Source organism: Pelobates fuscus, chromosome 6 (assembly GCF_036172605.1).
Source record: "Pelobates fuscus isolate aPelFus1 chromosome 6, aPelFus1.pri, whole genome shotgun sequence".
Classification (NCBI taxonomy): Eukaryota; Metazoa; Chordata; class Amphibia; order Anura; family Pelobatidae; genus Pelobates; species Pelobates fuscus.
Genome location: NC_086322.1, coordinates 271203653 through 271323061, shown reverse-complemented (window position 1 = coordinate 271323061; position 119409 = coordinate 271203653). Strand labels below are relative to the sequence as shown.

Sequence of the window (119409 nt, the reverse complement as noted above, 5' to 3'; positions counted from 1 at the left end):
TCTTTAATCTTAGCTGTTCATGTTTCTGTTGGTCAGGGCGAAGATAACATCAATATCTTTAAGATCAGAGTAATTAAGGAAGCAAGGGTGTGCTCCAAGTCTAACTCTGGAAGACTGTGTGAGCAAGCACCAAAGGGCAACAGACATCCTGCAATTACAGGTCAAAAGGAACCTTGCTGGCTGAAATTCTTAATGTACTACATAAAACTTCATTGTTGTAGAAAAGTTTAGGTCAGTTCGTGGAAGCACCTACATGTAGTATGTAATTCTCTCACACTTGTTGTGATTTTAGAAATAAATTAGACTTCCAGTGAGAATACTGGAAAGGAGATTTCACCTACACCACTGGAATGTGTATTTTACAATGAAGACAATAAGTATATGGAAATTACTGTCTAGAGAGGTTATGCTGTCAAATGTACAAGTGGAACTTGAGACGTTATTTCATCATGGAAGCAATGCCTGGTGCATCATGGGAAGATGGCAGACTCCGTAACCAGAAGTGCTGTAAAGGTAGGTGTGTCTTTTTTTATGAACTCCACTACACTCCACTACCATAAAATACTTAAATTGCTTTTTCTGAGGAAAACAGGAATTGTCATCAACTTGCATGTGACAATTCCTCTTTAAAAAATAGGCTGGGTAACTTTTATTTTTTTTTAAATTGCAGGATGTACAGGACTATAGCAGATAAAATGGATATTACAGTATTAAAAATATTTTTTGACAGGTACCTTTTGTGATTATGAGGATTGTTTTAAAAAAAAGAAATTTGCGTTATGTTTTCGCCTTGCTGTTCCACTCCAGTTCCAACAATTAATGTCACCTATGGATATATTGGACATATTCATGCAATTCTCCTACCACCTTTTACCTGTATCAGGGTTATTCAATAAAGTAAGAATTGGCAGGTATTCAGAGTGTATTAAAAACTTATGGGCGAAATTAGCCAGAGTGAACTAATTCTATTACTACGTTTCCAGTTTGGATTATTGGAATTATTCCCGACAATTCTCCCTTTGGTAAATAACGCGCAGTCAGTGTGGCTATCCATCACTATTCTATGAAAAATAGCACTGTCCTATTTCCCCTGCCTTTTTAAACTTCAGATAAGGGCTGATTGTTCTTTCACCTCTTTCTGTGGAATATGCCTCACAGCTATGTGTTATGGAACCTGTACTGTCCTTACGCAATTTATGTCAGAGTAAATGCCTTGAGAAATGATGCATGTTTGTTGTAAAAAAAAAAACTGATTCTTTATAGCTGGTCAGCCCAGTGGGAGATCAGTCCAGCATAGCTGTTAGTTTGATCCTAAATCAATCTGCATTCTGTGTAGAGGGGGGGAGGATAGGCTAATTCACTGGTTCGCCTTTTGTTCTACCCCCCCAGCTCCCCTCCCTGCACTCCACCCCACAAACAATCAGGTTTTTTTTTTCAGTAAGTCTGGTTTTAAACTGAAATCTGTCTCACTTCCAGCTAAATCCAACAGGAGTGTGGAGAGAAAGTGAGAAGGTGCAGTGGAGAAGGGAGTCAGGGAGGGGTGGGGGGGGGGTGGATGTTCTAGCTTTGTACCTGCCCTCCAGGTGTGCTCACACGTTAAGGAATGTCAGATACAGACGAGCAAGGTCTGAGTCACGCACAGAACTCAATAAAACTCCCTCTTTTCCTTTACTCTGAACTTCTCAAGAAAGAGGAGAGAAAGGCTTGTCTCTCCTGAAAGAAGCGGTGATCCTAATTTTGCTTTTGGAGACTGTTTTTTAGTGGGTGAATAGATGCCATCAAGGATTAGGAAAGCTGCACAGATTTAACGTACCCTTTACCTTGGGGAGATTTGACAAACCTTTACCTTTTTACTGAACGGGATTCAGAAAAGTACAACCTGTTTCTATGGTTCTGAAACGGAGAAAATCCACCTTCGGTAAGTCTAGAAGAAGATTGTCCAAAGAGTTTGGTGTTTACAGATTCTTGAGTCTTGCTAAAACTGAAGGCATTGTTTTAAGTTGGAAGGTGGAAGCGACAAAAGTGTTTTGTTTAAATGATAGCAGATATAGTAGGTGCATGGAATAGCCCATCAGCAGAGATGGTTACAGTTAACGCAGTAAAATAACTGAAGAATGCTTGATCTAGTCTAGTGCATAGGGCAGGGATAGGCAACCCTCGGCACTCCAGATGTTATGGACTACATCCCCCATAATGCTCTTACACCCATAATGCTGTCAAAGCATCATGGGAGGTGAAGTCCAAAACGTCTGGAGTGCCTCAGCATAGGGCATTTGAAAAACAAATAGGTACAATACATATGAGATTTCTTACTGAGCACATCGTTCTCATTTAGCGTCACATTCTGTATGTCTTCATCCGCAAAACAATAAATATTTTTTTATAGCAATGTGACATTAAGTATGACTTGAGGATTCTGCACAAAGCAAGTTCTGTAAGAATCGCACTGAATTAGCCGAGCCCAAGAATTGAAAGAAACATTTGTTCTTTTATTTATCTTGCATGACCACTTACTGTCATTCTACGAAATCTCTGCACTTCAAGGGTCCATTACTAATGCTGTCGTTAAGAGTTAGCGACTAGACGCTAATTGCTAAAGTGGCTGTCGCTAACCTTATCGTATAGTTTGTGTCCAAAATGCAAAATATTACCGTTGGCGACTCTGAATCTCCAGCTGCCGTTGATGCTAACAGCTGCCATAGAGCATAACGGGAGCCGTTTGCGAGTACTCGCTGCCGGGCTAAAGTTTACCGGCTGCGCTAACCCTCAATATTTAAAAAACGCACTTACCTGGTGAAAAGACACAAAATCCAGTTAATATTTACTGCAAAAGCTCCATACATCCTATAGGAAAAAAAGCCATGCAAGGTATTGCTATGGGCAAACAAATCGATTCAGTAGGCAAACTGTTTGTTCGTCCATAGATTGATAGACATTCGTTCAACGCAGTCAAAATGGATTTGTGCTCAAGTCTACTAGGTATATGGAATTACATTTGAACCCTGAAGAACAAATCAACACATATTAAACCATATTGTACACTGCAATTCAAATAAAAGAAAAGACTAGATATGTGAATTAGAAATAAAGTCATGGAAGGCAGTATATTATAATAAATAATAATCAAAAATATTATTAGGTTATGCATGAGTTGCCAATATGTTACTGCTAAAACGCAGACAGTGTCAATAGATTATAAGCTCAGGGACTTCCTCAACCCTATCTTCTTTTTGTGAAGCACTGCACAATTTGCTGGCCAAAAATAAATACTAATATTACTACAATTAATAGGAATGGAAGTTAATACACTTACCTCTTGTGTCACTTTATCCCACTTTCTCTAGAATGTGAGCTTGTTTGAGCAGGGCCCACTACACCCTCTGTTCCTGTGCGTCCAACTTGTCTTGTTGCAAAAGCTTGTCTGTTAGTCCTCCTATTGTACAGTACTTCATAAGTTGTTGGAGCTTTATAAATAATAATAGTGGTAGGCCAAAAACCATGGGAAGGAAGGTTGGAAACCTGTAGGTAATTTGTATCCATTAATACCTACTGACTGTTGTTTATTAAAACAGCTTATGGTAGATATTTACCAGCAGCACTGGAAACGGGAAGCAATTCAGCCTCAGTGTGTCTAAACTCGATCGTTATTCACGTGCTGCATTTTCCCATTGTACTACGCTGTGGAATGTGTTGGTGCTTTGTTAATGAATACCCAATGGTGAAAGCGTCTATTTGAGAAAGACAGCTGCTAGAAGTGCATGGGGGATGGTTATAGAACATTTTTTTGACATTGAAGTAGACTCCTGAACTGTACAGGAAATTAATAAAGTATGGAATCAGTGTACAAAACAATTAATAGAGAATAGAGTAGACCGCAGGTTTTACAGCAGGTAAGAGTGCAATGGGCAGGTTTTGCATTCCTTATCTGTCATCAGATTCTTAATGTCTGTATTTACTTAGGTATAATAAAGCTTTGAAGTACTATGTTAACCCATGCATTGCCAGTATGGCTATTGCTTTTTTTTTTTTTTTTTGGTGATCACTGCACTCCACTCCTGAATGTCATGGTTGAAAAAGCCAATTTTTTTATACTTGTCTGAAGAGCTTGCAGTCAAAGTTTACCATAGTGTGAGCGTCCAGTAAGTTGGTGAAGGTTGCTATTCATTGTAGGCAGAGCAGGATTAACCATAAGCTGATCTTAGGCAGCCGCCTAGGGCCCAGGGGTCAGACAGAGGCCCCACAACCATATATTTGCTTGGTTCCATTCACCATCTGTGTGTGAAACATGAATTGGGGGCCTCAAACCAATGCTCTACCAAGGGCCCCCGTGGAATTTTAATCCGTCTCTGATTGCAGGTGAAATTTAGATTGTAAGCTCTACAATAGAAAGTTGTTTACCTGTTGTTCTTCACTGTCATGTCTGCATCCTAATGGTGTTTTTTATTTTTGTCTTTTTAAATGTCTTTATCGTTACTGTACATGGTTTATACTGCAGGTACCTTAGGGAAGAATACGATTTTGATATTGTGAATTGCCAAGTTGTCTTACGCTAAGTTCTAACTCTCTTTGTTCTTAATACACAGACATTCTAGGGGTCATACAATGCGATTGCTAGCTTTGACTTCTTCCTGTTCTGTGACTGCAGTCTGTAAGGAAGTGATCATGTACCTACTAAGTGAGATCAGAAACTATAGCTGCAGGGAGTGACTTTTGTATCTTATTGTTGCGGTGTTGACTACATAATAGATTTACCTTCTTAGGGAGCTGGGCCTCTGAGTGCTGCCGCTTTAATATAGAGCTGGGCCTCGCAGTGCTGCCTCTTGAATAGGGAGCTGGGCCTGTGGGTTCTGCCGCTTTAATATGGAGCAAGGCCTCTAAGTGCTGCCGCTTTAACAGAGAGCTAGGCCGCAGAACACTGCTATAGCATTTGGTAACTGTTCTACAGAATGCTGTGTTTCTGTTATATTTTGAGATAGCCGCTGCTTCATCAGGAACCTGGAGCATGCAATGCTCTTACACTGACAGGGCTTGCGGCACATAATGCAGTAGCTTGTAGTGGGTCTTTGGTCATAGTTTGGGTCCAGGAAGCAAGGGCATCCCGTCTTGCTACTTTATCACTAATTTGGGTTATTGGCTGCTTAACAAGATATTCAGACTTCACTGCTTTGCTACCAGTGATAGACAATGCTGCTACTTGAGAAGTGACTGAAGGCCCCAAAAGTGCTGGTTCTGCAGGAAAAAAAAGACCTCTTAACATTGCATTATTGTTAGGGATGATGGGGGAGGCGAAGATACGATTTTCGTAGAGAGCAGATATCGCATAAAAGGCCGTTTTTGTATGGGATTTGTCATAGCTAGTTAGTAAACAGTCAATGTTTTAGTTAATTTTACTATAACAGATTATTGCAGTAATACAGGTTGGTGGCGAGTTTTTATACAGGAAATTACGTCTGGAAACAATTGCCCCTGTCGGTACTGTCGGTAGGTGTTGCATCGTGAATGAGGGAAAGTCTCAAATTCAGTCAATTTAATTATATGGAGGCAGAGATAGCCCGAGGCATCTTGATTTCCAAACAAATGCCAGGGGCAAAGAAATCCCGAAAACACAGAATTCAGACCCAAGGAACTTAGAATCACATAGCAAGGAATTCTGGACACATTATGAAATCAGGAGATCACATGTTAACCATAGTCATCTGGCACTAACTGAGAAAAGGGAAGGCCAGGTTTTATACTGGGTGCGTTATTTCAAATAAATTAGCCGGATATCTCAACGGAGACATTTGAAGTCTGCAGACAAAATAGTTTTTTTCTCAACTTCTGATAAGAGTTAAGATAGGTCTTCGCTAATTCTACCCAGTAGAAAGGTCACAAAATTGGCATTCTTTTAATCAAACCCATTGGCGGTGATTTAAACTTCAACAATAAAGTCTAGTAATGGGGGTTCAGGTCATGGCTAATCATCAGGAATTTTTTCCACTTGTTGAAAAGGGATTTTTTTTTTTATTCTTCTCCCTGAATTTGATAGACATTGCCTGTTTCCAAGGATGAATCATCGTTTTTCAAACAGGCATTCCCATAAGCAATGCTGCCACTACAATGCTTGACTGCTGGGATGCTGTAGGTTGGTCAGAGTGAATTGTCAGCCTTTAAACCACATCTACATGTTTTTGATTAATGACTTCTGTCTCCACCATCCCCCAAGACCTTTCAAGACCACAATTTGTAGAGGAACTTCTTTAATTATAGTGAGGGAATTCCAGCTTCCGTATTAGATACTAGATCTTTTTGATCTTCTTGCAAATTCAGTGAAAGCTTTAAATTCACCAGAATCAGTTAATTGCTAGCTTGTATACATGAACGATATGGAATCTGGGTGGTAGAATCCCCTTTGCACGTGCAAAGATGTGAGTTTTTTTTTGTTTTGTTTTTAACTCAGCTGCAAAGGCTAACGGACCAGCTTTTTACTGGTTTGTCACCCTCTGTGTGACCTTATTTCAAAGCTCCTTCTAAGTTCTTGGCTGTATCTCTATGTAAGCCAGTTCTGGAGCTTTACTGTGCGGAAAAAGCAAGCTCTAATACATAGTCTGAAAAACATGGAGTGGAACTTAAGGACACTCCAAGCACCAAAATCACTTCTTATTAATCAAGTGGTCTTGGTGCATATATGATTTGTAGTTAAACATTTGCATTTTCTTGTAATTAACGTGGGATAAAGCAAGGGAGGTATCAGTCGACGACCCTGCGGTATACGGAGTGCCAAGAAGTTGTTCACTAGCCCATACACTGCCCCAGATGTTGAGCCACCAGTTCTACACTGTCAGTGTGTAATAGTAAACCCTCCGTGTGAGGGTTGGGGTTGGTAGGGTGAGTTTTTCTTGCCTTTTAGAGAGCAATAAGCGGGGCGCAAGAGAATACCAAGAACGGGCAGCAGGTGAAATAGCCTGCCCTTCGGTGGGTCCCCGCTCAGAACTCAAGCTGGTTTTAGCTCATCTTGTGCCATTACAGAAAGAACATCTCTGAAACATATCAGACTAGTCCCACCCATACGGGCAGTCCAGATCCAAAATGCCAGCAAGTTCCCTCTGCACGAGAGACACAGCAACGCCAGACGATCGTTTCAGCCTTGTTAGGCATCATCAGTGAGGCATAGCTGATATCTCCCTAGGCACCGTGAGCAAGGGGTCCATGTCTGGATTATCCCTTTGCACTTATGGAGAGCAAAAAACGGGACTCTAGTGGCAATGTTTTCGGTTGCAGGGTTAAAATGACAGGAACATTGAAATTAAGTGGTCTGGGGGCCTCTAATGTTCTTTTCATGGTAAGCATGGAAATCTCAGAGTCAGTCAATTGAGTTGCCTGTAAGCAGGCATAGGCCCCAAATCACCAAAATTGAGTGTTTTTGGTATATCGATGCTCCCCCCCCCCCCCCCCCTTGCTCTAGCAATATAAAACATTGCCACTTCTGAGAAAAATCTATATGAACATTTTGCATAAACATGGGCACAACTTTAACAGCATTGATTTTTGGTGTCGTCACACAGAGAAGCTTATGAGAAGAGTTATGCATTGTATTGGACAAAAGTCATCAGAACTTAAGACGTCATCAGAGGCCCTAGCCAAATTACCTAGAGCTTTGTGGGATCTAGGCATCCCAGTATAGGGCTGCCCTTGACTCCTAGTATAGCAACACTGAATAGGGCCAATCTTGACCAAGCATCTGCATAACGTTGGAGTTCCTGTCTAACCTTGACCCTAGAAAGCTGCCTTAGGCTGATTTATGGCTAATCCTGTAATGAAAGCATGTGATGAGTTTTGTGAAAACAATTAATTTTACATTTTTTGTACGAAAAGCACAGCAATGCGTGCGCTAACATGTAACTAGAATTTAACATGCAATTCATACAAATGTCACTTGAAATGTTGACAAAGTTTTCTTCACTTTTCTTTGTTTAAAAGGTACACTGTAGTCACCCAGACCACTTCCGCTCATTGAAGTTGTCTGGGTGCAATGTCCCTGTCCCACTTAGTCCTGCTGTGTTAAAGCATTGCAGTCAATCAGACAGCCACTAGAGGCACTTCCTGGCTGCTAACAGACTCTAGGTGTCGGGATCCCGCGGGCGGCTGCGAGGGGAGGCTGCACTCCGCTCGCAGTACTCACCCTCCAGCCGTTCGCGGTCCCCTCCTCCTCGTGGGCTCGGCGAGCGGCATCCTTCCAGCCTCGGATGCCGCCCGCGTCTTCCTCCACGTCCCCCAGCGGCAGCATGCATGACGCTGCACGCTGGGAGACCGCCCAATATATTACACGCCGGGGTCAGTCACCTGACCCGGCGTTAAAGGCACAGTGCCTCAATCACAGTGGGAGGTTTAGGGACATCGGCGCTGGAATCGGGTAAGTGACTAAAGATTTTTTTAAACCTTTTAGCTGCGGAGGGGAATGCCGAGTGAGGGGACCAGAGGGCACTATAGTGTTAGGAATACGGATTTGTATCCCTAACACTATAGAATCCCTTTAAAGGAACACTATAGCGTTATGAATGCAAACATGTATTCCTAGTGCTATAGTGTTCTGCTCACTAGTTGGATTCTTGGGCGCTCCCTGCAATGTTTAAAAAATAAATACCTTATATCCTGCGTCACACTGGTGCCGTAGCGGTTGCCCTGCATCCATGGCTGAGATCATTAATTCTGGTGATCTCAGCCAATCCAATGTTTCCCCACAGGGAAGAATTGGGAGGCTAGTGCGTACGCGCACCAAATCGCTACGCTGCACCAATCAAATGCTCTGTATGAGCGGCATTTGATTGAGAACGGTGTTTAACTCACAGGGGAAATGCCTCTATTGGCTATCAGGAAGACATCTACTAGCGGTGTGTTTAACCCTGCAATTCGAACATTGCTATTCCTACAAAATGTCAGTCTTCTACATTGCAGGGTTAAAAGACATGGGCACTGCACTCAGACATGAAGTGATCAGGATGCCTTTAACCCCTTAAGGACACATGACATGTGTGACATGTCATGATTCCCTTATATTCCAGAAGTTTGGTCCTTAATGGGTTAATGTCCCTTTTACTTCCAGAAGTGAGTTTTACATTTCACTATTTATTATTATTGTTATTATTATTTATAAAGCGCCAACAAATTCCGCAGCGCTGTACAATGGGTGGACTAACAGACAAATATTTGCAACCAGACGAGTTGGACACACAAGAACCAAAATATTTCACATTATCGTCACTCCTATCCCTCAGAAACAATACCAGCCTCAACTGGATTGAACCAGTTATACAAATTAATCTATGATCTTGTGATTTCTTTAACTTTAGTCTTATGTTTCACTTTCTTTTTTTTTTTTTTTTAAGATCAAAATTAATTTCAGGATTTGCTCTAATTCCAAAAATTGGATAAGCACTCTAATCATTTGGAAAAATACAGTACAACTACACAAAGTGGCACGAGTTACATTTTGTTTTTCATATTATTCCCAGCACTCTGAACTACAGGGTCATGTAAGCCACATTCCTATGTTACCCCAGTGGCATTGCTATTTAAATCAAATCAGACTTCCTTTTGTAGCAGTTTTATTATGCCGCTGGAAGGGACACTCCACCGAAACATTTGTCGAACAAGTGTATAGATCCCCAAAGAAAGCATGCATGTAATTGTTTTTGCATGTTTTCTTTGGGGGTGTATGAAAACATTGCTTGCAATAGCTGCAGATCTAGTATCTGCAGCTATTGCTTCTTCCCCTTGCGCAGCCTCTCTCGTGTCAGTGTCTGCTCAATCATAGACTTATATATGTTTTACAGGTCAATGAAAAGTCTTTGCAAGGCAGGTGCTAAGGGCAAGCGTGCTTAGTTCAAAGAAACACTTCCTGCTTTTCTGACAGTGACACTGGAATATAAACGTGCCGATTTCTATTTATATTGGCACTTTTATAAAATTACAATGATTTTATATAGTGCTGACGATAGCGCTGACGTATTCTGCAGCACTGTACAGTAAGCAAAAAGACAAACCCTGTTTTACATTACTGTTTTGCCAGTGATATGCACCATAATCACTTCATTAAGATGAAGTAGTTTAGATGTTTACAGTGTCCCTTTAATTTGACATATTTTTACAAACCTCTTTTTGTGCGTGAGAATATTATCTACTCTAGAATTGTGTTTTTGTTATCCTGAGGGACTATTTTACACCCTAGCTTACTGGGTGATTGATTCCATCCTTCAGTTGAGATAAGTTAAACAAGGTCCTGAACCTTTGAAAGTAGAGGTTAGGCCTGACCTTCCTAAAATGTTGACGGTGCCTCCTCGCAGTGAACTGTTTATAGTAGATTTGTAAGGAACCACACTGACACTGTGAGCTTTGTACATACCTTGCACACAACCAGTGGTTAAAAGTAAACACTACAATGTATCAAACAATATTATAAATCTGGGAAATATCTGATTACCATATTCAGGTATTATTAAATGCATTCTCACTTAGCTTGGCCGTTGGTGTAGACATTGCGAACAATGATATTGAATGATAACAGTAGGATAAAGTACAGAATTGCATGTGCAGATAATTACCAAAATCACTGGTATAACCACTGTTATAGTGGAAAAGTAGTTTGTCTTACCATGGATACTAGTGCATTATTTATTGTAAGCACTATAACAGCTTCATTTTATTGAAGTGGTTATAGTGTCTGGAGTGTCCTGGCGCTGTCCTTCCATTTAGAGTTAAATCATTTTTAATGTTTTAATGCCAAACAAGATTCCCTACCCGCCTATCCCCTCTGTGCTACTTGGGCTAAGACGGAAGCATTAGCCTGCTCAGCAATGGGCGGCTATGATTGGCTGAGAGTGTCAGCTGACCACATTCAACCTTTCACTGTGCTATTACAGGTATGAATCGGTATGGCTACAAGGAAGTGTGTAATTTATGACATAGCCACAACTCCATAGGTGCCGGGCTATTGGAGCCAGAGACCCTCATTCAGGATTTAACTGGTCAAAAATGGTGGTCGAAAACACTGAATGGTGGGACAGTGCCAGGGGACTCAAGGCACACTAACCAATTCAGTGAGATTAAATTGCTAAAGAGCCTATTGTGTCCCTTTAACTAAATGGTCAAAAAATAGAGACATATATTTGGAATCTGAAAACACAAGTCCTTTGATTGGGATTCCATGACAGTTCTGCCTGTACCTATCTTCCCCATAGGTGACACCAAAATGGAGGCAATTTGATGCCCAGTCAGAATTCTTTTTGTCCACACACTGCATTAAATTGCACTCTAGAATCTCGTAGAGTTTAGTGATACATAAATGAATGTTTATCTTGAAACATAACTCTTTAAGGATACATTGTATAGCTATAGCTCCTCTCTGTGCTCCTCTTGAACAGTTATTATGCAGTGTGTCATTTAATAGTTTATTTTCAGGAATTAAAAATGTGTTTTGTTCAAAGGAAGGAGGAACCTTATGCACCTCATAATAACCAAGAAAATTAACAGTCTCTAGATTTGTATTTATTTTTTTGGCTTACCAGCCATATTGATTCTCTACTTCGTAGGCGTCCGCTGCTACTGTCTCTTTGTCTTTATGTCCTTGGTTTTGTAGGCAGGACTACACGTACATTTTATTTCAGGTGAAATGCCAGATTTACGCATGACTATAGACAGTGTAAATCGCCTTCCAAGCCCCACTCAACGCACGACAACCTTGGCACGAGACGTCATTCTCAGATGCCTCACGCTACCTGATAAGCTCCAAATTATGGCGGCAATCAAAGACAAGGCACCGCTCACATTCGAGAACTCAAGCCTCACATTTTACCAGGATCTTACAAGAGCCACCCTCCATATTTGTAAAAGCTATGGGCCGGTCACAACCCAGCTGAGAAACGCAGGACTGGCATACCTTTGGGGAGCGAATGGCTCCTTATTAGTGACTCAAAACGGGACTGCACATACGCTACTGAATATGGGAGAAGCACAGACTTTCCTGGGCACACTAGGCTTGATACCACAAGCCACACCTTCAACCTCCAAGCAGCCGGCGACCACATGGGATCCCGCCAATATCACACCATTCACCCCGAGAGAGATGAACCCACGTCCAGAAACACCGTGACTGCAGTGCAAACCTCCGAGGACCTCCCTTTCAAACTAATTCTAACCCAGTTTGTGATGATAGTAGAGTTAATTTTGTAGATTGTATTATAACCTTTTGCCCACACAGGCATGAATATGGCACAAGCAAGGGCAGAGTAGGCTGACAAGCACAACAGCCCCCCCCCCCCCCCCCCCCCGCACCCCTCAAGGTAAGGGGCATACAGCATGGTAGCACATCCCTTTACTTCACCCCCACATTATTTGGGGCGCACAGGCATAAGTTCCTCAAGATCCACTACCACCTCTACAACCTGAAACCAGCATGTCACCTCACACTTGACATATGACAAGACACCTGTACCCAGCAACCCCAAGCATAAGCACGCACCATCACAGGACATAGGTCATAGGAACCACAATCAGAACCAAACACAAGCAGAAGCTCATTAAAGCTTCCAAAAAGTGGAAGCACGTAACAAAATTGATGCTGTCAAAAATGTTTAACCCACAAGTTCTCAGAGTAATGTTATGCTCACTGTTATATATGTAACTGTACTGACTTGTTTTTCTATGCTGATGACTTAATGGAATGATGTTGAAACAAAGCATCACGAAAAATAAAGAATAAAAAAAAAAAAAAAAAAAAAGAAATGCCAGATTTACCAAAGCTTAGTTTTGTGAAGAGAAATCTTCATTTATCAGGTACCTTTCAGCTCGGCTTATAGACATAAAGGAGAGCTGGATGTTTCTCATAAACCCGTGGAGAGTGGCTTATGGGAAATTTACTTTTCCCCATATATTTTTTACTTACCGTATATCCTCTAAGCGGATCTGGGACCTTCCAACACCAGTAAAAACTATTCTTCATAAACATATCCCAGTTATTTACCACGGTTTAGGCCAAAAAGAGCCAAACTGGGAAAATTTTCAATGTCAGCTGTCATTCTCTAAACTCCAAATGAAAGGAGATTTTATTCCAAATAGCAAAAATTAAGCTAAATCAGTCACTCTGTCAGTGTGCATGTGTGTGGGTTTGTGTCTGTGTCTGTATACGTCTGTGTGCGTACTTGCCACAAAGTGTCCCTGGAATTCTTTTTTCAAATGTTGGCAACTATGACATTTACCGTCGGTGAAAAACAAACATTGGCACATATTTCTTGTAAAAAGTGCAAGATAAAAGAAAGAAATTACACCCTTGATAAGCACAGCTCAGAATGAAAATATTCTAAACGTGATGTTGGAATATCGTTGATGCATTAGCAACAAAAAAACGTCTGGGAGACTCGAGGGACATCAAATTAACAAACTACATAAGAGTCGGTACCAAACTCTGTAATTTGCCCATTCATCCCGACACGTGTTCCCCTTAAGTACGATTTTATGTATGTTCCAGAACTGAACCAGTTAACAGATGAACCACACCCTGCAGTCTTGAAAGGTTTATGGGTGTGGCTCCCTCTGTAACTTTTATAGTATTGGACTGAATACAGTACCTATAGGGCACACTGTCTGCGAGCCTGTTATCATCGTTGGCAGACAATTTTTTATATTATTCAATATGCAGAGATTGTTTGACTGATAGTGTTTTGTGCTGAAATAGAATTGTTGTGAAGCACATTGCAGCTTCAAGCTTTCAGGCGTCCGTTTTTCACATTGTCTAGCAGACTAGCACATATCTCAAAACAGTCCTGAATTCAGTGAGGCAGTCCTGGTTTTGGGGTAGTGCCCCACCACCCAGGGTTTAATGCCTGATGTGAACTTCAGGATCCCTGTCTCACGATCACGGTTGTTTTCGTTTACCACCTAGATTACGGAAACATTCAAAAAAAACGTCTCCAAAAACCATAACTTAAAGGGACACTCCAGACCCCTAGAGCACTTTATCTTTATGTGTGAAGAGTGTGTCTTCTTTTTTCATTTTTCAAAAAGTGCAGATCTTACTAGAAACTGACACTTTTATAAATTAACCTGGTTACACCCACTTGGCTTTCAAGCAGACAACAGGTAATGTTACTTCCTGGGTTCGTTGGCTCAATGCAGCTGACCTTAACTGCCCAGAGCTGCATTGGGAAGTCCGCGATTGGACAGCTGGTGTAGTCTGGGTGGGGTTGGAAGGGGAGGGCTTGCAAAGGCAGCAGACAAGAGATATGAAGATTTTGCAAGCTGTATTAAGATATACCCCCATTGAAAAACTGCATAATTAAATACATGTAACTTTTAATTTAGGGTATAACTACTAAACATTGATTTTATATATTTTGTATTTGGGCGGTGGAATGTTCCTTTAATTCTGCCCAAGACTGATACAGGGCGTTTCAGTACATATACGAGTGCTTCATTAGTGTCTGGCACATGGTCAGATCTGATTGGTTGGCTTGTAGGGCTCTGTCAACCTAGTGCAAATTTGTGCCATGCTGACACTCCTGGTTTCCGTTCACATATCTCGACCAGAGATGTGCATCACTTGGCATTCCGTCGCTCCTGCTTGGTTCCCTCCTACCCCCCTTCCAGTTATGTGACTATCTGGCTAAGACAAACAGAGATTAAAAAGGTTAGCACACAGTTTTCACGGTTTAAAATTTGGTGTATTTAAGTTCCGCTCTAAAGAGTTTGAATCTGATGTCTTGTACTGTCTTCTTTTTTTCCGTCGATTTTAACACAACTTTTTGTACACATTTAAATGTATCTGTTACTTGAAAGTTTCTGTTAAGATGCTACATCCTCTATATCTCACCTTTTGAATAAAAAAAAGAATGTAGTTGTATTTCACAGGAGAATTATGAAAAGGACAGTCTAGGCATCATAACCACTACAGCCTGCTGGTGATTATGGTGCCCTTAAATTCCCCGGCACCATCCAATAGCAAGTTGACAAACTATTTTTACTCAGGTCCAGCCTCAATTGCTGGTGTCGCTAATCCAGAAGTTCCTACTTCCGTGTTAGTGAGATCTAATCTACCCATGCTTGGACTGGATTCATTGGCTGACATAGTCAGCTGACAGCCAATAAAGTTTGCCAAAATAGGGTGGAATAAATATAAACAATTAATGTCAAAAGGGAACTTCTGCTTTAGATATTTCAAAAATGGAGGCCAGCCTGGATGTGCCCGAGGGTCATGGGTAAACGTCAAACGGATCAAATACATTTTGACTACTTACTAAGGGGTTGTTGCCAGAGGACTGCTGGTACCATAACCACTATAGCAGGCTGTAGTAGTTATGGTGCATTGGTTATCCCTTTAATAACAATACAAAATAAATAAATAAAAATTATATTAGAAACAATTGTCATATTAAAAATGTAAAAGGGCTTGTATGTTGCTTTCAGACTGTGGAAAAACAGGACCCGGTGCCAATAATAATATAACTTTCACGTGACGGATATGGTATTTTTCCAGTGAGGCGGAGACCCTATCAGATAGCTAGAGGGAGACTTTTATTGCAGTCAGTCATATTTTTCCTCACATTCCTGTCAGTCAGTAAAATAACAGCATATGAGGATCAAAGCTTTGCAAACCAGCATCTTTTACCTGAACGTTTCCACTGTTGTCAACAAAATTTAAAAAAGGAATTGAATGCATTTCCTTGCGTAAGTTATGGTAAGGTTGCCAGCATCCGTGATGATGTGCAGGAATTGAAAAGTGATACCTTGTAAAATGCACATTCTGCAGGTGAAAGTTAATTTTTTTTTTTTTTTATAAAGGCAGGGGCTTATAGATTGTGCATACCACAGGATAGAACATTTTGTTTTACTGACTTTAACAGTGAAAAGTGATACGTGGTAAATATCACAGCCGGTTTCCATCCTTGGTATACCAAATTTATTGTTCCATCAAGTACTGATTACAAACAAGAGAGGCACAGAACAAAGCGCTATAGCCTTAAAGGGATGCTATTGTGCTAGGAATACAAAGGTGTATTCCTAGCACTATAGTTACCTCTGGTCCATTCTCCCCCCCCCCCACCCCCCTTTATTACTTTCCTGATTCCATTGCCAATGTCCCTCGGCACTGGATCGGTCCTCAGATGTCATTTGACCTAAAGCACTCTGGATGTCCTCATGCAGAGCATGAGGACGTCCAGCGTCAGACGAGCAATAGTCGCCTAAAGCACCTCTAGTGGAGGCAGTCTTAGTTCTGCAATGTAAACATTGTAGTTTCTCTGTACTGCAATGTCTGCACCCAGACCACTTCAATAAGCTGTTTTTGCCAGAAGACACCCATTCGAAAACTTGGGACAAAATAGCCAAGTTAGAAAAATCAAAGTCAATTCTGTTCTCAGTTTGGCTACTTTTGCCCTAAATTTGAAACTCACATTGAGTTCACTTTATTTCAGATGGAGAAGCCATGTTGGGTGATATTCTACTGGTACCTAACCAGCTGCTGCTCACTCTGACTCGGCTTCTGCTGTGATTGCTTTGTTTGCACAGACAACAGTAGACTCTGACCCAACATGGCGGCTCAGCCGGATAAAAAGTGAAAGATTTTTCAAAAATATTTTTACAAATGTACATAATTTAACAAAAAAAATCAATAAAAAAAATCATTGGTTTCATTAAATGCGCTAAACTTTTTTTTTTTTAAAGTGATAATTTAATGTCAGTTGTCCTTTAATGAAGTTAATTAAAATAATCTGATTTTCATGAATGAAACTATTCATAGTCTAGTCTGCCATGTTAAAAAAATAAATTTAAAAAAAAGTAAAGAGGATGTAAAAAGCTTTGATTCATTTGTCCAGTGAGCATCAGGTGGTGTGGTGGGAAGACTGTAACAGGAACAGAGCAGACCTGTCATACTACAACATCCGATTTAGGAAAACAGTGAATAAAACAGTGGGAAAAAAAAAAGCACACTCTAACTTCAATTGCCCTGATATGCAGATATATGCAAATTCGCTATCTTAAACATTCAAGGAACACTATAATTTAATAAATACAAACTGGTATATTCCTGACACCACTACCACCACCACTATTCTTCAGGGTAAGGTTTTGCCCACTTCAAACTGGACAAGCCTACCATCTTCTAGTCCACTCTTCCACTCATGGAACCAATACATCTGGCTGCTCCCAAAACCATCCTCACAAAGACACTTTAGTTTCACCGGCCCAAGTAATTAATCTCCCAATGTACAGGTATCGAAAAAAATGCAGGATAGCAGGTATATCCAAACTGCATTAGTGGACTAGCCTCCAACAAGGTAACATTCAACTTATGGTGACAAAACCAAAACAATGTATGATGCAGGGTAACAGATAAGAAACTTCAAAATAAAATATCACCTCTCAAAAGGTTGGGGAAAGATTTAGGAAAACAGTGAATAAAACTTACTATAAAATAAAAAAATAAAATAAATAAAATAAGCACACTAACTTCAATTGCCCTGGTATGCAGATCTATGCAAATATATGCAAATTCCCTATCTTAAACATTCAAGGAACACTATAATGTCATAAATACAAACTTGTATATTCCTGACACTATAGCACTAAGATTGCCGTTTAGGTGTCTGGCCTCCCTGTAAGAAGCTTGAAAGGTGACTTTACTTATCTTTTTTCCAGCGCCGCGCTGGTCCGTCTCGACTAGCCCCGCCCCCACGCCGCATCCAACTGGCCAATCAAATGTTTTCCCATAGGAAAGCATCGTGAGGCTATTGCGCATGCACCAATCGATGTCTCCTCATAGAGATGCATTGAATCAATGCATCTCTATGAGGAAAGTTCAGCATCATGCAAAGTGGACTGGATTAGGAAGCTCCTCTGGTGAACGTCTCAGTGATAACAAGTAGAGGTGTTACTAGGCAGTAATGAAAAGGCAGTGTCCACATTAGAAAGCCTGCGGGGACAGGCAGAAGACATCAGAACAACTACATTACACAATATTCAAACTACAATGGTGGTGTCACTGTCAAAGGAGATTTTATGATCAAGGCATCTTCAAATGCTGCATGTGTATAAGCCTTTTGTGATCATATTTGACTCTATTTTTGTTCATGCCGGGTTACCAAGCACTTTTGCCCTTAGATTATTCTCACTTTTTTGCTCACCTTTATTGTTTTCCAACAAGAGGTCCTTGGGCTTATGTAGCTTCTTTTTTTTCTCCACATTTTGTTTTACAAACACTCTGTTATTACCTAACACTACTCTACATTTGGGCCTATTTGAATCTTGTGGCTACTGATTATTTTCATATAGCACATCTACCATCCTTATTATCCAGTACATTGTACATTGCTCCATTTATTGACATTAAGATTTTTGAGCATTTTTATATTTAAAAACTGGCCTGTATGACCATTTGTTTCCTAATTTTACCTTACATTTATTATACCACTTGACTTAGTTGTACCTATGTGTTATTCTGCCTAATTAAATATATATATATATTTGAGGGGGGCGGGGCCGGGCCGCCGAGCAGAGCGGTCGCAGGACAGCTCAGCTCCTGCAAACGAGGACACTCACAAGCCTAAAAGAAAGACTTCAAGCACTCAATTCACCCATGACTGCGACCCACAATGGAGGAGGGCTACCGGAACCGGGGAGAGGCTTACTCCCTGAGTTCTAGTCCCCCGGAGGGGAGAACTCTGCAGCAACAAGCGGGAACTTCCCTGGCGGTGAGTGGAGTGGACGGCCGCCGCTCCACTATCCCGCCTACCGGAGCCCAACAGCCACACTGCACACAGGCGGTCCCGGCCCCGGTCCCCCCCCTCTGGGCCGGGGGGGTGATCCCGGTCCACGCCCGGTGACCCTGATCGTGAGGCCGCAACTGAAGACGAGATACCCGCCCGCTGCCTCCAAAATGGCGGACGCCACGTGCGCCGCCAGCATGGGGAGAACCCTGTACCTCACAGTGCTTCCAGCGACAGCAGCCCCTGCCTACAGATCCCTCTACAAAGGGCAGAGCTAACTCCCGCAGCAACTCAAATATAGGGAGGCACGGACGACCTGAGCAAGCGGTCTCTCCCCACTGAAGACCAGCGGGGGTTAGTGGCAAGTCAACTTACCCAGAGCGGCGGCCCGAAGGTACCCGATGACCAGAACACCACATGGGGGAAACGAGCAAAGGTACCCGCTCTGACAGGCAATCTAACCTGCAAGCAGTAGACACCCTGGCGTCGCCTGAGAACAGCTCACACGCCCTGCAGGCCTCCATCTGAACAGGGCCTCAAGATGGCGCCGGAGAGGGAGACCTCTCTCCCCGGCCCGCAAACCGACACAAAAGACCAGAGCAGCAGCTCAAAGGAGGCCACTGACACCATCTCACCCCAGCAAGAAGCAGCAATACCGCTCAGTGTCCCTGGAGCACTAACCACGGGTACCAAACGGACACGCAGAATACCCTATCCAGGACTGACACACATGGGGCAAAAGCTCTGTACTCCATTGGACTGGAAAGTATATACTTCTGTTTATAAATAACAACCTTAATGTCAGTCTAGCAGCCAAATTTATCTGGTTTAGCCACACATTAGACTAGGTGTCTCTCATGGCACTTAAAGCATGCAATCTCTATTTTCAAGCAGGTTCTTATTTCGCAAATCTCATACTCCGTACGCAAACACTCATTAACATCGAGGCTGATTAGGATATTTATAGCCTGTAAGAAACGAACATAAGTACTCGCTACAACCTTGGTTAAAATATGCCTTGATAAGTGATTAAACATATATAGGACCGTAGCTTCTGTCTTTAAGATAAAAATGCGTTTTTCTATTCTGTTTTGTTTCTCATAACTATGCCTAGCATAAACGCCGTTTCATACAAGATAAGCAGTAATACCTTTAAATATAAAAATGTGCTGCAGCAGCAAAATGAAACCAATGACAACTCATGAAGACTAATACCGTATGTAACCTGTTTCATTGTGTTTTATGCATGGTCTTGCACTCGTTATTGTGACGGTGCAGGCCGACTTGTTCACTTATGCACAATAAAAATAAAGAATTATAATAATAAATATATATTTGAAACAAAAGAAGGCTGAGAGCCGAACTGCATATCACTAAAACCTCTGCTTTACAGAGATTTATGGGATATATACGTAACCTTATGGGGGGTGGATATTGGCTGAGAAATCTTACAGAGTTATTTACCATTCATATAATATATATAGATTTCACTGCTCGTGAAGGTTAAATTTAGAGGTTTGGTTTGGATGTGTACAGTGAATAAGAAGTTGCATATTCTCTCTGGTTTAAGAACCTTCACTTTTTTTAACACAGATAATTTCAGACATTGACACCTGGTCCTGAGACAGCATTATTTCATAACATGACTGAATACCCTGCAGCCATTTTATTGCATGTCGAGGCACTACATTAAATGTCTGATTAGCAGATCAGCTAACGCAAACATTCTGTCATACATAATTGCAATGGAATGTTTAACATACATTTTACTTAATATATACACAAAAACACGCTGAAGCATGCTGAAGTGGTTATGGTGCCAAGAGTGTCTTGGCATACCCCAATGTAAGGAGTCTAACCATTTTAGAGCGCTTTAACTTTTTATAAGGGTGGGCTTGGGATGGCGCCACACCCGTTATCCACTACAGCTCAGTGAGTTAACCTCAATGAGTGCATATATCGCTCTTTGACTAAGAGCGATCAGCTGACACTCTCAGCCAATAAGCTAGGCCTACACTGCAGGGCGTGGCTCAGCAGAGCTATTGGAAGCTCCTGAGCAGGACGTTTTAGCTCATTTGAGCTACAATGGAAGCAGTGAGTTGTGGAGGAGTTCTTTTAAACTCAGACTCTTTACAATGGGGGAGCCAGGGCACATATGGATTATTTGTTTTGTAGCTTTTTGTCATAAATGTCACTCATTATACATTAAAAAAAAAAACATACCATAACCTTAAGCTCAAAATATTTAATTGAGAAATTGCTGTTTTTTACAAGTCAATATTATTTATTCATAAATGGAATGTATATTGAAATACAATTATTTCTTTTAAGTTCATACAATACATTTTAATTAAATTTTTTTTTAAAAAAATAAAATTTCTTTCAATTCTATTTTCTTTTGCTCATTAAAACCAAACATAGATGAGGGCTTAAGTTCTACACCACCACTAGCCAAGTCCTAAATGTTACTCACCACTGCAAAGCTGGAGGGTGTACGGCACTCTCACCAGTCACCAGGGATAACCCTCTACTAGCCAATGGCTGGTGGCAAGCGGAAATTTTAAACCATGGAATACAGACGCAATAAATTATGATACATTTCACGTTTAGCCTGTGACATAAATAGATAACAAATATGTTTGGTGCAGCTTGCAACTCCAATCTAACAGCAGGTGTCTAAAAACAAGAGATTAAGAAACAAATGGAAAAAAAAAATGTCCTATAGTGCTATGTGTCCTTTGTATATTTTTGGTATTTTTTTTAATTTAATTTTTTTTTAATAAGAATTATTTCATTAAAACCTGGAAAAGATGAAGATCAGAATTAATGGGGAAAGACTAGCGATTATTCCACCGTGTCTTCTTTCCTATTTGATAGGAGACCTTGGACGCCAATGGAGCTAATATACTCTCTGCAGAACCTTATGATGTAGAATCCCCAGATATGACATCATTCTCTCATTGCCAGGAAAACTTCTGCCAGTAGAGTTTACACAACAAATACTCTGATATTAGTTCTACTTTTATTCCTCCTTTAACCAAATTTGATGCTATGGTGGATGTAAAAAGCAGTCTGTGTGTATTTTAATGAGGGTTAATTTTTTGTTTTATTTATTATTAGCATTTATATATCTCCAACATATTCCGCAGCACTGTACAATGATAGAAAGGGCTTATTTAAAGGTGAGGAATGCTCGACTCAAATCAGCTTATAATCCACGAGACAAGACATATGTCTTCAACGCTCTATTTCTGTCTAGATATATCTAGGATCAGTGAGGAGAAAATATATGTATTTCTAACAATACAAGTACATTACAGTTGGCAAGAGGTCATTCTCATACACTCGGGGGTTCTCCCTCTGTATATTGTATCTGACAATATATCTACCAGACACACTGGAAGCGGTCATTCTCCTACACTCAGGGATCTCTCCCTCTGTATAAGGCAAAATTCCATACGTTGCTTGTACCTGTCAGATGGTAAAATGCCCTACAGGTCCTTTGGCGTTTCTCTCCCTCTCTGTAGTGTGTGGCATTTCATATACACAGTGCATGTACGGTGTGCCTGACAATATATGTAGCAAGCTGGTATTGGTTATTCCCCTTAGATTCTGTAGTGTCTCTGTATAGTGCAATATTACATATATACATATCTCTCAACATTCCAAATGGACAAAGAGGGACACTTTTTAATTTTGATGGCGTGGTAGGAGGTGTGTGTCCAGTGGGGCGGGTTTATTCTGAGAATTTTAACGTGACTTTATAACAATTAATGCAAATAATCTAATTTAGAACTAGAACAATGTATCTTACTTAGACAGCAATTAGACATTACTGTGAGTATTATTGCTGTGGAGCTCTGTTATACACTCAGACACACCAACAATATGGAGCTCCTAGAAAAGAGGAACATTAGGATAGAAAAGAGAGACAGAGGGATTTGGGTCAAAAATAGGGACTGTCCCTCCTAAACAGGGCCACTTGGGATTTATGCTTTCACATGACAATATCAATATCTGATAGGTGACAATATGGTATTCCTGTAAACGCTGAGGCTTGTCCATCTCTGTAGTATTGGAATCCATAAGCCCGTACCTGGGATGTAATACAGTGTCATTCTGATATACTCTGGTGCCACACTCTCTTGGCAGAATACTGCATTCCATTTTTACCACTTCTATTATTTATCTGTAAATTAATAATTTTTTTATGTTTGACAGGCAGGGACATGCCATTCCTGAATATGCTGGGAGTTCTCCTGCTGCTCCTTATCCCCCCACTATCTGAAAGTCTTAAAGGTAAGTGGCTTATAGGTGCTGTTTTTTTCTCCAGTAAAAGAAACGCAATTGGTTCACAGATAACAGATTTATAACACCAAATTAAAATTGTTTTAAAAAAAGGTAAGTTATGTTTTCATTTAACCTATTTTTTTCTGAAATATAACATTTCTCTGTATGTGCAGTGTTTCAAAGCAGGACGCTACTCATAAAGACTCTAGGCACCATAACCACTTCAAATCACTGACGTGGTTATGGTGCATGGAGGAAACCTTTAACATTTTAGACCTAAATAGCCGAGCTGGAATAATAGCAACGCTGGAGGTGCATATGCGCTATATGCTATGATAAATTGCTATTTTGGCCAGATTTAAAATTCCAGTTCTACCCAATTCACTATTTACAGGGTTATTCACAGCGAGAAATGGCAGCAATTTAAAGGGTAATTGAAATATAAGGCCAAAATAGCCAAATTTAAAATTGACTTGGAGAATTGATCAAAATTTTAAAATTCACGTTGAATTCCCAGCAATTCTCACTTTGGTAAATAACCTTGTGTTTGTTTAACCATGCTTGTATGTAGAGCCTAATCCCACGTTGATAGGAAAAATAGTTTCTGTGTGTAAATGTTGAAAGTCCTTACAACCTGATTGATGTGAACACGTCTATTTGCTTAACTGAAGAATTCTTTGCAGAAGACAAACTATGAAATAGAACCAAGGAATTATAAGGCTGTGAGTGAATCCCAGCTACTATAAACTAGACTGAACCTTGACATCCACTAAGGAATTTAAACATGTGTATTATTAAATTACACAGTAGGCGAATGTAGGATCAGATATTCTGCATAAATCATTCAATAGGCTTTTGCGTAAAAAGATATTGGAGCAAAATTTAGTAATTTCTTTTGTGATATCATTACTTCACCATAAATTGAAGTTTTACTTTAGTAAAATAGATGGTTTTGGCTCAGAATAATTTCCTTCGCAAAACAATATTTAAAGCTTTTACTGTCTGGGCACTTAAAGGAACAATCTAAACACCATAATTACTACAGTGAGCTCCGGCTGGTGACAGGCAGTGCCACTGCTCTCAATCCTGGAAATAGGTAGTCAAAAATGTTTTGAGTGGTTTGGCTTCTTACATGGGGTCCACTGAAAGTCGCTCCCTGCCTCTTAGAGAGTCAGAAGGTCTCTGCTGTAGCTAAGGCAGAGAGGCGCACTGTATTGATTATTATATTTTAAGTGTTCCCTTAAAGTGGCACTGTCACCGTCTGGGGACTTTTCTGAATTTGCAAAGACCCGAACTCGTGACATCTCCGCTGGGGATCCGGTGGCTAGGGGGGCAGGTGACTGTGAGATTACCTACCTGAACCTGTCCCTCGCGGGCGCCGCCATCTTGTTCCCTCTGCTCCTCTCCAGCACCAGGAGCCGACGTCACATGTGCGCATGTCTGAGAGGACAGCATTGCGGTCTGTTGAAGATCCCGCAGTCCACGGACACAGCCAATTCCCTGCAGCCGTCACTGGTGACGGCTGTCGGGATTAACACTTAGACTCCGCCCTCACTTAAAAAAAAAGAAAGTCTGGCAGAGGAGAAATACAGAGACAAAGTAGTCCCTAGGTTCTCAGTATACCTCTTGCTATCAGTGCCGCTTTAACATTTACATGGGATATGTGCTCTGTATTAGACCTGCAGTATTCCACAACATGGTCCTGTTTTATAGATCTCAGGTAATAAGAAATGAACCATATTTGTGGTAAAACATCACTGGTCTATTTCCACCCTTGTAAGGTCATTGCAGATACACATTACAGACTATATATTGTGAGTCACTGTTTATCCGTCTGTAGATAGATGTTGATAATTGTAACAGTAGAGGAAGTGACTTATCAGTATTCTGAAATAAAATATCTTCAATTGGAAGAAAAAAATAAAAACCAACACATGATCACTATACTTAGGAATTTCGTGGATTAACCTGAGATAATATGGTGGATATTTGGGGTAAGTGCACCATTGTCTGGTGCTCTTTAAAACAAATAATTCCTTTTGATTACTTCCACTCACGTATAGATTAGCATAGCCAGGCACTTGTTAATGATGATACTGACCATTTAAGAACCAATTACAATCCATGAAAATTCATTATCTGGTCCTCAAAGACAGTATGTCAGCCTGGAATATCTTTCCTATTTACCATCAACAGCATCAAAGAACTTTGCTCTTGCAAAATGAGTAGGACGTCCCATGTTTTTAACTAGCAGGCTACTGTGTTGATTAAGAATATAATTAGTTAAATGGGCAGTGCATGCACCATAACCATTACAGGTCAGTGTGGTGGCTATAGTGCAAATATGCTGTGGGCGCAATTTTATCATATATAATTTTTTATTTATTTTTGACAAACTGACAAAGAAACAAAGTTTACCTGGCACCAGCCCCCTTTTCAGCCATCTAAGATATTTCTGTGTCATCAAAATCAAATTGTTTAACATTTACAATACAATCTTAAGTTCGCTACGATTTGGTGTTCAGTTAATAGAGTCCAAACAGGAGATTGAGACAAGTTTTAATAGGGATAAAGTCTTTTGATCACATGGTCCACTCATGCCATACAGGAATGCAATTTATTACTTTGCAAAAAGCAAACTATATAATAAAACACGAATTAGGGAAAGGAATACAGGGCAACAGAATCAGGCCTACTGGCCTTTAGCTTAACACACGGCAGGTGCAAGTTTTCAAATTAAATAAGTGGGCTTTGCCTGTTTCTCTAACCGAGAAGGAATTAAATGCAGTCAAGCATTTAACTATATATAGTTTGCAACTGGGAGGGGGGGTTAAGGGGTATAATTTGTTGGAAGTTGGCAAAAGGCTTCAAAGCCTTTAACCCATTTGTCTGGTTGCCATGGACCCCTCTCTTGCACTGTCGAGATATGCATGGCATGTTCCATTTAAAGAAGACGTGGAAAGCCCCCAAAAATTGCATTAATTAATAGAGCCTAAAATCTGTCCTTATGTTTTGTGGTTTTTTTTGTTTTGTTTTTAACATGTTCATAATATTTTTTAGGGATAGAAATGGTCCAATGTGCAGGTTTTTAAAGCCAGATATTGCAGATATTTATGGGTGTTTTTTTTTTTTTTTTTTTTGTATGTCTGAATATATTCACTGTTGAAGTGTTTACTGAGATGCAATTTATAACAGAGATAATTAAAACACTTTGTCTCTGCACGCCACAGATAGTGAGGGTTTCCTTCTCACGACTTCTTATGCTGGCGTCATGTATGGGGGTTCAGAATTACGGAATTTAGACAACCCTTCAACAGGTCCCCCAACCGTCTACTTTCCAGTGGGTCAGCCCCAACTGAGCAGCAGGCACTAGGACCATGCAGGGAGCACTTCAGCAGCTTGTCGGTGGATGTATGCCCTCCCATTATGCGTGTGGCTAGTGGCACAGTTTGCGTCACTGGTGACGTCCTCTCAGGGCCCAGCCACACTCCGTTCCAATTCTCCCCTCCCAATTGTTGTGTGGAATGCTACAATTGGCAAAAATTAAGATGAATTGCCATTTGTAGAAAACAAATTTAGTTTACGTTGAGCTTACCTTTGAAGTAAATCAAAGCAAAAAAAAAACAAACTAGTATCACATTACTGTATTATTCATTTCTTCCACATACCTCCCAATTGTCCCCATTTAGGATGGACAGTCCCTATGTTGCGCCCAAATCCCTCTGTCCCTCTTTTCTATCCTAATATCCTTCTCACAGTAATGTGTCTTTAAACTACAATAAATATGTTTAGAAATCAGTCCGTATAAATAAAATGCATTGTTCTTCTTCGAAATTATAGTTTTTATATACATGGACTAAAAACAGATTATCTACAGAGGCAAGAAAAAAGTATATACAAATAGACTCGTCTCAGTGAATGATGAATTGTAGTGAGCTTTGTTTTTCAATTCACCCCATTTCACTGTATAGTGAATATTAACTCTAAGACGGTGATCGTGGTAAATCATAAATGGCAGATTTTAGGAGAAACTATTGAAACTGGAAAAATAGATGAGTCTGAGAATATTTTACTTTGACTATCTTGGCATAACATTTTTAATCTGAATTCTCTACAACACCAAGTTGAGTGTATAAAAAAAAAAAGAAATTGTCTTCTCCTTCTTCCAGATTGAACCAAACATGATTATTCACCAAAGTGAGAATTCAAGTGAATTCAGAGTGGATTTCGAATTACCCAGTGTCAATTTGCGCTAGGCTAGGGGAAATGCTCTACCCTTTCATCATAATGAGGGACGTGCCCTGCGTGATTCTGACACCTTCTCTTAATTGGTTGTACTAATTGAAAACTGAAGGTCTATGCCCTGTAGCACATTATTGTCACTGTAGAGACAAAGAATTTAGTGACTGTCAAATACAATGAGCTTGATGTCAGCTACACTTTTCAGGCAAACTACCGCCATCTCCATGACCACGTACATTGGATAGATCCATTTGTTTATACAAATTATAAGTATATTGCAAAGAGTACATCTTAACCCCTTAAGGACCAAACTTCTGGCATAAAAGGGAATCATGACATGTCATGTGTCCTTAAGGGGTTAAATCAATACTCCTAGGACCATAACCAATACAGTTTGCTGCAGAGGTTATGGCGCCCGAAGCGTCACGACCCCCCATGCCACATGTGAAGAGTCAAACTGTTTAGTAATTGTTTCATTTCATCCCTGGGGTCCACTTGGCTCTTCCTTGCCAGAATTTCTTTTCATTGAGCTAAACCCGGCAGTGAAGGACTTAGCTCAAAACAACTCCTAAGCACCTTTCTCTCCAGCAGAGAGGAGGAGAGGGGTGGTGCAGATCTTAGGTAAGAGGCAAAGCCTTATTAAATGTTTTGGCTCCTTACATTGGGACACCATAACCACTAGAGCACTCTGTAGTGGTTATGGTGCTCGGGGGTGTTCATTTAATATTACTGAGTATTTGTGTCAATCTATGTTTTATGTGTCCACTCTGCATAATTAACTATGTTTTTCCAGTCAATCGATGTGTGGCATCTGGGGCACAAACTTGCACCGCATGTATCCAAGTGGACAAAGATTGTTCCTACTGCATAGATGAGGTAAGAGTTTAGAATAAAAAAATCAAAAATAAGAAATAAAATGCAGCATTTAGTAAAAAGAAATTATAAGTACATTGCAATCTGCGTCAGTAACCGATCAATTGCATTTTCTGGCTTTCATGCAGAATTACGCAACAATTTGAAAGTGATAATAATCTTAACGTTACGGGTCATATTACCCCTGCCAATGTTGCTGAAGTCGGAAATTATCATTGCGTTATAATTGATCCTAATTTGTGATGTACTCATTTAATCATGCATTGTTCAGCTTGACTGGCTTTTATCTCAAGGTTAACAACAAAAAACAAACGAAAAAAAAGTCTCCTTTATAGGATTTTATATAATGTAACAGTTGACTATGCAGACAGTGGAGTCCACTGATGGAGCTAAATGAATAAAAGTTTGTCATTAACCTAAAAAATTCCACGCGGACATTTTTTTCCAGCATGTGTTTCAATTTAATTTACCCCTAAGTGGAGATTTCTGTTACTGTGCAACGTGTGATTGTTAAGCTATCAATTTTGCCCCGTTATGTTGAAGTTACAATACTTATTTGTCCTTTAATTGGTGTGTATGATTAACAAGAAATCATTAAAGTTGGTTGTACACATCATAAAGCCAGCGGAGGTTTTTGTTCTACTCGTGTGCTACATTTTTTGTATACTGGTTAACTGTTTTCAGTGACTGTTTAAAAATTCCATCGAGGGGATAAATTCACTAAGTGTCAATTGGTTCCATTATTATGATGGCAACTCGGATGATAGTGATAGTTTATAGTCCCAAAAATAAAAGTTTTTTTGAGGATTGGAAATTCCTCTCTATTGTTCTAAAATCTCAATCTCAATCATATCGGATCCAATGCTTCTCAAAAAGAATCGTTGGGGACAAGATATGCATGCGCCGTCAAACGCTAAGCTCCAGCAATCAATTTCTGCCATGAACAGAGGTTGATTTGTGGACCAGATTTGATTTGGTTATGGAAGTGAAGCACCTCTAGTGGCTGTCAGGAAGACAGTCATTAGATGTGTGTTTAACCCTTCAATGTAACTTTGCTGCTTCTACAAAATGGCAATGTTTTACATTGATGGGTTAAAATGACATCACCACTGCACCGTGACCACTTCAAATGAAATCATGTGGTCTGAGTGACTTTAGTAGGCCTAATGCATCTCTCCAAAATGTGGGACATTCTTGACTTGGTGCCCATATTCCACGACTGCAGCACACTTTTTTTTACTGCCCGACATCTGGACAGTCCAGAAATAAATATTTCAGATTTCTCCTAGACCACGTTTGTAGATGTGTAAGCCTATTTTCAGAAATTTGGTAATGCTTTCCGCAGAGCTCTGATATGCACGGACCTGCTGGACGGTTATCACATTGTGTGTCATTTAGTTGCACACATGCCAGACAGATATGCCTCCTTTTTCTGTAAATTGGGTGACATGAGGGGACATTAACAGGAAGCTAACATGCCCCTACAATAATAAGGGCAAGTAGACATTGCTCTGAAGCAATGGATAACAATATATTTAATGGGAATAAAGCAAATTTAATCACAATAGGAGATTGAACTGAAACACAAGAGGAGCATACAGGGATTGTGGGATGCAGCCTCACACTATTCTTCTTAAAATAACGAGAGTTGCGTTGAGAAGAGAAAATAGCATGGTCAGTAAAAAAAAAGGGGAAAAAACATTTTTTAGATACATAAATGAGAAAAGGAAAGTAACACAAGGATTAGTTAGATTAAAAACAAAAGAAAGAAGGAAGGTATGTAGAAGAGGATAAAGGTCTAGATGACTGCCTCAATGAATATTTTTGTTCAGTATTTACAGATGAAAATGAAGGAAAGGGCCTCAGTTAGGAAAAAGGACAAATGAGTCATTTGTTACATGTGAGTTTACAGAGGAAGAGGTTCTATTTCAACTGTCAAAAGTAAAGACAAATAAGTCAATGGGATCTGATAGAACACACATTGTTGAACATCTAAAAACAAGATCAGAGACAACATGAGTTTACTTCAGGGAGATCATGCCAAACTAATCTTATATATTTTTTTTGATTGGGTAACTAAAATAATAGATCAGGGTGGTGCAGTAGACATTGCTTAACTAGATTTCAGTAAGGCTTTTGACACTGTTGCACGTAGAAGGCTTATCAATAAACTGCAATCTTTAAGTTTGGATTCCAATATTGTGTAAGGCAGTGGCTGAGTGACAGGCAACAGAGGGTTCTAGTCAATGGAGTATATTCAAAGCTTGGGCTTGTCACCAGTGGGGTACCTCAGGGAACTGTACTTGGACCCATTCTCTTTAATATTTTTATTAGTGATATTGCAGAAGGTCTTGATGGTAAGGTATGTCTTTTTGCTGATGATACTAAGATATGTAACAGGGTTGATGTTCCAGGAGGGATAGGCCAAATGGCAAATGATTTAGGTAAACTAGAAAAATTGTCAGAGTTGTGGCAACTGACATTTAATGTGGATAAGTGCAAGATAATGCATCTTGGACATAAAAACCCAAGAGCAGAGTACACAATATTTGAGTCCTAAGCTCAACATCTGAGTCCTAAGCTCAACATCTGAGGAAAGGGATTTAGGGGTGATTATTTCTGATGACTTAAAGGTAGGCAGATAATGTAATAGAGCAATAAGAAATGCTAGCAGAATGCCTGGATGTATAGGGAGAGGTTATTAGCAGTAGAAAGAGGGAAGTATTGGAGTATTGTACGCAGTACTGGAGACCGTATCTGCAGAAGGATATTGATACTTTAGAGAGAATTCAGAGAAGGGCTACTAAACTGGTTCATGGATTGCAGGATAAAACTTACAAGGAAAGGTTAAAGGAACTTAACATGTATAGCTTGGAGGAAAGACGAGACAGGGGGGATATGATAGAAACATTAAAATACATAGAGGAGACTATATTTAAAAGAAGAAAAACTACCACAACAAGAGGACATAGTCTTAAATTGGAGGGGCAAATGTTTAAAAATAATTTCAGGAAGTATTACTTTACTGAGAGGGTAGTGGATGCATGGAATAGCCTTCCAGCTGAAGTGGTAGAGTTCAACACAGTAAAGGAGTTTAAGCATGCGTGGGATATGCATAAAGCTATCCTAACTATAAGATAAGGCCAGGGATTAATGAAAATATTTTAAAAATTGGGCAGACTAGATGGTCCGAATGGTTCTTATCTGCCGTCACATTCTATGTTTCTATGTTTTGTTGTAAGGTAAAATTAAGTACAAAGTATAAACACAATGAACACTCATTATTGAATACATTAGTATGAAATAGTTCTATAGAAATATTGACAATAGTGAAAACCCACAAGTTGTATTATTTTAATATTTCGCGTAAGTTTTGAAAATTGGAAAGCGACATTGTCTTACAGCATCGAATGACACAAAAAAATAAGTCTAACTTTCTTTTACTTTCTTCACACATCTACAAGGGTTTCCGTTATGGACGATGTGATCTATATGATAATCTCGTGGAATATGGCTGTAGTGCAAGGGGGATTGTGTATATGAAGAGTGAAGTTTTAACCAAGCAGGTAAGGAATCAGTTTACATAGCATTACCCTATCTGTGTATTACAGTACTAAAAGGAGAGAGGGCATTTTGATATTCTGTGACCAAAGGCCATTCGTCTCCATTCATATTTGAAAGCGACAACTTGTGTTTGATCACCAGGGCAAAACCCAACCTCTTCAAAATAATTAATAACCTTCCCGACTGTTGCAATATTATTCCCACCTCTTATATAAAGAAAGCGCTACATATTTTTGATATAAAATACTTTGCTTAGTTATCACTCCATTCGCCTCTCTACAGAGTATCCGTATAAATACCAGCTTGAAGAAGACACAAGTCTCTCCCCAGCTGATGTCCATGCGTCTACGTGCGGGGGAAGAGGCTTCATTTGACTTGCATGTGTTTGAGCCACTGGACACCCCTGTGGATCTGTATATCTTAATGGACTTCTCCTACTCCATGTCCGATGATTTGGACAATCTTAAGAAAATGGGACAAGAACTATGTAAGATAAAAGTCGTTATTAAAGATAGTAGGATAGAGTATGAATAAAAGGTCTGGAGAATCTGAGAAGGACAATAAAAACGAGGAACATACTTTTTAATGAATGTGTTAAAGTTGCTTGTCACTTTTCCTTCTACTTATCTTTAGTAGAATACTTTCTCTTTTTGTTAGCTTAATGTTTTTTTTTTTCTCTGTTTCACCATCAAATTTTTGTTTTACAGCTAATGTGCTCAGCACCCTCTCAAGTAACTACACCATTGGCTTTGGAAAGTTTGTGGACAAAGTATCCGTCCCTCAGACAGACATGAGACCAGAAAAGTAGGTACCGGGGAACAAATTGAAAGCTGGGTTCCGATTGTGGGATTGTGGAAAAGGAAGGAAGGCATAGGAAGCCGATATACAATGAGAAAAAGTTCTGATTTTAATGATCGTTCAGTATTGTGAGCAGTGTTAATTTTGGCATCAAATTACAGTTTAGTTTTAGTTATAGTATTTTGATTAAAAAAAACATTTTAGTTTAAGTCGTATTTTAGTAATCTGAATTGTTTTAGTTTTAGTCTACTTTTGGATGATTAATCTACAGTAAATTTTAGTCGACTAAATCTTCAGTAGGTTTTAGTAAACTAAATCTTCAGTAGGTTTTAGTAAACTAAATCTTCAGTAGGTTTTAGTAAACTAAATCTTCAGTAGGTTTTAGTAAACTAAATCTTCAGTAGGTTTTAGTTGACACAACTAAAATCTAATGGGTTAACTTAAAGCCTCTATCTGTCTCTTTTGCCCCTTGGCTCATATGGCAGATCATATGGGTGGAGCATTGTGATGGGGGGGAGGGGGAATTTTTGTTTGCCTAGGGCAGCAAACATCCTTATACCGGCCCTGATCGGAATTGTTTTAGTTTTAGTCTAGTTTTAGTCAACTAAATCTCAAAAATGTTAGCTGACTAAAATTGTTAAAATCAACACTGATTGTGAGCTAGAACAGTAAAGTCGTATTTGTTAACACACGAGGTTGGATGGAAGTTGGGTTGACTGAACACAAAACCTGCTGGAATGAGTGTATGAGCCCATGAATTAGGGTCTTGTGTCGAAATCTGGTACATTAAATCATTAACTCTTCATATCACTCTTCAGACTCAAGCAGCCGTGGCCCAACAGTACCCCCCCTTTCTCCTTCAAGAATGTCATCCGTCTGACAGAAGATATTGATCACTTCCGCCGGGAACTGATGAAGGAGAAAATCTCTGGAAATTTGGATGCTCCTGAAGGCGGATTTGATGCCATTCTACAGACAGCAGTGTGCACGGTGAGAAGGCTGTCAGCAGCAGAGGAGCAATGAAATATTGTATAAGTGAATGATAACTTTTTATAGTACTCAAGTTTATAAGTAATAGCTGCAAATATAGCCCAGTGAAAAAATATAAATCCAATCCTCACTTTAGTAGTTCCAAGGTTGGCGTCCCTGCCAGAGAGGTGTATATAGAAAGTTGCCTAGAATTCTTAGTTGACAAAACCAGACCTGATTGGAAATATCCTAAGTTACAAGTAAGGTGATTTTGCTCTGTACTAACGGTATATTGTGAATAACATTTGTTCTTCCCTTAGAATCAAATTGGTTGGAGAAAGGGTAGCACCCATCTCTTGGTCTTCTCCACTGAATCTGCTTTCCACTACGAAGCCGATGGCATGAATGTCCTGGATGGGATAATGCCAAGAAATGACGAGCATTGTCATTTGGACACATCGGGACTCTACACCCATGACACCATACAGGATTATCCCTCTGTCCCCACCCTTGTTAGAGTGCTTGCCCAAAACAACATCATTCCAATCTTCGCAGTGACCCCATACTCTTACAGCTACTATGATGTGAGTGTCACATGTGCAGACAGGAACTGCAACATCTAGATAGCTCAGTTAGTTAGTGCACCAGCTGTAGTAGAATTATTATCAGTTCAAACTTGAAGGTTAACATGGATATTTAACTTGATAAAATAGGTGCCACTGCTTTGGGTAATCGTGTATATATATATATATATATATACACACAGGTACATACTTAAAAGTAGGCTGGTTCAGAGGAGGAGGCAAAGGGGCCAGGAGGACAGGATTTGTCACAAGTACTTTTAAGAATGGTTTAACCCCTCAAAGTAAGCAGGCATCCTGGATCTCCCGACAACGTATCAACTTTATGTTGCCTGGAGTATCCATTTAACTTACCTTTTTATCCAGAGGAGAGTCCCCACTTCTCACTGTTCTACTCAGTCCTCTCCAGAGAAACTGTCAGTCTTTCCTATCTCAACAGAAAAAAGGACAATCGTGGCTATTGCCATGAATGCACCAGTCAAATGCGATCCTGATAATCGCCCAATAGAATGCTTCTCATAGGGAAGCATTTGTCTAATGTTTCCCTATGGAAACTCCCATTTGCACTTGAATGATGGTTCAAGCCGAGTGAATCAGGAAGCCCTCCTGGCTGTCAACGTGACTGCCAGAGGGGGTGTTCCCAAATTAACAACTGGACCACCTTCAGTTATCCCCTAAAGCACTTCCTAGGGGCTAGGAATGGCATTGTGTATGTGCTAAAAATGCTGTGGTTAAAACATTAAACCAAATGGTTAACAGGTTGTTGCTCTATTAGTTAACAGACCATTTATTTCTGGTGCAGGCCTCAAAACTGACTCATAACTATCCCATGTCAGAGGCAGTTGAGGGACATTCTGAAGATCTCACTTTTCTAAATTGTTTATACCTTCCATTGCAAGGCATATTATTCAGCACATATTGATTTGTTTCTACGTTTCCTTTGGTCTTACAGAAACTTAGCAAGTATTTCAAAGTTTCTGAAATTGGTGAGCTGCAAGAAGATTCTTCCAACATCGTAGAACTTCTCAGAGAGGCCTTCAAGGTGAGTGAGGAGATATGAAATGGTTGGAGATTTACAATGTTTTTGTAATATTTTGCCTACGTCCTTGCGTATATTTTTTCGGAAGTTATCTGTTTCAGGGTATTAATCATCCTCTACTTTGTCTATAGCAAATCCGTTCTAGGATGGATATCCGAGATGACTACACCCCTCGTTCCATGAATATCACAGTCTCATCAAGTAAAGCCCAACTTACAGAGACAGGATCCTTCCAGGTCACCCGTGGAGAAGAGGTAACTTTCCCCTCCAAAAGACTTTTTAATAACCCTTTAAACTATGGTTTATGTAAGTGATACTAGTGATTTGAAAGTTGGAAAAAATCTACTAAATAATTTTTCCCATCCAGGGTATTTTCCAGGTAAAAGTAAAAGCTCTAGAACAGGTCGGTGGGCAGCATGTGTGCAAACTTCCTCCACAGGACCAGAAAGGCAACGTTCTTCTAAAACCATCGTCCTTTACAGATGGACTTCAAATCGATGCTTCAGTAATATGTGATGTTTGCCCCTGTGAGCTGGTGAGTGTCTAAAGGACAGGCACATGTTGTTTAGAAGTATCTTGTTAGTTAGTTGAAGGAATATGTTAGGAATATAGAAATGTATTGATAATGTTAGAATACTCTAGCGGTGATATAGGTTATTCAATCCCCCTTAAAAAGAATAATAACCAGTTTTACTTACCTTTAGTCCCCTGGTGCGCTGGTTTCAACCCAGCTTCTACTCTGGCTGAGATCATCACTGCAGAGATTTCTATATGGAAACATTAGGAGTGGGGGCTAGTGTGCATACGCCACAAATGCCATGCTGTGCCAGTCAACAACTCCTTATAGAGATGCATTAGATCAATGTATCTCTACGGGGAGCGTTTGGCATCTTCAGGCAGTGCGTAAAGTCGTTAAATATTGTTCCGCCTCAAGTGTCTATCACTGGATGTGGCCTTTACGAACAAATGTAGACCATGCCTTTTTGCCGAAAAAGACGGTGTTTAGAATTGTCAGCCGGCAGGGACAGGTTCTTTAAGCACCAGAACTACTAAAACGTAATTCTGGAGCAGAGTCTCCCTGTAGACAGGTACATAGATGATTACACGCTATTAATAATACAAAACTCACTGTGTTATCTTGCAAATGAGAACATAGAACAGTGGTTTATGCACATTCTTGTTTCTTAACTTACTATTCTATTCCTCATTTCCTAATCTTTTTTTTTTTTGTCAATCTTTATTTTATTTGTGCATAAAGAGAACAAACACGTTTGCACTGCCACGACAGCCGGTGCAAACAATCATGCAGTCTTAGTTTAACATTGGTATGGCATTTAGAAACTTTGCACATTTTTTGTTTTTGAGAATCAGAATATGGAACAAGTTGAGTATTAAACAATAAGCATAACCAGACTGAACTATGTTCCGCTTACAAGAGTTAAAGAGAACTCATGTGGAGTCAAAGGGTAAGTCGTGTGTGTTAGAGTAGTTAACCTGCCTAAGCAAGTCGTGTCAGAGGTGGAGATGTCAGTAAGCACAGCATATACATATTGATTAGTCTGACAATAACGTCCACATAGGAGAAAACTGGTAATATGTTGATCTAGGAGTATTTCTGTAGCTTAGTAGTCGTTAGGTGCTAGCCATAAGGTTAAGGCACAGTTTGCTTTTTTATATTATTTAAACATTGTCATACATGCTAGGTTCAGCTGTAGCGTATTAGTACGTATATTAACATATATTAACATATTGCTTAAACTGCACTTGTTTGTACACCCGTAATGAGGAGTAAGCGTGGTAGCTGGGGGTACAGGTCTACGCTGTACATCCAACCGAAAAGCTGTGCCTAACAAAAAAAAAAAAAAAAAACACAAAAACAAACATGCTATTCTGTAGTGTCACATCTATGTACATACTATTAAAAGTGAGTGCCTTAAGTCAGCCGATTAATATTATAAGCAAACAGACATAAACAGTAAGTGCTCAGGACAGCCGGATCAGAGCAGTTATGTCCTTACAACTATTTGCCTGCTGTATTGTCCACCAAGAGTCCATAACTGCGGGCGGCCTGTGGTGGGGCTGCGGGCTTACAGGCCATCTATCAGCCAATACCCCTGCTGGGAAGGTCTGAGCCATGTGCTGGACGGGTTAGTGTTTCGCAGTCCCTGTTAGGAGCTTCTGCCTCTTTTCCACTGCTTGGGTACAGGCTTGGTAGGTGAGCTCGGTCCCTGGGGCCCTGAGAAGCAGCAGTGTCGCTCCCCTCCTGTTGTGGCCCTGGCATTGTGCTTGCATGGAGTCGGTGTTCGTGGCGGACCCCTGTACCTCTTATCTTGTACGGGTGTCGATACTTGGTGGGGGTCGTATGGCGTTGTGGTGGTGGATGGTCCCCTCTGCCCCAGGGCTGCATTGGAGCTAGCGCCTTCTTGCCACTGACCTGGGATCCGTAATGGCCCATGGTCGTCCCTGTCGGGAACTGGCGGAGAGTTTCAGATCTTTGTGTGTGTCTTCGGGTGGCATCTTTCCGCTGGTGTGGTCGACGCTTGCGGGGTATGCCCCTGGTTGCTCCCAGCCCGGGAGGGTCTCTTTTGTGGGAGATCGCTTTTGGCCTTCTCTTCGTGCCCTGAGGTGGAGGCTCTATTTTCCCCCCGCCATAGCCTTTCGCCTGTGGAGACGGCGTGGGTTGGGCTGTCCCTGCTTGTAAACGCTGCAGCCACTTTGCCCAGAAGCGTTCAAACAGCACATCGATGGGGTCATCAGCAGTGGCAGTGGTGCCTGGGGTTGGTTCTGGTCGTCGCTGACCTCGCTTATCTGGTTCTAGCAGAGCCGCCATCTTGGGGGCCCTCACTACCGCGTTGCTTGGCGGGCTGGCGGGAACCGTTGTTCGGTGCGGCGTGTGGGGTCTCCCTTCAGGCAGGGACCGGGATGACCCCCACCGGTCCATAGGGGGGGGGGGGAAGCGATTTTCAAACGCTTGGGGGCCTTTGAGTAGGGCAGGAAGGCGGCCGTCCTTCCCCCTCACCTCCTCCAGTAGGCCCAAGCCAGCTGTAGCGGTTCCCGGGCATGCCGGGGTTCGATATGGGTATCGTTGTGTGCACAAGCTCAGTGTGAGTCCAATTGTCTTGGTTGCTCGCCTCTCTTGTCGCTGTGTCTCGATTTGGCAATATTATGGAGCCCAGAAAGCTGGAGCCCATGCGATGTGCGACCAGTCAGCTTGCCTGCTCGGCTCCGCCCCCTCATTTCCTAATCTTGATCACAATTTCTCTCCAAATTCCTCCCGAACCTCGAGCCTGCTTTTCTCAAAATTCTCATTTCCCAGTTTCTCTTTTAGTCTTTGATGTCATTTTTCATAATTTCCAGTTCTCACATTTACTTAAATCATGCTCATGCATTGCATTTTATTCCTTCAGCAAAAAGAACTGGACTCTCCTAAGTGCAGTTTCAACGGGCACTTTGTGTGCGGACGCTGTGAGTGTAAAGATCGCTGGTAAGATTGTGTGCATCACATGCTCTGTTATAAAAATATAAGCTACACTCGTAAGAGTTGTGTTAACACGGACACTAAACACAATTAAGATATATCAAATAACATCTGTATGCTTATGATAATTGGAAGTGTACGGTCTATTATACACAGTGTACTAATTTTTCCTGATCATAGGAGACTATCGAACATCTAGCGTGTATGTATGTTTTATTATGTAACATGAAACATTGTTTCTACATTGGCCCAGTTAAATTAATACAGTACATATAAGTAGTGGGTATTATTGAGAGGATATTGTGCTTATTAGTATTAGTTCTGAAAAACAGAATATAGTTATCTCGTGTACTGTATTGTGTAATAATAAACCAAACGTGTATATTTTATCATGCACTATGTCTGTGTATCGCAGGCGAGGGGAAACCTGCAACTGTTCGATTGACGACAACATAGACAGCAAGTCATGTATAGCCCCTGGAAGCCAGGATATCTGCTCTGGACATGGAGAGTGTGTCTGTGGTGTTTGCCAGTGTATTTCAGAGTCCCAGCACCAGCGGTATGAGGGGGAGTTCTGCCAGTTCAACAACTTCCAGTGCCCACGGACAGGGGGCTTCATGTGCAACGGTATGACAGCCGAAAGTGACAATATATTATGTAGGGTATTAGGAATTTTTCAAATGACATGTCTTTAGATCACGCTGTAGTGGTCATGGACATGGTGCCCAGAGTGCTTTAGTACCCTACCAAGGTAAGTTGTCAAACTGTTTTAGTACAATATGACAAGTTACCTAAGGTTTGCCGGGTGCAAGTTGTCTCCTCCTCCTCTGCCCCCAGAACCATCAACTATGTTGCAGGAAGGTGTAGGGAGGCGTTCCTTGGCTGAGCATGCTCGGCTGACTCTCTCAGCCAATGAGACGGCTCTACGTGGCATGGCGTGGCTCTCAATACTTCCCCCTGGGAGGGTGTCATAGATCTCCTGACATCAAAACTACTACAAAGGCAACCTAGACAAACTATGACATTATACTCCCCTCTTTGTGTATCGTACTTCTCCATTTTATGCCTAGCCTGCGTGTAGTTATGGTGTGCATAAAAACATACAAAATCACTTTCTATTTTCTGCCTACCCTGCGTGTAGTTATGGTGTGCATAAAAACATACAAAATCACTTTCTATTTTCTGCCTACTAAAAACATACAAAAAAAACACTTTTTCGTGTAGTTGAGAATGTGTACAGTATGACATAGCAATACTATATAAAAAGTATATACTTTACAAGTTAAAGCACAAAAATATGAATAATTGACTTTTGATGTTTTATTGACTCTGCTCTACAGGACATTGTCCCCATTTCCCACCTCTGTGTTGTAGATAATACGGAATGTAGGGGTGGGGGATTACTAGTCAAATATCAACAAAACAGTCTGTGAGTTCTCACAATAACATTTAAATTTCACCTGCAGACAGGGGGCGCTGTTTTATGGGTGGATGCGTATGCGCGGCTGGCTGGGAAGGTCCTGGGTGTGAGTGTCCAATCAGCAATCAGACATGTCTGGATACAAACGGGGTAAGTGCATTGGTAGGGTGTCTCAAAGATGACTTGGGAAGTGGACAGAATGGGGACATTTTTACATGTTTGGAATCGTGTGACAGTCAGAAATTCTGAGATTTTAAGACAAAATAATCAGTGCTAATTAACTTATTTTTCTTATAGGGTCTGTGTAATAACCGTGGGAAGTGCGTGTGTGGGCGCTGCCAGTGTGACGAGGTGTCACAGTATACTGATGCCACATGTGAATTTGCAAACTCCCTGGTATGTTCTTTGAATATGTGTACAAAAATACTCAAATCTCCCTGACCAGATTTTCATTAAAGGGAATGTTTAGGTTACAAAATAGGATTTTGAAAACATTTGAACAATGCAGTGTCAAAATATGCATCTATCCATTTTTTAGAATTCCCTTTTCCAAATGCCTAACATCATACCTTTTTTTTTTAGCTGTAGAACTTGCTTTCTGCAGCAAAGCAGATCCACCCCCTGTTTACCCAACAAAAACTTCCCTTTTCTGGGCAGTGTTCAATCAAATGCTTTTCAAAAAATATATACCATATTATGAACACTAACTCAAATAACTGTTTAGTTAATCTATAAAAAAAAAAGAAAAGAAGAAAAAAAGGAAAATAGGTATCGTTTAAAAAAAAAAAATTCAATTGTGGATTTTTAATTTTTTTTTTTTAGAAATTATATAATAAAATAAAATAAAATAATGTTGTGCAATATCAGTTCAAAATCTGCAGGCTTTTCAGTTTTCCTGATACTTATCTTATCTCATGCAAGAGGCTGCTGGCAGGGGGCAGTACTTGCATTAGCTGATTAACTGCTCTGAGCAGGGAGATAAGGACTCTCCACCTACTCCCCTGCAAGTCCTAAAGTAAACTCTCTGCTGATGCTAAACATAACATAGGGGTGAAATGAATATATCCTTTTAGGAAGTGTGTAGAGAGGGCGGTATGATTGACTGTGAGATATGACTAGGGCTGCAAAAATAAAGTGATTCAACTTAAATGTCAGAGAATTAAGTAGTGAGGCTGCAGGGGAACGATCTCTGCAAAACATTAAAACCACTGGTTTTGGAGCTTCGATTGTCCCTTTAAATTACCTGTCAATATCAAGCCCAGATGGGCAAAGACATTTGAAGCAAAAATTGTTACTAGATACATGAGCAGAAGTGAATTGCTTATTGTTCAAGTCATACCTATTTGGAAGAAAATAACAGGAATATTTGTAGAACAAGAGCTTATGCACTTTTGTTTTGTATTTTTTTATTTAAGTAGGAAGACATCATATAGAGTGTAACATTCTGAGCATGCTTGGCTAACTCTCTTAGCCAATGGGACAGCTCTACGTGGCATGGCGTGGATCTCATATCTATTTTAAAATAAAATACAAGAATACAAATACAATAAAGATAAGAAGTAGCCTTACTCAAAACAGGCATACCATCATCATATAGGACATGAAGTTGCCCATGAGTAAATATCATATTGGCAACCAATAAAAAAATAACTTGGGAAAGAAAGAGAGATCGAGATGGAAGGGAAGTGTAGGATAAAGCCACCACGAGAAGGGGATTGTGTCTCCTGTTACCTCATGAACCACCTAGAGTATAGTCATCCCACTGGGTCCGTATCTTATAAAAGGAGCTTATGGTATTTTTACACAGGTAGTCAATTTATCTATTAGAACATGGGTTCCCAACCAAGTCCTCAAGTACCCCCTATCAGTCCAGGATTTAGGGATTACCCTGTTGTGTCTAGAGTGTTTTATAGAATCTTTCCTTCTAAAAACACCTTAGGAGAGCGCGTAGGGAAGCCCTCCAGGCGTCGGGATAGTAGGAAAGCAGATGCAATTTGTTGCTTCTAAATCTGATTTAAATCTTCTTTTTTTAATGGATAGCTTTTGCTTGGTGTGTGTGAAGACATTAGAACATGCGTGCAGTGCCAGGCGTGGAGCACTGGAGAGAAAAAAGGCAAAAAATGTGAGGGGTGTATCTTCAAGATAAAGATGGTGGATGAACTCAAGAAAGGTAAACAAACAGAATAATCATATTGTGTTATATTTGCATTATCCTATTTAAAACTACACTGCTAGAAAACAAGTTTAGAACAATATAGACCAGGCTTTCCCAAAATCCGGCCCTCCAGATGTTGCTGAACTACAACTCCCATGATTATTTGAATGAAATAGATAGGCTGAGAATCATGGGAGATGTAGTTCAGCAGCATCTAGAGGGCTGGAGTTTGGGGAAGCCTGATATAGACAATGAATTAAGATTTCACACTGCCCAAGGCAGGTTACTAGAGTTCCCACTTCACCAGTATTATGTATGTTGAATTGGGCCAAGCTTGGCAGGGCTCAAAATTTCAAGACATTCGCTACTAGACAAGCCTTGCAGGTCCACTGCACACTCACCAAGGGTGAATTTCTACTCGCCATGGCTGCATTTTCACTGGCCTATGGCTAGTAGGGGGTAGTAATATTGAGCCCTTGAGACCTTATGGTTAATCTAGCAATGAATAGCCCCTTAAGGACACAACTTCTAGAATAAAAGGGAATTATGACGGAATATTTCCGTCATGTGTCTTTAAGGGGTTAAAGATAACATATATTTAATAAAATGGTAACTTTATTGCTGTATTCTTGAAAGAGTAGCTTTGTTTATTTTCATCTTTCTGAAAAAGTTATTCACATATCCTCTGATTACATTGCCGCCAAGAGGCAGAATCCATAATTAACTCAGAGACATCTCTTTTAAGATATTTTGAGGGATAAGTCAGCTTCTGACCCATTGACCAGTGTGTGGAATTGCTGCAAAGAAACTGAGAAAATTGCTACGGTAGATAATTCTCCTGTGTGTAATGTCCTATTCTTGCTTTCGGTAGTGAATGAAGCTACAGAGAAATGTACATTCAGGGACGAAGAAGATGATTGCACCTATCACTACTCTGTGGATCAACAAAGTGCTACCCCTTCTAACTACACAGTGCTGGTGCAGAACAAGAAAGGTCAGTCCCCAAATAATAGACTATTTCTCCCATTTTCATCACACTCAGTGGTATAACAATCTATACGGACAGTGGTCAATATGGTTCCTTTTTACATATATATTGTTAGACTTCCTGCAACTAATATCTCTTCTCCTAACCCAACAGCATAGCTACCTAATGTGATGGGAGATGTCTTTCCTCCAGATCCTATTATCTGGCAGAAGAAGGAACCATTAGGTGGAACCAAAATAGTGTTAGGATATGGTCAGAGATGCCCAAATTATTGACATCTTAACTCAGATGCCCTATATGTATCTCCTACAGTTATACCACTGATAACTACACTTGTGCAAGAATTTGTTTCAAACGGTTCGTCTGAATCAAATTTATTTTAATCCAGGCCTGAACGAATTGGTCGTCCACAAGTCCACTCACAAGCTCGGCATATAGTTGTCACATGTACCTTAAGCACACACGCTATTTTACAAAATCTTTTTTTTTTATGTATCTTAACCCATCATTACTGTTTTCCTTATCTCACTCATTCTGCCTATCCCGTTGTTTAAAAAATATTTCACGTTTATATACTATAATATATTTTTGTTCATCATTTAGAAGTACTTTACTTTTTACTTTTCATCATCTGCTTATTCCTTCTACCTTCTGCTCACAGCGATCTACCTAGCCATTTGTGGCACACCTTTTGCACTTGTCCTCAGTACTTTAATACCCTTTGTTTTTTGTAGAGTGTCCACCCGGTGCCTTCCTCTGGCTCATTCCTCTGCTCATCTTCCTCATGTTACTTCTTGGACTGCTTCTGCTGCTCTGCTGGAAATACTGTGCCTGCTGTAAGGTGAGTAGTGTAAGCCTGTAGGACTTTATGGAATATGCAAACCATGAAAGGAGACCACCAAATGGCATGTGACATGCTTGGTGGTGGTCGGAACTCATATTGGAATCAAGGATGGTTTTTAGTTTGGAGCATCTAGAAGGATTTAAAGGAGGATGGATAACGAGTTGGAAGGATTTATGGTCGTTCCCTTTGACTATAATGGGGTTAATGAAGCTTCCGTATTGTAAAGACTTGCCTAGAACATTTAAAATAAATTGGACACAGATGGTATTCTGAATAGTAAATAATAAATTCAAGAATTAGGATGAGTGGAGTAGAATGGGATGAGATGTATAAGTATGCTTATGGCTACAGTGGACATTAAAGGTGGCCCAGTTTAAGGGGATTTGAGGATGGTGGGAGATAATGATTGTAATGTCTCACTACTTCAACTTGATGATGCCGAATAATATGTTGTATCTCTCTACAGGCATGTCTGGCTCTCCTGCCTTGCTGTGGAAAAGGTAAGAAACTACTCCAAAAATGCAAAGTTTAACAGCAATATTAAACTGTATAATTGTTTGCAAAATCATGACAAACTAACATTTAAGGGACACTATAACCACCAAAACAAATTTAGCTTTAGCTTATTTTTTGTTATGCAGTTCTAGCCACACCAACCCTGACTCTAACTCACACAGTCTGCATGAAATAAAACAAATTTCATTTTCAATCACACACAGGAGGCTCCTGCAAGCTCTAACAAGCTATTAACAGTGCAGGAGATAAGACATTCTAAATTAAACAGACTGTGCAATAAACAAAGTTTAAATATTAGATCTCAATTTACAGGAAGTGTTTAGGAAGGCTGTGTAAGTCACATGCAGGGAGGTGTGGCTAGGGCTGCATAAACAAAATGATTTAACTCCTAAATGGCACAGAATTGAGCAGTGAGATTGAAGGGGCACGATCTATACACCAAAACTGCTTCATTAAGCTAAAGTTGTTTTGGTGACTTTAGTATTCCTTAACCCCTTAAGGACACACGACGTGTGTGACATGTCATGATTCCCTTTTATTCAAGAAGCTTGGTCCTTAAGGGGTTAAAGATTTTGAGTTTGTATAGGACAAAACAGATATGAAATTGAAAAAAAAAAGATTTATTTTTTCTAACTCAAAGAAACTACATACAACAGTCTGATCTTTGACACTCTTACTCGAAACCCTGCAGGGCGGTCAGTAGGATTTAAGGAAGACCATTACATGCTGCGACAGAGCTTGATGTCATCTGATTATCTAAACACACCACTTGTACGCTCTGGGAACCTGAAAGGCGGGGATACCGTGAAATGGAAAATCACCAACAATGTGCATCGTCCACTCCCCGCTCCAGGAGACCTGAATCCCAAGGAGCTGGGTATGATGGGGCAGCATGTGCTAAAATACAGTGTTTGTAAAATTAGATATATAGTTCAAAATGCTCAATTTATGTTATGAGAAGACAGAATAGATAAAACATTGGTCCAGCGACTTGCTGAATTTAGTTGCATCCCTAACATCTCTATCTATTCTTTTTTTTCAGTTCCATATGGTGTCTCTTTACGATTGGCAAGGCTCTTCACAGACAACCTGTCCAAGCCTCAGACTCGTGAGTGTGATCAGCTACGTCGAGAGGTGGAGGAAACGGTGAGAAAAAAACAACGCGTTTAGGCTACACAGAAATGGCTAAATTCACCCAAAAATCTAGTATTTGAGCCTTGACTCTGGTTATTAATATTGAAACAAGGAAAAAAACAACCACTAGAAGCAAATATGTAGCAAACCTACTAAATAGTGTGCCCTCTAGAACACCAGAAAACAGTGAAACGTGTATGTTTCTCTGGTTATTAATAACTGTGGAGATCCCTAGCATATCTTAATGTGAATCTAATCATATGTGGGAAGTATATTTTTCTTTTTTGTATGATGTATTCCTGTATATTCCTGTATATTCCTGTCTTTTGATAAATCTCTGAATCTCTGAATTTTTTTGAATCACATTTGTCAGATGAAAGGATAATAATAAGGTGATATCTAATGGTGATGCTATTGTAGAGCTGAGAGTGATTGCACAATGCTAAATTCCATCTATGTGATTATTCCATCCTCTCTCAGTTGAATGAAGTATACAAGACTATACCTGGGACCCACAAAGTGAAGCAGACCACATTCCGGTAAGACTAAGTGCTTTATTAATACTGAGCTATCCCTGAAACCAACAGCAATATAGAAAAATTGGAATGTCCAGCACAAACCTTTATATCCTAAGATCCTTTATTTACGTTGCCAAAAAAAAGGGTCACATTTCAGCCATGGAGAGTTTGAGAAAGGCCCTGCGTGGCTTAAATGTCTCCATTTTATTGGCACCTTAAATAAAGGATATTTGGACATAAAGGTTTGTGCTGGACATTCCCATTTTTCTGTATTCCTGTTGGCTGTTGGTGGAGCCAGGGTTCTTGCAACCTAAGTTGAACAGAGTCTTTGCTGTTGTTATAATTCCTGAAACCACCAATTGCTCTTTTGATAATATTATTTTTTTTTTTTTTGTATCCATTCAGGCTGCAGTCTAACGCTGGGAAAAGGTAGGAACAGTAACTACTATCAAGCATTGTTTTTTTGCACCTTCTCCTCCCATGACACAAATCATCTCTCTACTCAATTCTTGATTTGGCCCATACCATGTCCTACTCTCGCCTTAAACCCTCTTAATTCCCACACACATACTACTCTTCCCTCCGAACTACAATACATTCATTGTATTTTATTTACTTTTTTGCTTATTTTTAGGCAAGATCACACTATTACAGATACAGTCCTTATGGCTCCACGAGAGGCTGAGCCTGAGATTGTAAAAGTGACAGAGAAACATGTAGCACAAGAAACTTTTCAGGATCTGAAGGTGGCTCCAGGATACTACACCGTGACATCAGACAGAGGTAGGGTAAAATCACTGACTTTGTCGCCATTGGTTATATTCTTCTGAGCAATGAGCCACGGTTAACACACACAAATCTTTCTCTGTATGCTAGATGCTCATGGTCTGGTGGAATTCCAGGAGGGTGTCGAGCTGGTGGACGTGCGAGTTCCTCTGTTTATCAGAGAGGAAGATGATGATGAAAAACAACTACTAGTTGAAGCTTTGGAGGTGCCCCAAGGAACTGCTCGTTTAGGGAGGAAAAATGTCAATATTACAATCATCAAAGAACAAGGTGGGCAGATGTGAGGGATGTGTAATGCTATAATATAGGCACTGGGTCATTTCAAACATCTTTCCCTGCACAAGAGTGCATTCTTGTGGTCCTCACTTGCTGACAATGTGAAGCATTTATCTTGCATGTTAGCTGCTACAAAGTTTGCAACAAACATAAGGCCATGATAAATGTAATTCATACCTTTAATAGCAATCAAAATATATCTCCCGAACTTTAATTTCAATTCTTCATCATAACTGTAGCTCCTAGAACTATCTCATGAAGGCAGTACAAAGTGTTTTGACAGTCATGTTTACGTCACTATTTTATTGTTACAGCAAAAAGTATTGTCACCTTTGATAAGCCTGCGTACACTTACAGTCGTCACGATCAAATGGCTCGTGTTCCTGTGTCGCGTGAAATCCTTCATAATGGCAAGACTCAAGTTACCTACCGCACACAGGACCTAACAGCTCGTGAGAGCAAGGTGGGAAGGGGAACAGAGGGGCTTTGTAGTTGTGCTTTTCTAGATAAATACAGGTTTATTCATTATCGTTACTATATGCCTGTATCCAGGGTTCAAATATGCACTTGTCATTAGCCACTGGCAAGTACACATTTTGCCTTGGCTAGTAGAAATTCAGCCCTGGTAAGTGTGTCATGGCTTAGCAATAATTGGGTAAAGAGAGTCACAAACAAGAAGCAGGAAGATAAAAGACAGAGGAATAACAATTTTTGGGGATGGAGAGACAGGACTGAGAAATTCAGGAGTGGGGATTAAAGGGTGGGATTGGGGATATGCCTAGGATGCGAGAGGTGATCACCTTTTCATTTAGGCCTTGATTAAGTCTTAGGTGGTTTTGAAACCTTTTGAAACCTAGCAAAGCATCTGCAGCTACAATGGGGGTTAGGTGAGGGGGTTTATGTTACAGTTTTATGTCTTATTACTGATATTTTATGTTTTGGATAGCCATTGCATATGTAATCATACCTTGATCCATACTCTTAAGTGATTATTCAGGTTTTTTTTTTTTAAGTGAGTTTAAAATTATGAGTCAATCTCTGAGCTGGAAACATAGCTTAGAATTTTTTAGATTTTATTATGCCAAAAATCTGAAGTTCAGCCAGACTTTAATGGTTTTAAACGGGCTTGTTTACCTCTGGATGTTATGAAGTTATTGTCTGTGTATGGGTGTTCATTTTTCCCCCTTGTAACGCTACTTTTTTTTTTAGGATTATGCATTTTCTGAGGGAGAACTCACCTTCCAACCAGGTGACACTCATTCTGAAATTCTGGTTCCGTTGCTCGGGCGTTCTGAGGTGGACACTCTGCTAGGAAACAGGCAGGTCAAGCAATTCCTTCTGGAACTTAGTAACCCAAAATATGGGGCTAAGATTGGTAAATACCCACAATGCACCATCACCATCGATGACACTACCGGTGAGCAACAGAACATTATACATACATACTATTTTTAAGGCAGGAAAAAAGGAACTTAAGCATTGAATAACCAATCCTCCTCTTCTCACAACTATTACAGAGTTACCAAAGGTAACACAGGTCACTTCTCTCCAGTCACCCCGAGGAAAGATAGGAGCTCCCATAAATCTAAAAGCACAGGCTATCACCGCGAGAAAAATACGTGCCAACTGGGCTCCTCCACCAGGCAAAATATCAGGGTACAAGGTAAGCTATTTTCTTCTATATTTTATTTAAAGATATTTTCATATCTATTCTACCCAGGTACAAGGAATAAAAGATAATAAATATAAATAAAGGCAATTGGCAAGGGAGGAACTACATTGACTAAGATACTGGAAAAACAAAAAACAAAAGAGTAACTATGTACACAGTTCGCAAGTTATCACATTCAAATAGAACAGTATATCCATATAAATAATGATGATCTCTATATGGATATTAATTAAAGAAAGATGTTAGATCTAGAAATAAAGTTTAAAAAATTATTGGAGAAAAGGAAAGAGGAAGAGAATGGGTACAAGTAAATGGACAACTAGATAGGTAAGAGAATACTTAACAAGTCTAGTCATTCCCAAGACACACCTTCTTATATGCATTCAGTAACATTGGACAGTATTTCCTGTAGTCATTCTGTATGGACACCCACCACATGCGTTATTTTGTCTTGTTTTCATTAAGTCACCAGTGAGATATATGCTACAATTTTAAATTAATGTCATCTGATTTCTGGGGCATTTTCAGATGTTTCTGTTCAATATTATGGATAAACTTTTGACTTGTAGGTGCGGTACTGGATTCAAGGAGACTCAGAATCAGATGCCACAGTCATTGACACTAAAGTACCGTCCGTAGACCTGGATAACCTGTATCCATACTGTGACTATGAGATGCGTGTTTGTGGATACAATACACTGGAGGAGGGTCCCTACACAGATATAGTCACATGTCAAACTCTAGAGGATGGTGAGTTCCACAGTTTGGGTTCGAGAATCAGCTTACACAATGGTATTTTTAATTTCTACTTTTTTTTTTATTTTTTATTTTTTACAAACCTATGTATTTACCTAAAAATATAACTTTCCTTTTGTCTCTCTACAGTGCCAAGTGAGCCAGGTCGTCTAGCCTTTAACGTCATTTCAAGTACCGTAACACAACTGAGTTGGGCAGAGCCTGCCGAGACCAATGGTGATATTACAGCGTATGAAGTAACTTACGGCTTAGTCAACGAAGACAATAGTAAGGAAGGGATGCCTCCAATTCATCTGTCTAACTCTACATTCTCACAGTTTACAGCTTTAGTGGACAGATATTTTTTTTTCACTTTTGGTGAATCCTATCTCTTCCCTCATCTCCATTTTACAATCCACAAATTATGTTAGCTTGATCAGGTTAAAATGAGAATGTAAAATTATTTATATTGTGAGTCTATAAAGTAAGTCAATCGAAGAGTTACTTCAATATCAAAACTAAAGAAACCAAAATATCCTTCTTTATTTGGCACTCTGTTCTATGACATTTATAGACTCGAATTTCCAGAATTACGTTTTTTATTCTAATGGTGCCATTACCTCTGTGATGGTGAAGCCTGACCACCTCCTTAATTAAATGACCTTTAAAAACCTTATTCATATCTAAGACTGATATTAATTAAATTAAACAGCAGGCTTTTGCTTCTGGCATCCAGTTCATCACTTAAGTTTTCACTGCTATCACAGGTTACAAGTGTCTTCTGTGTGTTCTTATATGGGTCATTCTATTGCAGCTCCCACTGGACCTGTGAAGAAGGTCCAAATCAACAGCCCAAAGAAGCGCATGGTTCTTATTGAAAATCTGCGAGAATTCCAGCCTTATCGTTACACCGTAAGGGCATGCAACAAGGCAGGATGGGGCCCGGTGAGGGATGCAACCATGAACCTAGCCACCCAACCTGCTCGTCCCATGTCTAGTAAGTTAAACTCAGGTTATAAATAAAACCATCTAAGTTGGAATATGTAAAATGACCAAACATGATACAGTCCAATAGAATTACAAACAGTACAACACTGAAAATTCCAATGTAATTCTACATTGATCTTAATCATGTTTTTGAGAGTATGTAATTGACAGTTTGCTTTTCCGACTAGTGTAACAGTACTTTAAACTATTTTCCACAGTTCCCATTATTCCAGATGTCCCTATTATTGATGCGGAAGCTGGAGAGGAATATGACAGTTACCTGATGTACAGTTCCGATGTTTTACGCTCCCCGGTGGGCAGCAAGAGACCAAGTGTCTCCGACGAGTCAGGTAAGGATCATCCTTTAATCTGCTACCCTCTAGGAAAAAAGGGTGGACTGGAGAACACTTTGTTTCCCACTCTTATGTAATTGGGTTTTCTATGTCTGTGGTCCCACGTCAGAGACTATACATATTGCTTATTGTGTGTGAAGCAATGCACTCCAGTCTCAGTCTACTGGCTGTTAGCACCACACTGCCCTCCTGGGCTAGTTTAGTGGAGCTCACTGTTCCTCCTACACAACCTCTATCCCCATATCTATTTCTCTCCTCCAACCTGTCCTCTGAAGGCCAGCGCTGGAAGTACGTTCCTCTCCTGGGCTCAGAATTGGACCTGCGTCGAATCACCTGGAAAGGTCCTGCAGAGATCATACCTCGTCTGTCCAGTTGCAGTGGTCTGTCCACGGATACGGAAAGCACACAGGACCAGCATGATAGCGCCAGTTCCGTGATGAGGAAAGGAACCATTCGTGCAACACCAGAAGGTGACAGAAGGACGGTGGGGGCGGGATCCATTTCAGTCCTATTAGATCCCCCTTACACCGTCATAAGTGTGAAGTGCTAACAGCCTGTAGCTTGCATGGGGTTCATGTCTGCATTGCATGTGTGTTGGAGAGATGGTGTAATGGTCAATTTACTATGTTTCATACAACCTCCTTGATTCTCCAACAGGCAGGCTAAACACAAGCTTCTTATTGAGATGAATAAATAGCTGAAATTTAGCATTCTGGGGTGCGCTCTCTTGTCCATTAACTGACAAATTAAGTTGATTCAATGAGTTTTGTTCATGTCTTTTAAATATTTAAGTATATTGATAATCATTTAGAATCAAATGATAAAAAAAAGTGGCAACACTCCGAGAGTACCAGATCTCATGAGAGATCAGGCTAGAGTTCCTTCAGTACCACCACCAGACCACCAGGGTTTACAATGCCCCCCTCCCTGGCCAAAGGTAAGAAGGGAGTTATAGAGTATTTAAATAATATATAATATAACATAACAAAATGCACATTTGCTCCAATTTCACTCCCTCCTCTCCCCCCCCCCACACACACAATATAGAATTTATACCTCTCAGCACTTTCACACACACACTACACATCTCAAACACCTCTGGCAGCCAATTAGGATTTATTTAGTTATTTGGCTAAAAATCTCATGTCCTTGCTTTTATGATGCACATGCACTACGTGATCTAAAAGAAAACTTGAATAATCAGATCAAGGAACCTTTTTCCATTGCTCCATAGTCCAGTTCTGACACTGACGCCCCCATTGAAGCACTTTTGGCAGTGGACAGGGGGGTCATCATGGGCACTGTATATTCTGACACCTTTCTGCCATGACTAGAGCTACAGTTGCTCTTCTGTGTAATTCAACAAGACATACTACCCTTTGCTCCCCGTGTGTATCAATGAGACTTGCGAGCCAGCACAAGTCAACCACAGCCCTGGCCAATCAGCATCTCCTCATACAGATTGAATCAGTGCATCTCTGTGAGGAAAGTTCAATATCTCCATGCAGGGGGTGGAGACACTGAATGTCAGACACACTGTGCAGCACTGCCCCAGGAAGCACCTCTAGCAGCCATCTGAGGAGTGACCAGTGGAGGTATCCCTAGGCTGTAATGTAAACACTCTCTTTTCTCTGGGAAAAAACAGTGTTTACCGCAAAAAAAGCCTGAAGGGAATGATTATACTCACCAGAACAAATACAATAAGCTGCAGTTGTTCTGGTGACAATAGTGTCCCTTTAACATTAAAGTATCCAAATGTGAGCTGAATTCTAGATTGGCTCTACCCTTCCATGATTTTTAATGAGTTGATCTAGAGGAACGTAATATCAACTTTCCTTGCCTTGCAATGATGACATTAAGATATAAGATTACAGCGACTCTGACACCAGAAAAAATATATTGAGCTCTTCATAAAGATAAAAGATACAATTTAAAATCCAATGCATTCAAAAGATATCAAAAGATAAAGTTCTACCGGCTTCAAGTTTTGTACTTCCTCTGGCCGTCACTAGAGACAGCTGTGGGAGTAAGGCTCTGTCTTGATTGCAAGATAATATCCATGAAGCCTTGTGCGGTCCTCCATAGATCTCAGTATAGTTCTCTTGAAAAGGTGAGAGGGCACAGCACTGTCATTGGCTCCTGGTGGATAAAACACCTGGATCTGAAGAAAGAAGATGGAGGCGGCCGTAAAGGGCAGTAATAGATAAGTATAACCTAAAATAGCAGCACTGCCGGCCACTGCACGCAGAGCGGATTTGATACCATCAAGGGGTCTTTCCAAAACGTGCTAAGACCCCAGACAGTGACAGAGCTGCTTTAATATACAACACATAATAATATTGTATGTATGTACAAAACAATTAAATTATACAATTTTATTATCTTAAATACCTTAAAGTTTTGGAGAGGCTTGTAATAGCCACGTGTGTGGTCCATCCAAACATGCCAAAATACCCAAGTTGTGTTGCCTAATTTCTGTTACCACAAGAAGAGATTCTATGACTATTTATTTATTTAATTGATACTTTTATTTTGTTAAAATGTCTTTTGTTAAAATTTTATGACAGCACAAATAACACTGTTACATACACAAGACATATACTTTGGGCAACCACGACTGCATAGCAGAGAGAAAAAAAAAAGTAAAAATATTATTACAATACAGTCATGGAGTACAACTGTGTCACCGTAAACAGCCTGTTGTCTTCACACATCATATCTCAAAAGAGATAAAGCTGTTTCATAAACCAGGAAGAAAAGATACTGAATTCATAATATGATAAAAAAAAAAAAAAAAAAAAAAAACAGACTACAAACAACACAACAAACTAACGTTAACAGAGTCTGCAAAACCCCATAAATAAGTAAGCTGGGTAAGAAGGCAAACAAGGCAGAGACTGGTCCAGTAACAAATCATCAGGCTACTCCGAGCAGGTACCATATGCCTTGAGTCTGGTGATATTATATTCATTCCACATATCACAAGGCACCGCAGAAGGCGTTGAGGGGCTTGAGATATAGGAGACCAACATGTTCTATGTCTTACTGGTTCTATAGCTTATTAATACAGTTACAGTTGAGTAGGAGATTATGATGTTCTCACCCTCTCTGTTTATGTTTCTCTCCTTCCATTTTCTATTGATTTTATTTTTTTTCATTTTGGGGACATTATGGTGCTCTTAACCAATGGTAGAGGTTACTGCATGTAGCCAGCTCTGAATAGAATGTGGTTCTGCTGTCACTGTCATAAACTGTTAACTAACAATCGTTTCTACATGAGTATTTGGAATGTGATGGAAGCAAGAATTTAAGTGTTAATATTTGACGCAAAGTGTAAGCTGACAACAGGATGTAAGTGATCCTCTATTTCCTTTCGTACTCGCCTATATCCATACCTGGAAACTAGAGAACAATAATATCCCGAAGAGAGACCTGGAAATAATAACTAGCCAAAAGCAGATTATGAACCAACACAGAACTTTTAAGTCATAGCGGTCCTTATGGAAACAGAAATACAAAATGTACAATAGCATAAATTAGAAGAATCAGATGTCAGGACAGGAGTACAGATAACAGGGTGTTGAGTAGCGGCCCTCTAAAAAGAATGTTCTAAAATTACATGACTAATCTATTAACACAATATATCTTAAAAGCTATAACATGATGGAATCATAATACATTTGTAACGTGCAGGTGTTGGACATCTTGATTTAGCTTAGGACCAAGTGATCTTGGGAGGAAACAAAAAAAAATCACTCAAGGTCAACTGTTGAGAGTTCCTGGTTTACGTATGTGGAATTCACCCATTACTGAATACATGATTACTATTCTGGGTAGATATACTATTGTAACACCCCGTATTTTTTTTTTAGAACAACTCTTGAATGGACGAATGGACTTTACCTTCCCTGGGTCGGTAGGAAGCCTGAACCGGTCCGAGACCTCTGGCTACCACCAACTCGGTAATGTTACGAACCAGGAGGCGTACAGGTTTGGCAGTACCAGTTCCCAGTATACAACCCTCTCATCGGCACAAGGTGAGAAATTACAGTGGGTAGAAAATATACAAGGGTCAATAGTGTTATTGATGTATTTGTCATTCGTAACTCTTCCTTGCTCTTTATTACTTGCTTTTTTAGTATTCTCTTTAACCTATTACCCAACTAAATGTGTTGACCTCACACTCTTGTTTTCCTACCTTAATTTCTCTTTCTCCCCTTCCACCTACTCCCTTGTTCTCCTACACCATTCGAGCCATGTAACACTCTCTCTGCCACATATAATGGTTCCTACAAAGCCAATCACACTTAACTTATGGTTGGATTTATTTATACAACTCCATCTTTGCCCTCTTCCTTCCTCTGTTTTCTCTGCTCTCCAAATTGTGATACAACTTTTTTCCAATCAGTTCCTCACTATCTGTTGCTGTCTTTTTTTTTTTTACCTGCCCTTCCCGCAGAGCGGGTTGGTGGGTCCCGGCCACGCATGCAGGTAAACCCTAGGAGAAATCTTGCGTGCCCACTGGTGAAGGGTTTCCAACTCAACTATACTGCCCGGGACTCAATTATCATGCCTGACATTCCTAGAGCGACACACCCGGTGATAGGTACCATGGGAATGTGCCATGTCCATGCTGATTCATCATGCTGATTCATTTCATGGATGCTTAAACTCCTTCAGTGCTAAACCCTTGAGCAATGAACCCCCAGTTCCTCCCAACAGGCCGTGCTGTGAACTGTATTGATCCTGAGTATACCTCTACTCCTCTATTCTCCTGATAGTGAGCTCAATTCAAGAAGACACATGGAAACAGGGTTATATAGGGGAAACGTTGGCTTCAAAAGAAAAGGCAGTATATAGGGAACATAAGGTATACTCAGCATTGATATAAATGCAGCACAACAGTTTATTAAGCGTGTCTAATGCATGGCCATGCTTTTGCTCCCTAAATGTCAGAAGAGTCTGCGATACATTGTAATGTATCTCTTTAAGCCATATATCCTCTTCAAGGGCAGAAAGCCTTTAGGACCACTGTGGGCTACCTCACCCATGATGCTTATCCACCCTGTGAGCCTCATGGGATACTTAGCTCACAACACAAAGGCTGGCTGCCGCTTGACATTTTATTAATTTTAATGTATATGTTTTCTTGTCTTGCACAACCTCTGAACGTATCGAAAAGGTATGCACTATTTTTTCAGCAGGATGGGTGTAGCAAGGTATGCCTTGAGTTATTAATTTGTTGAGCATGAGGTTGCTGTAAGACATGAACGATAGTTAAAAATGTAAATAAATTTGCTTTCCAGCCTGCTGATATTTTTTTTTCAGAGACCGCAAGGTATTGAAATGTATACATGTGCAATATGAATGTTGTGAAATGTAGACATATGGTATCCTAGTTTGATTTGACTCTTTCAGTGCCACAGTGGGTGCACTTCTCTGGCACTCAAATGGTTAAATGTTTTGCAGACTCCTCTGATAAATAAGGGTTAACCTGATGGCTGAATGATCCCCTCAAGCTCAAACCTGCACGCAGCACAATCCCCCTTCCTACATAGCCAGAGAGAATACTCATGCGACCATCTCTGGGCAAGGAGGGTTAACCACGAGCTGCTGTAACCACCACATCTTCAAACCCTGGACCTGATCATGCATGAGGGTCCTACTGCGAGACATAGGTGCCCTTAAATGCCTTCCAAGCATGTGTGTTTGTAATGAGCATTGCCACCATAGGAGGTCACTTAATAACATGAAAGAGAGCTGCTGAAAGACATTGTGGAGCTGAGCTGCTAATCACTGTTCTGTTGTACATTGCTGAGCACAATCACAGAAACAGAACTGTTAATTGACATCTCTGACTTCAAGCAGGGTTTAAACAATAGAGGAGCTTACATTGTACAAGTGACCTCTTGTTTTCTGCATGTCCTAGAGTCAGTTGGACAGATACATTCTGAGACATTGCCAACATTCCATTATACGTAAGCTGGACGGATGAGGCCTACTTGCACTGTGCCAGTAAGGTCCATTTGTGCCATATTTTCTAAGCCCCACTAAAACTCTTGTTCCATTTTTCCCTTACTGCACAGGTGCATCTGGACAGAGCAGACTAGGACTACCCCCACTCGTGCTTGGAGCTGGAAGGGGGCGCACTCACTCAGAAGACGTGAGGGATGCCCTCAGTAGTCTTGATGTTGCCATACAAGGTAAGTCTATCTGTAAGTGGTCTTTCCTTTTCCTGTTAATCGGCATCTCTGAATACTGAGTTTAAAATGTCTTTCTTACTAGGTTCGCGCCTTTCTCCCGGCATTCCTGATACGCCAACTCGATTGGTATTCTCAGCCCTGGGACCAACATCTCTTAAAGTCAGCTGGCAAGAGCCACAGTGTGAAAGAGCAGTGCTCGGGTACAAGGTGCAGTACCAGATGCTTCATGGAGGTAAGTGATCCTGTGTAAGAGTTAAATTTTTTGAAAACTTTAAGACTGTGGAATAATATACTGGGCCAATCTACAATCCCATTTGTGCAGTTATAATCTAATATATCTAATTTCCCTCATAAAAATAATATTTTTTATATCCGCCATATATGTCTATAATGCTGGTTCTGTTTTCGCTCAGGATTAGCATTTCATACAGTGATCTGACAGACTTGATGTGATATATTACCTAGTATACGGACATTGATTCTATTCTTCTTTCCAGGTGAGACTCGGACCATTGACATCCCAAATCCTCATGAGAACTCTGTGGTGGTGGAAGACTTGCTCCCCAATCACTCATACATGTTCCGAGTGAAGGCGCATAGTGAGGAGGGCTGGGGACCTGAACGTGAAGGAGTTATCACAATTGAGTCACAAGTGGACCCCCAGAGTCCCCTCAGTCCCGTCCCAGGTAAATAATTAATTAATTTACCGTCTTATTAAATTATGGCTGGATTTGGGTGTGCAGCAGCTAGAAAGCTAGGCCATTCACTCATGTAGTGGGTAAATCCCCATTATGGCAGCCCTTACCAGAAGGTATTTTTATCGTTCTTTCCTTCTAGTGTTTTGTAGTACAACATAGTATGTATGTATCTTGACAGTTATGTCTTTTTTTTTCCGCAGGCTCTCCTTTCACCCTAAGTACACCCAGCGCTCCTGGACCCCTTGTCTTTACCGCTCTCACCCCGGATTCCTTGCAACTGAGCTGGGTACGACCCAGAAAACCCAATGGGGCTATTCTGGGATACATGGTGACATGTGAAATGCTACACGGTGGGGGTAAGTGTGCTGTGGAGTTATTGGGCTCCTGAATATTGTACAGAAACTAAACATAGGGGAATTGTAACAACATAAATTATCAATGGTAGGTTAAAGCCCAGGCAGTAAACATTGAGGTGTAAACTTGAATTAAGGTTCAGGTTTGGAATTTATCTTCATGCATCTGTTGCAGGTGAACCTCGAAACATTTACGTTGAAGGTGATCAAAACGAGACCTCCTTAACAGTTCCTTTCCTGAAGGAGAATCTTCCCTACAAGTTCAAGGTGCAGGCAAAAACCACACAGGGATTTGGACCTGAGAGAGAGGGGATAATTACTATTGAATCCCAGGATGGAGGTGAGTGGCACAATTAAAAAAAAAAAAAAAAAAATGACCACATATAGTACTGTGACATTATGTTTTCCTGCCAGATTTTCCAACCAACTAATTTCAACATCAATCTTTGTTTCAAAGAGTTTCCCCAGTTATAAATCTGTTAGTTACCAAACAGATTTAACCTACTTTTGTAGCAAAAAAAAGTGCACTGGTCCCAGAAGTACTTCCTAGCATTATGGGGCTATGATGTCACTCAGAGAAGGATTAAGATCCCTTGGGGCCCTAGGCAGGTTACTAGTTTGGGGCTATTTCTTCATTCTTCTCAAAGGGATGGTTAATGGGGCCAAGCACATGCTTGAGGTCTGGTGCCCTTGTCTAATCCCTGGGCCCAATGCAGCCACCATATGGTTTATTCAGCTCTGATGTCACCTGAACATGGGAGTGACATCATGCTGTATTTCATACATACCTCCTATGTGTTACTCACATCAGTAATGTTTACTAGGGTAAGAGAATGAGGAACCGTTACATCAATTCCACTTTAAACCCCTCACTCACCAGAATTGTGTAAAAACTTTCATTGACTTTGCAAAATCAAATTTAGCCCATCAAGCCTCATTCACTGCCAGCTTCCCTCATTTATACTTTAGGAATGTTTGCCAGCTGAGCCTGTAGAGGAATTCATTTCTCTGGCAGGGACCACTGGCCACTCATTTAATGTCTGCAAGAGTGCTGAAAGTGTCAGTTCCCCACTCGTTTCAAACAGTAAATGAAGTTTCATAGGGGATAATATCCCCACAGTTTGAGGGGACTGAATAAGCTTTCCCCTTTTACTGCTAGCACTATACTGGCATACCAGAGACGGATTGAGATTGCAATTGCATTTTTTATATATATATAATTTTTCCCTAGAAACATAATTTAATTGTATTTACTATATGAGGTCATTGTTCTCAATTACAAACATTCCTTTTTAATATGATGTTGCCATTTTCTGTAACTTGTATTGCTAGTAATGCCTTATAAGCAGGTTATTTAACCACTTGTATGCATCTATTTTGTCACACTTACTGTATGTGTTAAAAATGTATATATACACGCATACCCTGAGAGGTAATTTTACGCACATAAACGTTAATTCACCATAATCACAGGATAAGCATTGGGGAAATAGAAATATCTTCTTGCATGATGAATTGCACCATCTGTGCCAGTGACTTCCAACAATATCAGTTTATAAGTCAGTGTAATACTGGATACTACATAACATTATGTCAAGATACAGTTTTGTCTCTGTGATGGTGTTTGACTGCCTCATTCCTTTTCCTGATATGCCACAGGAAGCTTCACTCAGTTTGGTGGGCAGCAGATGACACGACGTGAGATATTTAACCTCCCTACGGAATACAGTCAGAGCACAGTCACCCACTCCACAGAGCCCTACTTTTCAGGTGAGCCTAAATTGTAATTCGAACCTCTGTCTTAGTGTATGATAGTCCAGTATCTTCCTTGCCTTCCAATGGACGATGTACTGGATTTATTTTACGTGGCTATTAGTCTCCCCCTTGTGGCTAAAACTATGCATGTCTAAAATATAAAATTATAGTATATATGTTACAATGTCTAAGCCCTGGTATCTTCCATTCTTTCTAGATGGCTCACTGGTTAGCACTCGCCGTATGGAAAGCTCGGGAACTGTAACACAGCAGGTCACCAAAGAGTATGTCACACGGACCATGATGTCAGAAGGTTCTCTCAGCCGGCAGGTGAACCGCCAATTCTATGAGGCTTAAAACTACCTGCAAGCTTGTGCACCATAATCACCTATCACATGTGGACAATGGGTCATCACCCTGCTCATCACTTATGGGTGACATTTTGTCACCGCTGCCTTTAACCCTTTTACTGCTGCAAGAGTATGTTATGTGCTTACGCTCATTCAACCCCCAGTTCGTACGCCGAATGTTTTTTTTCGTAATTAGAATTCTAGAAGAGGAAAACACTTCAGGGTGGCAGAACCAGTATCAAAATGTCTTTACCGGGATTCTTTGATGGAGTGATTATTGAGATTACTACACCGGTCACAATAACCCCCGCACTTTACAGCTTTTCGATTGCTGCCCTTTAAGGGACGCTATGTACCGAGTTTTACTTAAATATTTTTTACTGTGTAAATATTAACTTGCCATTTTAAACATTAAGGTGCAGGAAAAAAAAAGAACTACTATGTACATTTTATTAAAAAAATATTGTAGAATCTGGGATGACTTTTCCAAAAGGAGTATAAAAAAAGTTATACAGACCAAATGAAATAATTTTAACGAGTGTCAGGATGTCCTGAAGAGAAACTGCTTTAAAGGTGCTTTGATTTTTATCTTTTTGTTTTGTTACAAGGGATATTGGTACTGGGGGCTTTTGAGGTCAGGGCTGGAGTTTAATCCCATATGCCTTAAGGAGCAAGACTACAGGATCCCCCCAGATCCCAAAACAAACAAACACAAGTGGATAGAGAAGGAGTATAAATGGGATTGGTGGAGCCATAAGCCTTACTCCAGTTTCCAGATACTTCTTCCTGTTCCCAGAAAAATGCCCATTGTCTCTTAGTGCAACTCTGATTTTGAACCTTACATATTTTGCTAAATGTAATCTTAATAGTTACATTGAATACATTATAATGTTTATTATTATTGCCATTTATATAGCGCCAAAAGATTCTGTAGCGCTTTACAATATTAATAATGATGTTCCTTTACCAAACAAAGTGTAGGTAGGTAGGCAGGACAGCCACATTTATCACCATTTGATCAATGACCAAAATATAGGTGGGACTATTTATGTAAAATAGCAATTGAGGGACAGTGGTGGAATCCTGAAGCAATCGTGTGGAACCAATGAAATGCCTCTAGTCATTGCCTTGACTTTTAATACATTGTCATGGCATTTTCTTTTTCTAAATAGGTTTCCTTGTGTTTTGCATAAAAAGAGAAAAGGCCTTACATTTACAATTATTTATATAGCGCCAACAAATTCCGCAGCCCTACAACTCTCACAAAGAGTTGACCATAGATGGTCTTAGAGGTTTCAAACCTATAGCATCAGGCTGAACATGTAAGTAAAAAAAAAAATGTGTTTAGAATAAACCCAAAGAATATTAATAATGTGGTGAGGATTTTGAATGTAAAAATGAACTAAAGAACTAAATAGTATTTTCTTTTTTTTCTATTGTGGTGAGGAAATAGTGGGACATTTTCTTCCCTTTGACACAGAAATGAAACAATAAGAATGTTTGCCAATCAGTATCACATACTGCGGTCACATCTAGATGTGTAGAGAAAAGACATGTTTATTTTATATTAGGATGGCATGACATCATACTCCAGATCACGTTTACAATGGCAGCACCCCAGCTCCTGATGATGGTTTGGTCATGTAGAATGTTGGCGAACCTCTGTATTTCTCCTGTGGGCAGAGACAATGGAGGGTTACTAAATACCATAGAACAAGGGAGGGTCACATGTATTTTGAAACAATTCTTTAAGTGTCATTGCTTTCTGGTTAGTTTACAGATTGCCATTTTTTTTTTTTTTTTAAAGCTGGTTAACTCTTTGTGATAATAAAATGCATTTTCATACAAGTGTTTTGCATTCGTATTAAATCTGATTTTGTTTAAAATCTAACCTCTAAGAAGTACGTCCCACAAAGTCCAGAATTGACCATACTAGCAGTAAACCCAGAAAATGCCTTTAAGGCAGCTCCTTCGAAATACTTTGATTATTTATAAAATACACAACATGGTAAAACAGACCTCATATGTGACAAGGAATTCGGACATAGACATACAAAAAATCAAACAATGTAACCCTAAATCCCTGCACCTAAAAGAATGGCGGGAAGGGGAGGAAAAACCAGGTATAAAGCCTAGAAGGGTACAAGACGCGTTTCGCGTTGGTCTTTAGGTGTGATTGCTGGGAGTGAATGTTTAGTATTTCAAATAATAGTTAAAGGAAAATTGTTTTTGTAAACAGAGGCTTTACTTTCTACTAGAATGAACACATTATCTAAAAATCTAATCATAGAGAAATTATCACATATACAGTGATGTATTTAATGAGTCAGTGTATCACACAGTTAATCACACACACACACACACACACAAGCTCAGCCATTCACACATAAATACTGAACAAGCCATGCTTATTATTAGCAGTTATATAGTGCCAACAAACAAAGGGGGTATTTAAAGGTGAAGAACACGTTTACGATCTATAAGGGACACTTGCTGGTAAGGTCCTAAGACAGTGATGTTAGTACTCCTCTAACCCGACGATATTTACACATACTGTAGCCAGGCATTTAAAGTTAATCGCCACTGCAAGCCTGAAGGGTACATGGTTGCTAATCGGTAACCCTATTGTTGCACCAGCGTCTCATTTTAAGGATACACAGCACAAGGGGACAGTACAGACACTGGCCACGCAGTGCTATATGTAGCCAAAGGTGCAGATGTAGAGGCAGCTACCGATTGTAAGGAAATATATACATCAACATATCCTGCCACCCCACCAGAATGTTTTTTTTAGGCTTAAAGGATCATTAAAGGCACCCACACCACTTCATTTGAATAGAGTAGTTTGGGTGCAGTGGTCCTTAAGTTTTAACCCTGTGATGATAAGCACTGCTGTTTAGCAAATATGACAATGCTTGCATTGCAGTGTTAAATACTCAAATCAACACAGAAAAGAGTTTGACGCAAATTTATGTATTTCTATTAGTTGACCATTCGTTCGGGGCAATCACTTCTGGGTGTAAGATGAATGTGTTAGGGGCACGGGTCAACTCCTGGTGCCATAACCACTACAGAGCATGTTTATTTAACTATTGTGATAAATGCACAACTGTGTTTTTGTTTTTTTTAAAGTTCAAAAAACAGAAACAAATTTTGTTTAAAGGCAGGGTAATATCTTCCAACTTATACATCTTAAAACCTACTGGGCACATTTTAGAATGTTAACATTAGGTTTATTTTATTTGTGTTGATTACTGTAGATTTGTCATTGAAGACAGATCAATTTATTACACAATAACCCACTGCCCCCACTCACGTTACCTGAATTTTTTGCTTGGTAGTCTCAGCTACAGATGCTTCCAGCAAAGTCACTGTGCAGCCTCCAAACCCTCCGCCGGTCATTCGGCTACCATACACACCAGGTATCTCCACCGCTATGGCTACCAATTCATCAAGTTCTGGACAGCTAACCTCATAATCATCCCTAGAAAGGCACAGGTGTCAGTCAATCATTTGGAAAAAGATAAAACTGTCTGCTGACATAATTTTATTGTCATATACAAAATGGAGTTCTGTGGTTCCGCAGGATGTTGGGTCATCTCTGGTTATTGTACGCCATTTGTCTATCATCATTAAATTAAGTCATTCCCCCATATTACAGCATTGCAGAACTTGTTGAGCTTAAAGGAATCTAGGCACCATAACAAGATGGAGTTGTTATGGTGCCTCTAGTGGTCATTTAATAATTAAAGTTCTAAAAATCCACCAAACTGAATGCTGGTCAGTAGACAAAGATGAAGACAGACAGAGACGCTCTAAATATGTTCTACAGAAAAGAGATATCCACGGAGTTATGTTGTCATTAACAAGAACGGACACCCAGAGTCAACCAGCCTGCCCGAGACATGCACTCAATGCAGGGTAGGGACCCTGTGAGACAATTAGACCAAACAGGGCAGTTAGATAGTCAGAAAGGAGAAGGTTCTACTGAGACAGCCACACATAGAGGAGAGGTCTCCATAAACACAATCACACTGAACAAAACTGACTCTCAAAAGAGAGAGTGCCCAGTTTCTGATGGACTCCAATTGAACGTTACCAAATGGCTTCAATACTTACATGTGTAGGGCACCAGGGCACTCCCCCGCCATAACTGTAGTGCTTATGGTGCTTCGAGTGTTCCCCATGTTTGTAAAAAATCGAGGCTGTCCAAGAGAACTCTGTCCATATACCATGGGTGGTTTCTGCATGTTTTAGGTTTTAAACCCTTAAATATTTCCATTAAATTATTTTATTTGAGGGCTTGCAAACCAGAAGATTATTTTCTGTAGTAATCATCGGATGATGGAAATTACAAATCTAGGAGTTTATCATCATGTATACATACCGTCTTTCTTTTTTTTTTTTTTTTAATTCTTTATTTTATTTGTGCTAGAGGTAACAACAGATTGGCAGTGCCACAACACCATCTGCAAGCGTTTTCATTGCATCGCACAGTATGGCATGTAAACAGCACATTTTTTATAATATAACATAAAGGTCGTAGGCTTTAAAACATTCGCATTTAGTATTAGACACGGCAAGTCTAATGATAAGGTTAGGTCATGCAATAACTAGGTTAGTAGCAACAATAACGTAGGTGAAGGCACTATATGTGAGATTATGCTACTATAGAGATAATACAAATATTAATAGTTAACACTATACTTGTGCCATAAGTGTAGCTGTCAACATGGGAACTCGCATGTTTAAATGTCGCTAAACAAGTCGCCTATACATACAAATGGTCACCTACAAATAACATATGGGTATATCAGAAAAAACGGTTGGATAGCAGGCTAGTTAAACATTATGTTCATTTCAAGTTGACAATCTAACTTAGTAAAACAGGCTAGGTTTAATTGTGATAAAAAGTTAGTTAAGTTACCGTAGGTTGATTTGGGCTATCTACTCGTTATATATACTTGGCAGCAAGCTACAGGCTATGCGTTGGGGGGATAATCCCCAGTGAGTCATAATGCTTAGTCCTCTGCGGGTTTTTCCACCCCAGGTTTAATCCCTCTCCAGCCAGATGGGAGTCCGTTACTGGGTACTATGAAGCTCACCCATGAGGTAAAGTGGAGTGCAGTGGCAGTCAAGTTGCAAAAGCATAAATGCAGTCTTGGTGAGTGTGGGCAAGGCAAGTCGCAGAGTACCTGTCCCTTTATTGTGTCTCGGGCAGGTGCTGGATCCCTTCTGCCATGCTGTACCTTTGTGTTTGCGGGCTGTCGCAGCATTTTCACGGTACTTTAGTATGGTTGGCGTGCTGGTCTCCGTCGCTGGGCCTTTGTCTCTTGAGGACACTTTTAGTAGGTGCACGTGTGTGTGAGGTTGCTGGTGTCGGCCTCCGTAGCTGGCTTGTACCACTACCCGAAAACGCTCAGCGTGGTCTCTGCTTTTCCGCCGCCGTGTAGCTTGACTCGAGCTGGGTCTGCACAGGTACTTGCCGGTTCCTTCTTAGCCCTTGGCAGCTTGCCACCAGTGTGGGGTGTGAGCCTCCGCCTATTCGCTTAGTTGAGTGCATCGGCTTACGATCTCCGCCATCTTGTTTGTGGCCTTCGGGTTTTGGATCGCTATCACAGCACGTAGTGTCGGTGTTGTAGCATGCTGGCGGGCCCAGGGTGGGGACCGGGATCACCCCCCCGGTCCGGGGGGGGGGGGAGGCAAGACGCCGGCCGGAGACCCGGGAGAGCGGCCGTCTCTGCCCGGCTCAAGCTCCAGCAAGCTTCGGGCCTCGTCGGGTTACTTTGGGCGCCAAAGAGAGGTATCTCCGTGTGCCCCCTCAGTTGGGGGTCCCGGTGGGCACCAGTATGGACCTGTGGTTGCCTTTGGCTCCTAGTTGGCTCCGATTCTTCAGGCCCTGAAGCGGGAGCTCAGACAGAGCACGTCTGATCCCGCCGGCGGTCAGGCCCCGCCCCCCATACCGTCTTTCTTCAACCAGAAAAAAAACAAAAAAACACACACAAAGTCCAACGCTCACGGCACACACACTGAAAGAGAGACAAGTCCAAACATATCACTAGTTCGACAAAACAGATTGAGTAAGAGAGAGGTACTCAAGCTGTGAGTCACTAATTTAGTAATAAATGTATAGACACTCAATGAGAGAAGCAGTTTGTCTATTAGTATAACATGCCTACCTTAGTGAATTGTGACTCTCTACCATTAATTTCCCAAACTCTCTGTAATCCCCTCTTTTTAAGGCTTGCGCAGCACTGGTGGTCCTCTCGATCTCGTTGATCACGTGACGTGCCCGTCTGTAACATAACCCCGTTAGATTTTCTTTTTTTGCTACGAAAAAAGCATAAATAAGCTACCGTTTAAAGAGCAGTGGGATGTTATCTGAAATTCCCAGCATACAGAAAGACTATCAGTGGTCACTAACTATATTTTAAGAGTACCATCTCAATAACAAGTATTCTCAAATCCTTCACTAAAAGGAACACATGAATTAATCCACGATTCAAAACAGCCATAAATATAATATTGCACCTCATCACATCAGATACCTCCAAACTGCCCAATAGTCAGTGTGAACCCAATTTTTTGTTCAATCTAGGGGTAGATATTGTCTCACATCAATACAAAAAAAAAATATATATATATGTATATTATTTTTTTTTAATACAAATATATATGGTTTTAGGTCTCCTGTAAGAACAGTTGTTAGACAGAAGTATATTTATGGACTCCGATACATTGATCTGTTTAGTGTAGCAGATGTTTTGTCAGTACGTAGACAACACCGCTTCTCAGTGAGACAGTTAGTATACAGGCATGCAATTCAAACATAAACAGATATCCTCTCCAATCGGTTGTGAGAGTAGAGTAGTCAATAACAGGTTGACATCATGCAGAGAGCTTAATGATAAACACAAATGTCTGAGAGCAAAGCCTGCTGCTATGCTATTCCCCAATGAACAGTATTTTTTTTTCTTAAACCATGTCATTTGTATTTAACATTACTGCTCACTTGACTTCTATTTTGTCATGTAAAGCAGTTTGTCAAACAGTAAAAAAAAAAAAAAAAAAAAATTGTGTCTTGTATGACAGTCGTAAGCTTCCTTCTGCGAGGTGCCAGAGGCAAACACTTACCCTCCAAATCACTAAGGTTGGCGTCTCTCAGTGTCTCTTTGCCGAGAACCTTTGCTGCCTCCTCGCACTGCCTCCTGCGCTCTGGATATTCGCTTCCTGTCAGCTCGTGGCGCACATTGGAATTGGTTATGAGCACCGCCAATCCAGGATCTGTCAGAGGGAGAGGAGTCACCTCTAAGGACCTGAGTTAAGGAGAAGAGAAAAAAAATGGGCTGTAATTCCATTAGAATGTTCCATGAAGATAATGAGTCCTCTAAAGGGTGCAGTAGCTTGCAATGCAAACAGTACTGTTCTCGGAGTAACTTGTTTGTATGTGCTCTGATGACCTATCCAGACAATTATTGTGCTCAAGGGATACGTGCAAACAGCTTTCAGTAGGCCAGCAAACAGTGCTGTCAATGTAAGCTAACCACTCAGCCCCTACAAGTACAGGAGACTGATCTGCATGGTGTGTACAAGCAGCATACAAGTAGTGGATGGATGAATGAGGAACCTATGTGTCTGAGGGTAGGAGAGGTGGAGCTTATGCACAAATAAAAAAAGAGACAATGTCAGGCAATCCAATGCTAAAAAAAGCACTTCTTCACTTTGAGTTATTGCTTGCGGATGAGTGCTGTACTATCTGGCTTTTCTTTGGTACAAGACTGATTTTAGCAGAATCAGGGATCAGCATTTGAAGAAAAGTGAGTGCATACTGTCTGTTTTTCTGTCTAAGGAATTTAATGCTGACATAGCCTTACAAATATTCTCTAGTAACAGCAGTCTATCTGGGACTTACAGTGCGTTGCGGACATCAAGTGCCAATTGGATCACAGAACCAAGAATGATGAAACCAATCATATTTCTTTCTGATCAACACAGATTTCACGTTACAATTTTCACTCTCCCTCAATGAACGTGCACATTCTAAATAATTATATATATAAACCAGCACTGACATAATATACAGATTTGCAATCTGTTTTCGGGGCATCTGCAGCAAGAGATTATGTTTCTAGCTGAGAACTTCTAAATGCAATTGTTCATACACCATATACCCTGATATGAATGTTTCCTAGTATACATCATCTCTATCTAAAATGAATTTGCGGTTTCCACTAGCGCTATCAGAAGATTCTCACTGTGTATGCCAACAATTAATTGAGATAAAATAAAAAGAATCTCAGGCACTCACTGTGATTGTTCTTCAAGCAGGTTTATTGCAACGTTTCGACCTCAATGAGGTCTTTTTCAAGCTTCAAGCTTGAAAAAGACCTCATTGAGGTCGAAACGTTGCAATAAACCTGCTTGAAGAACAATCACAGTGAGTGCCTGAGATTCTTTTTATTTTATATATGTCTCTTGGGGTCTTTTGCTGACCCATGCTCAGTAGCACCCTGTGTGTAATTGTTGTGACTAAGTGCGACCCTATTTCTATTTTTGTAACAATTAATTGAGAGACTGTAATGTACATCACAACATGATCCATCCTCACAGAGTGAGACTGACCTGCAGTCAATCAGCAGGGCATGTCCCTCCCTCCCCAAAACGGAGATAAATTGGTCCATGATTCCACAGGGTACGCCGGCAAACGTGTGTTCGGCTTTCTGACATGCAAGTGCCTTCTGTATGGGGTCCCCATTATCTACGAGAGTCACAGTTTAACAAACTCAGTATATTGAGAACATGACATGGGCCTTTAAATAGAACCTGACTTTTCATTTATTTTTTTACATTTCTGTTTTATTGCAAACCAATAGCATAAGTAACAGGCAGTGCGGTAGGACACACAGGTCCTCGGGTTAGAATAACAGGTTAGAATATGTTAAGCCACGCAGGGTAAAAATAATATCCTGAAATAAGTTTGGACTTGCAGGTCCAGTAGAAGACCGTGATGATGTAAAGTGCAGAAGATAAAGGACAGTGAATTAGCATTAAACACAGTAGCCTCAAACCCCAGAGAACATGACGGGTAACAGAGGTCAAGGCGACTGCCAATAGGCAGCCGTGTGAAATCTTGATTTTGTATAGATTTATGTTTGTAAAGGGATGTAAGGTAAGGTCTGTTAAATGTATTGCACAACGGGTGTACCCACTGATGATATAGCTCAGACAGAGCACTGTTCCTTCCTCTAGAATCCGAAACCTGTCCCTGGTTTAGTTATTAAGTAAACTGGTTAAATAAAATCAACAATTGGATAATATATGGAGCTGTTTTCAATAAGATAAGGAATGACTAGAAATAAATTAAACATTAAAATCATAGACAGAAAAATTATGTTTTAAAGGAACACTCCACGCACCTAAAGCACTTTAACCCCTTAAGGACATGTGTGACACGTCATGATTCCCTTTTGTTCCAGAAGTTTGGTCCTTAAGGGGTTAACTTTCTGAACTGCTTTTTTTGTCCTCTTTTTTCATTTTACAAAAAGTAAAGATTTCAATAGAATTTGGAACTTTTATGAATTGAAGGGATACTCCAGGCACCCAGACCACTTCTGCCCATTGGAGTGGTCTGGGTGCCAACTCCCATTACCCTTATCCCTGCAAGTGTAATTATTGCAGTTTTCATAAACTACAATATTTACCTTGCAGGGTTAAGTCCTCCTCTATTTGCTGTCTATCAGACAGCCACTAGAGGGACTTACGTGTTCTTAGAACACGAAAAGTGTGTTATACGACGCTCGACGTCCTTACGCTATTTAAGTACTTCCAGCGTCACCAAAATCCCCATAGGAAAGTATTGCGCATTAGGTCTCCCCTGCCGACGTCAGCGTCAGCGAGGAGAGTAGGCGGAGCCAGAACCGAGGGCAAAGGGACGGTAAGTCACTGAAGGGGTTTTAACCCCTACAGCAAATTGGGATGGGGGGTGGGAGGGAGAGGGGCACTGTAGGGTCCTGCAGTGCCAGGAAAACAAATATGTTTTCCTGGCACTGGAGAATCCCTTTAACCTTGCTTGTTACACCTCTGGCATTCATCAGGCACCGGTCCTGTAACTTCCTGGTTGTTTAGCTCAGTGGAGAAAATGCATTATTAAATTGCATGCACGTTTTCTTTGGGAGTGTATCCACTAAAAAAAAACTATTTTGTATTTTGTTTTTTAGACAGTGTGGTGTCCCTTTAACACGCAAGTAACTACAATTGATAAAGAGCAGGGATAGTTAGGACAAGGAATTACCATCAGACAAACCAGAAAAAAATACAACTACTAAAAGCACACCATAATAACTAAAGTAATAAAAGTGAATATTAAAATGACAAAGTTCTAATTATTAAAAAGACAAAATTGTATTCAAATTCACAATAAATACAACAATTAAACACCTAGTACTTGCTAGTTTTGTTTTGGAGTGCTGGCTTCATTTTCATACATAAGACAAACTAACCTGGGCACAGTTGTTGTAGAAAAGTGTATGTAGCCACTTCTAGGGATGCTGAGCTTGAGAGTCCCCCACCCAGCGGGACACTAGAGGTAATCACAGCATTGAAACCAGGAATAGGTCCAGCTATAAGGAGTATAAGACAATGTCAGTGGTATACATTTATGTGGATATGAAACGGTTGAGAAGACACAGTGTGTGTGGTCAAATTGCAAGACGCCCAAATGTTTTAATGGACGTGCACCTCTCTTACCTCTATAGTGCTGTATTACTCCCTTCACATAGTTAGCCCATTTCGGTAAACCAGGTGATAGAGGTTTCCCTTCTTGGGGACCTGCAAAGTCGACTCTGTGTGGTTCATCAGCTCCCTCGGCCATTGTCACAATGGACATTTTCCCATCATCTCTGGGGGTCCCTAGGATAGCAGTGAATAGAGGCAGGGCCTGCACAGGGATATAAGATCATAGGGTTATAGGATGTTCTAAAAAGGAAGATCACCTTGACGCTCTACCAGTCTGTAGTTCTCAATGTAAACAGGTATCATAACCTATTGCCTCTGAAGACTGCACAAACTGTCATTCAAACACTACTTACACCAAATGGCAAGTTAGAAATCAAATATAAAAGCACCAGCCAAGTTGCCGAACATTAAAAAAACAAACAACAAAACAAAAAACAAGCACAAAAAAAAAACCACATTCCAATAAAGGTAGAAACATAAATTGTATCATAAATCATTTTCATGGACACATCCTATAGACATGTTTGATGAACAGCACATGAAAAGTGCTGCCCTGCCATTTGTACTATTTTTCTGGCAATCTCAAGTTTCACTGAAAGTTGTCTTCTAGATAGAGCAAGTCATAATTTAGTTACTTTGAAACAAGAAGAGTTAACAAAACATATGATGGGGGGGGGATAGAGAGAACATTATTTTATTATATATAATTTATACCAATCACTGTTTTTATTTCTCAATATTTCAATGTATGGAAAGAATTCCCAATTTAAGCTTGTGTTCATTTAAAAAACAAACAAAAAAAAAACTGGTGCAAGAATAGTGTACATTTGTGAAGGAACTTCCTGCATTACAAATGAAAACAATCAGACACATTTTAGAATTTTGTGTTATTTTCATTCTGGAACGCAGGGTCATGTGACATTCTATTGGCGGTCACATGACATGAGAAGGGGGCTAACACTGACTGATCTAGCTCTGGGGTCTCACCATGGGCAGCACGAATCCACCATTGTAGTCCGTGTGCTCCCCGATCAGATTAACCCTTCCTGGGGCGAACACTCCAATCTGGGGCTGCTCACCCCCGAAACACTCGGCAAATACCCGCCGGGCTCCCTCAATCTGAGCAGCCATTCCTCAAAGCGACCTGACACACAGTTCCTGGTTTAGGATCGCCCCGCCTTAGCTGATGTATAGCCAGCTCTCACCATGTGTAATACCCACTATAACCCAGGGAAATGTGCTGAATTATTGGAGATAGAATATATTTCAACCTATATGTATTGATGGGCAACACACGAAGGGTTCTGCCCAGCAGCATGACCGATGTCAAAGGTTGCAAGCAAGAAATGAAATGATTAATACAAATAATATGTAATTAGATTTCAGACGATTTCAACTACAGTAGTTAAAATTATTCTTTACAATAGGAATATGAAAGAGTTAAAAAATGTCACTATATATATATATATTTTTTAAAGTTTTTATATATATATATATATATATAAATTGCATCATTGCTGTATTTGCAAAAAACTAATATAAAAATAGGAACCTTTTTAAATGTCACTCTGTGTGCTGTTTAATTAGGAAAGGCTCACTTTAGTCCAGGGTTCTCCAAACTCTGCCCCTCCAGATATTGCTGACCAACAACTTCCATGATTCTTTGAATGAAATAGCCAGAGAAGCATGGAGGCATTAGTCTTTGCATGAAATAGATAGCCAGAGAATCATGGGAGTTGTATTTCAGCAACATGAGGAGGGTCAGAATTTGGAAAACACTGCTCTAGTCTATGGGGACTATTTAGGGGATTATAGAATGGGTAATATAGAATGGGTAATATATAGGTGTTAAATCATTTTGTTTCTGTTTATGCAGCCCTAGCCACACCTCCCCTGGCTATGATTGACAGAGCCTGCATGAAAAAAAAACTGGTTTCACTTTCAAACAGATGTAATTTACCTTAAATAATTGTATCTCAATCTCTAAATTGAACTTTAATCACATACAGGAGGCTCTTGCAGGGTCTAGGAAGCTATTAACACAGCAGGGGATAAGAAAATCTTAATTAAACAGAACTTGCAATAAAGAAAGCCTAAATAGGGCTCTCTTTACAGGAAGTGTTTATGGAAGGCTGTGCAAGTCACATGCAGGGAGGTGTGACTAGGGTTCATGAACAAAGGGATTTAACTCCTAAATGGCAGAGGATTGAGCAGTGAGGCTGCAGGGGCATGTTCTATACACCAAAACTGCTTCATTAAGCTAAAGTTGTTCAGGTGACTATAGTGTCCCTTTAATTCCAAAGAACAGTTACAATCATATCAAGGGATGGGAAAACAAGGGTCTGGCTGCACTTACCTGAACATGCTTAAATGGGGTGCTGCTGGGTGCCAATAAGTACAGTAAAAATGAAAATCCAGCACACTCCCTTATCTACTAAACAGCTACGTTGGTGCTGACAGATTTTGCTAGTTTTATTAAAAACACCTAATCTAGTTACATTATATGATCATATATTGCATAAGCCTGCCTCAACGTCAATGTACCCCATCTTTGGCAGGTAGTCCGGGAGGGAGTGCGCTGGATTTTCATTTTTCCGTCTTAAGGGATGGTTAGAAATGCTTCATAAACCACAACCGAGTTAAATTAAAGCGCAGTTCACTGATGGACAAAACTCAATGGAAAATGGCTGGATTGGCAATTCTTATATTTATTAGTCAAGTTCTGGTCAGAATATGGTCAACAGTGATGGCCATGTTAAGCCGGTTAGGTGACTTTCTCTTTTCTTGCTCTGGAGAGACTGAGCTCTCAGGCCATCGGTCATAGACTGAGGGCCTGGGACTTTTTGTGCCTTACGTTGCATCCTAATGCCAGGGGCCCTTAGATGTGCAGACCAGATACAGAGTCTACTAGACCACCAGGGATCAACGTCCTCCCAGAACCAGTAAGCGAGAATGAGAGGGAAAATACTTTTGTTTTTATATATATATATATATATATATATATATAGATAAATGAAGTAAAGCAAGCTGCACTCACGGACTTATGAATTCAAATGGTGTTTATTCCATCGAAGGTAGAAAAAAAGAAGATCGACGTTTCGGTCCACACAGGGACCTTCCTCAAGATCAAGTGATACAAACATTACATAGAAAACATCTCAAATATATAGGACATTACATTAATTAGAACAACTTACCCCAGGTGATGTGCTTACTCGCCGGCGTTCACCGCTGAACACCGCGCATGCGCGCACTGCCTTGTGACCCTACGTTAACCCCCTGTCCATGCGTAATAACGCAACGTGTACATCGCTGTCATAGCAACGTGTGTAGACGTTGCCATGGAACCGCTGTGGAAGCACAAATGAACAATAACAGTGCCTGATCGTGAAAAAGTTAGAAGTGAGATGAGAAATGGATTAATTTACATTCAATTAGCTCTTAAAACATGAAAAATTTAAAGAAAATGTCAACAATTAGTTAAAGGCAGATATTAAATCCCAGGAACCATTAAAGTTGGTAGATAGCAGGTTAGAGCCTATTACGGTTTTAAATTTATGGCGTGGGGAATGTGTCTTATGGTGCTATCATAGCATATAGAAGTGTTGGATTATCTTAATCCTATCACACTTTAGCTTGGAGATTTACTCCTTTAACTTCAAATTCTGCCGTATTGAAAAAAGATTCCAAAGCACCTGAAAAACAAAAAGTCCCCTGATTTAGCTATATTACATTATTCTATGGTCCTAGGGCGCCTAATTAAACTACAATGGACTCCAAATTCCCTTTTAATTCCTACTTAGGGTAATATTTCGTGTGGGTTTACATATTAGCCCCCAAAGTTATCTTGAAATTATTGCCATGGAAAACTTGTGTTTCTATAGTTCCTATAGCATAAGGGCATCCATAAAGTTTAAAACTAATTAACATTTTCAAATATTCTTACAAAAAACTTATTTACATAATATACATTCCTGTTGCAAGCAATAAATCAAATAAATGAATGATACGATATCATTTCATTAAGGCCTCTTGGTGAGACAGTGTCCAGTCTGAAGATCCAAAACGTTTCCCTATTGAGGAGTAACATCCCTCTGTCCCCACCCCTCCGGGGTTCAGGGATATGATCAATGGCCGTGAACTTCAATGAGGAGAGGGGGTGCTTAAGCTCTAAAAAATGTCTTGCGACTGGTTTATCGCTTTTTCCATCCCTATAGGCTGTCCGAATATTGGAACGGTGTCCCCGTATACGGTCACATAGCTGTGTTTCGGTTTTGCCTATGTAAGATAGGCCACATGGGCATAGAATTTTATAAATCACGAACATCGTTTTGCATGTAATTGTGAACTTAATGAGGAACTCTTCATTAGTGTGTGGATGGTGGAAAGAGCGTGTGGGAACCATATGGCTGCAGGTAACGCAGCCCAGGCACCTTACGCTGCCTCGTTTCTGTATCTTCTCCATCTTCATATAGCTTTGTGTGGGGTCCGATTTTACCAGCATGTCTCGCAGGTTTCTATTACGTTTGTAACATATTAGTGGTTGTTGTTTAAAGATTCCAGGGAGTGTATTATCTTGTGCCAGCATATTCCAGTTCTTCTTAATGATGTTTGATAGACTCGGTGCCTTGCTGTTATAAGTCATTGGACATAGTATTCGACTTTGAGATATCGCCCCCTTTCTTGGAGTATGTTCTCTGGCTTGTTGTAGCGCTATTTCTAAGTCCATTTTTTTATATCCCCTAGATAGGAATTTGTTCTTCATTTCCGCTAATTGTTCTTCCCTTTTTTCACAGGTAGAATTATTACGTATCGTTCTTAGAAATTGTGCTTTAGGTAATGATGCCTTTAAATGTTCGGGGTGAGCGCTCCGTGCATGGAGGAGTGTGTTGCGATCTGTTTGCTTGGTGTATAGTGAAAATTGAAGTTCATTTCCATCTGTCCATATTTGTAGATCAAGGAAATGTACCCTCTCAGTACTAATTTCTGATGTAAATCGAATGGGTGTATCCAATTTATTCAAGTTATCCACCATCTGTTGCGCTTCCTGAGCTGTACCTGTCCAAATTATTAATAGGTCATCGATAAATCTGAAAAAATTCATGATTTTATCACCGTAGACTGGAAGTATGTAGGTCGTTTCAAAAATATACATATATACATTTGCGTACATGGGGGCCATTGCCGCCCCCATGGACGTGCCGGCAATCTGCATAAACCACTCATCTTCGAACCGAAAATAATTATTAGATAGTGCCAGTTCCAACATGTAGAGAATATATTCTATATTTGGTCCCTTGTAGGATTTGGAATGTGTCAGGACTTGGCGCATAGCCTCTATCCCCTGTGTGTGGGGGATTACTGTATAGAGGCTCTTGACATCCATGGTCATTAATATCACCTTTTTGCCTTGTAATCGAATTGTTGTTAATGTCTTGATCAGTGTAGGGGTGTCTTTGATACATGTTTCCAAATCGGCAACTGGTTTTTTAAAAAGACTGTCCAACCACTTAGCTACCGGTTCCAAGACACCCCCCACCGCTGAAACAATCGGTCTTCCGGGGGGGTGTATTGGATCCTTATGTAGTTTAGGGATCGTATAGATAACTGGTATTCTGGGATGCTTCTTATATAGACATTCTGCTGTCCTTGGTTCAATATGTCCCGCCATCACTCCCATATTCAGTGCTTCCTCGATCCTTCTCTGAACCTCCTTTGTTGGGTCATTTTTCAATTGTTTATATGTCAACGGACACTGTAGTTGTGACTTTAGTTCTTTTGCGTAATTCGTGTATTGCATAACCACGATGCCTCCCCCCTTGTCTGCTGGACGAATTATGATATTCTTGTCTTCAGCCAAATTCTGTACCAGTTTTTTCTGGTTTTTGGACAAATTTTGGGGATATTCTCGAGGTTTCAATATATGTGTCTTGGTTTCATTCAATACCGTAGACATATACGTTTTGAGGGATGGATTATTGGTAGCTGGATCAAACGTTGATTTAGGTCTTAACAGTCCTTGTTGTTGGTCCTGTTTAAAATTAGAAATAGAGTTGGATTGGGTGGTTGTTTTTTTCTCATAATATTCTTTTAGACGTAAGTTTCTTCCAAACCGGAACATCTCTGTGTTCCATTGAAACAAATGTGGTTTGGTGGTAGGAACAAAAGAAAGCCCCATACTTAGAATTTTTTCTTCTTCAGGAGTAAGCCTTCTTTCTGAGAGGTTAAAGATAGGAATCACTTCCTTGGAGGTTTTGAGCGATTGCCCAAACGTCTTACCTCCTTGTCCTCTCCTGATGTTGCCTCGTCTTGGCTCTTTGAACGACTGCGCGTTGTGGTGGCTCCCCCTGTTGTTTCTAAAAAAACTTTTTGTGGTTGTCTAGAAGCTTCGTTGTCTGAAGCGGATTCCCCCGAGGTGACGTCTATAGTGGGGATCCTTGGGAGCTTAAGCACCCCCTCTCCTCATTGAAGTTCACGGCCATTGATCATATCCCTGAACCCCGGAGGGGTGGGGACAGAGGGATGTTACTCCTCAATAGGGAAACGTTTTGGATCTTCAGACTGGACACTGTCTCACCAAGAGGCCTTAATGAAATGATATCGTATCATTCATTTATTTGATTTATTGCTTGCAACAGGAATGTATATTATGTAAATAAGTTTTTTGTAAGAATATTTGAAAATGTTAATTAGTTTTAAACTTTATGGATGCCCTTATGCTATAGGAACTATAGAAACACAAGTTTTCCATGGCAATAATTTCAAGATAACTTTGGGGGCTAATATGTAAACCCACACGAAATATTACCCTAAGTAGGAATTAAAAGGGAATTTGGAGTCCATTGTAGTTTAATTAGGCGCCCTAGGACCATAGAATAATGTAATATAGCTAAATCAGGGGACTTTTTGTTTTTCAGGTGCTTTGGAATCTTTTTTCAATACGGCAGAATTTGAAGTTAAAGGAGTAAATCTCCAAGCTAAAGTGTCAAGTCCTGACACATTCCAAATCCTACAAGGGACCAAATATAGAATATATTCTCTACATGTTGGAACTGGCACTATCTAATAATTATTTTCGGTTCGAAGATGAGTGGTTTATGCAGATTGCCGGCACGTCCATGGGGGCGGCAATGGCCCCCATGTACGCAAATGTATATATGTATATTTTTGAAACGACCTACATACTTCCAGTCTACGGTGATAAAATCATGAATTTTTTCAGATTTATCGATGACCTATTAATAATTTGGACAGGTACAGCTCAGGAAGCGCAACAGATGGTGGATAACTTGAATAAATTGGATACACCCATTCGATTTACATCAGAAATTAGTACTGAGAGGGTACATTTCCTTGATCTACAAATATGGACAGATGGAAATGAACTTCAATTTTCACTATACACCAAGCAAACAGATCGCAACACACTCCTCCATGCACGGAGCGCTCACCCCGAACATTTAAAGGCATCATTACCTAAAGCACAATTTCTAAGAACGATACGTAATAATTCTACCTGTGAAAAAAGGGAAGAACAATTAGCGGAAATGAAGAACAAATTCCTATCTAGGGGATATAAAAAAATGGACTTAGAAATAGCGCTACAACAAGCCAGAGAACATACTCCAAGAAAGGGGGCGATATCTCAAAGTCGAATACTATGTCCAATGACTTATAACAGCAAGGCACCGAGTCTATCAAACATCATTAAGAAGAACTGGAATATGCTGGCACAAGATAATACACTCCCTGGAATCTTTAAACAACAACCACTAATATGTTACAAACGTAATAGAAACCTGCGAGACATGCTGGTAAAATCGGACCCCACACAAAGCTATATGAAGATGGAGAAGATACAGAAACGAGGCAGCGTAAGGTGCCTGGGCTGCGTTACCTGCAGCCATATGGTTCCCACACGCTCTTTCCACCATCCACACACTAATGAAGAGTTCCTCATTAAGTTCACAATTACATGCAAAACGATGTTCGTGATTTATAAAATTCTATGCCCATGTGGCCTATCTTACATAGGCAAAACCGAAACACAGCTATGTGACCGTATACGGGGACACCGTTCCAATATTCGGACAGCCTATAGGGATGGAAAAAGCGATAAACCAGTCGCAAGACATTTTTTAGAGCTTAAGCACCCCCTCTCCTCATTGAAGTTCACGGCCATTGATCATATCCCTGAACCCCGGAGGGGTGGGGACAGAGGGATGTTACTCCTCAATAGGGAAACGTTTTGGATCTTCAGACTGGACACTGTCTCACCAAGAGGCCTTAATGAAATGATATCGTATCATTCATTTATTTGATTTATTGCTTGCAACAGGAATGTATATTATGTAAATAAGTTTTTTGTAAGAATATTTGAAAATGTTAATTAGTTTTAAACTTTATGGATGCCCTTATGCTATAGGAACTATAGAAACACAAGTTTTCCATGGCAATAATTTCAAGATAACTTTGGGGGCTAATATGTAAACCCACACGAAATATTACCCTAAGTAGGAATTAAAAGGGAATTTGGAGTCCATTGTAGTTTAATTAGGCGCCCTAGGACCATAGAATAATGTAATATAGCTAAATCAGGGGACTTTTTGTTTTTCAGGTGCTTTGGAATCTTTTTTCAATACGGCAGAATTTGAAGTTAAAGGAGTAAATCTCCAAGCTAAAGTGTGATAGGATTAAGATAATCCAACACTTCTATATGCTATGATAGCACCATAAGACACATTCCCCACGCCATAAATTTAAAACCGTAATAGGCTCTAACCTGCTATCTACCAACTTTAATGGTTCCTGGGATTTAATATCTGCCTTTAACTAATTGTTGACATTTTCTTTCAATTTTTCATGTTTTAAGAGCTAATTGAATGTAAATTAATCCATTTCTCATCTCACTTCTAACTTTTTCACGATCAGGCACTGTTATTGTTCATTTGTGCTTCCACAGCGGTTCCATGGCAACGTCTACACACGTTGCTATGACAGCGATGTACACGTTGCGTTATTACGCATGGACAGGGGGTTAACGTAGGGTCACAAGGCAGTGCGCGCATGCGCGGTGTTCAGCGGTGAACGCCGGCGAGTAAGCACATCACCTGGGGTAAGTTGTTCTAATTAATGTAATGTCCTATATATTTGAGATGTTTTCTATGTAATGTTTTTATCACTTGATCTTGAGGAAGGTCCCTGTGTGGACCGAAACGTCGATCTTCTTTTTTTCTACCTTCGATGGAATAAACACCATTTGAATTCATAAGTCCGTGAGTGCAGCTTGCTTTACTTCATTTATCTACAATTTAACTCCCTGGAAGTCTGGCACCCGGCAGGCCTCTTAAGGCACTACTTTATACTCTGAGCGTGAGTGCTGAGAACTGTTGTATCTTTATATATATATATATATATATATATATATTTTATAAAATGGTAACCTAAACCCTATTCATAAGTCCACACACGCTAGCCCCCATTTCCCCCACACACTCTATACAGTCATTATTTTCCCCACACACACTCTACAGTCCACTAAATACCCTATTTCTCAACGCACACTACATTCTCTATCCCCCCCCCACACACTAAGGCCACTATTTACCCCCCAAAACTAAAGCCAATATCCACACACACATTAATAACAAACAACCCAGTCCACACACAATGTACAGTCTCATACTGTTGCAGCTACACGACCCAACTTACAAGTATAGATCACAAAATTAAGACAGAAAGGATGTATTACAGGACCTTAGCTTGCCTGGGTTTAAAGTAAAAAAAAAAAAAGAGAGAAATCGTAAATGTCAAGCCAAGATCAGGGTATCAGAAATACGGAAATATATATAAATCAGAGGATTCTTATTGTTTGATTTACAGCTAGGGAGGCATTACTGAAAGCAGCTCTTTCACCGTCTTGGGTCTTTGCATAATTTGAGGTGATCCTGTCTTTCTTGGGCACCGCCATCCTCTTCCATCTGGTCCTTTTCAGCTCCTGGTGCTCCAGCAGCCAGAAGCTGATGTTGGTGCTGCACTTTAGCTGCATCTGGTGTTAGATGAGGGCAGATGTTTTTAAGATGGAAGCGGCAGGATTTGGCAATTGACTGGACATGAGGGGTGAAGGAGAATTTGGAATCAAAGAGAACACCTAGGCAGCGAGACTATGAGACAGTTGTTGTACTTGAGAGAGACAGACACAGAAATAGCAATGCTTGAGGGAGGAGAGATGAGAAGTTCAGTGTTGGATAGGTTGTGTTTAAGGAAGTGAGCAGCCATCCAGTTGGAAATTGCAGAGAAGCAGTCAGAGACACAAGTCAAGAGGGTCGGTGAGATATCAGGAGAGGACAGGTAGATTTCAGTGTCATCTGCATAGACGTGATATTGGAAGCCGAATGAGCTGAGGAGTTTACCAAGGAAGGCAGTATAGATCGAGGACAGTAGGGGACCATGGACAGAACCTTGGGGAACACCAATAGAGAGGGGTTGCAGAGAAGAGGAAAAGCCAGAAAAGCAAACAGTCTCGTAGATCAAGGTTACAAAGGATGAGAAGTCATTAATATCAACAGTTTCAAAAGCAACAGAAAGGTGAAGGAGAATTAGAAGAGTGCAATAATGGGGGACCTTCCCCATGGTGGGGAACACAAATAGCTAAAATGGGGGGACATAGTGCCCCCCGCACCCCCACATGTGACTCATGGGTGGGGGCTATTCATATAAACGGGGGGACCTAATGTCCCCCCCAGGTCACCAACCATGAGTGGCGGGTGGGGACCCTAATAGAGTCCCTACATTTACCCTAATTAGTCTCTACATTTACCTGTCACAGCACCCTGATTGGTTGGCTTGAAATCCAACCAATCAGAGTGCTCTGTCATTTTACACAGCGTGGGAAAGTACTTTGTAATTTTCCCATGCTGTGTAATTTGACTCATAACTCTCTGATTGGTTTACTTTCTTTTTGCCATGGTGGGGAACACAAATAACTAAAATGGAGGGACATAGTGCCCCCCCGTGCCCCTACCCATAACCCGTGGGTGGGGACTATTAATATAAACAGGGGGACCTAATGTCCCCCCTGGTTCCCACCCATGAGCGGGTGGGGACCAGGTTGGATTCCAGAGCTACCCAATCACTAGTACTTTTAAATTTGTTTAGGCGACATGCCCCTTCTCGCGGCATGCCGTGAGTAGGGGCATGCGGGAGGAATTAACCTCCTTTTTATCAATATGCGAGTCATAGTGACCCCCATACTGATTTATATTTAGTTTTATGACAGCGAGCTGCCACTGGCTGCTCGCTATCATTTAAAACTGGATATAAATGTATCCTTTATAGAAGTGTTAGAGCTACTAAGAGTACGTGTAAAAAGTAGCTATTTAGATCTAAATAGCTACTTTTTCCTATTGCAACATTGTTATACTTTTTGCTATAACTTTTGGTTACATGTACTCTTACCGTAGCTCTCTATCACTTCTATATAAGATACTGATTTTTATATTCAGTTTTAAATGACAGCGAACAGCCGCTGGCTGTTAGCTGTTTAGGCGACATGCCCCTACTATATGGGGGGACTTCACACAGGATTTAACCTGTGCCAGGTCCCCACTAGTGATGTACCGAACTGTTCGCTGGCGAATAGTTCCTGGCGAACATAGCGTGTTCGCGTTCGCCACGGCGGGCGAACACATGCGCGGTTCGATCCGCCCCCTATTCGTCATCATTGAGTAAACTTTGACCCTGTGCCTCACGGTCAGCAGACACATTCCAGAAAATTAGCAGCAGACCCTCCCACCTCCTGTACATTATCCATTTTAGATTAATTCTGAAGCTGCATTCTTAGATAGAGGAGGGAAAGTGTAGCTGCTGCTCATTTGATAGGGAAATTGATAGCTAGGCTAGGGTATTCAGTGTCCACTACAGTCCTGAAGGACTCATCTGATCTCTGCTGTAAGGACAGCACCCCAAAAAGCCCTTTTTAGGGCTAGAACATCAGTCTGCTTTTTTTTCTGTGTAATGTAATTGCAGTTGCCTGCCTGCCAGCTTCTGTGTAAGGCTCGCAGTGGATACTGTGCCCACTTGCCCAGTGCCACCACTCCTATCTGGTGTCACAATAGCTTAAGATTGCATTTAAAAACAAAAAAAATTTTTTCACTGTAATAGATTGAATAGCAGTTAGTTGTCTGCAAGCGTCTGGGTGTCAGGCCTACAGCGTGTACTCTGCCAACCTCTGCCAGTGTACTTTGCCACTCATATCTGGTGTCACAATAGCGTGCCTTTAAAAAGAAAAAAAGTTTTTCACTGTAAGCTAATAGCAGTCAGTGTCCTTAAAGCGGGTGTCAGGCCTTCAGCGTGTACTCTGCCAACCTCTGCAAGTGCACTTTGCCACTCATATCTGGTGTCACTATAGCGTGCCTTTAAAAAGAAAAAAAGTTTTTCACTGTAAGCTAATAGCAGTCAGTGTCCTTAAAGCGGGTGTCAGGCCTTCAGCGTGTACTCTGCCAACCTCTGCAAGTGCACTTTGCCACTCATATCTGGTGCCACAATAGCGTGCCTTTAAAAAGAAAAAAAGTTTTTCACTGTAAGCTAATAGCAGTCAGTGTCCTTAAAGCGGGTGTCAGGCCTTCAGCGTGTACTCTGCTAACCTCTGCAAGTGCACATTGCCACTCATATCTGGTGTCACTATAGCGTGCCTTTAAAAAGAAAAAACTTTTTTCACTGTAAGCTAATAGCAGTCAGTGTCCTCAAAGCGGGTGTCAGGCCTTCAGCGTGTACTCTGCCAACCTCTGCAAGTGCACTTTGCCACTCATATCTGGTGTCACTATAGCGTGCCTTTAAAAAGAAAAAAAGTTTTTCACTGTAAGCTAATAGCAGTCAGTGTCCTTAAAGCGGGTGTCAGGCCTTCAGCGTGTACTCTGCCAACCTCTGCAAGTGCACTTTGCCACTCATATCTGGTGCCACAATAGCGTGCCTTTAAAAAGAAAAAACATTTTTCACTGTAAGCTAATAGCAGTCAGTGTCCTTAAAGCGGGTGTCAGGCCTTCAGCGTGTACTCTGCCAACCTCTGCCAGTGTACTTTGCCACTCATATCTGGTGTCACAATAGCGTGCCTTTAAAAAGAAAAACATTTTTTCACTGTAAGCTAATAGCAGTCAGTGTCCTTAAAGCGGGTGTCAGGCCTTCAGCGTGTACTCTGCTAACCTCTGCAAGTGCACATTGCCACTCATATCTGGTGTCACTATAGCGTGCCTTTAAAAAGAAAAAACGTTTTTCACTGTAAGCTAATAGCAGTCAGTGTCCTTAAAGCGGGTGTCAGGCCTTCAGCGTGTACTCTGCCAACCTCTGCAAGTGCACTTTGCCACTCATATCTGGTGTCACTATAGCGTGCCTTTAAAAAGAAAAAACATTTTTCACTGTAAGCTAATAGCAGTCAGTGTCCTTAAAGCGGGTGTCAGGCCTTCAGCGTGTACTCTGCCAACCTCTGCAAGTGCACATTGCCACTCATATCTGGTGTCACTATAGCGTGCCTTTAAAAAGAAAAAACGTTTTTCACTGTAAGCTAATAGCAGTCAGTGTCCTTAAAGCGGGTGTCAGGCCTTCAGCGTGTACTCTGCCAACCTCTGCAAGTGCACTTTGCCACTCATATCTGGTGTCACTATAGCGTGCCTTTAAAAAGAAAAACATTTTTTCACTGTAAGCTAATAGCAGTCAGTGTCCTTAAAGCGGGTGTCAGGCCTTCAGCATGTACTCTGCTAACCTCTGCAAGTGCACATTGCCACTCATATCTGGTGTCACTATAGCGTGCCTTTAAAAAGAAAAAACGTTTTTCACTGTAAGCTAATAGCAGTCAGTGTCCTTAAAGCGGGTGTCAGGCCTTCAGCGTGTACTCTGCCAACCTCTGCAAGTGCACTTTGCCACTCATATCTGGTGTCACTATAGCGTGCCTTTAAAAAGAAAAAAAGTTTTTCACTGTAAGCTAATAGCAGTCAGTGTCCTTAAAGCGGGTGTCAGGCCTTCAGCGTGTACTCTGCCAACCTCTGCAAGTGCACTTTGCCACTCATATCTGGTGCCACAATAGCGTGCCTTTAAAAAGAAAAAACATTTTTCACTGTAAGCTAATAGCAGTCAGTGTCCTTAAAGCGGGTGTCAGGCCTTCAGCGTGTACTCTGCCAACCTCTGCAAGTGCACTTTGCCACTCATATCTGGTGTCACAATAGCGTGCCTTTAAAAAGAAAAAAAGTTTTTCACTGTAAGCTAATAGCAGTCAGTGTCCTTCAAGCGGGTGTCAGGCCTTCAGCGTGTACTCTGCCAACCTCTGCAAGTGCTCATTGCCACTCATATCTGGTGTCACTATAGCGTGCATTTAAAACCGAAAAACTTTTTCCACTGTTATAGATTGAATAGCAGTTAGTTGTCTTCAAGCGGGTGTCAGGTGTCAATCCATATCTGCCAAGTGACCCTATGTAGGGGGAACAGTCTCTATTCTGCTCTGTGTCAGTGTGTATCATGGTTTTTGAGGACAGGTGTCAATCCATATCTGCCAAGTGACCCTATGTAGGGGGAACAGTCCCTATTCTGCTCTGTGTCAGTGTGTATCAGGGTCCCTGAGGACAGGTGTCAATCCATATCTGCCAAGTGACCCTATGTAAGGGGAACAGTCCCTATTCTGCTCTGTGTCAGTGTGTATCAGGGTCCCTGAGAACAGGTGTCAATCCATATCTGCCAAGTGGCCCTATGTAGGGGGAACAGTCCCTATTCTGCTCTGTGTCAGTGTGTATCAGGGATCATTAGGATAGGTGTCAATCCATATCTGCCAAGTGGCCCTATGTAGGGGGAACAGTCCCTATTCTGCTCTGTGTCAGTGTGTATCAGGGATCCTTAGGATAGGTGTCAATTCATATCTGCCAAGTGACCCTATGTAGGGGGAACAGCCCCTATTCTGCTCTGTGTCAGTGTGTATCAGGGTCTCTGAGGACAGGTGTCAATCCATATCTGCCAAGTGACCCTATGTAGGGGGAACAGTCCCTATTCTGCTCTGTGTCAGTGTGTATCAGGGGCTCTGAAGACAGGTGTCAATCCATATGTCAAGGTGTCAATATGTCATATGTCAGGTGTCAATCCATATCCATTGTGATTTAGGAATGTTAGGTGATTTATGCCCTTTATGGATTAAAACCAGACTCTGCATCAACTGTGTAATTTTCCATGGGAGTTTTGCCATGGATCCCCCTCCGGCATGCCACAGTCCAGGTGTTAGTCCCCTTGAAACAACTTTTCCATCACTATTGTGGCCAGAAAGAGTCTCTGTGGGTTTTAAAATTCGCCTGCCCATTGAAGTCAATGGCGGTTCGCCCGGTTCGCGAACGTTTGCGGAATTTCGCGTCCGCCGTTCGCGAACCGAAAATTTTGTGTTCGCGACATCACTAGTCCCTACTTATTGCACTAGGGACTGGGCAGCAATAGCTGCCTAGTTACTAGCACTTTTAAATTTGTTTAGGCGACATGCCCCTATAGGGCATGCGGGAGGATTTAGCTTCCCTTTTCTTAATATGGGGGTCATAGTGACCCTCATAGGTATTAATGTGGGGGGGGAGGTGGGGATAGGAATAGATATTTATTACAAGGAGGGAGCTGGTAGTGCTGCCGGCTCCCTCCTTGATGTAAAAAAAAAAAATTAATAATTTTTTTCACGAATTTCGTTCGAAAACGAATGGTTTGCAGACGAAATTCAGGATTGAAGAATTCAATTTTTATTTAGTACAAAATCATTCATACGAAACAAAAATTTCACTGGTGCACATGTCTAAGTGAGATAGGGCGGTAGTTGACTTGGATGGGAAATTCTGGTCAAGATTGAGCTTTTTCAGAATAGGGATTACGGTTGCATGCTTGAAGTATGAAGGAAATACACCAGGGGAGAGGGAGGGATTGAATATTTTAGCGAAGGGAAGAACAAGAGAAGGAGACAGTGTGAATGAGGTGTAAGGGAACAGGATCAAGGGAAAAGGTGGTGGGACGGGAGGACCGAATCTGTGCAGAAACCTCTACTAGGGTAGCAGGTGCGGCTGAGAATAGAAAAAAGGAAGGAGTGTGGTTGGGGTAAGTAAGCGATTAGAGATATCTTCCCTGATCACAAACTCTCAGTGAAATGAGTTGCAAAGTTTGTTGTGTTCAAGTTAGTAGGAGCAGGAGCAGCAACAGGGCAAAGAAGAAATATTAAAGTGTGAAAGAGGCATTTGGGTTCTTGAGAAAGTGTGGTAATGAGGGTATTGAAGTAGTTCGGAAATGAATGAGCCAATCTGTACAATTGTAACATGAATTTATAGTGGAGGAAATCAGATGCAGAATGAGACTTTCTCTAGCAGTATTCAGGAGTTCTGGAGCATTTTTGAGGTATCGGGTCAGCTTATAGTTGCTGACAATGTTTAAATGTAAGAGGTACCATAATATCTAGTTCAAAAATTAGGGTGGCGTTGTAGACAGAGGTTGCAGAGTTAGGACAGGTAAGGCTTGAGACAGGTAAAATTAGTGTTTGTAGGTTGGTGGAGAATTAGTGGAGGTAAAGACAGTGGTAGTTTCTGCGGGACTGATGTACCGCAGGTGGTATAATTTAAGTATGGGTTAATCAGCAGGTGGTGGTCAGATAGAGGAAATTGAACATTGGAGAGATTAGAGGCAGTAGAGAGAGTGGTGAAGATGAGATCAAGAGTGTGTCCAGCATGAGTTGATGAGTTAGACCATTGTGTGAGGATATACACACTTATTATCGGCATTACCCGTACGACTTCCGGGTTTCGAAGATCAGACTCCGCCCATGCGTCTGACGTCACGCGCGTCCCTTTGAAAAGGAAGCTGAGAACTAATCAAGATTGCTCAATCAATTTGTGATTTGTGCTTCTCGCATACTTGCTACTTTGTTGCAGATTGCTGTCTGAGCTTTACAACCAGTTTCTCAGTGTACCGAACCTTTTGACTTACTCCTGACAACGCTGTCTTCCCTTTTTACCGAACCCTCTCGCTCGCTCCTGACAACACTTTCTCCTGACTGCTCCACTCCCAGACTTCGGAACAGACATCACCACTCTACATACTTCAAGGAACCACAACCCTCATCTATTCTGGAAAGGACTTCAATGCCCATCATTCACAGTAAGCAAAATAAGTTCTCCAGTTCTTGGGATTATTAATTGGTTCGCAGCTGAAGTTATTGGGAAGGATAGGAAGGAATATAATTGTCTGCCTTCTGGGATTCAGCTACTCGTCTCCTAACGAGACCTTCTCATTATTTACTTCTGCCAGAACCTAAAGGACTCTGTTTCATTTTCTAAGACGAATTAGCTGTGTGTTATTATTGCTGAAGTTAAAGGGACACTATAGTCACCAGTGCAACTGATGTAGATTAATTTAGAAATAAACAAATATGTTTAAATGTCTATCTGTTCCTGTCCAAATCTGAGATGATTAAATTGCGTATACGCAGAAGTAAGTTCACACTGACACACGGAGTTCAGGTTAAAAGCACTTCGAGAAAATTTAATGGCATCTGGCAAAAAACAGGCTTGCAAGCCCTTATAAGAGCAAAATTACATCATCATTGAATATCAAGATTACAGTAAATAAACATCATTAATTGGATTAAGAGTTAAGTGGTTAGTTAAATGCCCTCCCATCTGTATTAGTAATTGGCTCAGGGATTTGAGTGACTAGTGGGGCATCCTCCCATCATGGGATGTCGTAATTTCTGACCAAGATTCAGTCGCCATTGCTCTTTAGCACGAGGCTCTTCTCGATGGGAGGGGGAATCTGGCAGCTAGCCATTTTGAGTACTTGGCACCGTTTTTGGGTAGTTAGTGATGTCAGACTCGTGGTCAGATTCAGTGTTCTTTTTATGAATAGGACATTTCATTAGGCCAGCTTTCTCATGGCCTTGGCTATACTTTGTTGCATGTTACAGGAGCTCAATAATTCCGGTGTTAGTCATATCTTTCTAGAAAATACAGTCTCTATTCATTATACTAAATGCTGCTAGGAAATTCTGTCATGTAATGTAGTTAAAATGGAGAATCTGTCATGAAATGAAGTTAAAATGGAGTTAGTACAATAATTCAATACAGGTTTAATAAAGATTTTTTAATAATTCTACATCAGTCCCCCCTATGAAATGTTAGATTCTAAAAAAGATAAACTTTATTGGTTAGTTCCAGAAGACATGTTAGCCCAAAGGCACAAAACCCTATGAAGTAACGGTTCTTAAAGTCTTCTTAGTTCTTCAGAGGGACATCATAAAATAGACAAGCTTACATTACCATATGGACCTGTGTTATCTGGAGTATAGGCACAACAAGTCATGGTGACAGGTAAACGTTATTGGTTGCAATAGATATAATAAATGCAAATCAAAATATTATTAGCAGTGACGGTTGGGAAAATGGACTCAAACTTTTCTTTAACTGCAAAATCATCTGGTACCCCCCTTGGCACACCTATGGCATCAATATATATGTATATATGTGTCAAACTTCCCTTTAGAGGGGTGCTCCTCTTTGTGTTCTGAAGCATGAATGTGGTGTGTCAAGAGTACCTTGTCATGTTTTATGTGGCTCCTGGAGGAAGTCTCGTACACAATCAGACTTTCTCCATTATAGATTCATATTGTGTTCATACAGTGCAGCCCTTGCCCTTGCCAAACAGTCCTATTTTTCCTCTCTCATTAGTTCATGTTCCCGCAACCCCAGGCGTCTCTTTCACACCTTTAATTCTCTTCTTCGCCCTGCTGTGGCCACCCCCAAAACTAACCTTACTTCTGATAACTTTGCATGTTACTTCACTGACAAGATTGAACAGCTAAGGAAAGAATTCTCCCCTCCTTGCCTTTCTGTTTCTCAATCACACATAGATCATGCCTTTCCTACCCTTCAGACATTCTCCCCAGCTACTGACCAAGAGGTGGCTGCTCTTCTTTGCTCCTCTCGCCCCACCACTTGCCCGCTCGATCCTGTCCCATCTCACCTTATTAGATCTCTCTCCACTTGTCTCGTGCCTTCTCTAACACACATCTTCAACTGCTCACTCTCCTCTGGCATCGTCCCTGCTGACCTTAAACATGCCACTGTAGTACCTATACTAAAAAAACCATCCCTCGTCCCATCCACCCCCTCTAACTACCGTCCCATATCCCTGCTCCCTTTTTCCTCAAAGCTTCTGGAAAGACTTGTCTTTACCCGTGTGTCTCATTTCCTCAATTCCAACTCTCTCCTTGACCCTCTTCAATCTGGCTTCCGCCCTCTCCACTCTACAGAGACTGCCCTTATCAAAGTTACTAACGACCTAATCGCAGCTAAATCCAAAGGCCACTACTCCATACTAATTCTTCTTGACCTCTCAGCGGCCTTTGACACCGTTGATCATGCTCTCCTTCTTCAAACTCTTCAATCGCTTGGTCTCTGTGACTCTGTCCTCTCATGGTTTTCCTCTTATCTCTCCCAACGCTCATTCAGTGTCTCCTTTTCTAATGATACCTCCTCCCCTTGCCCTGTCTCAGTTGGAGTTCCCCAAGGCTCCGTCCTTGGTCCCCTTCTATTTTCTCTTTATACTGCCTCTCTTGGCAAACTTATTACCTCTTTTGGATTTCACTACCACCTGTACGCTGATGACACCCAGCTATATCTCTCCTCCCCGGACCTCTCCCCTGCCGTCCTGCAACGTGTCACTGCTTGCCTTTCTTCCATCTCTGACTGGATGTCCTCCCGCTTTCTGAAACTCAATCTCTCAAAAACTGAGCTCCTTGTCTTTCCTCCTCCTAATACTGATCCTCCTCTTTCGCTCTCCCTCCAAGTTTGTGGTACCAACATCAGTCCATCCTTGCAAGCGCGCTGTCTTGGCGTCATACTTGACTCTGGTCTCACCTTTGAGCCTCACATCCAGCATGTTGCCAAATCCTGTAGATTCCATCTTAAAAACATAGCCCGCATCCGCCCCTTTCTTGCACCAGATACTACCAAGGAGCTTGTCCATGCTCTGGTAATTTCCCGCATGGATTATTGTAACCCTCTCCTGATTGGTCTCCCCAATAGCCGTACTGCACCCTTACAGTCTGTAATGAATGCTGCTGCTAGATTGATTTTCCTCTCTAGTCGTTTCTCTCACACCTCACCCCTCTGCCAGTCCTTACATTGGCTTCCTGTATGCTATAGGAGTCAATTCAAGGTACTAACTCACACCTATAAAGCACTGAACAACTCTAGCCCCTCTTATATCTCCTCACAGATCCATAGGTATGTCCCTTCTCGGTCTCTCCGTTCTGCCCGTGACCACCTCCTGTCCGTTGTCAGCACTCGTACGGCCAACTCACGCTTGCAGGACTTCTCACGGGCGGCTCCCTTCCTATGGAATAGCCTGCCTACCGCCATCAGACTCTCCCCTAGTCTTGCATCTTTTAAGAAGTGCCTTAAAACCCATCTCTTTAGGAAAGCTTATGGCCTCCAAGACTAACCCTTACCTCACATACCTGTCTCTTGCCCTCTCCTAAAGGGCAGCCCACCTTATTTGATTGTAAATTCCTGTCCTAATGTGTTTTACACCCCACCTCCTATAGAATGTAAGCTCGTTTGAGCAGGGTCCTCTTCAACCTACTGTTCCTGTAAGTTTATTTGTAATTGTCCTATTTATAGTTAAATCCCCCTCTCATAATATTGTAAAGCGCTACGGAATCTGTTGGCGCTATATAAATGGCAATAATAAATAAATATGTGTATGGACATAATAACCTTGGCTAGGGCACATTTGCTTATTCATCATAGTATTAAACCTGTCCCACGCTACATCAGTGTAGGTGGACTCGGATCATTTAGTCAATATTAATATCACCACAAACTCAGGATGGGCAAATAATCCTGAGGAAGCTTGGCGTTTGGATCTCTTTAGCTTCACGAGGTCTCCTTTTGGGGTCCTCGGCTTTCCATCGATGGCAGGTGGTCAGGCATTATTATGGCCATCAAACACCTACTTGTTGGTATCTTTTTGTTTTTTTAACAAGTCATTTTTCCTTTAGAGTCAAAAGTTTGTCAAAATCAACAAATGTTACTTCCCATGTTGCAGAGAGAGTCTTGAATCTGGAACAGTGAATCCACTGGGTGATCTCTGCAACTTTCACAATGCACTATTGGGTATATGGTCTTGGTTGTCACATTGATGACCGGCTAGGCTTCTGGCCATCCTGGCAAAATGTCTATTATAACTAGTGCATATTTGACCCAGCAGCTCTTTGGCACCTGGATATAGTCACTTGGATTCTTGAAAGGGATAGTGAGAGTTAGCTAGGTGCTTAGGATTCTCCCCCTCTTCTGCCGGAGCTGTCCTTGGCACAAATGACACAGGATCGACAGTAACTGATGATTAGAGGAGTAATTCTAGGCGCTTCAGAGTATTTAGAGATCAAAGAGTTCATGAGGGTCTTGGATAGGTATAAAGTTCCATGGGCCCACTGCCCAGTACATGTTTTTGGGTAAACAGAACTTGAGAGTGTTGGAGTACAGCCCGTCTTCAAGGGTTGCCCCTTTCTGTTTTCCAGCTTTGTATTTCTTCAGGGTCAGCAGCTGCTTGTCATTCTTTCAGAAGCTTGAGATCTGTGGATAGGATCTACATGGTGAGTATAGAAGTTTCTTCAGCGGACACCCTTCTGTCCACTTCCCTTGGTGCACTTGTGGCTTGGTTGGCAGCTTGGTCAGCTGAGTGGTGCTTCTTATCTTCCAGATTGATCCAAAATAATGTGCCGCACCCAGGGCATATCTTGAGTGTAGGTATTGGCATGTCTTTCTTCAGGCATTTTGCATGCCACTGAGAAGGCTGTCAATTCAGCGTCTTGAGCAGATGTGGGTGAGGAAAGTGAAGATGCTTGACGTACCTGATCTTCTGTAGCAACAGCAAATCCAGTATGGTACCTTTCCTCTTTATCCACAAACAGAGTGGAGTCAGGATCTGGTAAAGCTACTGCATGCCTTGTTGATAGGTGTCCTGTTTCTTCTTTCATCTGTTCAAAGCAACCATGAGGAGCAGTAGAAGAGGTTTCCTCACCTATTTCTGTGTGAGATTGGGGGTATTTGTCTTTCTATTTACAGTTCTCTTGCTGGCCCCCCTCTGTAGAGAGCTGATATCGATTATTAGTGTTTCATGTTTTTTGTTCTAATGAGTCAGGTTCCTTTCATGAGATTTCTGGGGACTTAGTGAAGAAAACATGAGGGACAGCCACCTCCCAGTGATGATACAGGTGTCTTACTTCCATGGGAATCTGGGTCAGGACCGCACTATTTCCTTGAGAGTGCCCCAAACAGGTCTTTCATGATGAAGTGCACCTCCACCAGTCTGAATAATTTTTCGTTAGTGTGGTATTCCCCCCTGGGAAGTGGCGGAAGAGTGGCCAGAGCAACTTTTCTTCAAAATATAATGTTGTCAGGTAGAGGCAGAGTTGTCTATGGGCGGAGGAAATTGGTAAGGAATAAGAAGGGAGGAAGCATATAAAGGATATAGATATGGTGGTGGGGAGATGGAGGAATGAGTAGTGGATAGAGCGAGAGGGGAAGAAGGTGGAGTAGGAAGGACAGGGGAAGTAGGAAGAGGAGAAGGTGGAGTAGGAGGAGGAGAAGGTGGAGTAGAGGGAGGAGTAGGAGGAGGAGGAAGGAGTAGAAGGAGGAGAAGGTGGAGGAGGAGGAGGAGTAGAGGAGAAGTAGGAGGAGAGAGGAGAAGGTGGAGTAGAGGGAGGAGTAGGAGGAGTAGGAGGAGAAAGTGGAGTAGAGGGAGGAGTAGAAAGAGGAGGGAGGAGTAAGAGCAGGAGGAAGGAGTAGGAGGAGGAGTAGAGGAGAAGTAGGAGGAGAGAGGAGAAGGTGGAGTAGAGGGAGGAGTAGGAGGAGAAAGTGGAGTAGAGGGAGGAGTAGAAAGAGGAGGGAGGAGTAAGAGCAGGAAGAAGGAGTAGGAGGAGGAGAAGGTGGAGTAGAGGGAGGAGTAGGAGGAGGAGGGAGGAGTAAGAGCAGGAGGAAGGAGTAGGAGGAGGAGAAGGAGGAGTAGAGGAGAAGTAGGAGGAGAGAGGAGAAGGTGGAGTAGAGGGAGGAGTAGGAGGAGAAAGTGGAGTAGAGGGAGGAGTAGAAAGAGGAGGGAGGAGTAAGAGCAGGAGGAAGGAGTAGGAGGAGGAGAAGGTGGAGTAGAGGGAGGAGTAGGAGGAGGAGTAGAGGAGAAGTAGGAGGAGAGAGGAGAAGGTGGAGTAGAGGGAGGAGTAGGAGGAGAAAGTGGAGTAGAGGGAGGAGTAGAAAGAGGAGGGAGGAGTAAGAGCAGGAAGAAGGAGTAGGAGGAGGAGAAGGTGGAGTAGAGGGAGGAGTAGGAGGAGGAGTAGAGGAGAAGTAGGAGGAGAGAGGAGAAGGTGGAGTAGAGGGAAGAGTAGGAGGAGAAAGTGGGGGACTGTAGATGAAGGGGAGGGATCGGTGGAAGGAGTAAGCGGGGGTGGGCAGGTAAGGGAGCAGACAGGTGATGTAGCAATGGAGGATACATCAGAAATCAAGACTAGGTAGAAATGCAATGGAGGCTGCAAATAGCCCATGTACAACAACTATTAACTGGCCCTATGCTTTCCCTAGAGAAAAATAATAAAAGGCTAACATGCTCATCTTGTCTGCACAGGCCTCGAACGCTTCACTCCGTGGGTGCCCCGCAGTGGCTAGCCCACTACTTCTCCCACACCAGACTTGTGCCCGTGGAGACAGACGCTATCCCTGACTCTCGTTCTTTATTTTATTTTATCTAACCTCTCAAAATGTAATTCCTACTTATATCACAAATATACATTATCACAATTTTATGTCTTGCAAATGGGATAAAATTTATTCTACTCTTCACTGATAATGTATTTTTAAAACATACAAAATAGACAAATAACATTGTCTTCTGCGAAATAAATGAAAAAGATATTGGAGATTTTGTTAGGCTTATAAATAGCTATGCATTAATTCACATTTCTTGTTTTCCAGTTTCTGGCTGTTAATGACAATGTACAATGTAATAGAGCAGCAGGAAATGCTAGCAGAGTGCTTGGTTGCATAGGGAGAGGTATTAGCAGTAGAAAGAGGGAAATGATCATGCCATTGTACAGAACACTGGTGAGACCTCACTTAGAGTACTGTATACAGTACTGGTATCCATATCCTCTCCAGTCTCTCCGGGGGCGTGGGTTGGGACTGATGTAGAATTATTTTAGTAATTGTAACTTTTTTGTTCATAATATGCGGGAATTTAAGGAAAACAGCATGTCTTAAGATAGGATGAGCATAACACGATATATGGGCGGATATAACCTCACTGATATGGTAAGGGCAGAGTGAGGGCAGGAGCCAGGACTGACATGTCACTTAAGGACAACCTTCTTTTGTTCTAGGGGCCATTTTCTTTTAGGGCATTTCAGCTTTACACTAAATTATAGCTTAATAAAATAAATCAGAGAAGCAACGTTCTGTTCAGCAAAAATGAAATACCAAACTATGGACAGACTTGACGGATTAAATAAGACAAATTCCATTGCTAACACTGGAAAGACAAAAACTGAACCGCAAGAATGCCACCCCCCTCACCCCTCCCCCGAACCCCCGCACGGAAACCAGAAGCGAGAGAGAGAGAGCAAGCATGCCCGCCCCCCCCCCTCTCCCTCCCCCCCCCTGGCCAGAAGCCAGAGAGAGAGAGAGAAGGAGGGGGGAAAAGGGGAAGAGTGAGACAGGCAAGAGAATTTACAGGCATAAGATTTAACCATGTCACTGCTGGAAGGACAGTAACAAAACAGAAGGATAGATACATTACAATTATTGCAAAAGCAAAGAGACACAACAACACAACATTTAGCAATACTCTCAGTGAAACTGGGCTTTTACCATCTAATGGCTAACACAAAATACAAAAACCCCACAACATTTAAGATTGGGGACCAGGGATGGTGACCGTCATTACTGACGGGATGATGGGAGTGGTCACCTCCTGGACGCCATGACAGGGCTCTGGCTGGGAGAGCTTCCCAGTAACACAATTATTATGATATACATACATTCTTAACCCTTTGTGATCTAGTTCTTCCTCAACTCAACCTTCCTGCTGAATAGCTCTTGCTACTCTGTACCAGTAAAGCATTATCTGTAAGCTTGCTTTCTTCTCTGTCAGTAATCTACGCCAGCTTTCTGGCTGTAATCTACCACATGAAGGCACAGCAATCTTACACACCTTAGCAATCTCTTCACCCTCTCTGTCTTCAACTAGATCACATGCTAGCCAGCCCTTACCGGGCTTTCCCAATCCCTGTCCCATACCCCCTATAAAAGGCGTCCCAGATATAGGGGAAAGAAGATGAAACAGAGTGTCTACAATGGTCGACTGCCACTCAGAAGGGTGGGTCCCCCCAAGTGCGTCTTCCCAAAACGTAGACTAGTCACTAATTCCGCCTAGGAGCGAGGTGAGAAGTGTGTGACCAATCACTTCTCTCACAAGAGAAATAGGAGTGGATAGTGTAAATAACACAGGAAGTAGAGTAAAAAGTTAAAGTGAAGTGAAAGTAGAGACAGACACAGGAGTTTGAATGACTCCCAAATAAAACAACAATTCAATTGAAATACAGTGCATGCATCACAGTTCAAATAAAATCAACAGTAATCCCTTTCCTTTACTCATGTGGCCAAAGCCACCTCCCTCAACCTCGTAGTGTCCCCGCTCGGAGAACAACTTTCGTAAGTCTCACTACCAGCGGCCAAGGATAACAGCTAACACCGGCCCGAAATCCATATGCCTCCCTCGTTACAGCGGTCCGATACTCGTGACCACCACTATCCTCACCCTCGTAGCGCCCCTATGAACCCACTCATAAGTCTCACTACCCCGTGGTGATGGAGACAGCAATGCCTGCCCGAATCCACGCACCACAAATAAAAATTGGAATGCCACCAGCCTCAGCGCTCGAAGCTGGAGGGTACCACCTCTCTGCAAGCAGAGCTATGTGCACAATGAGGCTAGCTAGGCTATCAAAGTGACACCATGGGGAATCCCCAGGAAGCAATGAGTCTACACCCCTCCACAGATTCCCCCAACCTCTTTTTCCTTACTGCTGCAGCTACCCAGCACCTAAAAGAGGTAAACAGGCAAAGAAGACCCCCAGGAAAACTTCCACAGGTCCACCCCCCTTTTTCCCTACAGCCACAGCCACGTGGCTCCTAAAAGGAGTAAACAGGCAACAGAGGACCCCCAGGCAAACTACCACAGGTCCACCCCCCCTTTATCCCAAAAGGGGTAAACAGACAAACAGAGGACCCCCAGGCAAACTACCACAGGTCCACCCCCCCTTCATCCCAAAAGGGGTACACAGATAAACACTCTACCCGGGTACTTAAGCTAAAGACAGACCAATACAAACACACCCAGGCAACAGATAGACTAAATGCAGGTAAACAAGTGAGTAACAAGACACCGGACAAGATATTACCTGTCTTTGATGTCCTCCCGGTAGCAGTCACAGACACCTGGACGGGTCAATCAAAGGGGCTGGAACATACCGGCTAGGCTCTGCAGAAGTCTCTACCATGTACAGGGAGGTGATCAGTCTCCTTTCCTTCCCCCAGGATTCCCCCGTCCAACAGCATCTTCCTTAGGACGGCTTACCGGGCAGAGGCCATAGCCCGGTGCCCCACGTTCTGGACGCCAAATTGATGTAGATTAATTTAGAAATAAACAAATATGTTTAAATGTCTATCTGTTCCTGTCCAAATCTGAGATGATTAAATTGCGTATACGCAGAAGTAAGTTCACACTGACACACGGAGTTCAGGTTTTTAATAATTCTACATCACTGCCATGTATCAAGCAGGGAGGGGGGATGGATTTTTTTTTATAAAAATATAAATAATAATAATAATGAAAAAAATAAATAATACAAAAATAAAAAATTATTTACACGGTAGAGACTACTGCAGAGGCCCCTTTGATTGACCCGTCCAAGTGTCTGTGACTGCTACCGGGAGGACATCAAAGACAGGTAATATCTTGCCCGGTGCCTTATTGTTGTTACCCACTTGTTTACCTGCATTTAGTCTATCTGTTGCCTGGGTGTGTTTGTATTGGCCTGTCTTTAGCTTAAGTACCCGGGTAGAGTGTTTATCTGTGTACCCCTTTTGGGATAAAGGGGGGGGGGTGGACCTGTGGTAGTTTGCCTGGGGGTCCTCTGTTTGTCTGTTTACCCCTTTTGGGATAAAGGGGGGTGGACCTGTGGGTGTTTGCCTGGGGATCCTCTGTTGCCTGTTTACTCCTTTTAGGAGCCACGTGGCTGTGGCTGTAGGGAAAAAGGGGGGTGGACCTGTGGAAGTTTTCCTGGGGGTCTTCTTTGCCTGTTTACCTCTTTTAGGTGCTGGGTAGCTGCAGCAGTAAGGAAAAAGAGGTGGGGGGAAATGTGGAGGGGTGTAGACTCACTGTTTCCTGGGGATTCCCCATGGTGTCACTTTGATGGCCTAGATAGCCTCATTGTGCACATAGCTCTGCTTGCAGAGAGGTGGTACCCTCCAGCTTCGAGCGCTGAGGCTGGTGGCATTCCAATTTTATTTGTGGTGCGTGGATTCGGGCAGGCATTGCTGTCTCCATCACCACGGGGTAGTGAGACTTATGGGTGGGTCCATAGGGGCGCTACGAGGGTGAGGATAGTGGTGGACACACTTAGTGGACTGCTGTAACGAGGGAGGCATATGGATTTCGGGCCGGTGTTAGCTGTTATCCTTGGCCGCTGGTAGTGAGACTTGAGGAAGTCATTCTCCGAGGGGGGACACTACGAGGTTGAGGGAGGTGACTTTGGTCACATGAGTAAAGGAAAGGGATTACTGTTGAATTTATTTGAACTGTGATGCATGCACTGTATTTCAATTGAATTGTTGTTTTAATTGGGAGTCATTCAAACTCCTGTGTCTGTCTCTACTTTCACTTTACTTTTACTTTTTTACTCTACTTCCTGTGTTATTTACACTTTCCACTCCTATTTCTCTTGTGAGAGAAGTGATTGGTCACACACTTCTCACCTCGCTCCAATCCGTGGCTACCTTGGGTAGGCGGAATTAGTGACTAGTCTACGTTTTGGGAAGACGCACTTGGGGGGACCCACCCTTCCGAGTGGCAGTCGAGCATTGTAGACACTCTGTTTCATCTTCCTTTCCCTATATCTGGGACGCCTTTTATAGGGGGATATGGGACAGGGATTGGGTAAGCCCGGTAAGGGCTGTTAGCGTGTGATCTAGTTGAAGATAGAGAGGGTGAAGAGATGGTTAAGGGAGTTGAAAAGATTGCTAAAGTGTGTAAAATTGCTGTGCCTTCATGTGGTAGATTGCAGCCAGAAAGCTGGCGTAGATTACTGACAGAGAAGAAAGGCAAGCTTACAGATAATGATTTATTACGTACTGCAGAAGCATGGTATAGAGTAGCAAAGGCTATTCAGCAGGAAGGTTGGGTTGAGGAAGAAATAGATCACAAAGGTGTAAAATTGTATGTATATCATAATAATTATGTTGCTGGGGCATTCCCTCAGCCAGCGCCCCAAAATGGCGCCCAGGGGATGTCCATTCCCAAGGTTCAGTCAGCAATAAGTGACAGCCAGCTGACCATGTTCCCCACTCCCAATCCTCCCATCACCCATCCCGTCATTTCCCCTGTTTGTCCGGTCCTGAATTCTGATGGATCATTATTTTCCCCATCATCATCCCTAACATTCCCATCATCCTCATCCATCCCTGCACTACCTTCTCTGCCTAATCCTAACATTTCATCCGCCATTCCTTCCCTACGCTCTCTCTCCGTTAATAATCCTACCCTCCCACTTGCATCCACCCAGTTCTCTAACCCCTCCTCACCCGCTACTGTCAATCCCACTACACCCACTCCGGTCCCTCCTACTACACCCGCCTCTGCTAATCTCTCTCCGTTCTCTCTCCTTCCCACTCCACCCACAGCCCAAGTTCCCACCCCTTCAGCTTCATTTCCATACCCCGGATGTCCCATCTCCTTCCCTAATCCCTGCCCAACTAACCCGCCCTCTCCAGGTTCCACCTCAGCCCCTGCCCAGATGGCCTGGCCATACCCCTTCCCTTATCACATGGCCCTGCCCTATCCAAACCAAGCCTACTTCCTTTACCAAGCCACTCCCCTGACCCCGTCCACGCCCAATCCGGTACAGTCTACCCCGGATGTGCCCACATCCAATATGGCCGCCACTACCTCCCTTAACCCTAACGCAGCTTCCTTTCACGCCTCCAATATGGCGGCCCCCAGTCATCCAGCACCCCTAATGCCGGTACTTCCCGGTGACTACTCACCCCAAGCTCATAATCCACTGGCCACCCCAGCATCTGGGATTCCCTCATTTCCCCCGGTTCTGACACCTCAAACGGCCCCATTACTCAAAGGGGTCCAGGTCACAGACGAAGATGAGTATGAGGAGGGATCCCAGGGCTCACAGGATGCCACGGGGCCCCGGCCTCGCCGTTCCCTGGATGATCCTTTCGGACATACGGGCCGGGGGGATCGGGCCACTCCTAAATATGTAGCTTTTAATCCTACTCAGGCTAGTGCCCTGATGAAATCACTCCCTGACCCAGAAAAGCAACCTATGCCTTTTTACCGAGGGATAGTTCAGATTCAAAAGACTTATTCCGCAGCATGGCGTGATTTACTGAGCATTTGTGCTATTAAAGCCGGAGATGCATACTGGCCCAGCATAGCCCGCCACCTCAGTACAGATCTGCTTATAAGTGACATTGATTACCCCTCCGGAGTAACTTTTTGCAACCAACTAAAAGAGTGGGCTAAGGACAAACTTGCTGATCAGGCTGCTGGCCTTACTGACATTGTACAGGAAAAAGGAGAATCAGTGGAAAAGTTTCATGCAAGACTGTTTCAACTGTTTACAGATTTGGGATTTGATCTGACGGACAAGATCCATTCTCAAATGCTGTCTGGTGCATTTGTCCAAGGTGTAAAAGACTCGATACGAAAGGGAATCATTGCTGCACGCCCTGAATATAAAGTAGTCCCTCTGGATACCTTACTCCTAGTTGCTAGGGGTCTGGAATCTGCCCAAACTCCTAGAAGGCCCAATTCAGCTCCTCTCATGGTGTCTCGCCCCGGACCTGTCCCAAAAGGCACCAAACCCGAGGATGGATTTTGCTTTAATTGCAAAGCTAAAGGACACTTCAAAAATGATTGCCCAGAACCCAAGAAAGTGTCCAAGCCTGCTCCCGGCCCCAAGGCCTCAAAGACAGTTCCAATTGTAGAGGAACCAGATGATTAGGAAATTGGCAAGCCTGTGTCATTAACCCCTGTCATGGCAGTGTCTACAGGGGATAAGGGGGGGCCACTTGCCACTGTGACTTTACCCGTTGAAGGACAACCTACTACATTTCTTGTTGACACAGGTGCAGCCCGAAGTGTTCTACGAGAACAAGATCTGCCAGACCCATCATTTCTGTCAAATATTGATGTCTCTTGCGTAGGAGTGGATGGCCTACCAAGACACAGTCCTTTAACAACTCCATTACGAGTTGGCAACTACCCTAGCTTGCTTGCTCGTTTTGTGGTATCCTCCACATGCCCCATTAACCTGTTAGGCGCTGATGTCCTCTCACGCCTGCAGGCATCTATCATTTTCACTCCAGATGGACAAGTAGAGTTATCTACCCCTCTGTCTGTGTCAGACACCTCAGCCTTGTGCTCCCTGCCTTTGATGCTCCATTTAGAGGAACCCCATGGGGAGGCAAAAGAACTGAGGTCCAATTTCCCTGATTCCCTGAAGACACAAGTACCTGCAAAGCTGTGGTCCTCAGGCCCAGAGGACATAGGACACCTAAAGGTCCCTCCTGTGGTGGTAAAACTCATTCCAGGAGCAAAGCTACCAAGGAAACCACAATATCCTTTAAAACCAGCCCAATCTGCAGCTATTTCAATTCAAATCAAAGCACTCTTAGAGAAGGGTGCTCTCGTGAAATGTGAATCAAAATGCAACACCCCATTATTTCCTGTGAAGAAGAAGACTCCAAAAGGTGAACCAGAGAAATACAGAATGGTCCAGGATCTCCGTGCAGTGAATGAAGCCACAGTCCTGGACACCCCTATTGTGCCAAACCCACACACTCTGCTCTCTGGGGTCCCACCTTCTGCAAAATACTTCACAGTCATTGATCTGGCCAACGCCTTCTTCAGTGTACCACTGGATCCAATTTGCCAATACCTGTTTGCCTTCACACATGACAAGCAACAGTACACATGGACTGTCATGCCCCAAGGGGCACAAAATTCTCCAAGTCAATTTGCAAAGGCCATGTGCTCTATCCTTGACCCATGGCAATCAGACCATCCAGAAGTTGTCTTACTCCAGTATGTGGATGATTTGCTGCTCTGTGGAGATGACATACCAACAACATAAAAATGTTCAATTAATCTCCTTTGCTATCTAGCAGACCAAGGATGCAAAGCTTCACTCCTCAAGCTTCAATTCTGTCAACCCACTGTCATCTTCCTTGGCCATTGTCTATCCCAAGGTACTAGACATGTCACCCGTGACCGAGTTAGAGCAGTACTGGAAATCCCACCTCCAAGGACTTCAAAATCTCTACATGCCTTCTTAGGCCTCATTTCTTACTGCAGAGCATGGATCCCAGAAGCCTCTCTGCTCATGCAACCACTCTATGATGCTCTCAAGTCAGACCCATTCTGCCTGACCAATGAAGCACTGGATAATTTCAATACACTAAAACGTGCCATTGCATCTGCTCCTGCTCTAGGCCTACCAGACTATACCAAACCCTTCAAGTTATTTGTCTCTGAAAGACAAGGCCATGCCACAGGAGTCCTTACTCAAACAAATGAATTAAGAGGCCGTCAAAGGCCTATTGGATTTTTCTCCTGCCAGCTGGATATTGTGGCCAGAGGGACCCCTTCTTGCCTTCGGGCCGTTTTTGCAGCAAGAGAACTTATTGAAAGAACTGCAGACCTGGTCCTTGGCCACCCTCTAGTTGTCCTGGCCCCTCATGACATTTCTGCCATCATCAACCAAGTACAACTCAAGCATGTGTCTCCTGCAAGACACCTACGCCTCCAATGTCACCTCCTATTACCTGACAACATCACCATACAAAGATGTAAGGTTCTCAATCCGTCCACTCTCCTCCCACTACCTGAGGGGGGCATACACTATGGGTTTATCATGGATGAAACCTACATCTACCTTCTTACTGGTACCATCAAGAAAATGCATCCTGATTTATCCTTTCATGATGGACAAACACCTCTCTACGAGGGAGCAGGATATGCCTTCTGTACCATGTGGTACAAACCAAACATCACTCCTGAACCTTGCTATGAAGATGAACTCTATCATTGGGTGGAGGTGAAACTCACTGCACAAGACTTCTACTGTGACTCTGAAGGCAACAGCATGGTCTTGATTCAACTACCTTCAGAACTCAAATACTTGTACCGTCATTGGGATACTGCTATTCCACATGTCCCTGTCACCAAGTTGAAAACAAAATCATGGCATGATCTTGGGCCCATGGCAAAATTGTGGGCCACCATGGATGAACCACAGTTACAGGAAAATGGCATTGCCAAATACCCAACAACCTACCATCTTGAAGCATGGCCACGCCACTTCCTGGAAAATGAATTTCAAGATCTAGTCATAGTGAATGAATATGACCCAGAGACACCTCATGACTGTTTTGAACAAATGAAAATGGAGACAATACATCTACCAACTGTATATGAGAATCCATTAGCAGATCCTGATCTTACTCTGTTTGTGGACTGTTCAAGGTATGCTGATGAAGAAGGAAAATACCACACAGGATATGCCGTAACCACAACAGATGAAGTTATCAAATCATCATCTTTACCACCAGCAATGTCTGCACAAGAAGCTGAATTGCAAGCCCTGACTTCAGCATGCAAGATCTCCGAAGGAAAACGTGCCAACATCTACACAGATTCAAGATACGCTCTGGTTGTGGCACATGACTTCGGACTAATTTGGAAAACAAGAGGATTTCTTACCACTGCCGGTACACCAGTCAAACACAGCTCTGCAATCAAGGAACTAATGGACGCCCTCCTACTCCCTGAAGAAGTGGCCATCTTGAAAGTGAAGGCACATGGGAAGTTGGATACAGATGAAGCAAAGGGCAACCACTTAGCTGATCAGGCTGCTAAGCAAGCAGCAAGAAAATTGCAGGAAGTGGATGAAGAGGTGTCCGGACACGAAGAAATTCCCATTTTTACCTTGCAGACTCTTCCTACTGACCTAAGAATCTTACGGGAACAGCAAGCTTCAACTGCCCCCGAAGAAATACAGAAATGGAAGAAGAAAGGAGCAGTCCTAAAGGATGGAGTATATTACAACAACTTTAGATTCTGCCTTCCTAAGATTTTATATCCAGCAGTTGTCCAATGGGCACATGGACCTGCACATCTGTCAAAAGACTTAATGGCCGCCCTCATACAAAAGTATTATGAAGCACCTGGAATCACAACATTGATCAACAGCTTTTGTAGGGCCTGTGTCATTTGCGCAAAATGCAACCCAGGAAAGCCAACCAAAGTGCCTTTGAAACACCTGACTAAGCCCATGTACCCATTCCAGAGAATTCAGATTGACCACATACAAATGCCCAAGAGTGGGCCTCATGAATATGCACTAGTAATAGTGGACATGTTTTCAGGCTGGCCTGAAGCCTACCCAGTAACCAATATCACTGCAAAAACAACAGCAAGACGCCTACTCACAGATATTGTATGTAGATTTGGACTTCCAGAAGTTATTGAAAGTGACCAGGGCCCAGCCTTTACAGCAACAGTGACTAAAGAGATTTGGACTGCTCTGGGAGTGACCCTAGCTTTTCACACCCCTTACCACCCACAAAGTAGTGGCAAAGTGGAACGCATGAATGGCACCCTAAAAGCCAGAATGTTAAAAATGTCACAAGAAACAAAGATGCCCTGGCCAGAAAGCTTGTCAATAGCTTTATTCAGCGTTAGGCACACACCTAGAGGGAAGCACTCATTATCCCCATATGAGATTCTATTTGGGACTGCACCCAGACTAGGTTGTTATTACCCGCAACAGTTGCAGCTTCAAACTGATGTTTTAGTAGACTATGTAACTGAACTTGCAAGTGCCTTGAACAAAATACATGCCCAAGTTTTCTCTTCAATTCCAGATCCCGATTTTGACACAGGTACCCACGACCTGCTTCCCGGAGATTGGGTTCTGGTCAAGAAATTTGTGCGGAAACATACCCTGGAACCAAGATTTGACGGACCATTCCAAGTTCTCCTGATCACCTCAACCTCCGTCAAATTGGCCGGCAGGCCACATTGGATCCACGCTTCCCATTGCAAGAAGACTCCTGCCCCAGAGGAAGCAGATACCGCACAACCATGTGCCTCTGGTACATCATCTCCTTATTTAGCTTAATTAAGGCCCAACAAGTAGCCATTACTAAAGATGCCAGTGGGTATACCTTCTGGTACAATTCTTCATGTACCCGTGTGGCTACTTACACTTTTGATTACTGTGACATTGTAGACTGCCCATTCCCTACGTCACAAATTCAAAATATCTATAGAGATATCCCACATGTAAAAGACCCCTATGTTTGTGTAGTTGACAAACAATGGGGGCATAACTGTAACCATTGGGGGGCTGCAGGGTGGAATGCTGGGCCTGCCTGGGGTTACAAACCCAAAAGTGCCTTATCTAAGGTAGATGACCATGGTAGATCCCTCCTCCAAAGAATGACCCTAAGGAAGCCTGGAGGAGGTACACCCATGAAATTAATCCTAAATATTGAGCATCCCAGCCCAACAGATGCAGACCAGTATGTAATGGGAATATATTGGAAGAAAGGTTCCTATAACAAATTAGGGCACTTCTAACTGAAAGATATGTGCCACTCCCCAGAGTGGCAAGGGGCCACCCATATGGTCTCAAATCCATTAAAACCACACATCCAGTCCTTTAACCCCTTAAGGACCAAACTTCTGGAATAAAATGGAATAATGACGTGTCACACACGTCATGTGTCCTTAAGGGGTTAAAGACATGATGGCCATTGCTAACCCCACCTTTGAAGATACCATGGCCGCTGAGACAGGTTTTAATGATGTTAATTTATGGTTAGAATGGATGAAATATAATGCCAACAAACATAACAGAACTGCATGCTATGTGTGTGGTGGTGCCCGGCCTCACCTCGGCACCGTACCTTTAACCTTGCCAGTAGATATAGAAGAATGTGTTTTGAGTCTTTTTGCTTACCACTACAACTTCAATAGGTCCCTCTGCAAGGCATGGACAGTAGAATACCCTCTTCTAACCAAGGATGTCAAACCCCCAGATGGTGTTACAGTTTATAAAGGTAACTACACCTGTTATGCTAATTATGATGGAATTGGTAAATTCTTGGGTAACTTCTCCAAAGGGTATTGCGCCACCTACAGAACTGTCCCTATGAACCTGTTGCAATTCCATACTAGGTCATTGGGGGATATTTACTGGTTGTGTGGGGATTTACAGCTAAGATCCAGGATGGACAAGGAATGGTGGGGGGAGTGTACTCTGGCTAAAGCCATTATGCCTATACATATTATCTCTGACACACACCCTGACATACATGAGTCCATACACACACCAGCCAAGGTTAAGCGTGAAGCCCCAGTAAGAGGCAGTTTTGACCCCCACATTTACATTGATGCCATTGGGGTGCCTAGGGGGGTGCCTAATGAATTTAAAGCAAGAGATGAAGTTGCTGCGGGGTTTGAATCACTTTTTACCATAGTTACTGCAAACAAGAATTTAATTTGGATAAATTACATTTACTACAACCAACAACGCTTTGTTAACTACACCAGGGATGCCCTCCAGGGTTTAGCTGAACAGCTGCAGGCTACATCTCAAATGTCCTTCCAGAATAGAATGGCCTTAGACATGATTCTAGCTGAAACAGGGGGTGTATGTAAAATATTGCCCGACACCATGACCTGTTGTACTTACATCCCAGAAAACACAGGTCCTAATGATGAAGTCACTTTGGCCATAGAGAAATTAAATGAGCTCTCTGAAGAGTTAAAAAGGAATTCTGGGATAAAAGATCCCTGGGAAAGATGGTTTGGTTGGATGACAGGATGGCAAAAAGCTTTAATGCATATTGGTATGGCAATACTAATTTCTCTTTTTATTTTTGCTCTTCTCGTTTGTTGTGTCCTCCCTTGTCTGAGAAAATTCCTACAGAAGACTGTAGACCAAGCAACACCAACTTTTGCACATCTGACAGTTGATGACCAAGATTTCCAAGATCTCAACTCACCCTGTATACCGCTGCAAACTATCCCTTTTACTGATAAAGTGCAAGAGTTTTAGGTAGGGAACCAGCTTAGGGACAGCGTCCGTCTCTATGGAACTGACTGCCATGCGGAGAAGTGGTGGACTAGCCACCATGGGCCACCAGCGGAGTGAAGATATTTCCTGCCCGTATTGACGGATGTGCTGCAGCCTGTTAGGGACAGGAAGGGACAGAATTGCACTTTGCAATAACACCTAGCTAGCGGCCACGGGGTTTCTGTGCTTTTGGGCTAACACGTCTTCTGGTATTAACAAATAAAGTTTATCTTTTTTTAGAATCTAACATTTCATAGGGGGGACTGATGTAGAATTATTAAAAACCTTTATTAAACCTGTATTGAATTAATTAAACCTGTATTGAATTATTGTACTAACTCCATTTTAACTTCATTTCATGACAGAATTTCCTAACAGCATTTAGTATAATGAATAGAGACTGTATTTTCTAGAAGGACATGACTAACACCGGACTTATTGAGTTCCTGTAACATGTAACAAAGTATAGCCAAGGCCATGAGAAAGCTGCTCTAATGAAATGTTCTTTCATAAAAAAAGAACCCTGAACCTGACCACGAGTCTGACATCACTAACTACCCAAAATGACGCCCAAGCCCCCCTTCCCACCGAGTAAGCCTCGTGCTGGGTAAGATGGCGCTTGAGCCATCTGTCCACACCCGTGTCCAAAATAACGCCACCTCCCGGTGGGAGGACACCTAGCTAACCACTTAGTTCTTGAGCCAATTAATAATATTGATGGGTGGACATCAATCCATTGCTAACCCCACCTTTGAAGATACCATGGCCGCTGAGACAGGTTTTAATGATGTTAATTTATGGTTAGAATGGATGAAATATAATGCCAACAAACATAACAGAACTGCATGCTATGTGTGTGGTGGTGCCCGGCCTCACCTCGGCACCGTACCTTTAACCTTGCCAGTAGATATAGAAGAATGTGTTTTGAGTCTTTTTGCTTACCACTACAACTTCAATAGGTCCCTCTGCAAGGCATGGACAGTAGAATACCCTCTTCTAACCAAGGATGTCAAACCCCCAGATGGTGTTACAGTTTATAAAGGTAACTACACCTGTTATGCTAATTATGATGGAATTGGTAAATTCTTGGGTAACTTCTCCAAAGGGTATTGCGCCACCTACAGAACTGTCCCTATGAACCTGTTGCAATTCCATACTAGGTCATTGGGGGATATTTACTGGTTGTGTGGGGATTTACAGCTAAGATCCAGGATGGACAAGGAATGGTGGGGGGAGTGTACTCTGGCTAAAGCCATTATGCCTATACATATTATCTCTGACACACACCCTGACATACATGAGTCCATACACACACCAGCCAAGGTTAAGCGTGAAGCCCCAGTAAGAGGCAGTTTTGACCCCCACATTTACATTGATGCCATTGGGGTGCCTAGGGGGGTGCCTAATGAATTTAAAGCAAGAGATGAAGTTGCTGCGGGGTTTGAATCACTTTTTACCATAGTTACTGCAAACAAGAATTTAATTTGGATAAATTACATTTACTACAACCAACAACGCTTTGTTAACTACACCAGGGATGCCCTCCAGGGTTTAGCTGAACAGCTGCAGGCTACATCTCAAATGTCCTTCCAGAATAGAATGGCCTTAGACATGATTCTAGCTGAAAAAGGGGGTGTATGTAAAATATTGCCCGACACCATGACCTGTTGTACTTACATCCCAGAAAACACAGGTCCTAATGATGAAGTCACTTTGGCCATAGAGAAATTAAATGAGCTCTCTGAAGAGTTAAAAAGGAATTCTGGGATAAAAGATCCCTGGGAAAGATGGTTTGGTTGGATGACAGGATGGCAAAAAGCTTTAATGCATATTGGTATGGCAATACTAATTTCTCTTTTTATTTTTGCTCTTCTCGTTTGTTGTGTCCTCCCTTGTCTGAGAAAATTCCTACAGAAGACTGTAGACCAAGCAACACCAACTTTTGCACATCTGACAGTTGATGACCAAGATTTCCAAGATCTCAACTCACCCTGTATACCGCTGCAAACTATCCCTTTTACTGATAAAGTGCAAGAGTTTTAGGTAGGGAACAAGCTTAGGGACAGCGTCCGTCTCTATGGAACTGACTGCCGTGCGGAGAAGTGGTGGACTAGCCACCATGGGCCACCAGCGGAGTGAAGAGATTTCCTGCCCGTATTGACGGATGTGCTGCAGCCTGTTAGGGACAGGAAGGGACAGAATTGCACTTTGCAATAACACCTAGCTAGCGGCCACGGGGTTTCTGTGCTTTTGGGCTAACACGTCTTCTGGTATTAACAAATAAAGTTTATCTTTTTTTAGAATCTAACATTTCATAGGGGGGACTGATGTAGAATTATTAAAAACCTTTATTAAACCTGTATTGAATTAATTAAACCTGTATTGAATTATTGTACTAACTCCATTTTAACTTCATTTCATGACAGAATTTCCTAACAGCATTTAGTATAATGAATAGAGACTGTATTTTCTAGAAGGACATGACTAACACCGGACTTATTGAGTTCCTGTAACATGTAACAAAGTATAGCCAAGGCCATGAGAAAGCTGCTCTAATGAAATGTTCTTTCATAAAAAAAGAACCCTGAACCTGACCACGAGTCTGACATCACTAACTACCCAAAATGACGCCCAAGCCCCCCTTCCCACCGAGTAAGCCTCGTGCTGGGTAAGATGGCGCTTGAGCCATCTGTCCACACCCGTGTCCAAAATAACGCCACCTCCCGGTGGGAGGACACCTAGCTAACCACTTAGTTCTTGAGCCAATTAATAATATTGATGGGTGGACATCAATCCATTGCTAACCCCACCTTTGAAGATACCATGGCCGCTGAGACAGGTTTTAATGATGTTAATTTATGGTTAGAATGGATGAAATATAATGCCAACAAACATAACAGAACTGCATGCTATGTGTGTGGTGGTGCCCGGCCTCACCTCGGCACCGTACCTTTAACCTTGCCAGTAGATATAGAAGAATGTGTTTTGAGTCTTTTTGCTTACCACTACAACTTCAATAGGTCCCTCTGCAAGGCATGGACAGTAGAATACCCTCTTCTAACCAAGGATGTCAAACCCCCAGATGGTGTTACAGTTTATAAAGGTAACTACACCTGTTATGCTAATTATGATGGAATTGGTAAATTCTTGGGTAACTTCTCCAAAGGGTATTGCGCCACCTACAGAACTGTCCCTATGAACCTGTTGCAATTCCATACTAGGTCATTGGGGGATATTTACTGGTTGTGTGGGGATTTACAGCTAAGATCCAGGATGGACAAGGAATGGTGGGGGGAGTGTACTCTGGCTAAAGCCATTATGCCTATACATATTATCTCTGACACACACCCTGACATACATGAGTCCATACACACACCAGCCAAGGTTAAGCGTGAAGCCCCAGTAAGAGGCAGTTTTGACCCCCACATTTACATTGATGCCATTGGGGTGCCTAGGGGGGTGCCTAATGAATTTAAAGCAAGAGATGAAGTTGCTGCGGGGTTTGAATCACTTTTTACCATAGTTACTGCAAACAAGAATTTAATTTGGATAAATTACATTTACTACAACCAACAACGCTTTGTTAACTACACCAGGGATGCCCTCCAGGGTTTAGCTGAACAGCTGCAGGCTACATCTCAAATGTCCTTCCAGAATAGAATGGCCTTAGACATGATTCTAGCTGAAAAAGGGGGTGTATGTAAAATATTGCCCGACACCATGACCTGTTGTACTTACATCCCAGAAAACACAGGTCCTAATGATGAAGTCACTTTGGCCATAGAGAAATTAAATGAGCTCTCTGAAGAGTTAAAAAGGAATTCTGGGATAAAAGATCCCTGGGAAAGATGGTTTGGTTGGATGACAGGATGGCAAAAAGCTTTAATGCATATTGGTATGGCAATACTAATTTCTCTTTTTATTTTTGCTCTTCTCGTTTGTTGTGTCCTCCCTTGTCTGAGAAAATTCCTACAGAAGACTGTAGACCAAGCAACACCAACTTTTGCACATCTGACAGTTGATGACCAAGATTTCCAAGATCTCAACTCACCCTGTATACCGCTGCAAACTATCCCTTTTACTGATAAAGTGCAAGAGTTTTAGGTAGGGAACCAGCTTAGGGACAGCGTCCGTCTCTATGGAACTGACTGCCGTGCGGAGAAGTGGTGGACTAGCCACCATGGGCCACCAGCGGAGTGAAGAGATTTCCTGCCCGTATTGACGGATGTGCTGCAGCCTGTTAGGGACAGGAAGGGACAGAATTGCACTTTGCAATAACACCTAGCTAGCGGCCACGGGGTTTCTGTGCTTTTGGGCTAACACGTCTTCTGGTATTAACAAATAAAGTTTATCTTTTTTTAGAATCTAACATTTCATAGGGGGGACTGATGTAGAATTATTAAAAACCTTTATTAAACCTGTATTGAATTAATTAAACCTGTATTGAATTATTGTACTAACTCCATTTTAACTTCATTTCATGACAGAATTTCCTAACAGCATTTAGTATAATGAATAGAGACTGTATTTTCTAGAAGGACATGACTAACACCGGACTTATTGAGTTCCTGTAACATGTAACAAAGTATAGCCAAGGCCATGAGAAAGCTGCTCTAATGAAATGTTCTTTCATAAAAAAAGAACCCTGAACCTGACCACGAGTCTGACATCACTAACTACCCAAAATGACGCCCAAGCCCCCCTTCCCACCGAGTAAGCCTCGTGCTGGGTAAGATGGCACTTGAGCCATCTGTCCACACCCGTGTCCAAAATAACGCCACCTCCCGGTGGGAGGACACCTAGCTAACCACTTAGTTCTTGAGCCAATTAATAATATTGATGGGTGGACATTGACATAACCACTTAACACTTAATCCAATTAATGATGTTTATTTACTGTTATCTTGATATTCAATGATGATGTAATTTTGCTCTTATAAGGGTCTGCGAGCCCGCTTATAATCAGATGCCATTAAATTTTCTCGAAGTGCTTTTAACCTGAACTCCGTGTGTCAGTGTGAACTTACTTCTGCGTATACGCAATTTAATCATCTCAGATTTGGACAGGAACAGATAGACATTTAAACATATTTGTTTATTTCTAAATTAATCTACATCAGCAGGGAGGGGGGCTCTCCTTCCCTGGTGGTCCAGTGGCATTGGTAGTTCAGTGGGGGGAGGAGGGGGGCTGGCTGAGAGTTTACTTACCTCTCCTGCAGCTCCTGTCAGCTCCCTCCTCCTCCGCGCCGGTCCGTGCAGCTCCTCTGTCAGCTTACACTGTAAGTCTCGCGGCCGCACTATGACCCCGCGGCTCTCGCGAGACTTACACTGGGAGCTGACCGAGGTGCTGAACGGACCGCCGCGGAGGAGGAGAGAGCTGACAGGAGCTGCAGGAGAGGTAAGTAAGAGATCTGCAGCCCCCACAGCCCCCAGTCTGTATTATGGCAATGTAAATTGCCATAATACAGATACTGACTCGCGTATAAGCCGAGTTGGGGTTTTTCAGCACAAAAAATGTGCTGAAAAACTCGGCTTATACTCGAGTATATACGGTAAATGCTAAGTTTGGCCGGTGTTTGTGACTAAGTGGCTTCTAAAAAAGACTGGACATACCCAATATTGAATATGCTGGGTTGTCAAAAATATATGGTTTGATGGGGGAAATTTACATTGGCCGGCTTCAAAAATGTCCCAAATAGGACATGGGTGCATGATGACCAGCTGTGAAAAATCCAAGTTGGAAAACTGGAATGCGCACCCTCCAAATAAGGTCTTTTAGCCCCCAGAGAACCCGACACACCTATACATGGGTGGTATCACTGTACTCAGGAGATGTTGCTGAACACATATTGGGGTGTTCATATTGGGCAGTAACCCTTAAAGTACTCAGTACATATATTCTTAAATTGCTATGTGTGTCAAAATAATCACCAATTATTATATATTTTTTTAAATTTGGCATAGATTGGTGGTAAAATGGTTGCATGAAAAGAGTCAAAATACCCCAAGTTTAATACTTTAGGCTTTCTTCTTTTAAAATATATATACATGGGAAGGGTTATTCAGGGATTCCTGACGTAACTTTAGTTAATTTTGAGAAAAAAAATGGTTTGGAAATAGCAAAGTGCTACTTGTACTTATAGCCCTATAACTTTCCAAAAAAGCTCAGAACATGTTAACATTGGGTATTGGAAACAATTTAGCACGGGTGTTTTTTGGCAGTTGTAGATGCGTAACTGATTTTGGGGGTCAAAGTTAGAAAATGTGCGTTTTTTTTACATTTTTACATCATATTTTATAATGGTTTTTTTTATAGTAAATTATAGGATATGATGAAGATAATGGTATCTTTAGAAAGACCATTTAATGGCTTAAAAAACGGTATATAATAATATGTGTGGATACAGTAATTGAGTAAGAGGAAAATTACAGCTAAACACAAACTCAGCAGAAATGTTAAAAAGAGCCATGGTCCTTAACGGTAAGAAAATTGAACGGTCTGGTCAATAAGGGGTTAAAAAAGCCAAACTAGAAGTGTACCTGACTTGGAGAATGTTTCCAATTTGGGCTACTTTGGCCTTAAAGTTTAAATTATCTTTGAATTTGTAACAATTCTCTCTTTAGTAAATACACCTGTATGACTGTCCTGCCAAATCCAGGACTGTTGGCAGGTATGTTAAAAAAAAGTGACATTCCTGCTTTAAAAAAAAAAATCAAAAAAAAAATCTACATTTCCTCATATAGGGAATAGAGAAAAATAAATCCAAGAATATCAGCTGCGTGTCCCCCCTCCCCAGCTCTGGCTAGGTTGCAGCCTGTCAGACTGTCCCAGGTTACTCTCCCCTTTAATAAGTTCACACCCCCAGGCTATCTCTCACACACCGGCTACTGCTCTCCTCCCCTGGCTGTCACTGTGCAGCCCAGACTGTTTGCGGAAGTGTGTGGGTCAGCATGGCAGGGAAGGAGCCTCTGCTGGGCACTCTGAAAGGTGAGGGGGCTGGGTGGGCTAGGAATGCCTACATAGGGGCTGATCAGAACACTGGGGGGGTTTAAAGGAGGAGATTAACTAAAGAGGAAATAGCAGTGAGGAATGTGGGGGACGTGGAGCATGAAAAAAATATATAAATAAAGGGGAAAAAAATTATAATAAAATTTAGAAATGGGGGCTCTGCATGTTGCACCATGGAGGGGGCTATAGAAGAGGAAGGGGTTTTCTGAAGACTCTATTAGACATATAAGATACAGAGAAAGCCAAGCTGAGATTGATAGCACTGATTATGGTAAAGGTCTGGGAAACAGGGGTCTTAAAGGAGGGGTGCCAGGCTAGTGAATGGTGGGGAGGGGGCTAGCCCCTGCCTGGACTCTGTGCTCAGAAAGGGTTAATGCTCCCAGTGCACAGTATCCTAAATAATAATAATATTATTAATAAAAATGCTTTCTGTTCTTCTCAATAAGGGGGTGAGTGGGTGTGTATACTGCCATTGAGGGCACCTTGGATCTCAATAATGGACAAAATGGGTTGAATATAGCTATATTGTGAGCGCTTTTCTGCTCCTTGTTGGTTTATTCAATAAAGTAAGAATTCAAAGTGAATTTCATATTCAAGGTTAAAGTAGTCAAATTGGAGAAAATCTAAGTCTGCAATGCTCCAGTTCAGCTACTTTTGGTCTTAAATGTGAAATTCACTTTGAATCCATGTTGAATTCTCACCTTAGTGAATAGCCCTGATTAGGGTAAGTCGAGCCAGACGGACAGCATTCCTCTGGCACACCTTTAGCAAAACTTCTATTGTTAGTGTGATCACCAGTGCCTTTGGCACACCGCACATCAAGCTTCCCATATGCTCAGATTTTTATGTGTGTGTGTATATCTCCATAATCACCAGCTTAGTGAACAATTTAGATAATGAGAATATTATTATTATTATTTATATAGCGCCATCAGATTCCGTAGCGCTGTACAATGGGTCTCCGTCATGCCTCACACAGTTGTTTAAATATATTTGTTTGACATTTCACCGAATGCCAGGGGAGTTTGCTGGGGTGTTGTATGCCTGGGGTGGGGGTAAAGTTTGTCACATGTGAAGATATTTTAGTTGGTCTGTCAGCTACTTACCTTCTGCAAGGTAAGTAAAGACTTTAGTGTTACTGTTATTACTGTAATTTATGTGCAAGATCAGTGGTTTGGGACTTAAAAGGACACAATAGTTACTAGAGCCACTACAGATCAGTGTAGCAGTTCTGGGGCATATAGCCAGTCCTTAAAGGTTGAGCGGTGTAAATAGTGCCTTTTCGAGAAATGGCAGGGGTTATACAGCTGCCCAAGTCGACCTATAGTGGCAGTCCATCAACCGCTAGTGGGGCTTCTGGATGAGCAGACTGAAGGACCTGTGTTCTGTGCCTCCATGTCTGCAGAGCATGTGCACGTGCTTCCCTATGGGAAAGCATTAGATTGGCTGAGATCGTCATAATTGGCAGGTTCGGCAGCACAGATATCAGCGCTCAATCATTTCTTCGCAAATACCTTGCCCAAGGGACCATGGGATGGTGATTCACCCAGAATATGGGATCACAGTGGAGGTATGAATGTTTTCTTTTGGGTACATGGCAGCACTATTCACTGGCAATGCCCAAAATGGGCACTTCTACCCGGCTATGGGGCGAGGCAGTCCAGAGATGGCACATGCCCACCAGACTTAAATGTACGTCCGGCTGACTGTTCGCTCCCACTCAGGGCATACTGAGCGGAGAGAGCTTCTGGAGCACTTCTTGAAAGGTTCTAGTGCACTCTGCAGTGTGCGAGCGTGTCTAACAATGCGCCTGTGCTGTGCTGGCTGAGGACACTCGGTCAGTCTCATCTAAACTGGCACGATTGAGAATACTGCACTTGTTATATCTCTATCGTAACACCTCTCCCAGATGGTTCCCATCTCACTTAACCCTATGTTTCCTATAGACATCATAAATAATATGTAAAATTGTAATTTACAGTAAACCACTGTTGTGTGTTTCATAACTTCACATCATTTAGCACTAACGCACCTTTTGTTTACACCAGGGGTAGTCAACCTTTTAATACTTTTTTATTTTTGTTGATGGTAAAATTTCCTTACCGCCCACCAGGGCAGCAGTAATTAATTTTATAGTGCAAGTCCATTTTTTAAAAATATATATTTCTATTTTTTTTTTTTAGAAAAATGTGCTTAAATGTATTGTTTTTTTTATTTATTCTAATTTATTAAAAAAAAAAAAAAAATCTATTCTCCTTTTTTTATATGTGCTGTGTGTGAGGGGTGCTGTATGTGTATGTGTAAGGGGTGTAGTGTGTGTGTGTTTGTGTGTGAAGGGTGTATCAGGTCTATGTTTTGTGTGGGTGGGTGAGATGTAAAAATCTATCTTAATGTCTCCCCCTCCCTTCTTCTCACCTTTTATCAGGGTAGGGGGACATAATGCTGCAAGCCCTGGTGGTCCAGTGGTGACATGTTCACTTTAGCCTGCAGCTCCTCTGGCTGCAGGCTGACACTCCTGTCCTCCTCTGAGCGTAGCACTGTATTGGAGGGTTGCCATGGTAACACACAGCAATGCTCTGATCAGCCTGTTCGCGGGAGGAACACAGAGTCCCCAGGCCCTTCCCTCCTTCTGTTGGAACTAAGTGCCAGCGGGCCGGTGAGCGAGATCTTCGATCTGCTCACCAGCCCGAGAGGGCTTACAGCAAGGCTTACTCTGCATGGACCGACAGGGGAGATGAATGGATTACCCCTGCCGGCTTTGGTCCGCAGCCATCGAGGCTCACTGGGCTTGTTCTTCAGAAATCCCAAACCGCCCACTAGACTACCCATGGTTTACACTGTTTGGGGTGTGAACTCTGCATTCTATGACCAGATGAGGTTCCATCAATCAGAGTTGTAGGATTGAGAGTTGCGGGTAGGTTGATAAGGTCCTAAAGAGTTAGTCTGTGTGGAAGGAATGTCTGGCTTTATAGAAGATACTATGTACAAGTGTATATTTGTCCAGAAAGTTTGAAACCAAGTACAGGTCCAGAAGCAGTGAAATAAGTCTATGCAAGGTTTCTTTAATTTTGAAACGGAAAGTTTGATGTAGTTTACATATGTAGGGGAAAAATAAGCATAATGTAAAATGTTGAGATATCTCATATCTTTGCTGGCAGGATTTGTAGCATGGTAGAGTGTTTGGCCAAGATTGTATCCAAGTGAGGCAAGTTTGTGGACACTTGGGTGATGATGTCCTTCTTATACTGAGTAGGGGTGCACCGAAATGAAAATTCTGGACCAAAATCGAAAATTCAGGATGCCCTTGTCCGAAAACCAAAACCGAAAATGACTTTTATCCCCAAATGATTTTAAAATAGTTTTTTTTTCTGTAATTTTATTAATATTAGACTATTTAATGAATCTAATATGAAAACCTTCCCTTCTCCCTTCTGTTCTAGTTGCCCCCCTTCCCTGTACCTTAGTCTGTCCTCCCTTAATGTTCCTCTCTCCCCCCCCCTAGTGTTTCCCCCTCCTCCCCAGTCTCATAGTGTTCTTTTCTCGCCCCTCCCAAGTGCAGTATTCTTGACCTTTCATGTTATCATTACTATCTTTCATTGTGATATATAATCATCTGAATTGTCAATGCAAGCATGTCTGTTAAACTATGCACTACAAAAAAAAAAAAAAAAAAAATATGTATATTTCGGCAAGTTTGACCCGTTTTCACCTGAAATAAGGCCCACTTTCAGGTCGAAAATTTTGGTGCATCCCTAATTGAGATGGATCAGAGACATTTTAATGTAGTATAAGTTGGAAATTGAGTACAAGGCCATGGATGAAGTCCAAACGACTGTTTTCTGGGTTTTGATTGACACTGGTGGTGTGACACTGGTGTGCTGCCTACTTGAGGAGGTAGGGGCACCGAATGACCAAGTGTATGTATTCCTACGTATAGTCTTACAATGGATGGACCACTACATATCAAAGGATTTGGAAAAGATTTATTGAGAATATTCTAACCTATTTCTCTTGATTGGGGGGGGAGCAAAAACTTAAAATAAAATGTTGTTGAAATAAAAACAAGAGGTAAATTAATCAGTTATTCAGGGCAGTCTCTGTGCAATGCTAATATTCTGTCTTTCATCCTAGCTTGTGTCCTGGGACTTCAGGCAAGTGGCTCGGACACAGTAACCGATGACTCTCCACATGTGACCCCTCTCTGTGACATCTTGGAGATGATACTTCGCAAAGGATTGAGAAGTGAGTAAAATCTATGTATTGATACTGTGACGGAGCTCCAGTACTCCGGCTGAGTACCTCCATTAAAGTTCCTTGGAAAAGAAAGTACTGAAGTGACTATAGTCCTTTCCCCAAACACCAGACGACACTTGGTGAAGGTTAAAACAAAAACCCCTTATTAGAACAGGGACATATTTATAGGGACATTCGCAACAAGGGGTCAACAACAGTGACTATAGCTTCCTTCCCTGGCACCGATGAGAACAGGGTGACTTACAACATTTACCCTAAAATATGACCAACAGTACATTGACAACTGATACATCCACATAGAGGGCTAATGTCACCTAGCAACATGTACTAAAAGCGCCCGTGTTGGATGTACCCAGCCCGAGTAATCCTCAAGTGAAATTTAGCCGGGCTGTGGCAATTTTCCAATCTGACACAGAGTTCCGAGCTTCCGCCCGATGATTAAAGACTGATCGCGCTGGACAATTTGCAGCTGCCCTGGTCCCATAGATCAGTTTCAGGGATGTAAAATAGGGCGCTCCGCTGCACGAGGGATGGATGGAACAGGGGAAAATGCCAGGGAGAGTGATTATGCCCTTTTAGGGGAGTTAGACTTTGAGTCCTGCACCAGTTGAAGCATGATCAGAGCAGGC

The 119409-nt window shown here is 41.7% G+C and overlaps 2 protein-coding genes across 4 annotated transcripts; one reads left to right on the top strand and one right to left on the bottom strand.

Annotated features, from left to right (window-relative positions):
• Positions 1 to 1838: 1838 nt before the first annotated feature.
• ITGB4 (integrin subunit beta 4) lies at positions 1839 to 62105 on the top strand. Of its 3 annotated transcripts, XM_063459131.1 has the most exons (42): positions 1839 to 1918; positions 22956 to 23033; positions 28060 to 28142; positions 31604 to 31705; positions 31986 to 32190; positions 32411 to 32507; positions 33320 to 33491; positions 33791 to 34054; positions 35004 to 35093; positions 35222 to 35344; positions 35458 to 35625; positions 38498 to 38574; positions 38984 to 39195; positions 40035 to 40138; positions 40286 to 40384; positions 42029 to 42158; positions 43015 to 43137; positions 43866 to 43972; positions 44442 to 44475; positions 45183 to 45368; positions 45534 to 45637; positions 46106 to 46164; positions 46549 to 46572; positions 46778 to 46926; positions 47020 to 47199; positions 47520 to 47668; positions 48415 to 48622; positions 48723 to 48868; positions 49447 to 49627; positions 49763 to 49900; positions 50427 to 50609; positions 50818 to 50949; positions 51228 to 51422; positions 54825 to 54989; positions 55412 to 55558; positions 57039 to 57155; positions 57238 to 57387; positions 57653 to 57841; positions 58054 to 58209; positions 58382 to 58546; positions 59866 to 59976; positions 60179 to 62105. In XM_063459131.1, exons 1-42 carry the CDS (start codon positions 1888 to 1890, stop codon positions 60316 to 60318), a joined length of 5673 nt encoding a protein of 1890 aa, XP_063315201.1. In that variant the 5' UTR covers positions 1839 to 1887; the 3' UTR covers positions 60319 to 62105. The 3 variants fall into 3 exon arrangements, with proteins under 3 accessions (XP_063315201.1, XP_063315203.1, XP_063315202.1); XM_063459133.1 differs by lacking the exon at positions 51228 to 51422; XM_063459132.1 differs by lacking the exon at positions 55412 to 55558.
• Positions 61851 to 72231, bottom strand: GALK1 (galactokinase 1). The gene is made up of 8 exons (XM_063459134.1): positions 72033 to 72231; positions 71058 to 71247; positions 70811 to 70930; positions 68934 to 69069; positions 67446 to 67627; positions 66491 to 66641; positions 63633 to 63795; positions 61851 to 61984 (listed from the first exon to the last, which is right to left on the bottom strand). Exons 1-8 carry the CDS (start codon positions 72174 to 72176, stop codon positions 61913 to 61915), a joined length of 1158 nt encoding a protein of 385 aa, XP_063315204.1. The 5' UTR covers positions 72177 to 72231; the 3' UTR covers positions 61851 to 61912.
• Between the last annotated feature and the right edge of the window lie 47178 nt (positions 72232 to 119409).

Bases quoted from the DNA above. Each gene is read 5' to 3' on its own strand.
- ITGB4 (XM_063459131.1), top strand. From the start codon at position 1,888: ATGGTTCTGAAACGGAGAAAATCCACCTTCG. The intron at 43,973-44,441 runs GTGAGTAGTGTA...ATCTCTCTACAG, and splicing joins AATACTGTGCCTGCTGTAAG to GCATGTCTGGCTCTCCTGCC. The intron at 54,990-55,411 runs GTGAGAAATTAC...CCCTTCCCGCAG, and splicing joins AACCCTCTCATCGGCACAAG to AGCGGGTTGGTGGGTCCCGG.
- GALK1 (XM_063459134.1), bottom strand. From the start codon at position 72,176: ATGGCTGCTCAGATTGAGGGAGCCCGGCGGGTATTTGCCGAGTGTTTC. The intron at 67,628-68,933 runs GTCAGTCTCACT...TCCTTAACTCAG, and splicing joins GCCCTGCTGATTGACTGCAG to GTCCTTAGAGGTGACTCCTC. The intron at 63,796-66,490 runs GTAGGCATGTTA...GTGCCTTTCTAG, and splicing joins GAGAGTCACAATTCACTAAG to GGATGATTATGAGGTTAGCT.